Source organism: Drosophila rhopaloa, unplaced genomic scaffold (genome assembly GCF_018152115.1).
Source record: "Drosophila rhopaloa isolate 14029-0021.01 unplaced genomic scaffold, ASM1815211v1 contig_178, whole genome shotgun sequence".
NCBI lineage: Eukaryota > Metazoa > Arthropoda > Insecta > Diptera > Drosophilidae > Drosophila > Drosophila rhopaloa.
This window is the reverse complement of record NW_025335059.1, coordinates 8,922,986-9,058,039: the sequence shown is the minus strand read 5'-3', so window position 1 is coordinate 9,058,039 and position 135,054 is coordinate 8,922,986. Positions and strand designations below refer to the sequence as shown.

Sequence of the window (135,054 nt, the reverse complement as noted above, 5' to 3'; positions counted from 1 at the left end):
CCTCCGGTTTTCCCCATTTCTCTTCGTTGGTCTGTTAACATTTGTCAATTGGGTTACTGGCTGCATGCTTTTATTGCTTGTTAATTGCCCAGCAGAAACACAAACAATAACACGCCCATGCCATGCACCTGCCAAACCTCTGTCCATCCGCCCCGACTGGCCCAAATGTAATCAGGCTGGGAGCCATTGGTGGTCAACTCGGTGCTCTATGCTCGATTCTCGATTTTCCTTGTTGTTTCATCTTATCCGAAAATGACCGCTGGCTGCGTGACACGATGTAGGCGAAATCCCTGGCTTATACACTTGCGATAAGGCAGGAATTATAATTGTCTTTGTATTTTAAATTACAAAAATTACAATTCTTTAAATAAAAATATTCTTTTTTTATATATTTTTAACGGTTTAAATAAAACTGCATATTTCGTATACATATTTTTCAAAATTGTAAACATTTTAGTTTAGGCAATGAAATCCTTAAGTAAAATTTATGTTGAAAAATTCCTTTTATAATATTTGTATAATTTCCAAAGAAAAATATTAAAAATATTTATTTTATATTTTGTAGCTTGGGATTTTTCTCTAACTGTACGGTAATCACGCAGCCACCTCGAATGTAAATGTTTGTAGCCGGCCAGTGTTATTACCTGTCCGCCTGAATATTAGGCATGGGCGCTGGTCGAGGGGGCGTGGCTGTGAGGTGGCTAAGCCGTGGGCGTGGCAAATTTCGTTGTAAGTACAACACATTGCACATTTGTTTGGGAGGCAGTGTTGGGGGAAATGGTGACAAATAACTTGGATGGTCCGGGAATCGAGAGCCATGTGGCCACGTTGTGTCTGTGCATCCGTGTCTGCATTCTGCATTCTGAACCCGAGCCAAGCCACATGTGTGGGTGGGTGCATTATGAGATTTATGCGCAGTGACAGGAAGGCTGTTGATTAATTGAACTTTAATGAAAAGATTTATGTGGTTTCATTATTAAAAGCCAACAGGGAGCAGCGGCAGACAGGTTATGGCCACTGGGGCTAATTGCTCGGTATTGGTTTTAATTGCACTCATGTCCTGACAGAAAAGGCTTTTCGAAGCTTAGATAGTCAGAGAAGTACCCAACGGGCCTTAAAACTGATTGATTATTTTTACTCAATTTTCCAAACTCTCTATCTTCGCACAAAAACATCTTTCATTTATCATCGAAACTGGCAAGTTCCATTAAGTATTCCCAAAGCGTTGGGCAAATTAATTCTTATTTCAGTTATATTTCATTGGGAGTCAAATCTATAACTCATTATTTGAGCTTTTGCTCCATATTAAACAAAGACTTTAGACCCTAGGCAGCACCCAACTAATTGATATTCTGCAGTGATTATCGTTTTGAAATTTATGCGACAATATGTAAAATATTTCTTTTAGCTGCTTGTGCGCTTCATTGTTTCTTCAACAAATTGCAATTGCAGCGGATTGTGCATATTAATTTTACCCGTCGCTGACGTAGGCACATTGTTGTTGCTGCTGGTTTGTGGCACGAGCTGCATTTGGTGTTGTTGCAGCTACTTAGGCGCCGCATCAGACAACTGGAACAATGCACTTTCAAATGATAATTGTTACAACTTTTATTGCTGATACTGCAAAACAACTGTTGCCACTGCTGCTGTTGCTGGTTGCAAGTTGCTTTGCGGCGGCAACATTGCCGACTGCCTGGTTTGCCATTGGTATTATTATGATTATTGCATTGTTATTGGCCTTTTATTGCTTCTGCACTCGATTTTCTTGTCTTGGCAGCCCAGCAAAGCGGAAGACACTGGGGTATGCAAAAGTAGAGCTGCCATTAGTGTCACTCCGCCCCAACTGTTTACAAGTGCACACTGAACAAAATGCACCTATCAATTTAACAAGAAACTTTAGCGTTAGCTACTTACTAAAATTTGAACATTTTGTAAAGGGTATATACCTTTTGGATTATTTTTCTACCTTCTGTAATATTTAAAAAAAAATATTTACAGAGTTCAGATTAATATTGGAAAAAATAAGTTTAAATGTTTATATATTAGATTTAAAGATCTTCATAATATTGCGCATCCAGCAAATTATTATAATTTTGTTCATTTGTTTATTAAACGTTTTATTACTTTATTAATGTACTTAAATTTGTATTAAAAACCATAAACTCTTACACTTTACATGTTAAAGTTAAAGATTTTTAAGATATTTAAATCTTGTATTTTTAAATAAATTTAAACCATTTTGCCAGTAACTTTAATTTTCCCTGTGCAAGTCCTACTGAAATTTTCATGATAGAGTTTTTGTTGCCCGTCTGATTTTCCTTTTTTTTGCGGGCGCTTTTCTTTTAGTAGGAGTTTGGGGCAGCAGTGAAGCACCGTTCGCTGTTCTTTGGATGTTGTCGACCGACATTGTTGCGATATTGTCAGCGCATGTGGGAACACAAACAACGGCGTTTTGTTTGCAAAAGCGTGCCGGGCCAAACATAACCGATGGATGACAAGAAGGGGACGGTTGAGGGAGTGAAGTATGGTAAAAAGGTGGAAAAGGGGGCGGGGTCATGGCCCTATCCCGCCCTGTCGCTTAGGCAAAACAAAACGTGGCACTTGGACACGATTTTTGCTGTATACGCTGGCCGTGTGATTTGGTTTTGTTTTGCCAAACTTTTTGTTTTTTGTCTGTCCACTTTTATTGTTTTGCGGTCTGCATATTATATTTGGTCATTCCATGTTTAACCAATATCATTGATTTTTTTCGGTATTCGATTTTATTTATTGCTGCTGTTTTGACCATTTTTGGCCTGTTGGTTATTATAAATGAAATGTTCGGAGATTATGTGAGTTCAAACTCAAAAGCAAAAGCCATTTACTTGAAGGCTCGCCTTTATTGAAACTTTTTTAATATATAATTTGACCAAACTTTAAACGTCCCAAATAAATTATTGACTTTTTATGATGGGATAGATTTTGGGGAATAAATCACACAAGCCAGATGTTTAATATAAAGTTTTCTGACTTTGATGAGCTCTAAGATGATCTCACTGGTTACCCACATTAAACTTGATTGGTCTTCGGCTATTTTAACATTCCTCGCCAACCATCTTGATAGCAGATCTCATTATTTCCATGCAATTTTATTGCCATCTATCTGGAGGCGATAATCAGCTTTGGTAGCTTGTTTAGCATACGCAATTATATATAAAATTAAATCTGAATATGTAAATACTTGTATATGTTTGATATTTTAGCTGTATAATTTCGCATTCATGGCTGCCAAGCTCTGGCTCTGCCTAATTGACACTTAACATGGCTTGGAGTATTTTGAAGTTAATTGTGTGTCGGCGTCAACGATGCTTCCACCACTCTCCTCCGTCCAACACTCAAACATTTGTTGGTTTACCGAATTTTGTGTGCTTGTTTGTATTTAAATTGCCTTGTCGCTTGTTTAGTTATTTCTGCCGGTTTTGTATTTTACCGATATACCTGCAACTACACAATAATAGTTTGCCAGTCTTGCGCAGGCACTATAAAATACAAATAAATTAAAGCAATTCATTGTCTACTTTATTAAATTTTATCCCTTATTAATGACATATACAAAATGTTTGAATATTAATTAAAAAGTAGTACCTTGTAAAATATTTAAAAGCCCTAATTAAAATCTTCAGACTAGAATTTTGGTTAAGTCCAACATTTTACGAACTTTTTTTTTTAAATTGTCAGTCGCCAAAAAAAGTTTGACGTGAATTTTGAGATGTCATCCTGCCAAAGAATTGTTTATCATTATTTGTTAAAGCATTCTGCCAACCATATTTTTCGATATATTCCAAAGGGGGTGGGCACTTTTATTTATTTTTTTTTATATTTATTTGCTTTTATATCTTTGATTTGCGACCAATTTTCGATTCAAATTGAGAATATCTCTTCAGAAAATGACCAATATGAAGTATGCAAAATATTTGACAACTTTGTTCAGCTTGTGTTTGCAGGCTTTGGTGACCAATAATTGATTCGAGTGCATATAACTTGACAATTTTTTCCATATGAATAGTAGGTTTTTGAGACTGAAAAAAAGCAGCAGGTTGTACAGTCGAATTGGATTTTATGTTTTAGTTGGAAATATCAAACCTCAATTTAGTTTATGCTGGCCAGAAAACTGTATAAAAAAATATAAATTTGTATTGGCTCTTATAATTACAACAACAATTAGTTAAAAGAACAATTAAGTGAGCCCAGGTCAGGTAATTTATTAATTCAGATTCATTTAAACAATTGAATTGTATGGCCCAAAAACTTCTTTCTTTTGAGTACTTTTGTTCCGAAAAGTTCCGTCGTCGCCGACGAATGACAAATGGAAATTTTCACTTAAATGGTAGAAAACTACGCTTTGCGTTGCCATTGCGATTTAGGAAACAATTTGCCTCATTGCATGTTTAGAGATGCATAAATAATTAAAATGTTTCGCATTAGTTTTTCATGCCACTCGCATGTAGTCAGCTCGAATTTCAATAAGCACTCTAATTGTTTTTAAGTGTTTTTCCAGCAGCGACAACAGCAGCCGTGTGCAGCGCAAATGAGCCGTAATTGCATAATTCTAATTTAGCGTCGAGTTCTAAGCACCAAAAACATGTTGACTACAATTTATGCACGTACCAGTGTGAGTGAGTGAGTGTGGGTGGAGCTGCATCAGTTTAAGGGTGGTGTCGTGTGTGTAGTCACTCATTTTACTTAATAACTCACTGCAGGTAGTTGCTCCACATGAGTTGAAGTTGGGCCAGGAAAGTCTGTGGTGCTTGGTGGTGGGAGCAGTGGGTGTTTGGGCCAACTACCAAATGTGAACGGGAAGTGGGTGAAAAAAGGTGTCGGGGGTCGTCGGAAAAGTTTTGCGTGCTCACATACAGCCCAGGTGGCAGCAAGTGGCGCGAAACGTTTCGCTACGAAAGTTGATACTCAAATATCAGAGAGAACAAAGCACATTAAAAATGTTACATAAGTTTTCAATTTTATGCCTTAAACATTTTTTAAAATATTAAAATATTAATTTAGGGACCAAGCCAATACTTAAAAATATATAAAAAGTCTACTTTCAATCAGAGCCGCTGAGCATAAGCCTAAAACGTTAAGCTAAATCAAAGTTAATTTAAGACTAATGGTCTTCATCAAATTTACTTTATGACTGTTTTAACAAAATAATTGCAAAAACAAAATCTTTGAGCGTCAAATATTTGAATTAAGCTTTTAGAGAAATTGATTTTTTTGGCTTTAAAAAGCAAAGATGCTGTCTTAAAGATTTATAAAATTTTTGTAAAGTGTGAGTTTCTTAATAAAACAACAAAAATGTCTAAATTAAATATTAAATTTATTTGAAAAATAAATTGTTTCGGTAGATAATAACACTTAAATTTCAATTAAAATGTATGTTTTTGATCGTGTGCAGTCAATGACGAATGTTTTGTGAAATGACTTTGTTAAAATTATCGGATTTAAATTTGCAACTTAAGGTGACAATTGCAACTTGATTTCTGTGTCACCTGCGCCGCAGAATGCATGACATTCAAGTGGACATAAATGCATACTCGCCCCCACATACAAAGGTGTGCTGTGTTGCGGGTGAGTGTGCTTTTAAATCCTTATTGCGACACCTGCACAAAGCAAATACCAATTAAAGGCTTTTCATATGCAGTTCCAAGGCAACTTTTGGATGGGTTGCGTGGACGGTGGGGCTGGGGACTGGGGGTGTTAAGAAATTTGTGTGTGGGCAAGAAGACCGCACTTGCATGCCATTAAGTTGCCACTACCCCTCCCCACTTTTGTACTTCTTTCACACGTAAAAAAAAAATTTTTCACGTGTGTCTTAAATATTCTTTTTAAACATGGTAACAAGTCTCATCCACAGCGAAACCAAAATCTGGTATGTCATTGTAAGCAATACAGATTTCATAAGCTTTTAAAAATGCAAAATTGAAAAGTCCTTGTATAGAATATAACTAAAAAATACTTCGTGAAAAATACCTAAATTAAAAACGAAACTTTTTAAAAAATATACATTTTTAAATCTGAGATGAAAATAATCTCATGATAATATCACTACTGTTATATAAATACATACATATATATATACATTTTCTCTCTATGCACCCACATCTACTGGAAATCGGAAAACCAACAAATTTACCAACGAGTAGCTGACCGTGTCGTGCGCGGTCAAGAGCAATTTATTTGGCCCAGTCAGTCCGCCACGAGGGCTCCGAGCTCGGAGATCGGCTTACTGAACGTCTCCTGCGAGCAGATATGGCTCCACCTATAAATGCGGATGGCTATGGTCGGCCCGAGCGTAGCTACAGGGACCTGTTGTGGCAGTTCGGAGCCCACTTAAAGGATTACTGTTCCAATTGCACATTGGCCGGATTCGCTTACATAGCAAATTCCAGGTGGGTTTTCAAATCACCGCCTCTTTGGGAAGCCGAAATCTGAATATATACCTATCGCGTCTGCATAGGCTGCATCCCACGGAGCGTGTTTTTTGGCTCATTTGTGTGTTAGTTTCGTCCTTGGGCTGCTACTGTCTGATCGTGGAGTATCAGCGGAGTTTTCCCACACGAGCCGTCAGCATTGTGTACGAGAGTTTGCCTCCGTTTTCAAACTGGAAGTTCCCCTCTGTCAGCGTATGTGAGTACCTCCACAAGTATCAACTTATTCCGAAATACGTGGATTACATAGGAAGGTTGTGATTAGTAGGTGGCTTAAGGTCTAGTTATGAGACAGTATTGCTTTTTATAGCTTGGGAGTCGACAGGGATGGAGGTTACCCATACGAATTGGAGGTTGGTTTCGCGGCTATTCTATATCCCCCAACATACAACGAGGGCACATTGAAGCAGCTCTGCCCCACCGTCAGCCAATGCCCTAACTGTGCTACATGTCCAAGCGGAAATTTTCGTCAAATCAAAAACTGGGTGAGTCGCTGTTTATATATATATACACCTAATAGTGTAATGTTTTTTTTGAGAAGTAAATATTTATTAAGTCCCTGAGGTTGATTTAGTTTAATTGCAAATAAAAGAAAGGAGAGAAATATTTGAGAAATTTGCTTAAAAATTTTGTTTAGAAAATAAAGCAAAAACACGACTTTAATTTAGAGCTTTTTTTCTCTGTGCATATGTATGTATGACATTTTAAGAAATGTTTCTAAAAACTTCGTAAATAATTATTTATTCCCGTTTTAAAAAAGTTCTTAGCCTTTTGAGGGCAATTAACAGTCCCCGGTATTAATAAAATTGTTTAGGTTTGTCCAGGTTATATTGTATAGTTTCCATTATTTTCACTAGTATGGAGCCAACTGCTCGGACGTGATGGCCGAGTGCAAGCTCTCCGGACAGCCGTTCGACTGTTGTCAGTACTTTCAACCCCTGATCACTCCGTTCGGTCCCTGCTTCATGCTCAATTCGCTGCAGAACAATGAGCCTGGCTCGGAGCACTGGCTAAACACAGACTTGGATCCTTCATATCAGAAGGCCAAGTTGGAGTTGGGTATGAAGACGTCGGTACACGTCTCTGTGCTAAATGAGGAGGATATTGCGCACACGGCCATCGTGCCACCTGGGGTCCCTATTTCGTTGCCGGGGCAAGGAAAGTATTTCCAAATTCAAGTGGTGAGAATGGTAAACGATCCGGATGTGAATGAGGTCGACCCGAAAATCCGTAGCTGTCTGTTTCCGAATGAGTCACCGCCGGCGAGCCAATATAAGGCTTATAGCTTCACCACTTGCATCGCCGATTGCGCCAGGAAAATGCAAATAGAAACGTGTGGATGCGCGTCGATATTCGTGAGTCCAACGGAAGATCCGCGATACCCGGATTGCGATCTGGATGGTTTCTTATGTCTGGAGTCACATGGTCTGATAAAGCCAGACTCCAAGCTACTAAAGAATAACAACAAGGGCCACAAGGATAGCTGCGGATGTCTGCCGTCCTGCAACGATGGCGATATCCAAATTATTTATGAGGCCTTTTCCACGTAAGTTTCTTAGGCGAACGTATCATATCTTGAAGGCTTTGCTCATACTTTTCGAAAACTACCCTTCCATAATTATTCAAATTTTGTATGTTTTGTTTTTGTTGAAAAGCTATAAATAAAAGTTGCAATATTGTTTTTTTTTAATTATTAGACATTTATATTGTTCACAATTTTTCAAGCTCAGAAAATAATTTTTTATAGTTTTTATAGTTTTATAGTTAACTTTTCAAGCTTTATTGTCTACTTTTGACAGATATAACCAAAGCACAACGCTTCGCACTGTGACAATATCAATTCCCGCTCTGCCGACAGATCAGTTTCGGCGGCAAGCGATTCGAACGCGTCTGGACGTGGTGGTCTCCATGGGCGGAATGCTGGGACTTTTCCTGGGGGCCAGCATCCTCAGCGCCATCGAGTTTATCTACTATTTCACGGTGCGACCCTTCACAAATATGCTGCGGGCACGTTCAGCTCGGGTCTAATTGATTCAATGCCTGCTGCAGATCGAAGGACGCTGCAAGAATTTTTCCTGTTATTTACATAATACTAGCAGTTCAAAAGTAATCTCCCATTTTTAAATATTGTAATCGCACTCTTTAACAGTATCTTATTATAAAATTTTAATGTATACGTGTAACATTTTATTACATTTTTTTTTTTGGAAACGTTAAATAAAATTCTTATAGCCTCCTTTTATGAAAATTAAAGTTTTAAAGGAAACTTAAGAAAACGTTATATATTTATTATTCATTTTAATTGTGTTCTAAATAAATTAAAGACATCCCATTTAATAACATAAAAAAGATAAGAATAATAATTGGGTTAAAAGTAATTCGAGTGTATTCGCAGAGCTATGGAAGTAAATATGGATTGGAAACGGAGACTGGAATATAGTCTCCCCAGTTTGATCTGCCTTAACCTCGGTCACAAGCGGCGTATGCGCAATTTAAAAATTTTATTAAATATTTGCTCGACTCCGGCACTGCAATGCGCATTAAAAATGCAACCATGGCATGCCGTCAGGATGCCAAGGATATTCGGACCGAAAAGCGATGCCATGTGAGCCAAGTGTGAAACTGAAAATCAATAAAACTCACAATTTGCACAGTCAGCAAACGCCTCTTGGCGACAACTCCAACCATTTTGCATTTATATATATATATACATATTTACTATATGTGGGTATTTGTGTCTCCTTGGATTTTGGCCACCTCTCAAGTTGTTAAGTTTTTCATTTGCCTGGCCCATGTTGTTTAGTTTTAAATATTTAAAATGACACAACAATAGAAAAGTGTGCTAAAAGAAAACGAGAGAAATGTAATCACATTAATTCTCTGCCACAGGCCCTTTCCTTTGCCTTTTGCCTTTTTGGGCATTGTTGCTTTGGTCACCTCGACAAAGGTTAATTAATTATGCTCTACACCAATTAAAGAGACACGAAATGGGTCTAAGCTTTTAGCGCCTGGAAATTTCGAATTAAATGGGCTCAAAAAGGAATGTTGCACTCTGTCGTTGGGAATATTTTAAAAGCACATTTGAAACTAATTAAACATTAATTAGAGAAAACTAAAAGCAAATACTTATAACATTAAATGAGAACGTGAACATTTTGAAACTTGGATAAAATAAAAAGTTAAACAAGAAAAACCGCCTTAAAATAAACGAATAAAATGATTTAAATTTGGGTTAAATATAATATTTAAAGAACTGAACAATATTTAAAGCACTTATAGAAGCTAACATACACTTTACCAGCTAAAGTACAAAAGCAATTGCTTTATTTGTTTTTACAATTTTATATTTCAATTAATATTGTCATATATATTAATATGTCAGACTTCTACATTATTAAATAGTAAATAAACTTAAAACCGCTAAAAAAATATTCTATAAATTTGGTTAGAAAATTATATTTTAAAGGGGATAAAAAGACTCCATAAAACCAATCCCAAGAACTTTTTCTGCTGAAAAGACCCAAAGAAACAGAATAAAAATCTCTGACCGCCACTTGCCGCAAACTCATAAATAATACTCTCGCCTTTTCATGCATACATATATTTATATATTTTTTTTCTGACTTTCTTTGAGCATTCCTTTCCATTTCATTTCATTCGCCGCCAGGACTTTGCCTTTTACTTTAACACATTCATGTCCCGCACTTGTATTTATGGTGCATTTGTATTTGGTTTATGATGGAAATCCCCTTCGCTCACTCAAAGGTTTTCCCCGAACAAAGCGACCAAAGGGAGGTCAAACGAATTGCCGACCCGAGTGCAGTGAAAGTGTAGCGCCAGCAACAATGTTAACCGTATCTGTCCAGAAAAAGTTTGCCAGGACATTGTTGCTAGTGCCTGGGTGTATCATTTATCAAGCTCAGCGAAAAAAAGGAGGAAAAATGACGGAAGGACGACAAAAAAAAACAAAACTAAAACAGAAATAAGGAAACGAGAACATTTTTGTCATGTTAAACTGTCAGAGTGCGCATTTAGTCATTACTTACATTTTCTGCTTTCCGCTCGCACTTTTCCTTGGCTGTCAGTCTCATGGAAATGCAGCACACACCCACATATACCTCCGCATGTCACACACTTGGGCGAAATGTAATTAAAACTTGCCATGCAAGTCTGCGGTTGAGCTTGGCCATTAGCATAACGCTGAAAAGTATGCTACGCTACGTTATGTATAATTTAAGCGAAACACCGCATCGTCATTTATCAAAACGGCTCGCAAAATGTTAATTATTATGTTTTATTGCCTCGGAAAGTCAGAGAGCGGTGCGGTGGTCCCTCCTTTGTGATTTTATTTCTGCGTTTGCCCGTGATTTGGCCGGACAGTTTGAAATATGCTGCCGGCATGTGGTCGGTTGACCGGGCCAAAAAACCAGGATCGCGCCCGGCAACTTAAATCATTTGCCAGCTGACAGCCACACACACTCACCAGACTTTTATGCTTGCATATAAATATAATTGTATAATGCTTTCCGGTCATTGATTTAAGCGGCGCCAAAGAAGCTGGGTGCCCCGAACAAGTTCGAAATAATTAAAATTCAAATAACTTCATTAAAATTTAATTCTAGTGCCAGGGAATTGCCAGTAAGTGGGAAGGCTCTTGGCTGCATTTCAATTGCAGCAATTTCGAATTGCGAATTGCCAATGCGAAGCGCTAAAATAAGCAATTGCCAGCGAACTCCTGAAAGAAATCGTCGAAAGGCATTTGCGAAAGCGAAGAAAAACTGAAGTTTTTCTTCTATCCCGGTAGCAGAGGAAATGGTAACTATTTTTCAATTACCTTTTTCGCACGCACGTTTGCTTAGCATTCGGTTCCTTTGAGCAGGATATTTGCCGGCGATGGCAGTGTTAAGACATCTTCGGCAATGCTCTAACCATTTGGATTACTTTATTGATGGCAATAGCCTGGTTCACTCAATGTATATTTTAAATTACCTATTTTTGTTTAATAAATATACCATATATACTCATTTAAATTAACAGCACTTTGAATTGAATAGAGAATATCAATTTTGTCTAAATAAACATCATTCAATTGTTATGCCAGCACTTCATTTTCGAATTTATTTTTATCACATTTTTGTGTGTGCCATCTCAATGCATAGATACACAAGGACAAACATTAAACGATTTAATGATCCGTTCGTTTCAAAATTATCAAAATTTGGGGATCCAAAAAAATATTCAAACAGACAGGAGTTTTACTTGAAGTATTTAAAGTTATTATTTTTAAGAAATTTTGGTTGATATAAACATCTGTGATGTCTATTCTATATCGTGCTAGAACTTTTCTCTGTGCATACATGGACATGGTTGGGTGTGTTAAGTGTTTGTAGTTAGTACTTTTTCAATCAGCATGGCACGCCCACACATCCACAATAACGGAAATGCTTCAGCAAGCTGGCTCAGTGTTAACAATTGCCTTCTCTGCTGGGAAACGCTTTTTTTCTTCCTTTAAATTTCCCCTAAGCGGAAATCTATTTAAATTGAATTCTATTCTTTGGGCCTGCAACTCATGCTGAGGTGCATCCTTGCTCCTGCTTCTTGGGTTGAAGTTTTGAAAACTTTTCGCCCAGCAGATCGCACTCTCCGCATTGCGAATTATATTAAATCCTTGGCTGGCATTTCCATTTCAATGGATAATCATTATGAGCGTGTGCTGCTGTTTCTTCTAGGGCTTGTGCTGCTGCTGACGGCACTTGCTGCCACACGGCATTGTTGCCATGGAAACCATTTTGCAGCGAACAATCCTATATCTTTATATTCGTATATATATATATGGATATCTGGATGCCCGGACGGACCCACACATTCTTGTGGATATTATGCATTTTTCACACATTTGTGTAGCATTTGATTGTGCTCCGTCTAGGTGTAAATACTTGCCTCTGGCACTTGCACAATGTTGCACATCGCAGCGTATGAGTAATATTTATTCACGCCCTGCCTTTGTCTGCCTTGATGGTGTTTGTAAGAGCCCGTGCGTGTGTGTGTGTGAGCTGAAGCATTCAGCATATGCCAAGCATAAACATAAGCAGGAAATTCATTTTTCATTTGTTTGCTTAAAAAGTTCCGAGCTGAGTTTGTGAGCGATGAAGATGCTGGCGCTATCGCTGCCACTGGCTCTGCATTATAAATATTCATCATACGCCAGCATGCCCGAGCAAAGCACTTATTATACACAAATTAAGGCAAGGCATGAATTTTTATCTTTTCTCGTTTTTTTTTGTATTTTGTTGTTTTGTTTTTTTGGGGCGAGAGCGGCTACCGAAAACAAATTTGAAATTCCAACTAACGCCCGACGCGTTGAGTGGAAAGGCATTGCAATTTGCTTTGCCAAGGCAGTTCGACAGCCTTTCTAGCCGCAATATCACACAGAAAATAATAAATGCAAAAAATGCAAACCTAATTGATTTAATAAATTAAGGGGTTGTTGACTAAATTATATATTTTAAAATGAAGCAGTGACCTTTTTTATTAATACAAAATAATAAAGTAGATCTTTCAAAAAGTAATGAAAAGATATGTTGAAATATTAGTTGGGAAGATGTTCTTTCTCAAAAACCTACTACATAGATAATTTATTATTTTAAGCTTAGGCACTGGGCATAAATGTATTGCTAATACAATCAAGTATTTAACTAAAAAAACGATTTAAATTAACATAACGGATCAAATAACAAAGTCATATTTTTACAGAATATTTTTTTTCTCTGCACGTTCGAGTTGTGCATAAGGCCATAAAACATCAGCTGTTTAACGCACGGCATTTCGCAAATTTATGTCTCAAAAGAGTTGCACATGCACAAGAAATATACTATATGTGAAATATGAATACATGGCAAACTTTACAGTGCCGAATATGCATATAGCCGGGGTCCTTGAGACGAGCCGTCTGCCTGGTGAATCCCCACTCCTTGCTCCTTTCTCCCGCCCAACGACTGATGGCAAAGTGCGCGACTTGTTTTGGCAAGTGTTTTCCATGCTGCTGTTGCTGCTGCCAGAAAGAGTTAAATGGCTCAGCGACGGGATGGAAAACTTGGCTAGGATTTTGGGCCGTAATCTTGATCCTCGGCTGTTGCTGAAGTGGTAAAAGCGCTTGAGCTACAACTCTGACGGTGCTCTCAAAATATTGACTAGTTTTGAATGTATTATTCAACCTCTTGAACAAGATATGCATAGAACTTGCTAGTTGTGAAGCAAGACAGGTGTCTGTCTTCCTTATACTGTAGGCCATTTCTAGTAACTTATAGAGCAACATTTAGTTTCTTGACTTTTGGCAACAGTTTTATCTAAGGCCGAAACTCTATTATTTTTAATAAGTGATAATGCGTTAATGCATTTGCTCTTTTTTTCCAGCGAAAAAACTCTTAATGTAATAACAACATTTTTATTAATTAACCTTATTTTAAATTGTGTGAAGGCCCAGATTTTAATAAAAGAAACGAAAAGCATAAAATTGTTGGGCATTTGCGTTTCATGCCATATTTTGGATTACTTTATATAGTAGTTGCAAAAGCTGCCTGAAATGCCAATTTTAAGCAAAAAATATTGTCACACAACGTAAGCATTGCAAAATAATGCCCAGCAGTCAGTCAGCCAATCTTATCGCTCCGGCTATTAACGCAGCAATTCGTGGGAAGCCAAGTTAAGGCCAGCAAAGCGTGCACGTGGCCACTTTGATGGGCAAGTGTCGACGTGGCATTATCAGTGTCAGGGCATCATCAGCAGCCGGCTGTAAACTACAAGGACGATTCAAATCCAAACAAAATAACCACGACAAATGTTTGCACGTGCTTTACCTTGCTCCATAAAGCAGACCAAAGCCAGAAGCCCCGGAGCCGCACAAACAAATCCCCCATGGTCTTGGGCTATTGGTATCTGGCCGAGTCCTGGCATTTAAGTTCTGCTTACCAGGAAAAAAAAGCGTTGAGCTCCCGAATATAAACGCAAAAGTGGTTTTTAGGCCTTAAATTGGTTGTCCAATTTATGCGTTCCCTCGGGTGGGGCGAGACGAAAGCGAACACGAAGTCAAAAACTGAAAATTCGGTGGATGAAGGGGCCGGAACATTTTTATAGTGATTTTTTGCGCTTTTCATCTTAGTTAACCACTACGGGTATACTGGATTTATTCCGAATTTAACCAAAACAGTAAATAAACTTAAGATAACTTGCATTTCTTTATAATTAACTTTCTGAGAAAGAAATTGATAATAATGACTTAGCAATTTGTTATTATCAATTCAAGTTTCAAATGAATTGTGATGCACAAATTAAGTTATGCCAAAAAGTATACTCCTTTTGTTGTATTTTGTTGAAATGAAAAAACAAAAAAGACTATTGCAGTATTTTGTAGAGAATTTTATAGTCGAGTTGAAAGTTCTTTCCTCCAGTTTCTAGATCGGTTCCTAGTAAGCAACATTTCATGGCCAGCCTGCTGATAGCCTTTTTGCCAGACGACGACGAGCATGTCGACTCGGCTAGCACAGAACTTCTGGGATTAGAAATGATTTCTTATGGCTTCCTGCCCCCAACTGTTTTCCCATCGTCTGGGATGCTTTCTGCTTTCAGCCTTTTGATTTATGTTGACATGCTGTGGTTGTTGTTCCCCGACTCGCTGTTTTTTTGGTGTTGGAGTTGTTTTTGGTATTGGTCTTGGCTGTGGCATCAGTTCGATTGCCAGGGACCAAGTGCACGCCTCAATGGTCAGGTGGTTGGCCAACAAAAAATGGGAGAGCTGAAAAGGCCAAGCGAGCGAACAGAGGGACCTAACCAAACATTTCTTGGCAAACACTTGGCCATTTTTCATGGGGTTCATTTCATTTGAGATACTTTTTATTGCCAAGCAAGACTGCCTTAAAGTTACAGTGGAAAAAGGTGAGAACAAATATCAATTAGAAAAAAATTAATTCTTAATATGTATTGCGTTGTATTTATTTGTATTTACTTTTGGGGGGTAAATAAACATAAAATATTAAGCTCTCAAAGATAAAGTTGACCATCTTTTAAGATTAATAATTTAATTTTAGATTTAAAAAATTTTGTAAAATTTTCGTTTGCAAATTATTTAAGCTTAATTTTATTTAAAACAATAAACAAAAAAGTTTTCTTACCAAAGTATCATAAAAATTGGTAAAAAAAATGTATTAGCATTTGAAAACAAATTCTAGAGTTTTTTTTTTTATAAAACGTTTGCTGTTGATCAGAAGCTTAATATAAGCTTTATATAAATGGACAGCAGTGAGTAAATTTATTTTCTTGGCATGATAAAGTTAAATAAATATTTTATAAATTATCTCAAAGAAACTAGAATTCATAAATAATTATTATAAAATGTATTTATATACATACCCACTGTATAACTCAGAGCCCGAATTTCTGGCCAAGTTTTAGGTGGCGCACGTTTTTGTGGTTCACCTCGGTTTGGTTCGTTTCGGCTTGGTCCGGTTCGCCTTGCGGATCCTTTTTAGTGGACGCCTTGGAATGCCTTCAAAATTTGTCAAACAACTGGAAACGCGGCGGAGGGACGAGTTCGAGACAAGTCAAAATGGCCACCGGAAGTGGGCGACATTGTTGCATGTCCTCGTTGTTGCTGTCGCAGTTGTTGGTGTTGTCAATCGCAACCGCATTACATGTCAATTACCGCATACTAAACTGTGAGAGGGCTTACGCCAAGTGCGTCCCGCGTTTCCCGAATGTCCTGAATGTCCTGATTGTGGCCGCGGCCACTTGAGGGCCTTTCAGGCTTTCTCAGTATAAAATCGAATGTCTGCGGGGGGCTTTGAAGCTATTTTTTTTACAGACAGTTTGAAAAGAGCTAAACTCGTGGCACACAAGTTTAATTTATGGGGCTCGCAGCTATTTTGGCTGCCAAAGCGGAAGTGCTGCTGTCAATAAGGATTGGCAGTCAGCATGCGGGTTGGCTCAGACTTGGGTGTCCGCCTTTCCCCTTTCACTGCCAATCCCCCTCAATCTTTTTTTTAGTTCCTTTGCCCTTTGATTGAGATTGACAAATGCGTGCGTGTTGGTGACTTTTAAAAAATGTCTAAGCTGCTGCGGGTCGGGAAAAAAAGAGTGAAATGAAACGTGGAAAAGTGCGGTAAAAGCGTAAAGGAGAACCGTAAATAATGCGCAAAATTTGTTAAAAGGACAAGCGTAATAAATCCTCTCAATGGCACACACACAATTTCCTGATAACTTTTTAGTGACTGATATTTAGCGTTAGTGTTCGCCAGCGGGCGACGCCTAAGAAATCCTTTTTGCGAGTCGGAAAAATTAAAATTTATATCAAAAGTTGCTGCTGACTGATGGGGGATGTCAGTGGCAACTTCCTGCTCGGAAATCTTCATTTTGAGTGATATGAACGGGAAGTTATTGCCTGGAATACTTGGTTGATGGCTCGGGTAGGAAATCGTTGAAATTTGTTATGGTGCGCAAGATTTTATGACATGTGTGTATTTTCGGAACTGTTAAAGTTGCAAATCTGCTTGTTGCCATATAAATTTAATGCTGATATACAAACAAATCTTTTTGCCATGGAAAATTTAATACAATTTTAAGCCCTTTGAAGGACTCAATATATAAAAGTTTTATTAATTTTGTAAAGTTAAAGTTTGCATTGCCTTTGGCTATTTGATTTCATGCTTCGAATGTCGCCAGAAATATTTGATATCAAACAACGCCAAAAGGATGCCGAATTTATTATTAAGTTTGTTCAGTGCATTGATTTACTGAACTGAAAATTAGTTATTTATGCTTAATTTTTAACTAGGTTTATCAAAAAAAACACAACATCAGCTCGGGCATATAGCGCTAATAGTTTATCCAAAGTTTGCAACTGCTCTTCCATAATTTTCCAGTTAAATATTTAGACAGTTTTGCAAAAGTAGTCCAAAACAACTCTCGCACACGTTCGATGCATTTTACAAGACTTCAGATACCAATGCAACTATCTGGAAGCTGCCAATTCTGTTCAACGTTGAATTTGAGCTCAGGCGCTTAGCAGCTGCCTGTCTGTCATCGTCATCGTCATCGGTATACCAAACCAGAGCACATCTCGAACAGGGAAGTCGAGGTTAGTCGCGTCCCTGGACACAGCACGCTTTCACCTGCCTTCACTACGAAAAATTCCCTTAATGAATTTAAATAACCAAATTTGGCCAAGAGTACAGTTAAATACAGTTAATTCTACGAAATACTAAAATATAATTAATAAATAAAATTCTTAAAGGAACAAGAAAGGAAAGCTAACTTCGGGCGGAGCCGAAGTTGATATACCCTTGCAGAATATTCTATAAATTATATTCTCCAAAATGGTGCATTCTTAATACTCATAAAAAGTCCCAACTTCCTAACTTTAAAAACACCAAAGTTATGGCGATCGTTCAGTTATATGGCAGCTATATGATATAGTCGCCCGATCTGGCTCGTTCCGACTTATATACTACCTGCAATAGAAAGACAACTTTTGGGAAAGTTTCAAGCAGATAGCTTTAAAACTGAGGGACTAGTTTGCGTAGAAACGGACGGACGGACGGACGGACAGACGGACAGACGGACATGGCTGGATCGACTCTCCTGGTGATGCTGATCAAGAATATATATACTTTATAGGGTCGGAAATGTCTCCTTCACTGCGTTGCAAACTTTTGACTGAAATTATAATACCCTCTGCAAGGGTATAAAAATGATGAATAGTTTGTTCAACTTATTTTAGATGCAATTTATATATAATGTTTATTTAAGCCACAAAAACGATACATTAATTCAATATGGAAAGAAATAGTTTGTTAGTCACAAATTATAACTATAAAGTAACTAATGGATAATTTAGATTAATTAAATATGGAAAATATTGAGAATGCTTAATTGCTAATTTTTCAGTGCATGTCAGGGAAAAATTACTATTTTCTATCAGATCCATAGAATTTTGCAAAATTTTGAGCGGAGCGACCAGTGGCTTGTGGCAAAGGGGGCAACTTGGCCAACTAACTAACTAACTAACTAACGGTCTAATGCATAATTTGTCTGAACTTTCGGGGCCCGACACTACGGTAAGGCGTTAAAGCCCGGGCGAAAACTGTTAGATTTGCTGTGGCTTTGTCCTGGTGCGGTAAGCCCAAAAACTTTGCCATTGAATTTTCCATTCCACTCTGCGGCTTCACCCGTAGATGTGTTCATTTGATTTGAATGCGAATGAGCCTCTCCGGAGGCAAAAAAGGCATAAAAGTTCGCACATGAACTTCTCCCAGAGGCAGGAGATGGCATTAAAAACTCGGATGGTCATAAAATCCAGGTGAACACGACTCTAATAGTTCTCAGTTCTCAAGTGCCTGTGCGCTATCTGCACTCCGCTTCCTCACACCAAATCCTATATGCCATATCTTCCGCTCTTGGCCTTAAATTATGCGTATTTAATAGAGTTTTTATTGTTGTTTGCAGTTTGGCAGGCAAGTTTTCCTGCGTCTTTGATTGAATATTTATGCGTGCCTCTCTCTCTGATTGTATGCGTAAGTTTGGCTATGAAAATTTCTGGTTTACCCCAAAAACTTGTTTTACAATTTTCCTAATGGCTTAGCTACTTGCTGAATATTCATTCAGAGATTTCGATTCGTGACCGAATTTAGAGTTGGGGGAACTAATCCCCGGATTAGGTTTATTTTTTGAGATTCAGACAATGCCGGGTCACGTCCCTATCACCCGAATCTAGATGTCACCAAAATCTTTTGGGTAATTGAAAATTTCCAAACATCAGGCCGAAGCACATACACATTCTTCCACTCATTACCTTGGCTTACTTAGCTCACTTCCTGCCCCGCCCCCTTTTTGGGGCCGGAATGTTAGATTACATTTGCGCATAAAATTGAAATTACCAAAAGTGCGTTGAGAAAAATTAAATTTCCTCTCTGCAAATATTTGAAACTAATTATACCCAATAGACGAGGGTGCAAGTGGGGCGAATGGAGTGACTGGAGATGCCGTCGGTTCTGAAGACGCTGTCACTGTACATCCGCTCGTAATTTAGGGACCATCTAGGCGAATACACATTCTACAGCTCAGGTGACAGCACTGAAAAAAATATCATCTTATTCGCTTAAGAATATGGTATTAAAATCGAAACATTTATAATCATTGTTTAAAATTATTAAAATTATTGATACCAAAAATGTTTTTGTTTATCAAATATTTCAATAAGACACAACTATTGAATAAAAAACACATTGGAAAATGATTATTTTAAATTAGGTTACATACATGATAACCATCCATTAATAAATTTGACTTTTTGATGTAGTAAGAGTTTATTTTTTCTAAAAGGAAATATGGACTCTTATTTTATAAGTTTTTTCTTCTGTGGAGCAGCAAGGGCAACGACATTAAACATTAGACCAGGTTTTTGGGTTATAAACAAAATACGCGTGACTTCCTTTCGCAGCCATTAAAGCGACATATCCTGCGTGAGAGCGTGTCTCCTTGAATGATGAGCATGAAGGATGGGGGTGAGAAAAAGTCCAGGCAAAATGGATTTAAATTGTTGATTAGTGCTGGAATCGCTGGTAAACAACTGGCAGCACCTGTGTCTCCCGTGCGCCTGTGTGATTTTGAAAAATAATCATAATAATGACGGGCATTGTTGTGAAAATTCAGAATGCAAAACAGAAACTAAGGCACAAGCAAGCTGAAAAGCAATTTGTACCGGAGTTGGGTCTTACACCTCACCATTATTTATATATGTATATAAGACCCTGACACGCATGCTTATGCCCTGCATTATACTTAAGTTTTATATTCTTGTTTCGCATTGTTTTCGTTTAGGTTTTTAAAAATTTCATGAACTCATTGAGACGTGCGAAAAGGTATCTTAAGAACGGTGCCCAAAGATGGTAATCCTGTTTTCGACCAAGTCAGCGACAGCAGATCAAAGAGTCTGCCAAGGGGTCCGCTAAGCAAATTGCGCCAAAAATGAATTATTAGCGCTCGAAAAGTACCGAAAAATGTTGGCAGTCGGCTGTTTGTTGAAATTGCAGGCGAACCTCGGAACCCCAGCCATTTTCCAGACCAACCTTTTACTGCGCTGCTACTTCCCTTTTTTTGTTCTCAATTTAGTTAAGAATTATGGCTCTAAGAAATGAAAATGTGTCTGCGTCGAGTTTCGGGGTTTTGCGAAAAGCCAGACCTCGGGCATTCCCAGCACAGCGGAAACGGGGAAAACTTTTGTCGTAGATGCCTTGGAATAAATGAATATGTTAAGTTTGGAGAACTCTAATAAAACTGTATTTGTTTTGCGGAATTTGAAAATAGATTTTTAGAACTTTAGTGGAAACACGAGTTTCTACTTATCATTATTTATTTATTTATTGCAAAGAAAAGTGTTTTAGTTTTGAGATTATATTAACCCCTATATAATTTGACAATTTTTATTTGAATGAGTAAAAAGAAGACACAAAATACTTATTACGTTAAATAAATATAACACATAATTTAATACAACCTTTCAATATTTTCCAATTAATAAAAAAATAATAATTTTTACTTAGTTCTAACATACCCTTATTTATTGTTGTGTAGTACTTTGAATAAGTGTTGAAAAAATTGTCCATATTTTGTTTGCTCCTGTCTACAGGATGGTGAAAAAATTTTTGACAGAAACAAATGAAAATGCTGATGCTGTCATTTGCTAAATTGAATTTCTCGCAGTCATGAAAACCCACATACAAAGACGAATTGCTAGTGTTAATGGAGACAAAAGTCTTAACATAATTTATAATTTCATATGAATTGCAATTGGATTCTTGAATATGTACTTACGGTAAAGTAATTGGACTCGCACATAGCCAAAAACCGAAATTGTCAATTTTCGCTGCCGTGGGAGTGGTCGGAAAATGGAAAATGAATTTTCACCCAAGGCAAAGTCGGGGCTGCGGATTCTTGAAATTGCATTTGCTTTTGTTGATGAAGTTTCTCCCTACTAATTATGCCAAAATATAGCTCGAGAGCCGAGTGGGAAAATAGCGGGAAAATTTTCGGAGAAGAGAGTCCGTGGGAAATTCTCTCTTTCACTAAGAGTTTTTCGCTGGTCGTTCGTGTGTTTCGGGTCCTTTTGGTTTTCTGTGTCAGTCGGTTAGCAGTCAATGTGCGCGGCTGTTGCCAATGCCGATATGCCTGCAAATTAAAATGCCACATCTGCAGAGGGTAGGGAAAGTGGAGGAAAAGTGGGGAAAACTGTCGCATATTAATGACACGCTAGGCAAATGTGTCATTTTGACATTTTAACAGTCTGTCATGCAGTCACCGAACCACGCTATTTGTATAAACACAAACAAGGGAGGCTGCAGCTGTACGAGTATTTCGCACAATATGTGAGCAAACCCGAAGGAAACTTAAATGTGTGCCATTTGCCTATCAAAAAGAGACTAAAAGCCAGATGGACGGGAGGCTGACAGTTTTGCGACGCGGCGCACAGATTTGTCATACATGGACTTATGTTTATGCATAGTTTTGGCCATTTTCCATTGTTTTTCCACCCCACTAGATAGTGAAACTTTTTTTCTCGCACTCCATGCTTATATAACTGACAGCTACACGTAATTGTTGTGAAAATGGATTAAAAAGGCATTTGTCAAGCGGTTTGCTGCATGCTGTGTCCTCCAATGTCTGTGGCTGCCATTGACCGCGACCGACGATGAAGAGGACGCCCATGAGGACGAGGACGTAAATGCAGCCCATCGCACTCATTGCACTGCATATTTAATTAAAAACAGTTTAAACATGGAGTTAAGCATTTCCGACAAGGAATATCAGATGCACTTCAAGAGAAGCATGAATGGGAAAAGTGATAGCTTGTCTTTATAATATAATGTTCGCTTTTACTTCAAACCACATGCCCTACTTCATTTGTGATTAAATATATATATATAAATATATTTTCCAGTTTTTTAGTCCAGCTATCTGTTGATCTTCATTCACACCTATTTTATTTAAATGTAAATCGTTCTATTTGGCAATATTCTACATTATCTTTGTATCTGTTGACCAATCAAAATGTTAATTTGTTTTTTTTTTATCTTGCCAGACCAACACATGGCTATCCGCGCCCAACTTTCACCCTCAAAAGCCACCACATTTAAGTGACTTCCAAATTATTTTCCCTAACCCACATTCTGGGATCTCAGTTCCTTTTTTCAGTTCTTATCCATTCGGGGCAAGCTTACACTCAATTTTCCTTGAGTAAGGGCGAACCTTATCGGGTAATCAGGACACCGTCTGCGACAGTGGAATTATCCATAATTTGAGCAGCTGTTTCCCTCGAGGGGCGGTATTTCTGTTCTGGCCATGGCTTATCGCTAATTGTGGACGAGGCCACGGGCAACGCTAAAGTCCAAGGACCTTTCATGTTAATTGCTCTCTACTACTCACCCTCTTTAACTGGATCTATTTTCCGTGTTTATGCGTCGCCAATTCTGCAAAATTTGTTTATTCATATGTTTAACTTTTTTCGTTCCAGTATTTGTTAAAACCGTTTTACCTCGGTAAAAAATTAACTGAGAAATAAATTGGTTAATGTATACAAATTTTTAAGAATTGATAACAAATAATTGTATTAAAAAGGATTCCTAAAACTCCTTGCATAAACGAGGTATCTGTTTAATTTTCGATGTTTGTGCTTTTATTTCCTTTTTTTGGGTTTTTGGCTTAGGTTTCGCCGCCTGCCTGATTTGAAATTAATTTTCGCTTTTGTCTGCACAGTATCAGGCAAACGATTTCTTTGTGCTGCTAATTAATTAATGTACAGCCTTTGTCTCTACTTCACTCACTTTTTCGGTCACACTAATGCGTATTTGTAATAAATTCATAACTCTTCCATTAGCCAGGACTCGAAATACCGCTGATCATTTGAGGGTTTGTTTAATAGCCACGTGTCACTTGGTCGGGGAACCTTATTGTTGTTTTTGCAAGGTGCAACGTAATAATAAAGGCGCCAAAAGGTAAATAACAACAAAAGCAGTCGTGGAAAACCAAAACAAAGTGTACAAGGCGAAAGCAAACAGCACAAACAGAAACAGAAAACGGCAACAATAAAACAGAAACTGAAACTGAAGGACACTGAAACTAACTAACTGAAGGGTTGGAAAACTGGTGGGAAAATCTAGGGGGTAGCAATAACTAGGGGGTGGACAACTGGACGATAACTCAGCGTCCAGTGGAGGACGCCCAGCATAAACTAGCACCTGAGTGGGGGTCACCGGGTGGCCCGGGGTTACTCGCTGCGAGTGGGTTGCTCGCTTTGTTTGCCGAAAGTGCCAAAACACTAATTTACTTTTTTCCCTCTCGGACTTTCTCTTTTCAGCTTTCTCTCGATCTCCCTTGCTTTGCAAATGCACAGTAAAAAAAAACAGATCAATACCGATTTTGTTTATGTTATTAAATTGTAGGTTTATAAAAGAAAAGGTTTTATAAACATATGTATGTAGCAGCTGTAGTTTTTCGAGACAATTAGGATTAAATGATCGCAAGTGTAGCACACTTTTAGGCAGAGAAGTATTGCACACTTTTAGGCAGAGAAGTATTTAAAGACCGTTATTTAGCCGCAAATTTAAGTGTTGGAATTAAAAAGTATACAAATACTTACAAAAACATTTCAAATTAGATACCAATTTGGTAAATATAAAATTTCAGTGCATTTTCAAGCTCAGCCCGGGGGCTCGACCTTCTCTCTTGGCCGGGTTTCAACGATTTTTCCGTCCACTTTGGCGGCTGCCTAGGCTAGGACTCGATTATAAAACACAGATGTGCCATCGCAGGGTAAACACACTTGGGTCTTTGTCATTCACCTCAAAGAGGGGAAACAAAAAAAAAAAGACGACACCTTAAATGCCAAAAATTTTTAACAAACAGTTAACAGACTTCGTGGACAGGGTAACAAAGATACACAGAGCGAAATGCGGGACGGAATGGGTGCTTTGGTGGCGCGGCCATTGACAAAAGGACAATTTTCCCACCCAACTCTTGTTGTTATTTTGGATTTTCATCTTCGCCCCCAATTTTGTTGTTGTTGTACTTTAAAGCTTTGGCTTGTAGTAGACGCTTGGAATGTGTTTACAACATAAACAAAAATTCTTGGCCGCGATGGGCGGTGGGTGGTTTTGGGCAAGTGGTCGTTGGCAACTACTTGAAATTGTTGAAATGCCATAACGGGTCCGGGTTTTGGGCCCACGAGGCATGAGGTTATTTGAGGTTGTTAGCGCGTGACGCGAAACGGGAATTGGGTATTTAAAGTGGGGGTAATGGGCAAATTAAGTGCATCAAATTGTTTAACTGCGCTTATTCAATTGGAAAGGCAACCAAAGAATAATTTCTTCGCGGTGTAATTACAAAAATCTAGTCTGTATAGAAGTATTTCCACTTTTAGAGAATTATTTTTCTAAGCTATATTTATAAAGAATCAATTATTAACCCATTTTAATATATTTTTACAGTCTTCACATAATTATTAAATAATCTGGTATATTTTATCGATTTATTAATGAATGCCTGACTTATCCGGTAATGATAATTATTTCTATTATATTTTATCGATTTATTAATGAATGAATGACCTATGCAACGCCATTCAAAACCATTAAAAGGGTATTAAAAAAATATTTTGAGTTCCTTAAAATAACACGTTTTCCTTTCATGTTATTTATAGAAGCCCGTCTCGTTCCTCCAAGCATAATCTCACCCCAGGTTTCTTTAATTGGAATTATCATTTCTTCTCTGCCCCTAAAAATTCCAAGAACCTCTTTGCTTGCTGAAAGCTGCATTTGAGATTATTTTGATATCTTTATATAAAACTTCCCCACCTTAATTAAATAATGGCTTGTGCTTTCTGTATATTTTTAAAGACATCCCTTTTTTGCCTGCCTTAGCTTATCCCAGGAAATAACCATTTTCCTTGGAGTGGCGCATTAAATTCATTAAATTTTCATCAACATTGCCAGCCAGCGAACATATTTAAAATTCTAACAAATGGCAAAGGCAAATGTTTTGCGCTGCATGCTGGTAAAAATTGTTCTGAAAGATGGAATCCAGAACTTTACATAGATAACAATTAGGGTCTGTTTTTCCGGGGTAAAAATACAAACACAGACAGCGAGCAAATGCCGCACAAAGTTGCCACAGAGGCAGTGAACGCACAAGAGCATTATTTCTCGTTGCCGAAAATTTAAATTATCGCAGGTCAAAATTTATGTAGCCCATGCGAAAATATTTCACAAAATTATAAACCAATTTTTGAAATTATAAAAGACTCTGTAGTCCGTTGAAGGACTCGCGGGCCTTTTGTCGGTTTAATTAGGTTAAAGAGCCAGCCTGCGAAAGAGTATGTAAACTAAATTCAAAGGGAATTTAGCCCCCATGGCAATCGCACTTTGTTGACCAAAGCGACCCTCCAAACGCCGAGGCCCCAAGCAAACAAATTACGCGGCTTTAAACTCCCTTTCCGCCCGATTCATCGTCGGCGGGATATCCATTCCCTCGAACCCTATTTGGGATGCTTTGTATTTGGAACAATGACATATTTATTTTTGGCGCATTTAAACGGAAAACCGTTGTGTATACGCCATCTGAAACCCACAAAAAATGGGGAATTCTTATCTGCTACTGGCCTGAATCACGTCTTTACGGCACGTTTTACTTCTTGTCTATTATAGAAAGTCTATCCCTTTTGAAAATAACATTTTTTTGTCCTCTGCTTGGGAATAGAACAGCAATTAAATAAATAGCTATAGACACTAGACTTCGAAGGGTTTGAAAACATTATTGTTATACTTGGAAATTGTTAGTCGAAGGTGGTATTTTCCAAAATAGAATCCCCATTTTGATTTAATTTATTATCGAAATAACATTTTTTTAAGGTTTGTATTTTTATAAAAGATAAACTTAAATAAGCGTCAGGTCCAAATTCCAAGTTTTCAAGTCCTATGATGATTACGTCGATTATTTGTCAGCCCAATGAATTACTCCTGATGTTGCCATGCAACCAAACAGCAAAGGAAAGCTGTTTGATGAAATGACTCACTGAAATGAAAATTAATTCACCCCACCAAGTGAAATTCAAGTGAAACTGAATCTTTAGAAAACGAATTTAACTTAACTGCTTTTGCTTACCAAATGTCAAATGATGCACCTTATAACCCGGATTTGTGCTGGTGAAATGCTCAATTTTGGGTGGTAAAAGCCAGCTGAAAGCCAATCAAAATGTTTTAAGGGCCCCTTGAATCCAGCAGTTGCTGCTGCACTTTAAATAACACATATACGAGTAGTGCGACTACTGATTCAACATGCAGATGCAGGGAAAATGCTGTATTAGCCCGGACAACTGTCAAAGGCAACAGGCGGAACTAGCAGCCAGGATCTCTGGCCCACATGAAACAACATATAGTACATTTACGGAGACGTCTGCGTTGGCCAACTGACCGCCCAACCAGCGGGCAAACGACAAACGGTACGGCAAACAAGTCAAATGCTTCTCCCAAAAAGGGTTGCCTCCCGACCAAGTGTTGGCCAAGCGGAGAATTGCCATTAAGCTGCAAGTTTAAAGCAACTTAAAATGGCAACAAATAAACAGGCAGCCATTCAGTCGGGCAGCCAGCAAGGAGGAGCGGCATAAGAACGAGAAAATGAACATTTTCTGCATTACACATACGACCCGTAATCCAGATTCAGCACTGAAAACTGTCGATGCTCCACTGACAGTGCATTGAAAACAAAACTTGCAACATAATTTATGTATTTAGATATATTTTAAAATAAGTTTAAGGCTTATAAGGTCTAACTCTAAAGAAATTTTAATGTTGAACCGAAAGTCAACAGAAATTGGATTGAAAGATATATCTGCGACACCATAACAATTTAATTTGATTTTTGAATTAAGTTAAGGTCCTTGGTCTTGGCCTTTAACTTATATTTGACCTTTATAAAATCTGAGCAAAATAAATATTTATATTAATAAGTTTAGGATATATTTTTATTGGATTATGTCGAGCTTAAAATCAATTTTTGTTTTTCAGTGCGCCTATATGTGTTGGTGTCTGTAAGGGTGTCTGTTTTGTGTTTGCATGAGTCATAAGCAAATGTGTGCGCTGGGATATATTGGGATTATGCTTGTTCCATGTGCTGGCTTATGAGCAATGCCAAGTTTACAACAAAACGTGTCAATAGTATCCCAAGTCCGACTCTTGGTCCAGCTGAAATTTAAGTAATTTTATCCGGCGAAACACCCACTCTTTTGACCCGCCCAATTCCATAGCACGTAGGGAAAAGCGTCGACATGCTAGTTACGTGGCTGGATCAATGGTGGTCAAGGGGTCAGGGGTGGCCTGGGTTCAGGGCTCAGGGCTCGGGGCTCCGGGGGTGACACATATTAATGCCGCCCGGCGACAGAGAGCACATTAAACTGATGAGCTTAATTGGAGGTTACCTTCGCAGCGGTCTTCAACTGGTCAGCATCGGGAGTTCCAGTCATTACAGCACGTACACCGAAGAATGCTGCCAATTCGACAAGGTTTCTAGGTCCAGGCCAGCATTTTCCCAAAGATGGTATTTCGGTGAAGGGAACGGAGTGATACTCTGCAATTTAATTTGGCTTTTTAAGTGGAGAGTGTGGGTTAATTGAGAGACAGAAAAAATGTATTTACACGGTAACGTAACAGAGTCATTAGTATCATAAGAGTCTTAAAATGCTAATTATTTTATTTCAAGACTTAAATAGAATATTATAAAGCAAGTTGTTAAAAGAAAACGGATTAAGATTCTATTCTATTCTCCTCCAGCTATTTCTTCTGTATAAATCGTGTTTTGTTTTTTATTCTTAAGGAATGACATATTTTGTAACGAAATTAATGAGCATCATAGCTGACAAAGTAACACGCATTCGTCAAAAGGCCTTTTGAACAATTTCGTTCACTGTTCTTGCTGTCCCGAAAGAGCCTGCCAAAGGCTAAGGTCCCTAAGCTACTGGGCTGCAGTTTTTATTTTCGTTTCGTGTGCGCTTTGTGCGGTTGTCATGCGTCTGCCACGTAGCTTCTTTTATCCTTTGGCCTTTGGCCACGCCACTTTTCCCCTTTCCAGGATCCTTTTCTGAGTCCTTGTGCTTGCCATTTCGAGCGCTGTGCATGTGTTTGTATAGCCCCCGGGCACAGAGTCACTTAATTAAAAGCATAATTTGTAACAAATATTTAGTTGGCAGAAACACAAAGGTGCAAGGGGTTGTGACCCAAACTCTGGCGTTTCCGGTAAGAGTATTATTTTTTATGAGCCTTGCTGACTTCATTAAACGAAAGCGAGAATAAAATATGAAATCAGGAAAATATGCCAGAAAAAATATGCAAATTTGTTGGGGGAACTATAAAAAACTAGCGTCAAAATGCAAATGTAAAATATTTACTCCCTGCTCGTGTGATTTCAACATTTTTAATGGCATAACGCGCACACCCTCTGAGAGCAAAACACTCACACACACGCTCCCAGCAGGTGTTCAAGCATTTTTCAGCCCAATTACAAAACTGCCAAAAACGAGCGAACAAACATACCGAAAAACAGAAGCGGCTTGTTCCGAAAAATACACGTAACTCAAACAAATGCGATCACCATTCGTGTTTTGTAGGCCAACTTCATTAAGTCTTACATGGCATTGGTGGCACCTTAATGAATTGTAGCATTTAGCTGCTAATTTCGGCACGGGAGCACGGCAGTTGTGCAAATTGTTCGAAGGATATTTCGCCCAGCATGACTGACACTCGACAGTGAAGGATGTGGCCTGCTGTTGTTGGAAGGGTGCGAGTTCCGGGAACAAATATGCAAACGCTTTCCGCCATCCTCGCTCTTAATTAAGCATTCCTAGTATTGGGTTTTAAGTATATTTAATGTGAGTTGGTTTGTGGCATACGGATTTTAAAAATAAGGTCATTTAATAGTGGTATAATAAAGGTTGAGAAAGGTATTACATTCTCATTATTATTTAAATATTTTTTTAAATGAGTATATTGCAATAACGCATATGTTTATTTAAATGGACTTGCCTCGTTGAAACTACAAATCTTAAAAATTATATTTTTATTAAACAAATTAAATTGATCTTGTCTAACGCTCTTGTTGCCTCGGGAAATCAGTGCTACCGTATATACAGTTTAAAAAGTTTATCATTTGACAGGCAGCTAGGCTGGCAACCGCAAACAGAATAAAAGCCAAATAAATATATATTAAACAGAATCACAATAAATGAAGTCACAGAGGCCGCGAAACGATAACGTTAGTTTGTTTGTTTATTGAGACCAAAACAAAAAATAGCAATAAAAGCAATGGTTGGGCTTTGCGAGTCGTGGCCAGTGCATAAATATGCAAATTATCCGTATTTGTTCAACCAATCTTGTCGCTTTATGCCAGAGAGCTTTTCCTCTCATTGTTTGCCATTTCATATGGTTCGACTAATTGCGCACATAAATAAATTGTTATTAATTTGTGCCAAATCAATGCCAAACAATCAGCGGCGACAACAAAGAGAGTTTCGCACACAGCTTGACTTTCTGATGGGAAAGCTGCCAGTAATGGCCATTAATGTTTATTAGGGTAAAGGCTGGTTAAAAACTAGCAACTTTAAGAAGGTACAAATTCTACTTTTTGGACCGAATAAAATTCAACAATTGAAATCTATTGCTTGAGCTTTAAAATGCTTAAACCCAGTTTTGAGTTCCATTTTAACCTATTGTGCAATAGTTCTTTAAATTTAGTATCAGTACAATATTATCTTTAAAAGGGATCGAGCTTCCAATTTTAATCAATTATAAAGAAATTTTGTGACAGTGAATTGGAGCTCATATACTTTCCTTTTTTTACATATTTTCATATATACTTTCAACTCGCAGCCACAGCCAAGTTTTTATTAAGTGCACCCCAAAACTGTCGCCAAGAGTTTCCAACTAGGCAAGGGCTTTACTTTTTGCCTTTTATAAATATTTGAAACCCTTTCAAAATGCATGCGTTTCTTGATAGCTCAGCACCCACCACTCCCCGGGTCTGCCCAAAAAGTAGTTGGCTTTATTGAGTGGAAATATCGAATAATTAAAAATTCAGTTAGTTTTTACAGCCTCCCTTTTCACAACGGAGCCCGTCGATATGGTTTATTGTTGGGTTGTTGATGCTGAAGTCGCCGAATGCCGCTTATGAAAACTTTACCGAGCTCATGAAAATTTTACAACGAAAAAATTTGGGACTTTTGTTGTGTGGAAACACCAAACAAAAGGCATCGACTGACTGACTAACTGAACTGCGGATCTGGCTGCGTTTGGCTGCTTAAAAGTTGAGCGTACTTTTATTGTTTGGCTTTTATTCGAAAGTCCGCTTGTACCAACTGCTTAAATTATTTGCACGGGATTCTGACGCAGACAGATGGCTCATATTTTTAGGCGGGCTTAGCCTCGGTTTTCGCGTTTGGGAACATTTATTATAGAGTTAAAAAAAAATTAAATAATATTTTTTTTTTCAGCTATATAAATCTATCAAAAATTTATTTATAATCATAATCCTAAAAGTATAACTTTACCCTTATTCCAATAGAAGCAAAGTTTAATAAAACTAATTATAGTGTTATGTTTAAACGTATTTTAAAAACATGTATAATTTTGACGTTTAAAAGGTTGCCTTTTTCATATGGGTAAAATTAAATACCACTTGTAAAACTTTCTTTCAAAAAGATGTGTGAAAGGGTATGCCACCTTCATGAACATGAAGTGCTTAAGGCTCCTCCGGCTCCTTATGCTTTCATTATTTCTTTTGCTGCTTCTTTTCAGGCGAACGCGATATGCGCGCTAATCTGGCCAACTTCAAAGCTACTTAACTTTTATCCATTTAAGCCATCAACGCAGGCAGCTGAAAACAAATGGCGAAAAAAAGTGGATTGGTAAGACGCTTGCTGGAAAGCAGAAAGAGAGGGCCAGATAAAAGGCGAAAGAGACAACGAATTGTCTGTGTGGCCTGGCGACATTTTCGCCTGACTGCACTGAGAGCTTAAAATGTCGCTCGGTTTGCTCTGCTGCTGCTGTGATTGCGATGGTGGCAGCTGTTTATGACATTACTCATACGCCTCGTTGACCCTTGCCATTGTCAGTGGCCAAGTATAAGTCATTCGTCCCTCTTTGCCGTGTCTATCTATTTGGAATAGAGGACCAGCACTTTAAGTGCAGCAACATATGCAGGCCAATTCCTAAGGTTTTCACTGTACTTCCGTTTTCGCAGAACAAAAACAGCAGGGAGCAACTGCACTTCTTCGCTTTTCTCCACCCCAGCATCAACAATGTTGCCTGCGCTCAGCCTGCTTAGAAATGCAAAGCAGCGCGCGAGGCAAACACAACACACAAAGTGATTTTTATATTAAGACCACAAGTGCCTGCAACCCGACCACGACCATGCCCCCAGTTCTCAGCCCCAGCCACGCCTACTCCATGGAGCTGTGTGCTACCGCTTTGCTGCCATTATGATGACTACCAGGCACGCTGATTGCTCAAGAGCGTTCTCTGAGTCGAAGGCTGCACAGAGAAAAAATAAAGCTGTTTGACTAAATATATATAAAATAATAAATGTCAAACAATTATTTAGAACATACGTATTTAAAGTAAGTTATTTTGTTTGTAAATTTATATATGGTTTTATTTAAGCTTTATTTTTAACTTTAAGTTAGGACCTTAAGTTAGGAATGTGTGTTTAATTTTATTTGATCTTTTATCTTAATTATTAATTTGTTGTTTAATTTTATGCCATCTGGGAGTAACCAAAATTTTATTTTAATTAGTTGTAATTACAAATGTACTTTTCATGTATATTTGCTGTTTGGGAAACCTAAAATTTTGTTTGGAAATCTGTAAACTTTTTACTATATATAAGTTGTTTAATAAATTTGTATTTTTAAAAGACTTGTTATAGAATATAATAACATATTTTAAGCCCATTATTTTAGCTCAGTGTACTAACTGGCAACTACTAGTGGTTGTGTGAGTTTGAAATGCGCGTTGCATGAGATAATCTGTGGCTATGTGCGTGCCACACGCCAGGCGTTCTTGCCTCGGATCCCAGGATCCTGGGATCCTGGGGATGCCCGCAGAACACTGCTCCCGGCCACAGTAAGCGCGGATTTTTGATGGTTAATAAAAATTCCAACATTGTCTCGCGCAGTTCATCATGGCCACCACATAAGCACAATATGAAACTGCAGTAGCAGCTCCGGGAACTGTTTCAACGAGCGATGACAACATTAAGACGACGCCTGCCACAATTCTTTTTGACATTTATGTACTTTTATGAGCCAGTTTCGAAACTTCTTTTTAAGCACAACCCGCTTGCGATATTTAAAATTATATTTAAATTGGTAATAAATTATATCCAAACAGTTTTATAAATGCATGAAACTTCGTCGTTATTCGCGAAATAGCACTGCCCCCGAAGCTAAAACTCTTGAGTGAGGGGAATTTCAAATTATGTGTCAGAGAAATTTACATGCTGCCTGTCGCTGAATAATAAAAAAATCCTTTGCAGTTGCATGCAGAAATCTTATGAGCCATGGAAAGATAAAAGCATATCCTTGAAAAGCTAGGCGAATTTAGAGATAATAAATTCGCAATCAATTTATTTATTTTCGCTTTTAGTTTTTCTTTTAATAGCTTCATTTTGGAATATAAATTTATTCAACAAATAATAATTAATTCTGAACTAATATCAATTTATCATAAATTAAAAAGAAAGTTGCCTACCTTTAAGAGTATTTCAATTAAGATGGATTAATCAAAGAACTAGTATTTCAGCACATCCAGCTCTGAGCGACTCTAATGTCAACATACAAATATAGGGGAAAAAAAACTGCTGCGTTATGTTTTCGATTCATTTCGCTTCACTCATAAATGAAAATGGCAAGCAATCACCTGCAGCTATTTTCCAATCAGCCGGCGACTCTTTTTCCATCCACCCGACAAATCCCCGCGCATTTAACGCCGAGCTCAGCTCAGCTTTATGACCAAAACAAACAAAAACTGGAAGCCAGGGCTCACTAGGGAAGTGGGTCTTACGTGGTACCAGGACTGTGAACAGCTGCATCGTCCTGGTGTGCGCGTCCTCGTATACGTCATCATCATCAGCATTGGCATCATCAGCGCATGGAATTTAGATTTTCAATAATCAGGCATCATTGAAAAAACAAATACGCGCTGGATTTTTGGCTCCAATTGAATTGTTGTAGCTTTTGAACTCGGTTCGTGGAGCTTTTGGATGTGTAACGCATAGAACGTGATTGGCTTTGCTGAATGCGTAACTGAAAACGACAGGTGGGGTCTCACAATTTGTGTATGCCAGTTGCATGTTGCAGTTGCAACAATGACAGCCACAGGGGGAAACAAGAGAATTATTGCGGGGATTCACTGTTAACAGTAGGGGCAACATTCAAAGTCAATCAAAGATTTGAACTCTCTGAAAAACCCAGCTGGAAATCCGGGCCGACAACAAAAGTCAAGGGAAATATCTGTTCTGTTATCAATAACGTTAGGTTCTTAAAGTTTATTGGGTGTGCTAGGTTCTGATGAATAAATCAAAATAAAATAAATAATTTTAAAATTTTATAATAGTTTTTCAAGAAATAGTTCAAAGTAGAGCCATCTCTAAAAAAATAAGTAAAGAATTGTCTTGGTAATAAAAAACCATACAAAATAAACCATTAGGGATTCTTAACTTTATTTCTTGTCTCTGTTGCTAAGAAACTTTAAGCGCAAGACATGTTTGTAGGATAATTGCCCCAGGGCTACAAATGTTTGTTCACTGACCCAAGACTTACTCACGTAAGCCCTGGAAATTTTCTGCTGAATACGGGCAATCAATTCACTTTCACTTTGGATAATTTGCTCACACTTGCCTCGAAATGAACGAGGCCACGGCATCTGCATTGACAATTTGCTGTAAGGTCAGGCAACATTTGCATAATTCAATGAGCATACAATCAATGGCGGCCCACATAATCATACACGTGGTCAGGTTGAAAAAAAAATAAAAGCAACTGCAAAAATAAAAGCAAAAAGTGGAGAGTGCTGGGAATTCTATTCGAGCAATTTGGTGCGATTAACTGCTCAATTATTAAAGCATCCCGTGGCGCTCGGCAAAAAAAGAAATCAGATGGAGAAATCAGCGTCCAACCGTCATGGTCCACAGGATCTCAAATAGCAGGGTGGGACAGCGAACAAAACACTTAGTGGTGCAGGGCGTTCTGGCCTTAGAAAGGGTTGCAATCAATTGACATTGATGTTCGCCAGACCAAAAACTATTTCAATGCCCCGAGCTGGGACATGTCGCTCTACATAGCTGTGCCGCTAACTGAGAAAAATATTGGGGTATAAACATATAATAAAAAAATTAGTTCCAGAAATTATTGCATAATAATTGTTTAATTTCCTTTATTTTATCTTAAATCAATTATTTAATGTAGCAATCACCACAAGATTTTTCTCAAGGATTGTAAATTTTAAGTTGTTAAATTTTAATAACACAATTTTATGCTATAGTGTAAATATTTTGCTATCTATTTAAATAAGAAGTTAGGAATATTTGGTTTAAAAATAATCTGTATTTTATTGAGTTAGTTTTCGAAGCTTATACTATTTGATGTTGATTTCATAATTGATGTGTTGCATATAAATAGCTAGGGACTATACAAAATATACAGTTTTTAAAATATTTCTTGAAGTGCTTGTTTTGTGTATCCTATGCTGCTCAGCCGCAAGTCTCAGTGGCTCGTAAAATCTAACATTTATAGCTGATGACTTTCTGGCTGTGACTGTGCCTAGTTCACGGCTAGTTTGGCATACTTTTAATGGCCCTGGCAGCGCCCCGTCTACACAGCTCTCCGGTCCTCCGCCAACCTTTGTATCATTATAATCCGTGGCCATTTAGTGGGGCTATTTGTCGCTGATATGACTCCCTTTACGGGCTGGGCTGGGCATCTCAGTGGCTTGGCTTGCATGCAAAGTGTGCCACTCGAATGGGAGGACTCGTAAAAATACGTTTTATTGCCCAGCAGGACGCGCCTCAAGACATGTCCTGGCCAAAGCCACTTTAATGTCATGCGTGTGTGTTCCTGTGGGCGGACTGGCAACTAATTTATATTGGGGGATGGAAGGAAGGCAGGGCAACCTGCTCGTTAATTCGCAGCATGAAAACTAAAGTGCAAAGTATGTGGAAAGATGCCTGGAGGAATAACAACAGCTACAGCTACGGCCATAGCCACCACCAACTATAAAAGGACAATAAAATTTAATGATTATGTCAACACTTACAGAACAGGGCCATGACGCTTTACAAGACTGTCGACTGTCACCCTTTAAAATTGTCGCCATGCTGTCAGCTCCGATCTCGATGCTGCTTCATTGATTTTTATATCAATTTTCACACTAATATCTTTTAATATGTAATTTTTATGCATGGCACACGTTCACGAGCGACTTTCTTCATTGTCATGCTCGTGGCACACGTTGCGTATGCGTTATTTTTGATTTTTATTATCAGTTTGCCTTGCTTTTTTATCCCCATGTTGTTCTTATTGTTCAGGGGCTTCAATAAAAAAATGTTGTTCGCATTTCTGCACCGTTAATTAAGTTAATTTTTGATTACATTTTAATAATCAAAAGTTTTGTAAGTGGCTGGCACACGTCCCTTGCAATCATCGTACGCTGAAGTCCTTGTTGTTGGCGTTTTTATTAATAAAATTGTGTTGATAATTTAAAAGTGCTTTGCACGCGCATCATGTGCATCGATAAGCTCCATCATCATCCTTTGGCCGAGTGGTGGCAATTAAATTGCATTTAAAAATGGCATTAAAAGCATTAAAAATGCATGTGAAGCGGCGGCAGTTTGATAAGCTGTCCGCATGGTAAGAGTATGTATGGGGTATGCGGAATCTTTCCAGATGGTTTCTTCAATTTTATGTTATGGCTTTCAATTAAAGATTTGGGGTCATGCTATTTTAAAAGCAATTTATTTCCTATTTATGTCACTGCATAATATCTGCCCTTCTGTAAATCAAAATATGGTACTTAATGCTCGTGTCGGTCCTTTTGTGATATCTCTGTTATCGCATAAATTATTACATTCCGCTGCATGGCTTAAATAATAGCCAATGCACATTTGATTATACCAATATGTCGAATCGGTCACAATGCGATTTTATTTAATTTTTATTCGCTTTTATCGCTGCCTGTCCGTAAATGCGTCTGTGTTTGAGAGCCGGCTAATAAATGAGCCAAGCCTCGGGCCAGGCATCATGTCGCAACGCAAAGTGCCACATGGCGGATGCGTGATTCGGTCCAGGCACGTGTCATTTATTGATTTTTAGACGCCGCCGCCGACGTTTCCATGGTTTTTGCATATTTTTCTTTTTTGAAAACGATGATTACAATAGACAGCAGATAGAGACTAAGATGCTTTAAGCAATATTAATGAAGGCATATTTCGGTTCATATGGCTCACAATGCTGACGTCAAAGAACTTCAATGATATTTTTGTAATACACAAAATGGAAAGGTATTGACTAACTTTAGAATTTTTAATGCTTTTATTTATATAATTACATGTCACTTACAACTACGAAGTGTAATTTAATTTATACGGAGTATTTTAAGGCTTTGGGTTACAGAAAAGAAATTATTTTTTGATGAAATAATTCGTGTGCCATCCCAAAGTCCAGCAACTTTCGTTTCAATGGGAGTGTATAAATACTTCGAGTTCCTGAACGGCTCTCTGGCATTTCGAAAATCATAAATATTTAAAAGGAAATAACTGAAAATGAGCGTCCAGTCGACGGATGAAACAACTGCCGCTGGCATTTCATTGAGCCAAGTTGTGGGAATGCTCACAAAAGAGCCATTAGCAGGGAATTTTCAAACACATAGCTGCCACCGAACATATATGAAAAGATCCTGCTTAGCCAGGGAATCCCTTCGCCATCGCACATATATATGTGTCTGAATGCTCAGTATTTTTCAATGGTCCCCATAGCATCTGGCGGCTGTTATTAGTCCTTAAGAAAGGGCGTGGCAGGACAAGGAGTATGCTCATATTTATGGGGGGCATTGCCGATTCCTCATGACTGACTTTTGGCTCGGTGTCATTTGCTCCTTGCCCATTATCACGTACTATCCCAGAAGCCAAAAGAAATGTATATTTATGTACACAACAGCCCGCGGGCTGTTGACGGAATTGGCTTCATTGTGGTAATGTTTTTGCCTCAAGCCGGCGCAAAGAAAAGGAAAAAACTAAGTAGTTCATTTTAAGATGGAGCCTCTTTTGTTATAAATTTTAAGTATGGCTAAGTAAAAAAGCAAGCTTCAAATTGTGGCGAAACAAAAGACTAAATATGCTGCCATGCCAAAGGAAAATGCCTAAAATGAAAGACGGGGGGCGGCAAAGGCAGGAAAATGCAGGGAAATGATGGCGAAGGCGGAGGTGGATAAGCAGAGCAGAACACTGGCTGCGTCTTGACACAAATAGGTTTCCGCCCTAAATCCCAAATATCCCCGGAAGCCGATTAAGTGTTGCCCGTAAGCGCGCGCAACAGCATGAAAGCGGCAGAGACTGCAAATTGTCCTCATATAAGGATCGAGGGAAACGGAGGCGAATGGCGGGGCCAGGACGAAGGAGGACTAGGAAAAGCATCGGCGAAGACACCAGACCCTGCTTGGAAAATAATGGCAATACACGCTATTTTGGCAGTTGCTATGGCTAAGCGAGGGTTGCTAGCCAAGTGTTTCTTTAATCTAAAAAGATCGAAATAAGAGACCCTTTGATATATTTAGCATTGTTTAAGCTTAGCCGTAGAAAATGTATTATATTAATAATTTATTTAAAAATCCATAACAATGAGATTCCTGAAATGGTTCTCGATTTTTTATCCTGGATAAATGTATCCCCAATTGCAATTCTTAAGTTCAATTGCTTTAAAAGTTTATAAGTCAAAGGACTTAAGATAAATCTCGTAAAATCAATTAAATATTTGGTACTCAAATTCCAATTTAAATATTTTTATATATACTTGCATTTTGAATATAAACATAAAAGTCTAAAAATAAACTTTTGAAGCTACCGCCGTTTGCTGCCATAAGGCGCAGCCGGCGTGTAAACACTGCAAGACACATTACAATAAAAAATTTATCGTTATTATCCTTTTCCAAAGTGCTTTTCAATTGAGGTATGGACAGAGCGGCTGGCTGACTAACTGACTCAATGACAGACTGACGCTCATATTCTTCCTTTCACGTCCTTTCCGCTCATTCTTGGAGCTGCATGTGTGGAAAATCGAAGGTTGATTGATGAAGGTTCCTGCCGTGCTGACAGCAAACGGCTTCATCAAAAACGCCAAAAATTTCCCGAAATATCACCATGGTTTAATACGCGGCGAATGCGTAATGTAATGTAATGCCCAAACAATTACCTAGGATGCCGAGCCCAAAGTGTTGATTTCCCCGATCATATTTATTTAGATTTTGCCAGGCAATTTGCATATGAATGTGCCCCCGAGAAAAGCAAAGCATAGGAGAAAATAAGAGACGGCTTACACGCTTAAGCTCGAAGCGACAACTCCATTTATATTATTTCGTTTCCCCTTTGGAAATTAATATGTCATTTTTGCCACCTACACAGACTAGTACAACTCACAGTCAGGAGCTGAGGCACACGAGAAAGGAGACCCAAGGAGTTTTCCCCGTCACACAAACTGAGCTTGATGCTGGGGGAATATTGAAAAAGGCGAAAAATAAACCAGAAATGGGTCAGAGTGGTTGCCAGCGGGTGAGGAGTGAAATAAAAATGCAAATAAAATAAAATAAAAATGTGTCTGTCATGTCAATATTTGCCGCCAGCAGATGAACTCAATTTGCAATTGGCATTGAGTGTGCGAGTGTGCTAAGGTGTAGATGTGTCCGGAAAGCTCCACCCACTTTAATGGCAAATCATGGGAAAATTGATTGACATTTTCATTACACAATTTGCCAGACAAAGCAAACCAAATGATAATGGAGCTGGTCGCCTCAACAGCTTCTCAATTCTGATGCTGTTTGCCGGCGGCAAATAAATTGCACATTATGGACCGCAAATAATTAATGCCAATCATTAAAATAATAAAGTGCATATGAGCTACGAATGCAACGTGCCTTAAGTAAGCTTGTTTTAATTGCGATTAAATAATTGAAGATATCTTGGCTGATGATGGTTGCCCGTTGGTTAATTATTGAGCATCAATAATGCAAAAATAAGCATGGCAAACAGAGGGTAATAATTCAACCGGATCGGGACCATCCGACTCGGGACCATCACCGACTCAAGTGTGTGATGGAATCTCTTCGGTTTACCTGCCCAGAAGAGTTATTAATCTACATGATTATGTTGACCCTCGATAAACAGAAAGGGAGGCGAGTAAAAAGGATGAAGGTCTTAGTTGGTAAGTTGACATTTCTTGTAAAATTCAAGCCACTGAACCCAACAGACAATTGACTTTTGGAGAAGCGGCGAGGAGTGCCCAGTGCTCTGAACATTAAATTAATTGAGCAATTAATTAACACGCCATTGGAGAGGCGGAGGGCCTCCATTTGATGCCGGGAAAAGGCTCAGATTGCTCTCAGCCACAAACAAAGAAAGCCATCGAAGGCAGCTGTTGTCTGAAGATGGCGATAAAAATAGCAAATGGAAAACGGGCTGGGTGGTTATTAAAGCTTCGCGAAGCACGTGAAATTATGAAGTTGAAAAATTAATTCAGCGGCAAGACGAAAACTTTGAACTTTCAATTATGTGGAAAGCGAAGAGCGCCAAGGAGACGGGTAAATGAAAATGAAAATGAGATTTCTGCCTCGCCTTGGCTGCTGTATTTTCCAATTTGTGTGCTCGAGTGCCGCCGTCAGCTACACTCGAGTAATCAATGATGGGCGAGGCACCCCAGACGCCGCCAATCCAAAGCGGAATGCCAGAAAAATAATGGCAAATGTGGCTCCTCCGAATGTCCTGGTGGCTGATGCCTTGAAATGTTATCGATTTCTGACGGTTATCTAATTGTAAGTACACACGTCTCAAGCGCCATTCTGTACTGGGGTCCAATAGAAACGCAGTTTCTGACTGATTTGCGAGGATACTGGACATCGAAAGTCTAAATTGAGTCTGAACTTTGGCATCGATGCAATTCAATGGATAACGACAGTCACGGAACTGGACGACATGTGGATCCAGTTAGTGTTGTTCCAGCCACGCCCCATGCTGGCTGACCTACATATGCATATGTAACACCTAATAGCATAAGTCGCCCTGTGTGTGTGCGTCTCTTGTTTTTTTTATTGCCAGCTAGCTACACTGACAAAATTAAGAAGTTAAAATTTTCTAATTGCTTTAATTGTATAAACTGTTTCCGAGATTTCTATATAACAGCACGATGGCCAAAAGTCTGCTTTTTGTCGGATATCCTAAAAACGGCGTTTTGGAAAATGTTAGTTAGTTCAGCATTTTTTATTCGTTTATTCTGAATCCTTTGTATTTCGAATGATTTTTGCCAAGACTGATAGAGAGGTACAATTTAAAACAAATTAAAAATATCAATTCGTTTTTATTGTTTATGATGTTAAAAAGAAAAGTACTTACCATTAATAAATAACTCAGAAAGTCAAAACTGAGCAGAAGAAAGCAACAAATCGTAAACAGACTATCGTAGTTTATTCATTTTTTTTATGTGCACATTGGGGGCAACTCTTTCCATTCGGTTCCTTGGCACTTTGTTCGCTTGTTAAGTTGAATTTTCGTGTTAAGCGGATGCTGGATACCGCCCACCCGTCACAGCACGTGTGCCAACCACCCACAACCACCCATACACTCAGTCATGGTCGACATGCATTTCCGGTTTAATTGATTTTGCCACAAAATGTGAAATGTGTCGAAAACGAGTCACCGTGACATCACCCCTGACATTCCAACTCCCAACGGGGCTTCCTTGAATAATGTCCAGGGCGAAGGTCTGGGCTCTGAGCGGAGGGCCAAGCTCAGGTCCTTTCTTTTTGAGGTCTTTGATTGCAGATACTTGGTAAATAAATATTGGCAAAACCAATGACTGATTGAAAGGACCACAGGACCACTTGGCACCAACTTCGACAATGCAGGAACTTTGCCTGCCGTTCGTCCGGAATTTTGCCCAGTTTGCTCACCGACTCAACGAGTGCAATCAGAGCAATCACTGGGCTCTCTCCTATGTGAATAAATCACAATTACCGAAGGCAAAGCTTTCTGCAATAATTTCTGAGGTAAGTCTCGGCAAAGTTATTCTATCAATTTATTCAAACTTTTCGAATTTTGTTCACGAGCTTACAACATAAATACAATGCTTTGATGTTGGTTTGTGGGTAAATGGGTATGAAAGTAATATGACATGGGAGGGCTTATTCTACAAGGCACAACAATTTCCATACATAGTGATGGTGGTGATCCGGAACCTATTGCCAGTGAAGGGAGGCTAGGACTAAGTACTAATTACTGGCTAAGATAGCGTAAGTCTACCCTTAAAACCTAGTAAAATCATAAGAAATGAGCGCAGAAAACTTTATGATTTTGGAGGCAATAATCACTGATCAAATTTTCTTGTTTGGCCCGTTTTTGTTCGGTTTGTATCTTAAGTATTCCAAATGGTATTCAAGCTAGTATTGACATCATGTTACTTACATTTTCAAGGGATTTTCATAAATATTCAAAGCTGGCAAATACCTTAATAGACCTTGACTTTTAATGCCTCCAAATGATCATAAAAAGGTTGTCTGTGTCGGATCAGAACAAAAATGATTATCCCTTCTTGAACTTGAGCAACAGGATGGTAAGTATGAGGAATACCAGAACCCAGGAGGAAATAGAAATAAAGCCATTGTACACAACGGGATTGTCAATGCCCCAGCCGCGTTGCAGGATGGATCGCATCGATTCGGTTGGTTTGGTGAGTGGCAGGAAGGCTGTGAAGAACTGCAGCAGCGGGAACATGCCCTCGATCGGCCAGATAATTCCACACAACATAACGATTGGCAGGAAGGAACCCATTGCCACATATGTCGCCGTTCGCTCCGTATCCACAGCACAGGATATAACAAATCCAAAGCTCATGCCGCACAAACCATTCAGGATGCAGAGGGCCACCACGAGCCATATATCACCCACCAAAGTTAGTTCGAAGAAGTAGAAGCTGACGATCAGGACAAAGATCGTCTGACTGAGCATCACCGTAAACTGGGTGACAACCTGAGAGAGCAGGATCTCCGGACCCGTGATCCCCGCCACCAAACAGCGCTCCAACATTCCCTCATTCCGGTCGATCAACATTGCTCCGGAGGTAACAGCCACGGCCAAGAAGAAGATAATGGTCAGGATAACGCCCGGGGGCAGCAAAGTCCGTAAAGTTAGGATTGCGATAGCCATAGATGGGTTGATTGAAGTCCACAGGGACACGTCCTAGTTTTGGGTTCAGATCACAGTCGCCCAACATGTCGCCCACAAAGTTGAAGAAGGTGTATTGAAGGTCACGGTACAGCAGCTGTGAGATTTGTTGATCTATAAGAGAGATGGTTATAACAAGTTTTTAAAACATAATTTTTAAGAAATTTCTACTTACTGGACCAATCCATTCGTACTGACAGATCGGAGGATTCGATGGTGCCATCCTCTGCATAACGACCATCTTCCACTCGCTCCATCAGCGAAGCAGTGTAGTTGGGTTGGATCACTAGCGCAGCCCAGGCTTTACCCTTCCTTACCTCTTCGTAGGCCATTTCATCGTCGGTCACATATTTCTGCAAAGATTAAATAAAAAACAGATTATTATTAACAGAAGCACAATAAAATTTCGTATACGATATATTAAGTTTATGTAATACAACCACTAAGAAAGTGAACCAGTTGAAAAGCCAAATGTGGTAAAAATTATTTTGATTCATGTTGGGTCGTCAATGTCGGTATATTTTGTATAATTTTTAAATCTTATACTTGCGTCTTAGGGATTGAATCAATTTGATTCATTTATTTTAATTTAAATTTTTCCGAAATATTATTTTTGATTACTTATTATTAATTTATTAATTCTTATTCCGGTTCAGACAAAATTGAGATTTGAATGAAATATCAGACACTGTCAGATGTATCATCTAACAATAACTGAAAGTCTTATGTTTTGTTGGAGGACAGAGTCGGTAAATGCCAGTAGTCAATCAAATGCTCAGTCAATTAGCTTAAAAAGTCATTGCACCCGCCAGACAGATGCCGAATGACTGGGTATTGTTTTCGCTGTCGTTGTGCAATTAAAATTGGAGCTGCTGAATTATTGAGAAACCCATGTCGCGATTCCAGGATTCGGGCTGCCTGCCCACGGCACTTCCTTTCTTGGCAGCTTTGTGAGCTGTCTCTTTGTGCGTCCCGCTTCATTTCCTGTCGCATTGTTTGTTGCATGTGGGGCGTGCTGTTCTGCTGTAGCAACAATAAAAGTAACTCCCCGTAATTAATGTGCGTACTTTGCGCCGGGCGATAAATTCAGCGAGGCAAACAAATCAACAACAAAGGAGAGGCGTAGCGTTGCGTTTCGTTACGTTGCCTACTTTTTTGCGGACCCCCGTTTTTGTTGTCAACAATATGTTTGTGTTATCTGTAACCATTTCATTTCGCTTCGAAATAAATAATGAGCTGGCACCAGCCCCAGAAAGTGGAGCAGATCCAGGGATCTTGAGCTAGTTCCGGCAAGTGCTCACACATTTATTAAGTTGCCTTCGAACTGGAGAGGCGTGTAAAACTTTGCCTAAACTTTTGCCAGTCACTTATGTCCTACAACAACCACAAGTATCGCAGCCGAGGGAAAGGCCTGGCCACAAAAACCAGGCTGCGTGTATTGCCATTTGTATTTGGGCTTAGCTGGGGCAATTTTGCGGCTTCGATCTGTAGTTATTTAAACGAAAGTGGCATAAGGACAGGCGCCTCCAAATAGGCGTGAAATTTACTCAATTGCCGCCTAATGCCGCACTCACATCCCAGATTTGGGGGCCAACACACGAGTTTTGCGGTTTAATTTGCCTCATCAGATTTGATGGGCCAGAAAGGGATGTGTAGCGTGTGTGTTTTGCCCACAACTATGCTACGCAGATTGGATTTGAGCCCTTGGCAGAACACCTGAAGCAGAGATTCGGGCGAGTTTTACACTAGAGACCTGGAATAAATTATAATGTGAAAAGCCATGACTACAGACAATCAAATTGCAGGTCCTGAGCAACTTTTATGCTACTATTTAACCCCAACTTCAACATTGTTTATGACAAACTTGAGCCACAAACTATGAGCAAATGAAGTCAACTTGGTCAGAAGCTCGACGCAAATGAGCTCGAAAGGAGCTGGAAGAAAAACTTTCCTTAGCTACCTTGGCAATTTTTGTTTCGACTTTGCCCTAACTTGCCTCATAAAATCTTTCCTGGTTGTCGGATAAAAAAAGGCAGCCAGGGAAGCACTTCGAGCACTTTCTTTAAGTAAAAGCTTGTCGCTAATCAAGTACCAAAAGAAGCGTAGTCAAAAAGGGATTCCTAAGCCATTAAAAATAATTTAGGTACCTATTAAAAAGTAATGTTAAAACTAATAATCTGATGTAAAACTTGATGCATTGAAAATTAAAAAAATTATTTTATTTTTTTCTAGTGTTCCCCATAAAAAAGTTTACTACATTTTCTGCTGCACCAAAAAGCATGACGTTTTTCCGGCCATGCCCTTACACTAATGAGCCACATTGTCAGGCCTAATGAACTTTTAATTAGAAGCAACGACAACAGTCAACGACATCGGCTGACCACAATATGTTTTCAATTTTCCCATAAATTAAGATCCCTTTTTAGGTCCTCTAGCTGTAGGGGGAAGTTTGTAAAATTATTACTGCCGCCATTCAGGGAGCTGCCTCTAGGAAATTGGGGTGTTGGCAGGCTAAAAAGTGCTGCCCACCAAACAAAGGAAAATTTCTGCGTCGTTAAGACAAGGGTAACCAAAATGCGTTTGATCTGGACGAACACTAAGGAATAGAACAACTAAACACATAACCACAAGGCAAAAGACCCGAAAAAATCCAGGAGACAGCGAGAATTATACGCTTTTCTTTTTCAGTTTTCTTTTGGTCTGCGAGGTAAATATATGCAGGCACCAAAAGGCACAATAAACTCATTTTTAAGGAGTGACCCGCTTGATACTTGTTGGGAAACATTGAAATATTAAAAACAATAAAAATGTCCATAAGTTTTAGATGTCATTTGTAATAAAAATGTAATTTGAAACAAAAATGGTAGTTTCAGCTTTCTTTCCAATTATAATGTTTTGTTAAATAAAAGATAGAACTCTTAAATCTGCTGTTTTTCCTTTTATAAAAGCGAATTTAAAAATGCTTTATTTATTTTTAAGACTTTGCAATAAACACATCATACCCGAACTTTAGCTTGTCTACGTGGTAGAGAAAAGTGGTATTGGAAAACACAAAACGCTTTGCCGTCAATACCCGGGGAAAATTCAAATTTCGGTGACCCACCCTCGAGATTCGCCTGAAGCTCTATCCTGAGAAAGATTTTGGGAAGGTGAGATGGGCCTGGGTTTAGGGCCAAGTGCTGATGGCACGTTGATATGCTGTTCATTGACCAAAATTAACTTGGCCTCCTCCCCTTCCTTTCGTTCGGAGTCTTTGATGCGGCCAAAAGATACACGGGCGCGTATTATTTTTCCTTCAATTTCTCCCTTATTTTTGTCCGAAGTTATACAAATTTGGTCTGATAGCCGGCGGTGGGAGGATGCTTTTCAATTTCCAAAGGTAAAAAGTTTTCCTCGCAAATTGCCAGTTGAGGCATGCGGACGGTTGCTGGTCTTATTATTGCGGTCTTTATTATATTGTTATTTGAAAATTTGGAAAAGTTAGGAGGTCACGGTCTGTCGGCGGGATAATTTGATGGGACATTGAGATCTCAATGCTGATTTTGTTTTATTGTCGTTCAGCAGAACGCAATTGATTGTCCAATCGGATTCCCAGAAATGGTTGAGTAGTATACCCTTGAAGGCAGAAATTTACAAGCAACCAGTTAATAAGTTTCAATTTTGCATGAATGCTGTGCAAACTAATCGTAAAAAACCCATACTCTTCCCTGTGCTTTACTGTTATTACGCTTATTACAGTGTCTAATGTAAAATGCATGAAATCGTAAGCCAGGACTCAAGCCCTCCAACCGAAACGAAACTCAAATTAGGCAACAAAAGCGACTTTGTTTTTGAAGCGTAATTTGCAATAAATTGCCACAAGCGGCTTGCCTTGGCCTCTGCTCTTCTCCTTCTGCTCTGCCCTGTTTTGGCCCACTATTTCTGGCCATCGCCGCCCATGGCAGGGCAGTAAATTTATTGATGATCTCGACCGACTGGCCGACAGTCGACTCGGGCTGTTGTTGCTGTGCCAAAGATAAGCAGCTGTAATTTGTGTTCGCCAACACCAAGGGCAACGCCAGAATCAGGGGCATGGGCTACGACAGCATCCTCTCCTTTCTGCATCGAAGAAGAAGCCAGAGCACGAGCAGTGCTGCCCAATTTATTTAAGGAATATTATCTAAGTTAAATAGAATTTAAAGAATTGGAAATACAGTTGTAAAGCATTGCAAACCAATTAGTACATAGTGCAGTTCCCAATTATTGAAATTTTGTTTGTTTTAGTTTTTACATATATTACATCTCCTTAAAACGAAATAAGGGTTCAATTTATGTTATGAAAACATTTGAAACTCGTTTTTGTATTAAGATGATAAGATTCTAAATTCTTCGAGACAAAAACACTTAAGAGAAACAACATGAAAACAAAAATTGTCTAATTCCTAATATACAAATAGATACAATAAAATTGTCTTGAGACACTGCATGTTTTGTAATACAGATGAAACACTTCCAGTTATCGCATTTCATTACATTTTGAATTTTAATATAGATAACTTGCATATTAAGAATAATGTTTAGAGAGGCAAAAATAAAGTTATAAGCCCTAAAAATGTACGTACTATACCAGAGAATAGCCAAGTTAGCACCACTTCTTAGGCGATTTGGCCAAGACAATGGTAAGTATATGGAGGGGGTGATTTAGGAGTGTGGCAGGGTGAAATGATGTGTGCAGTAGATTGAAGACCAGGCAGCAGTCTCCACTTGGACCCAACAGGGGGAGCCACTCGGCTGTCCACACAAATTGAAATAAATTACAGGAGCGGCCAGCAGGGCGTATGTATTGGGATCGAGGGCCCTGAATATAAGCCACACGAGTGGTTATTGCAAAGTTCGCACTGCACAATTTAACCAAAAAGCCAATGACAGCTGATATTTCACCCCCGGGCTGGGAGTTGCATCTGCATTTGCCACTGCCACTGCCTCATCTTCTGCCTCTGACCACGTCCTTCTACTCTCAGGGGGTTGTGAAATCGGGGCGGGATTGGGGGCGGTGAACTCGAGTAGGTAATTTGCATTGCACTCACCACAACCATGCTCTTGTTCTTGACCAGCATATCGAGATAACGGCAGCTCAGCATCGTCTGATTGCATCCGGTGTGCACTGGACAGAACTGTTCCATAATCATTTCCCCCGACATCTCGTGATTCGCCACGGCCAATTTGAGGCCAGTCGGATCATGGCCGATGGCGTAGCAGAAGAGCAGTATCTGCACCACTGGCAGGCCCACGATGAACAGCATCACCCTGCGGAAGAGACAACGAATGTTGGTTCACAATGATGGTCAGTAGTATTCTTAGCTTATGATTAGGTAGCTCAAGTACATAACAGAAGCAAAGCTTAAGTAAAAACTATCCTGATTAATTTCTTTACGCTCTAAGAATAATAAGACTTGTATTTAATAAGTCAATAATAAAATATAAATAAAATACATAAAAATATATAACACAAATTGGTTGAATTTGTATGACATATTAGTTACTTAAAACTGTACGTTATTTTTGGGCACTTTTTTTTTCTTTCTTTACATGGAACTTATTTAATTTATTTATAAAAACATTTAAATTATTATTCTAAATTTGTACTATTTTTGTTACAGCTTCTATAAAGCTACGTTAGATATTGAGATGTTAAACAATAATACGAAATGATGGACAAATCTTGTTCAGTTTTATTACTTGATAACCTGAATCTCAAGAAGTCAAAATATAAATAGAAACCCGTTTTTATTTGCTGAGGGTTCGGTGACCTTAAGTTAACTATTTATGTAACATACTTTAAAGCTAAGTTTTCGAACTTTGTTACTCACCCAACATTGCGCATCATCCACAAGAAGTTTTTCCAGATGAGAGCGTGGAGGTGATGCGACTGCATCACATGGAGGTTGTACCAAAAGGACGTGGGTGTCTCCTGGGGTGGTGGCAGCGGCGGGGCTGCGGGGGCGGTGGTACTGATCGGATCCCGGGCCGCCGAGGACATGGAAATATTATCGCCAAACTCGCCGGATATTTCAGCGGCATGCTGTTCATCGGACATGTCCAAAGCGGGATTAGAAATCGCCGGCACCGTAACCTGTTCCACGATTTCCTGAGCGATTGACGATCGTCGGCGCTTTCCCATATTCTGCAAGACGGAGAGCTTCAGGAAAACATCCTCCAGCGAATCAGCATTATACTGCTGTCGTAGATATCCCGGAGATTCCTCTGCCAGCATTTTTCCACCACGCAAGAGGCCAATCTAAAGATAAAATTATACAAATTATAATTTGGAGTTACTTATGAGATCAATATAAATTTGTAGCTCTGTTGTTTGAGATAAATCTTTGAAAATAAACGCAACTGTTTATCTCTTTCTTAAGTGTTGATCGATCTTACACCATTTCAAGCCAACTAAAATTTGCTAACTGGGATGTTTAAGTTGTATGTTTAAGCATTCCGGTACGCTGATAGCGAAAATGACAGAAAAAGACCAAAATTAAGTTAAAATAGATTTGGGTATCATCCCTGTTTTGTCAGTCAATTGATTTGGAGCGTGCTCTAACAAAGTGTCGTCAAGCCAATTAAACTTTTCGACTTTGATGCGACTTGCCAGTCGTCCTTGTCCTTGTCCGCGACCCAGAATCTTTGTTGAAGTTTGCGCCCTCTATGCACATCCTCTTCCTGTTGTTGTGGATGTCGATGAAGTTTTATCGACTCCCAATGCCCGACGTAATCCCTTGTTCACGCAACGTGCGGAAATTAACTTAATTGATTTCTGTGTCCGTACATGACCAGCCGTCTTCCCTTTAGCCCTTCTGCAGACAGAAAAGTTTGGCCGCCTGCTCCAGGATTTTGTCGTTGAAGAAGACGCTGCTTGTTCATCAATTCCACACGAAATAGATGGCTTCATTAGGCATGCACATGAGCGGGCTCCTGCAGCCCCATTTCCCGTTTTTCCCCCGTATTTTTCCGACTGCACAGGCAAATTCTATGCTAAATAAACCACACACACAGTCAGCTGGTTAGCAAACTTTTGCCACTTGATTTGGTTTCGTTCGGCTCCTGATTTTCGGCCAGCAAGGAAATCGCCCATTTCCCCCAGAGCTTGTTGTGTTTGGCCAATTCGATGGCGACTGTCTTTTCGACTTCTCAGGGCCAATTAACGTCTTAATTGAATTGCAATGGGAAACTAAATTACGGTCTTCCTGGTGAAGCAGCCAATTGTAATTTTATTGGCCAACTATGTGATATGCATTATTATGGCCGGCAATTTTGCATGCCATTAATAATTTTCCGTTTGCCTAGCTCCCTCGGCACGCAGAGGAAATTGAAAAATGCACACGATATTTATGGCTGGGTTCGTAGGTGGAATTTACTTGGAGTGGGCGAGGTTGAAATTTATTCTAGAATATATGCAGTAGAAGCTAGCCAAATAAATCTTGGATGTTCATCTCGAATTTCCCAAAATTTACATAGAATATGAATTCTTAAACATAAGAATGCTTAAAACTTTTTCATTAGTGTACGAATTCCAAATGTGGATATTTCCGACCACCTTATGTAAAAATAAAATTAATTTGTAAATTAAGCAGGAATTTTAAAAGTTCATAAAAAACATTTTTAAGTCTAGTAGTTAAGTAGATTGTTAATCTCTATAACACTTATATACTGTTCAATAGATTCCATTTATTTAAAAATGTTAAAATGCTTCTTGTTTTTGTGCTACAATTCGCGCAGCTTAATGCTTAATCACACACCACTTGCAGCGTAGCATTAAAGTGGCATTCAGAGTGGTCGAAACACATCAACACTTCATCAGCCAATGGAAAACCAGTTGGTAATGTTATTTTTTCTTGGTTATTGTGTATCTCCTGTCACTCATCAGCTTTAGCAATTATTCAACTGTCCATTTGCATTTCGGTTCTGTTCTTTTTTCGTGTTGACTGCTCGAAGGCAACATGCGGAAAATTACGCGACAACTATAAGGATAAAAAAAACGGAAAAAACGGCAGAAATACAAGAGGAAATGCAACAATATAAACTATTAAAGGCACGCGCAGGAGGGAATTTGGGTGTTCGCAGTAAATGCTGGAGTGGAGTCCTCGTAACAATATATCCATCACATAATGTTACGCTCCCTGATTTCATTTATTAGAGCAGAAAGTGCTGCATGTACAACTGGGGACAGTAGGAGATACACAACCGCCCCCACTGTCTTCACAGTCTGGCCATGTGGCGTATACGCGATTGAACTTTTTTATCTCCCTTCCCTCCCTTTTGTCCTGGTTTTCCTTTTTTTGTTCTAGCTACTTTCTTTTTTCCTATGCTTTTATTTTTTGGGCGAGCCAACAATTTCCCCTGAGCCAAAGGAAAAGGCAGCGCTGACATAAATTTGGGGAGCAATGTCTGTCAAAAAAAGTGAAGCGCTGCACTTTGTTAGGAGCGAGAGACTAGAAGCCATTCGGGATTCTGTTGTGTGGGCCGAGTTGGTTGACCTCGTGTGTTGAAGGTGGGTGTGAAAGGTGGTTGGGTAGGTGGTTGTAGTGTTATTCTAAGGATAACTCCGACACCAGTGCAGGCGGTAATGCTTGTCATAATGCGGAGCCAACTTTGATGTGGGTGCCTCTGCATTAGCGTCGGTGTAATATATTTTTGTTCCAAAGAAAAACTACAGACTCTTTAAATCAAAAAATTAAATGTTTCCAAGCTTTGTGTTTAGTAGCAGAATTTAATTTTATTATTGAAATCGACTGATAAGATTAAATCTAAAACAAGGTATTCGTATAGTTCGCATTTGAAGCTGTTATTGCTTTCATTTTCGCTTATGTACACGATTATAGAACAAATTTTCATTTAGCACAATTACCAAATCCTTCTGTTGCCCCTTTTCATAGTTTTCATTACATCAAAATAAAAATAATTCAACGTTACTATAACGCATAGTCTGAATATAAATAAACATCTATTCAAATCAGACATTTTCGCACATTAAACTTTTAAAATCGCATCAACATTTCTAGTCCATTAGGAAGACGATGCATATGCACAAAACACTCTCAATCACATACTGGTGTGGAAGAACAAATTTTTAATGTCCATAAATATTTTTCAATTAAAATAAAACTCTTAATCGCTGCACCATACAAAAAACAATAACCGAATTTAAGCATGGCAAAGTTTTAACAACACTCTGGGATGCAGAGTCGTAAATGCACTTTACGATTATATTTAATGCCCCTGCTTTTGTTTGAGTGCATCCTCATCCAACAGCAGTAGAATCAGAAAAACTAATAGCTTTTTTTGCCGCCATGCTGCATATAATTTTTATTGCCGCATGAATTTTCAGCTTATAAATGGCCAGCAGGCCATAATCCCTTTAATGCCTCTGCTTTTGAAGGAGAGACGGGAAATAGATCAAGTGCCATGTAGGTGCCAATTGGAGTGCCTCACTCAATCAGGCTCCGGGGCAGTTAAATTTATGTGTCTGTCTGGGAAGCGTTGAGCTCTACTTTAGCAGCTTTTGGCTGAGGGAATCCCATTTTGGACACGCAATTCTGTTGACTCAACAGAAAAAGAAGGCCAAAAAACAACAGAAAAAAAAAAAATAAGCAAGGAAGTCCACTAGAAAAACTCTACGGTGAACTCCATGTAACGTGCAGAATTGGCGAAAAATATGTGCAGATATCTACCTTGGGCGAGGCCAAACTGAAGTTTCGTCCTCTTCTGTCCCAGATTCGACTTGAGCTGGTCGAAACCAAAGCGTGCCACGAAAAAGTGACAAAGCTGAAAAAGCAATTTGCTGTTGGCCATAATACTCGTGCACCGAAAAGAAATATCAAAAAATAATACAAACTTGATATCTAAAATCTAAATCTAATTTTTTGCTAATTTTTTTAATTTGATTATTTTTTTGCACAAGCTGGATAACATATTTGAAGATTTGAAGATTTTAATAGACTAAATCTTTAATTAGAACATTTTAAAATTGTCCTGATGTCAAAAACTTCAACTTTTTAAATTATGTATTAATTAAAGCCTTAAGATGTTACCATATTAAACAAACAACTTTATTAACAATAGCTAATGTAATTTTCAATATTTTCTCCCAGTATAGCATCAGCCAACTGAGACGTGTACAATCTAAGCTGAGACCCGCTTGCTTTTCCAACTGAGCTCAGCTGCGAGGACAACACGTGTTCAATATGAGCAATTAAACACTGTCACCAGAAGTTACACAGACACAACAACTTCTCATTCGTGGTCCCATGGGCTTTGCATATAAGGACGTAACATAGGGGATGGGAACTTCTTCCGCAAGTTGGCTTTTTATGGAACCCATAAACCATAAATTTGGTCTAACAATTCGCATTAAATTCACATTTCAACGCCTGACGCTTGGATTAACTAGGCCAGGATGCTTCGGCCTCGATCGTTGTGCCTTGTTTTATGGACTGCGGCAGCGACTCAGTCGATTGTTTTGCTTGACACCCAATCCCAGTGCGATTCCCAAGTGCCAAATGCTGAGTGTCGATTGCCCACAAACAAAGGCGAGTTTTCTATTCCTGCCAGTGATTTTGTTTATTGGCCATAACTCTTTACCGCAATGACTTTTGGCGGAATGGCGGCGTGACAACGGATTCCCAACCGGCAGATCACGTGGGGATGCATGGTTTTCGAAAGAGTTCGGCGGTTGAGGGTGCCTAAAACGTGCTGTCAATTGGCAGCTGCACAGCATGTGAGCCATTTAACACTCTGAGTGTCCTTTGGGGGTCGAGTGGGGTTAAAGGGCTCAAGCCCGCAGACCTGGTTGATTGTTTCTGTATTGTGGAAATCAAACCCAAAAGGCTTTAATATGATTTATGTATAAATAAGGGGCATTTAAACCGGTAATAAATTTGTTCGATAAAATATTTTCAAATATTAAATATGCCCTAAATATAACGTTGATCAATAATAGATGGTATTCAATCAATCAAATAAATTGTGTGGGAATACGTTCTTATTATGGGTTTCTTAACAGTCAATAGGTTCCCTTACTTATTAAAGATGGCAAATAATGGTATAAATTTTAAGAAATAGAAAACTATGCCTATGTTTGAAAGATTGGGAAGCTTCACGTTGGTTCTAAAAAATGTATTTAATTTTATATTGGAGAGCAGGAATTTAAAGTGTTTGCTTATGTTTTAATTTGGTAAATATTTTGTGGCACTTAAAGAGTCTATAAGGAGCTAACAAAGGCTAAGTATAATATAATGATAACAAGAATTGTAAAATATTTTGTAATAATAAATACTCCTTTAAGTCAAATCATTTTGATGAATATTTTCTGGCACCCTATCAATCACATTAAACGTGCTTTCTTGTAGAGTGTCTCAAGTGTCGATCTCCGGCCCAATTCACACTTTCTTCGCCGCTCTCCACATCAATCTTTTTCAGAGTGTTGTCATTGATATATTCAACCATCTCACACTCCACTTGAGCTTGCGTGTGTGTCCCTGGGCAAGGATTCTGTTTGTTTTATGTGTGCATATCCTGTGCGTGTGGCCAAGTATCTGTATCTGAGCCTGTCACTTTGGCCGTGTATCTATCTGTCTATCCAACTGTCCATTGTGATGGGCGTTTGTTTACGAGATTTGTCACGATTTATTCGTATATTTTTTCCACGCCTTAGAACACCAGAGTTCATTGTTTGCTGCACGCATTAAATGACTGCCGCAGTTATATTTCCCTACACAGATCTCATCTGTTTCTCTGGTGGCATAAATAAATCTGAAGTAAATTTTGCAATATGTCTCGCTCGGAAATGCCTCGTAAATCGTGTCATGGCCATGGGTCAACAGAGGAGACAGCCGCCAGTAATATTCTACTCCTCGGCTTTCCTCTTTGGACCATTCATTTTTTTCTTTTTCGGACAGGACACGGATTTGTTGCAGCTCGCAGGATACAAATTTGCAGGAGCAGGCGGAAGCACTTAGCGCCGCATGTTGACAGCGCTCAGCGGAGCTGATAGCTGAACTTTCACCTTGGCAGTGGCAGCATAATATTGCTCATACGCCGCGTATTACACATGGATGTGCCGGCTGGTCATAAATCACCGGGGACGAACAATGCGTGGGCGGCAAGAGCCATTGACACTTGTCTGCCCCACTCCCCGAAAATCCCACGCTCAACCCTCTTATCGCTTCCCGGAAATCCCCCTGCTTCTACTTACCATATGCGCCTGGGCACACTCGTCGATGTAATGCGTGGTGATTATCACAGTTGTGTGACCATTTTTCGTAATGTCCACCAAATGATCCCAGATGCTGTAATCAAGAAGATGAAGAGTTAATCAGTTGTCATTTACATATGCACAGGAAAAAATATATCAATATAAGTTTACTGGATTTCCAAATTTCTTTTCATAAGATCAAACTAATATTAATAAATCATTTTAAAGTATAGGGAAAAATGCATAATCATTCAAAATATTATTGTGTGAAGTTTATAAATAACTAAAAAGGGAGACTAAAAGTATACAACAATAAATTTCAATTGATTCATTCTCAAAAACTACATTTTATTATTTACATTATACTTTTTGACAGCTTTTAAAGTAACTTAAAAACCTGGATATTTTTGTGAAGTTAAATATTTAATTTAAATAATGGAATTGCACTTTCAGTGTAACAATCATTAGGGTCAGGACTCACCTCTGTCGCAAAACGGGATCCACGCCCACCGTGGGCTCATCCAGGATGAGGAGCTCCGGTTCGTGGAGCAGGGCCACAGCCAAACTTACTCGTCGCTGTTGTCCTCCACTCAGATTCTTGACAAATTTTGAGGCATTTGGCAAATTGAGCAATTTGAGCAGGAATTCGGTGCGATCCTCGATGTCGCTCTTGGGCATGGCCGAAATGATGCCGAAGTAGATTAAGGTCTCACGCATCGTGAACTCGCCGTAAAGGGCTATCTCCTGCAATAAACCCAAATTGGAATACGTAAATTATATATATTTTCACCGGCACAATACCCTGTCCGCCCAAGTTCCCCTAAAAAGTCCTGCCAACTTTCCGGCTCCGCTGGTTTATGACCCAACTGAGCCGAGCAGAGTTCAGTGGAAGATGCCAATTTGGGTTTATTTCGCTGTAAAATAGTCTTTATTCTTTAGTTATGCTTGTCTTATTCAGACCAAAATTCATGTTTTTCATATTTTGCTTCATAGTCTAATTATTAAAAAACAAAAAAAAAAAGCTATGAAGAAAAATGAATAAAAATGAATAACTTATCTTTTAAACTCCTGCTAAACTGGAGATAACTCAAAAATGTATGTTTAAAGTTTTTTTCTACCAATAATGGATAAGAATTTCATTTAAATTGGCACCTCTATGGTGCAAGCAAAATTAAATGCAGTGGAGTTGAGTTATGCTTATGGATTGTGAGAGTTAAAAGTTTTTTCCATCTCTGTGTGAGGCCGGCATTTAAAACTTTGCTGGGTATATGTTTTCTTTTGTGCTTTCACCATTTTATTGCGTTTATTTAATTTAGTCGCCTCTGGCAGTGGGTAATAAAAAACGCATGAAAAATTCAGGAGCTGGCAGGTGGATGGAAAAGGAAGGCAGGTGGAAAACAGCAGACGCAGCTCGACCGAGGTCAACTCACCTGTGGCATATAGCCAATCCGGGGACCCGGTACACCGGAACCACGGGATCCAGGTCGTCCGCCGAGCACCCAAATCTCGCCAGAATTGAGTCGACGTCGTCCGACGATGCAGCTGAGCAGCGTTGTTTTCCCGCATCCAGAGGCGCCCAGAAGTCCGTATCTGCAATTGCACACGGTTAGTTGGGCTTAAAGTCATTTTCATAATGAGCCAGAGGCAAACATGCATGCAAAGGGGATTTCAACTACAGTAGCAAACTGGTAAAGAAACTCTGTGAGTAAACTACCTACGAAAGTTCGACCTGGATGTCACATTAAACTCTTTTTATTTTCTTGCATATATCTACAACTAATTAGGATTAACCTTTACTTTAAAGAAAACTATTTTTTAAGATTTAAAAACAAAAAGAAAAATAAATCAGTTTAATTTTATTAAGGCTTGCCAAATTTAAATAAGCTCTTAATTGTACTTAGTTCGACCTATCACATTTATTACATTCTTTCATTTTAGAACTTAAGATCACCGATGAATTCCCTTTAATCTTACACTCTATTTTGTATTATATAGTAAATATATTTTAACTAAAATACATTAAATTAAGTTAAATAACTTTAATTTCTTATGCTGAACAATACGTAAAGTGAAACTGTTTTTATTCCCTATTTTAAATGTGTCTTGTTCCGTTCTTTATACCCTCTTCCAAATTTAACATCTCTGGGGATTCCTCTGGTTAAATTCCTTTGGTTTGTGCAGAAGAATAATTACAAGTAAATCTGTACAAATCCGGTCGGAGGAAAAAGGGCTAACCTATCGGAAAAATTCAGCTGCCATGGCAGGTGCATTTAAGTTGGGCCCAAAAGGAGGCCAGAACTCTGCTGGCCAGATAGTCGGATATTTTCGACCGTGCGCATGGTGCTCAAATATTTTAAGCACTCATACACACACCCATACACACACACACTGGCAGAGACACAAGGATGAAAAGCATCAGGTGAAAAATCAACTGTGAATAGTTTTGCAAAAATATTCAGGCGCAAAAAGTTTCATTGCTCGGTGTGCTGTGTTCTCTGAGCGCTCTCTTAGTGCCTCTTAGCCCCTCCCCCTTTTAACCTGAGTTTTTCCTCCGCTTTTCCGCCCCATTTTCGAGCCCCTTTTCCACCCACACTATCTTCATGTTCAGGTTCAGGTCGGTGTGGTATGTACGCCGCTTATCTCGTGTGTGGAGGAGCTGTTGCAAAATATATTTAGGGAATGTTTAGCACAGCTTAGCGCGCCAGTCAGCCTCCGCCCACCGCCCACTGCCCACTTACCACCCCCACGGAATCCTCCCCCTGAACAACCTTTCCCCAGCTGCCGTATTTTTTATTACGTGCGCAGCGCGCGAGTTTAGAAAATTGTTGGTCTGGCAGTTGGCAGTTGTATGGCGCAGGGGTCAAGGGTCGAGCGGTACGGGGGTCGCGGTTTGAGGTCGGTTAAGGTGGGTGTGCAGGTGTGTGTTTAGCCATGAATAACATGCAGGTCGATTGCAGGTGGGGTGAAAAAGAGCCACACTTGTATAAGCCAAAGCAAAAGCCAAAGGGGTAAATAAAAGCGCACAACTCCGCTCTGGTCCAGCTTAAGGACACCCGAGTTGGCCAAAAAGGGGTTTGGGTCGGTAAAAACAAGCATCGGGTGGGACAATAGAGCCAGATATGATTAAACTCTCCACTAAACTGAAGCGCTCTGATAAAACTAACTAAAAGTGGATAATTTGTTGCCTTTAATTGAGTGTTTTAACTTAGATGAACTCCGGTCCGATGAGCTTTGAAAATGGAAACAAAAATGTACCTCGTTTCACACTAATGAACTTAATAAATTGAATTTAATAATTTCTTGTGTAATTAGGAAAAAGTTAACATTTTAGAAATGTTAAGAACTATTTAAACTAAATATAACTTTATCTTTGTTTTACTTTTTCGATAAACTTTTGTGCACTACAAAATAATGGTAAAATTAAACAAATGAAAAAACTTACTTGTTAAACAACTTTTAAATGAAAAAAGTAAAGTATGTTATCGGTATAACGTCTAATGGCAAAATTAGTATATTTCTCTAAACTGAAACTACGCGACATTATTTTCAATTGTACGATTTGTCAAAGCTCTTAACACCAGATTTCAATTCGCTCCGTTATAGTGATATTTTCGCTGTGTTTTGTTGCATTCAGAAGGCAATTCAATATTCCCGCCCAGTTTTATTTCAGTTTCCTGTGGCAAATTCCGCTGCTTTGGCTGGCATTTGCATGCAATTGCCTCTTTGCATATCGCATAGCATAAATCCAATGCCATAAAGCGTTAAATGGGCGAGTGTCGTGTTAGAAGAGGTCGCTGCCGTAAAACTTTGCAGGAACGCTAAAGCAGACGCTGAAAAACATTCCAAGTCACAAATTACCAACATTTACCTGCGGTGTGCGCATATTTTAGCCCCTTAGTGAGCCCCGTTTTTGTCCACCTTCCTTTGGTTTTTTGCCCGCAGGAAAACAATGCAAACAATAAGCAGCGATGCAGACGTCGACGTAGACGACCCGAGTTGATGTTGATGTTGATATTTCAACCCATTAACCTTTTTTTGCTGCGACGGCATTTAGTCTGAGCTTGATGCATTCCGCAACTCATTTCTGGATGGTCGTGATTGATGATTTGCACGTGGAATTGTGTGTGAAAATAGGTCGCTCATCATGCATTTCGGTGGGAATGAATTATGCGCTAATTAATTGCCGTCTGTCGTTACCAAGTCGCGTGATTTGCAAGGATCATTAAGTTCATATTTGATTTTAAAATGCATTTTCCGTGGAATATGCCTATGCGTCAGCGGGTGAATGGATATGTTGCAAAACCTTAGTACGATTTGCGAAATATTAACTTTAAACTTCTGAATTGAAGCTACACTTGTTTGCAAAAAACAAAGTTAAATATTCTACTATTTAAATGTTTGTACAAAATGTTTTTAAAAATAATGAGATTTCTGGAACGCACCTATATCATATTACTTTCTGTTCGCAGTTTTGTCATGACACATCGACGAGTGCATGGCAATTTCAGGGTTGGAACCTGAGTTGGTAACGGTCCTGAAACTTTGCACTTGACTTGAGCAATTAGTTTGTGTCCTCCCCATCCAATCTCTCCAGAGTTTCACCCCATTCCGCACCTTCTGCCTTCCCGATTTCATTAGTAGGTGTAGTTGTTGCTAAGCAGCGCGTCACTGGCAATTACAGGGGCGGTAATGCGTATTTAATTAACAAGCTTACTTAGTAGTTTTCCATGGAAAATTTAGCTCATTGTTTGGCAGATTGCGACCGACGACTACTCTCAGTGTCGGGGAAACGAACTAACTGACATTTTGACTCTCAACGAGTCAGTACCGCCCTCCCCTCCCGTTCCGTGCTGCCTATTTGCCTGTCCAATTAAACGGTAAACTTTTCTTATGGCCATTCAATTCCCACACCGAGCTGTTAGACTATTTGATAGTTCAGCGTCCAAGGATGCTTGTAATCCAAAGTTTCGGGTGCTGCAGATTGAAGTCATCCTCGAGGTAGAGCCATGAGTGAATGGGGGATCTTTTGTGTGTTTATGGACTCGATGCTAATTGAATTGTCATCGATTAATTGAGCCTCGCCAAAGACTCCTGAAATGTGCAAAAGCAATAACTTGCACTCGCAGGAATGAATGTTAGAGACTCCAGGCACCAGGAGTTGAGCCTACACAGAGATGAAATGTGGCAAAGAAAATAGCTAACCCAGGAATATTTTTATTTAATCAGGAAAGTTTTTATTGAGAATTTTGTAACATCCTTAATTTAATAAATTATTTAAGCCGGTATTAAAAGTATCGTAATTTTAAATACAATATTTTATATCATTTCTAACGGATCTTAAAATTATTATTAAGATTTTTTTCTCTTCAAGGAATATTAGTAAAATCTGACATAATCTAGGTAGGCCAATAATTTCAGTTAATACAATGCAAAAGAGTTCAAATCTTGAAATAAAAGTTTCCAAAGTACTCATATAAACTCTTACAAATTTTAGGGAGCTGTCGGGAAAGTCTTAATATGGGTGGCTTTTTGGAGAAACCAGAAACGGGAAAGCAAGTGAGTGAGGGTGACGGAAATGGACTTCGATACTGCGTGAGTTCCATGCAAGGCTGGCGATTGGAAATGGAAGATGCCCACTCGGCTGTTTGCAGACTAAAGGAACCTTTTGAAGACTGGTCGTATTTTGCGGTATTCGATGGTCATGCAGGAAATAGAATATCACTGCATTGCGCCGAGCACCTGTTGGATACTATAATAACATCCGAAGCTTTTGCGACGCAAAGATTTGACGCTGGGATAAAAGAAGGTTTTCTGCAGTTGGATGAGGATATGAGGAAGATATATCAGGATAAGCCAGGGGGTTCGACGGCCATCTGTGTTTTTATTTCGGCAGAGAATATCTATTTGGCCAACTGCGGTGATTCGAGGGCTGTAATATCGCGACATGGACAAGCTTCCATCAGCACCGTCGACCATAAGCCATATTATCCGAAGGAGATGGAACGTATTCAGAATGCCGGTGGAAATGTGATGATAAAACGAGTGAACGGCACCCTCGCAGTTTCACGGGCCCTGGGTGACTTTGACTTCAAGAGTGATAATTCTAGGTCGGTTATCGATCAGTTGGTGTCGCCAGAGCCAGATATTACAGTTTGCCAGCGTAGCGAAGATGATGAGTTTATAATAATTGCCTGCGATGGCATTTGGGACGTGATGACCAGTTCCGAAGTTTGTGACTTCATTGGCTCGCGTCTTTTCGTGACCGATAACCTGCCGATGATTGTTAACAGCGTTATGGACATTTGCCTGCACAAGGGCAGCAGGGATAATATGACCATGCTCCTCGTACTTTTGCCGGGTGCACCGGTAATCAATAAGGATGCCGTTAAGGCCGAAACAAATCTTGATAAAACTGTTGCTCAACTAACAAGACAAATCATTGAGAAACATGAAATAACCGACTTTGAAGTTCTTATTCGCCTTATGAAAAGAATGGCCAGTAATATACCAAATCTACCCCCAGGTGGTGGTATTTATGCCAAATATTATATTATTGAGCAAGTTTTCCATGAGAAATTTCCTGATGCACCATCTGAAATTTACGATTATTTTACTTTGTAAAATTGTGTTGAATAAAAAGTAAAAAGCAAAATGTGAATGTAGTGACATTATATTTTATTATATATGTTAATATTTTGACTTTGAATACAGATATTTTATTTTAGTTTATATCCATAACTCCATAATCAGTTAAATATTTATCCATACCTTTTGTACACATTTTTTTTGTATATCTTTCATTAAGATATGGTTTAACAGTGTACTCTTCGTTTTACTAGTTCTTTTTACGTCACTTGTCCGTCTTTGTTGGCCCAAAGAAATGTGTGCACTATTTAGCAGCAGCTGTGCGTTATTGCCATCCAATTGCCAACTTGTGCTTCGTCAAAAACAATGGCACAACATGGCAATGCTTGATTTTTTCAATTAGATACAGACGTACGCATTACGCATACGCAATGCCTGCGGACCCGAGAGCAATCAAACTCATAAAACTCAGACTCAGGCATAGTATCAGATTCGGAATCGGACCTTTTCCCGGCTGCCTGGTAATAATTAAAATTTGCCTGCCACAAAGGATAAACCCCTAAAGACTGAGTGAAGGAGTGGCACAGAAGGGCCAAAATGAAAAGTTATGAACTACAGCTCGGTCAGTTACTGGTCCAGTCCAGTCCACTCCACAAAATCCACACCCATGTACAGTACGTGCCACAACACACAACACTTGACCCAAGCAGTTGCAACAGTCATAACAATGACTGCTCTACTGCTTTCTGCCCCCGAACAGCAGCTGTCCATTTTAATTTTCCAGCTTGTGTAAATAATTTAAACAATTCCATGTCCAGTCCGACAGGAATAAGACAGAAAGAAGTGCCGAGCGGAAGAGGAAAGTGCTCGGTTATTATTTGTTACCTCGACTCCCGTCCAGACTTGGCCTATTACTTGCGGTTGCCGAGTCAGCATTTGTTTAGCTTTCTTTGTTTCTTTCCATATCTTTTTTTTGGTGTTTCGTCTTCTAACCAAATATTTTCGTTGGTCAAGTGAACCCAGTTTGTAGAAGTACACATAAAGACAAGCTTCTTAATTTGCCGATGGTTGTTGAAAAAATATTGCTTCCTATTCAGACAGTTTAAGTTTCCTTTTTATACCCTTGCAGAGGGTATTATAATTTTGGTCAAAAGTGAAAGGAAGGAGACATCCCGACCCTATAAAGTATATAACTTGATCAGGATCACCTCCTGAGTTGATATAGCCATGTCCGTCTGTCCGTCTGTCCGTCTGTCCGTCTGTCTGTTTCTACGCAAACTAGTCTCTCAGTTTAAAGCTATCGGATTGAAACTTTGCACACACCCTTCTTTCCTTTGCACGCAGTATATAAGTCGGAACGGCCGGGATCGGCCGACTATATCCTATAGCTGCCATATAACTGATTGATCGGAAATGCCATAACTTTCGTGTTTGTAAAGTTAGGAAGTTGGGATTTTCTATGGGTTTTATATTTGGCCAATCAATCCGACCTACCAAATTTCATAAGGATCGGCCGACTATATCCTATAGCTGCCATATAACTGATTGATCGGAAATGCCATAACTTTGGTGTTTGTAAAGTTAGAAAGTTGGGATTTTCTATGGGTTTTATATTTGGCCAATTAATCCGACCTACCAAATTTCATAAGGATCGGCCGACTATATCCTATAGCTGCCATATAACTGATTGATCGGAAATGCCATAACTTTGGTGTTTGTAAAGTTAGAAAGTTGGGATTTTCTATGGGTTTTATATTTGGCCAATCAATCCGACCCATCAAATTTCATAAGGATCGGCCGACTATATCCTATAGCTGCCATATAACTGATTGATCGGAAATGCCATAACTTTGGTGTTTGTTAAGTTATGAAGTTGGGATTTTCTATGGATTTTATTTTTGGCCAATCAATCCGACCTACCAAATTTCATAAGGATCGGCCGACTATATCCTATAGCTGCCATATAACTGATTGATCGGAAATGCCATAACTTTGGTGTTTGTAAAGTTAGGAAGTTGGGATTTTCTATGGATTTTATTTTTGGCCAATCAATCCGACCTATCAAATTTCATAAGGATCGGCCGACTATATCCTATAGCTGCCATATAACAGAACGATTGGAAATGCCATAACTTTGTTGTTGTTAAAGTTAGGAAGTTCGGATTTTTTATGAGTATTAAGAATGCATCATATGAATAATTTTGGAGAATATAATTTACAGAGTATTCTGCAAGGGTATATCAACTTCGGCTCCGCCCGAAGTTAGCTTTCCTTTCTTGTTTTAAATTATTTTCTAAAAAAATTCATTTTTATAATTAATATCGTAAATATATTTTGGAAATGCAGAAGTCCTGATTTTCAAGTGTATGAGAGCATGAAAAAGCAAACGCAAACAATGTGGTCCCGGCTTCTCCGGTCTTCCTGCTTTCTGGGAATTCGGTTTGCTATCTGCTTTTGAGAAGACCTTTCACCCTGGCTGGATGCACTCATGTCAAGCTTGTTTGTTTACTTTGTCTGGCAGCGTGTCTGTTGCATATCAGTGACCAGCATATCGTTATTTTCCTATAATTTAGACAATTTTTATCAGGCTCCGCCCTCGCAGGCTTTCCCATATGCAAATAGTTTCTCTTTCGTTTTGGATTTTGGGAACCGGCTTTTGTTATTTTAATCAACTTTTCTTGGATGTACAACAATTGCTTATTAAATGGGGAAATCAGAGAGAGTTTGTTCCAACTTCTGACTGTCTGGCCATTTGGTTTATGGAACTTTCGGCAAATATTTGACTTTGGTTTCGGGGTCGCTCCACAACATTTGGAACATTTTTCTATTTGCTTCGTTAACCGCACACGAAAAAAAATCGGTCTCCCTGCGACTGAATGTTTGCGAAAACTTTGTTTGTTGCCCGTCGCTGGGCATAATGCTAAACTTTCTTGCGCTCGATGCCATTTTTTTCTTTTTCTCGGACTCTTTTATTTCATTCCTTTTGTCAAATGCAGACCAAACCAATTACAAAATCCACACAGCCAGTAGTCGGGGAAGCAACTAAACTGGGCCAACGAAGGGGAGAACAAAGTTTGGCTTGCAAACAATTGCAATTTATTAAGCCAAGAGCCAAGCAAAGCGCAAACAATGTCCGTGTCCATGTGGCCAGCATAATTAAAAGTAAGTTCAATGCGCTGCCACAGACAACGGACAAAATCTCAAGCAGAGATGAGCGCCCGAACCGTAGCAAAGAAATTCCAAATATTTGCAATTTAATTTGCATTTAAACACAATTATTTTGAGAGATAATATAGTTTAGAAATAATTAGATTTAATTCTTATTGCTGCAGATATAAGAAACGAAAAATATTTGCATTGTGGTCAGAGAGAAGATGTGCAAAACTTTAAGAAAATCTTAAAAGAAAAATACATGACTAGATGAATGTCTCAATAAATATTAACGTAAAATCGAGCATAGCATTTAAAGACTTGAAATGTACGAACATTTTGTATATTGTCTAATGATTCTAATTTCTCATAAATTGTAAAGGCCTTTCATATTTGGGTTCACTTTTCGCTATTTCCCTTGGTAATTTTTCCATTATTAACTCTGACCTATCTGCGTAGCTCATACGCATCAGTGTACGAACTTATTATGCACCTCAGCTCTTGCAAGTTGTAATTATGTTGCAATAAGTTGGTTGTGGTTCGAAGTGCGGGTTTTGCTATTGCTCTGGTTACAAATGTGTGATCAATTGCGAGCCCGTAAGAAAAGGAAATGTTGAAGAAGGTCCAAACAATATGGCCACTGATTAGTTGTGAATTTACTGCTGATTAAGATGCTTTTTAAAAGAATTCGCCGACCTCTCTGGTCGAATGAACTTTTCCGACAACTTTTCTCGCTTTTCCCTGTCTCTGTCTGTATTAGTGAGCCTAGCGTTCGTGTGTCGATTCAACTTTCCGTTGAATTGGCAGTTTATGAAAAATTCAGGGATAGACATTAATTTCGCGCTAACTTTTAGGCATGTCCATATAATGTCCACCAAATACACGCAAGTCAACCGAAAGAAACAAACACGTTTAAAAGTCAGTAGTAAAGATGACAAATCTAATGAGAAAGATAAAATATCTACTTTAACTTGGACTTTGACTTTATAAACCGTGATATTATCTCTATCTTTTGGTGGAGTTATTTAATTTTGTTTTAATCTTTAAAACAGATATTTGCTTCAATAAGATTGTTTAAAACACGTTTTACTAAGCCGGCATATTAATAGGAATTTGTTTTCCCATAAATCAAATAAATAATGGCAGGTTATTTATATAATGAATAAAAGTTAATTTATTATCTAATAGCTACACATTGTGTAGTCTACCTCTAAACATATTTAAAATCAATCTTATTGTTATACTGGGTTGCCATTTTATAAAATTTAATCAGTGCAACCCTCTTAATTACAGTATGAGAGTTTTTGCATTCCTTTTTTATGCGCTCGTGTATTCAGCTCGTTTTATTGTACAAAACAAAATCAGATGTTAGGACTTTTGTTTGGCCATTTGTTTACAGGCTAAATGAAATCATGATAATGTAGCGTGAATCAACAAAATCAGCTGAGAGACAAATTGCCCCGAACACGCAGTGCAGCTTCAAACATCGGCTGTATCTATATACATATGCCAATTACTGTTTTTTGATGTCGTAAGCCTCGATTCGTTGCTGCTCTATTGACAAGCTAAACGGATTCGAGTTGAGTTTGTGTATGGGTATTTATTTGAATTTATCGCATTGAGCTGTGCGTGCGGAAGCGAAACCAATTGGAAAATTCGCATGCAATTTGGCTACGTAGATTCCATGTAATTAACAATTTAGCGATTGCAATGGCAGCCATTTTGTTGGGGGTGCATAACAATGAGCGAATAAAATGCATTCGCTAAATAATGCAAATTCAGTTTTGACGCATATAATTCCATTTTAATGGAAATTTTCTACTTAGCAGTGCCATTTATTGTTGTTGTTTGTTTTTTGCAGGCTGGCCTGAGGCGATGCAGCATATAAATAAAGGTGCCGGCCAACGTAATTTAATTGCTTATTCTGCCATTATGGTTATACAGGCTTTCATGGCTTTGCATTTATGCGGTATTTTTGCCGGAAGTAGCGCATACGCCGTGTTGAAGGAAGGTCAACAAAAAAAAAACCGACGCTAGTTATGCGCGTCGTTATGTGGGGAAAGTATTCTTATAGTGGAAATAAAAGGGGCACATAATCATGGGGTCGCAAGAAGCCAGCTAGTTAAAGTTCCAGCTGGTCTGACTGCACATGTCCCCTGCTTTTTATTTGTTGGCCAAGTAATTACAATTTATATATTTGTTTCAATCCATTTTCGGGGCCCAAAATCCTTTTGGCTTAAATCTCTGCTTATCAGAGGACATAAAGTATGGCACCACCTGATTTATGCACGTAGCCGACTTTACGGGGAAACGGACATTAAAGATGGGCAGCAACTATGTATGCGGCTGACCAGTGCAGAGTTGAACAGGCGATACACTGAAAACTACTGATAAATATTTTCTATAGCTTAAAAAAACTTTCTAGTTGCTGACACTTCAAATAATTTAAAGTTTTCCTTCCTTGTTCTTTATCTAATTTATTCAGTTAATCGTTGGTACAAAAATCATCATAAAGAGATGTTTAAAAGTATGCTATGAAAAGATTTAAATTTAGATTTAGATAGATATTTTTTGAAATGGGTCTGGGGATTTCTTCCGACAATTGCAAGACAAATTACATTTAAATAAGATATTATTATTTAAATGTTTTACAAATTAATAGATAAAACCGTCTTAATCTTAATATTGAAAGTAGATATCATTTTCGTAATCTTGCCTACCCGTGCACTGTACATATGTGAGTCATTTTTAGTGAGGGAACGCTTAACTTATTAAATGCGCACACTCCGTTTTAATTACTCACACACATAACTGCGTGTGCACGTGTGAGTTGCTAATTGCGGGTCCATACACACACACATGCCAGCCGGGCACAATTTTAATGCGCACTTCCGTTTCCGCTGTAATGCCTGCGGCATAGTTTATTTTTATAACCCGCAACACGGGACTTCCACTACCGCCGCCTCCTTTTGCGGTGCGTAATTGTTAATTTTCAACAGCGCACACTATGCCGCAATGAACGACTCACTGAATGACTGACTGCCTGAAGGACTGACTGATGGATGCATCGGTTTCACAAGAAAGGAAGCCTGACATTTTGATATTGCTGTGCACAGCAAATTACCAGCATTTTAAGTGCGTGGCCGCAAAGAGGAAAAGCGTTAACACGAATAAACATTGACAGTGGCCGACCACGTCGAATGCAGCCGCAGATAGCACGGAAAAAATTAAGCTCCCCTCGGGTAGTTCAATACCATAACGATTGTGATTTTTTAGTGATGATATAAAAATATCGTAGTACTTTCAAAAACCTAACAAATCTTTAATAATAATAAAGAAGTAATAAATATTTAATGATAGTATTATTTTTGTAATCCCAAGAGCAATTGTTCGCTCTCTTTAAAGTATTATTATATTCTTTCCATTAGACTATAATAAAAATAGTAGTTATGCTAGCTTAATGATATTTTCCAACAGTAGGAAGTGAAAAACCATTTAGTCCATATTTATCCATCAAAACGATGTAATTCTTTCCCGTGCACACGAATGGTCTGAAAAAAAGGTCAAGGCGAGTGCGGAAAGCCAAGAATGAAGCGCAGCTTAAGCAAATTAAGCGCAAAATCACAGCACTGACAGCAAATGGATGGGCAAACAGAAGCCAAGGAGGGCGCATCAGATCTCGAGATTGAGACTGAAGAGCATTATGCAATTATTTAAACATTGCCAGAGTAACAGCAACAGCGGCCACTGGGCTTAAGCAAATTGAATTCGTCGCATACTTCTAATTGCGGCCACCACTCCATTGCCGCTTCCCCCCGCATTTAAGGTCCTTGGCCAGGATACTACGGGCTCTGAGCAGTCCTCCCCTCTCCGCTACCCGAAATTCGTTCCATTTCTAGATAATTGCCGCTTGAATTTCAATTCGAACTGGGGAGGGTTGCCAAGAGCTGCCTTAAAACGCCGCTGAATGTTCTCGGTTATCCTGCACTTGTCACAGCCTCAATGCAAATTGAATTTCCAGCGAACCAAATTGGGGCGAAAGCCGCCGGGAAGATATTCTAGCGTTGGATTTCAACTCGTATTGGGTAACCATTACGAAACAATAGATTTTTTGGGCTATGGATATTATTTCCGCCTGCTTAAATATGATCTTTTGAAATCGGTTAAAATCTTTAAATTTATAAGAGTTTTAAAGTTGAATAGAAAAATAGTATTATCATGTAAATTAGTTTATGACTTTTACCTAAAACAACAGAAATCCTCCTAAGTTAAATCTATTTTTCATTTGCCCTGTATTGGTTATTAATCCAACGTAGTACATTGAGTTAAAAATGTAAGAGAATTTTAACCGAGAAGTGATTTTGAATAATTAACTACTTTTGCTGGTAATTAGTCTTTAAAGACTTTCTTCAATTCAGTATATATTTTTTTTGCAACATTTTCGAATCAATAATTTTTAAATAATAATTTTTTATGTTTATTTCAGATCTATTTTTTTTGTATACAATATACATAATTTATCGTAGAAATAAACATACAAATTTTCGAAGTAGTTTCAGAGCTCGTTGGCAGTGCATAATATGCAAAAAATTACCATTTTACCTCTGGGCAGAACTAATTTTCTATGCCACTTAACCACGGGTTCAGGGGGAATTCGATGACGGCTCTGGTGTTCGAGGGCGTTTTGCCTTCTGGCGCGACCAGCACTTCAGTCCTCTTTCAATCAATTAATTATTGTTTTATGCCGCATTCAATCCTTCAAAGAAGCTCAAAGCGGAAAGAGAACTCCCTGTGTCCTTAGGCGAAGGCAAAAACCAAAGCAAAATGGACGCATACTTTACAATTAATTTGCCATTACGCCGGAGTCTTGAGGCGAGGGAACTTCGGATAGCCCTCTGCCACTTTTAATCGATTTTCATTACGGACTCGTTGGCCCAGTCCTGTCTGCCTTTTTCGTCTTACCCCCGCTCGTCACTCACTTGACGCTTCAATTGGCCTCCTCTAAATGGGCAAACAAACTCTCGACGCGGCGGTATGTCCTTCCCTTCCGACCTCGCCCACCGTTGGATGCCTAATTTGACTAATAAGCTGGCCATTGCAACGGCTGTTGAACTTCCGGCGCGATGGGGATGTGGCTGGAAGGACTAAGCCTTCGGCCACTTTCGGTAATTATATGCCAAAACAGTTCAGCGGCGTTGAAGCGGCAGTTGGCCTCCACACCCAAAAAAATTGACAGCCATTTATTGACTTTAAAGGACGAAAGAAATTCTTAAGGTTAGGTATTTTGTTCTTTCAAATGGAATTTCTTGATTTTAATAAAGTTCGTATCTTTACAAAGAAATACTAATTCAAAATATGATATTATTGAATAATAAACCAAAATTATTAATGGGATTTAAGGCAATAAAATGTTTATTTAATTTCAGCAAAGTCACTCTAGATAAGCTTAAAAGCATTTGTCAAATCATTTATATAAAATCAATTTTTTAAAGTGCAGTTCCACGCCATCTCTTTATTTTACTCTCTCCTCTGATTTCCTTTCGTTTGGCCCTTTTCTGTTGGTTCTTCCTTATTGGTTAATCATTTGCCATAAAGATTTTAATTTCCGCTTTTTAATAGAAAATAAGTCTATCGTTGTGGTTTGGGCTGATGGGACTAATCTTTGCAACACTCTTTGGGCTAATTGTTTGCCTTCTGAATATTTTTCATAAATTAAGCAAGGCGCATAATTGGTTTGGAGCTGTCAGTCAAGATTAGCGGTTCCAGTGGAAAAGGGTTTGATAATTTCCATTCAATAAACTCATTTGACCTGACATTATCCCAAGGACCACACGTCAACGATACCTGTGACAAAGCACAAATAACCAGAAGTGATATGATTGCAAGTAAATGTAAGGTAAGCGATTTGACATACCCTTAGCTACTTGAGGGTGCTGGCTTATTTGTGTTGGATCAATCGTAGCCACACACGCAAATCGGAGAGAAACCAGGAGCTTTGTAGCGGATCAAAGGGAAGCGGGTGGTCATCGATTGATAGGCCAACAGGGCGTTTGAGTTGCCGTTGAAAACCATTCAATAATTTACTAATGTCTTGAGCTCTGGGTGTTGTGATTGCTGGTGTGTGACGGAGGGAAGGGGAAATCAAATCACATCAGTAGCCGACACTGAAATAATAATTCGATTGACGCACTACCTCAGATACCGCCTCGATTATTTCCCGGGCCAGCAATTTCTTACGCAAATACAGTTCAAATCGACAAGGTGTTCCGCCGTCATCAACAATATAAGGCTAAACAAACTATTGATTGGCAGGTTTTGTGCGGCCTAATGACCATATGTCATGATGGTCAATACTATAGAGTCGGTGCATTAAATGTAGATTTGTTTATGCATAAATCGGGCCGTAATTAGTATATAATGATTTTGCTATTGACCTCAAATAACAACCTACTCGAGTCAAGATAAATTACATAAAGCCAACACACGTGAAGGCAATTGCAGTGCTAAGTTTATGATAACTCCTATACATTGGTCTGCAATAAATAAACATAAAATAGTAATAACTGTAGACCAAAAGGGAGGTAAAATTGGCCATAGAATCAGTTAATTTGTGTGTAGGTTACGGACCTTATTATTGATTTGTTTTTGGCTAGAGATACAAGAGCAATTTACAATGATTTATAAATTGTTTAATTAAGGACTTGTGTAAATTCCTTTTATTGTTATTTTGAATTATACTTGTAATTTTCTTAATCAAAAATAATAATATTTAAGCAAGACTAACTTTTAATTTCATTAGTTTACAATGTTGAACTTAGCAAAAGTTCCAGATACCTTAACGATTGGTTTCATTTTGTCGGTATAATTTCATACATATCTTTTTTATATTTGGAGTACGTGGTTTATAACACACCATTTGTTAAGGCCAAATCAAGTTTCAATAATGCATTTTTTCACTTTGTGATACAGCAGTTATAACGCACTCATTTATTGACTATAAAAAATAAGACAGTTAATGGCAGACCTTTGAATAACGTTATTTATCACAAATTAATTATAACGTCTCGGCAAAATGGCTAACACTTAACCTCAGCCTTGGCCCTGACCATGTATTGAATAATACAATAGCAATTTACAATCAATTAAAAGCGGCTGGCGGAGATTAAAAATCTCAGACATTGGCCAAGTTTATTATGTGTGCCCGAACTCAATTTAGCGTTGCTCATGGTCCATTAATTCACCATTTTCATGGTAGGTGCAATAAAGTGCGAAAAAGCTAGAGCCGAGCGAAACACAACCAAGGACCCAGAAAAAGGGTCACTTCCAGTCGAGAGGAGGGCCAAAAAGCAACCCGCCAACTGTCTGGACCCCTCTCAACGACCAATTACAACTAAACAGCTTTAATTTAATTTGAGCCACCCAGCCTACCCAGCGAACTGCTCCTCGTCCTTAGCGCCTGTTGACCCATACCCCCTCCCCCCTGCTCCTGGCCAAGAACAATGGCGCGGATGTAATGTTCGCATTATGCTCGTTCACAAATTGTAAGCAGCCATTATGTTTCTTCGTGTTGCCCATGTTTTCTCCTCCCCCTCGCTCTCCCCCTCCGCCTCGATGGAACAGCCCTTCTTTCCCCTGAGCCAACGGCATTGTAATGCCTGTTTGGTCCTGGGAGCAGGAACCCCGCCCCAAAACATCGCCGTGTTCTCCATTGTTCCAAACCGGTCTGGTCTCTGCTTTTCGCCCGCCCAGGTTCGGGTTCTCGTATGTCAAAATAATGGCGGCACCGGGCAGTCATTGTTATTGTTCTGGTCGTTTTACCTGGCAAAGGATGGCGGCCACATCATCATCATCAGCTGAAAATCCCAATGGCGTTTGCCGGCCCAAAAATGCTGCAACTATACTTTTGGGTGTGTCCATATGCAACTACCACACGAATGGTAGCTATTACCTTTCTTTAAGTTCTTTAAATTAAACAAAATTAAATTAAAGCCAACAAAATATATATAACAAAATGATTAATTAATTAATTGTTAAATTACATTCATTTTTTTTTCAAAATCGATATTTTCCAACTGGTGATGTAACTAGGGGTCGGCTTGTGGAAATTAAAGATTTCCAATATTTTGCATTTTTAAGTTCAACATTTTTAGTTTCATTTAGCTTGGATTCAATTTGTAATAAAGTATGTAGAAATGGAAATGACCACAAGACAAGAGACATGATGGCCGTCAGCAAGGGCCAAGAAAACCTTCAACCTGTGGTCAAGAGCAACAAGTTTTCAGTGGGGTGGGTCGGTTGTTTGAAGAAAATGTCCAAGTGTTGCGGTCTTATTTGCTGTCGTTGCGGCAAATTTCGTTTTTGGGGTCAGAGAAATAAAACATTTAATTACTCGCAAGAGACATCGGCAATTAGTTGATCAATTTGTTGGCAGCGAAGCCTTTAAGAAAACCACTTTGTCTTTAAGTAATTGAGTGCGGAAACGGATGGCCCGGGAAGTCAAGGATTATGAAATCATCAGCAAATTAAGCTGCCCACTGAACTGAGCTGTTCAATTGAAATTGCAGGATAACCACAATGAACTTTCAGTTCTGTCCTTGTCTGATTATAGTTATTGTTCTTAATTTACTCAGTTTTAAAGCAGCTTAAAATGTAATTTAGTTACCAATTACCTTACAATTGTTTCTTAGAAAATATACCAAAAGATCAAACCATTGAATTAAATAGATTAATTTGAGTAAATCTAAAAGTGGAAGTACAGTAAGTAACGAAATAAAGATGACTTTACACAATGAACAATTAAAATGAACTTTTTCGGTGGTCTTGCTTTTATTTGCCTGCCATTTGCAAAAACCATTTTTCGCAATTCAATTTATCCAACCGATGCGCGACTTTTCAATCCGCCAAATCAAACACACTCCGATGGCCATAAATTCAGCCGCTGCAGAGACCGCGTAATTTCTGCGATTTATTTATGCATCAATGGCGTGATTTATTTGCAAACACTCTGGACCAGACCACAAACATCACTTCAAGTGTTCATTGTTGTCTACACTTGTCTTGTTTGTCTATCCGTTCGTATATATGATTTCTGCGCTGTGTACTTGGGTAGAAAAAATAACTATAATTCATTGCAAATAAAGCAAGAAAAACACAATTATTTATCACGGAGCAGTCAGACATCCGAATGATGCCTACAGGCTCATAACCAACACCCACCCACCGCCGCCCAACGTCCTTCACAACCAACCCACCCCCTCCCTTTTTTCTCTCACAGAGACAACAAAAATAAACAAAACAAATGTGAGTCAGCCCACAGACAACAAAAAAAATGAGGGGAAGACTGTCTGTACCGCGCCTACAAAAGCCGTTCAAAGTTTTGGGCGACAACAAAAACCCCAATCTTCTCGATTTTTTCCCCCAATTTTTGTATGTGCACGTAAAAAAATATTTTTCATATTTTTAATTAACTTGATATATTTATTATATTAGGAAGCCTTTTCGCTTAGTTCTTCAACAAAAAAATTGTATTATGTTTGTTCACCAATTATTAATTTTTCTAATTTTACTTGCACCCGTTTCCCCGAAAAAATTTATTATTTAATTTTAACCTCATAACATATTTTAATCGCACACTGATCAGAAAATTCAATTATTACACATTAAATTTACTTAAAATAAAAAAGACTTTTAGTAAATAAAATTTTACAAAGCAAATAATTTTAACGAATTATTTGATATTTAAATTACATTTTTTAATTTTTTATTTTGTCCCAGTGTAAAAGGCCCAGGCTCAGCGCTTTTTGTGTGCGGTGAGTGACAGCGTCGGCCGAAAAGCTCAGGGAATAGGGTGAGGAAGTGGAAGTGAACCGGGCTTGGAGTCCCGAGTCCGGATTTTGAAGTCCTGAGGCCGTAGTCCTCTGTCCGGAGTGAGAGACCAAGCGACATATTTCGTGCTAAATCTTCTTGTTCACACTAACGCGCTGCTGACAGTTTTTCTTTCTTCATTTTGGTGTTTCAGTTTTGTGTTTTTTTTCCAGCTGCGCCTCTTTTGTTTGTGGTTGTTGTTGGTTTTTCACAGATTTTCAAGTGTGACAGTCAGTCAGTCAGTCCGCCGCTCAAGCAGTGTGAAATATCCCGCTAAATGGCCAAAACAAACACCCACATCAAGGCAATGGTTATATCATGGCCAGGGTATTGCCCTCCCTTTTCTCCATTAAATTTTGTGGCTGGTAGTGATGGAATTGTTTTTTACCTGGGTAGGGTACACAGTTCTTTTTGAGAATTATGAATACGTGAGCTGCACTATATTTCTTAGAATCCGGAGTGAATGCAAAAGGTGCTAATTGTTTCTTAAATAAATATGACTGTTATGTCTATTTTTTCCAAGAATTTAAATTATGTTTAAAGGGACTTTAATAGGTTTTTTTCTTAGAGAACAGAGTATTTCTTTACTAAATATTATTTTTATTTAAATACTTTATAAACCTTTGAATATGTGTGTGTGATTTGAACGAAATAAGTGAAATTTATTAAATAATAATCTATTAAAAATGTAACATAATTAAATGCAAGCTTCTAAAAAAGTAAATAGTTACTTCGCCTTTCTTATCAATCGCTTATCTAAAATTACTTTAAAGCCTACATCAAATTTAAGATAGTTCAAAAACGGCTTATGAATTTTAGATATCAATTGTTTTAAGAATTGCTTAGGAATTTAGTTTGTTTTGGGTGGAAATTTCACAATTGAATTTTTTTTATAGAGTGTATATTTAAAGCAAAATAAGTTTTGTCTGATTTATAAATTAAATAATCTTAATAATATTGGTCGAAATAAATTGAAAAGCCATTGTTGCAACTATGACGCAGCTAATCATATACAACAATAATTACTAAATTAAGAGCCAAATATGTGAGCAAATAACTATTTTACCTATAGGTACATTACATAACCAATCTGGCAACTCTTAAGACAGCTTAGACGGTTTCAGTCTTGGCTTAAAAACTGGTTTTTAATCATCTCAATGGATGCTGCGGGCCTCACGTCGACGTCTTTTTGTTGCTGCTGTTAATTTGGCAGTTTTTCAAGCGCTGACATTGACCCACTTTCAGTCTGTCGACTGCGGCTCATCGTCATCGTCTTGACCACTTTGCTGCCTCATTTGCCGCTCAGATGTTGAGTGCTAATTGCGGTCACTAACATTTCGCGGCCATTCACACAGCACCCAAACAATTGAGCCGCACCGCAACTGCTCAATCCATCTCGCGGAAACAGCGTTTGCATTTCGTTAGTGCTAGTGCAACATCGCCCCCGAAATCCCAATCCTAATTCCAATATCCCACATACCGACATTTGCATATTCGATTTTGGATTTTGGTCATCACCGTTCTGTGTGTTCGCGTGTGGGGAGCTGCATATGATTTTTTTCTTCTATACCCACACGTTGTTTTTAATCATTGGGTGGGTCTAATGAGCTTAGTTCGGGAAAGCGAAACACACAATTTACATAGCATTACACAAATCATATTCTCCGGGCTTAATTAGAAAATGAAAACATTTTGTTTAGAAAACTAAGGTCACGTACACCAGCTGCCGGTTGATCAAGATATGCTTCGGGTTGTAATACTATCCACATATCAATTTTAACGTAAAAAAAAAAGCTTAAAAAATGTTATGTTTTGTTTACCTTACCTTACATTAACAACCACTAAATAATATATTAACTATCATTAAAGTAAGATAAAAGACTTATTAAATGTAAATATTTGGTAAGGAATACATGTACACCATTTATATTTGGTTGGAGAATTTCTTGAGACATCCCTAAATAAGACCATAAATAAAATTTAAAAGGATCGTTTTCCATTATTTATGGTAAGCTGGAAAATGTTTTTATAATTGGGAAATAACATACATGAAATTATGACTTGAAATGGGCTGAAATGCTTTGAATAAAAGAGAGTTTTTGACATGTGTATCAGCCTTAAAGCAGCCAAAACTGAATGCATTTGAGAACTATAGCCCGTATATCTTAATCCAACTGGATAGACACTCACATGGAACCCTTGGGCACTGTCATGTTCAGCCCGTCGAGGACAACGTTGGGATTCTTACTGCTGCCGTACATTTTGTGGGCCCGTCGCACACAAACCGCCTGCTGGCGGCGCGTCGCCAAAGTCGAGGGCTGTGAAATGAAGAGACGCCGACGTGCCGCCAAGTCCAGATCGCTGTTGGCCGTCGTCGCCGTCGCTGCTGGCGCCGTTGGCGGTACTCCATCGGCAGCGGCGTCCATATCGCGGCAGTCCTGCAAATAGCCCATAAATCGATATTAGTCTTTGGTCCATGGTACATGGTACAGGAGCTGCAATAAGTAAAACTAAAATTGGCACAGATCCTGGTCACTGGAGTTGCTGCTGCTTCCGTTGGTGCTGCTGCTGCTGCTGCTGCTGCTGTTGCAGTTGTGCATTGACAAGGAAAGTGAATATCGATAGTGATAGCCCGACATTGCCCACGCAGCGCCCTCAGCTAAAACTGAATATGGCGTTGAACCTATTATTTTAATGGGCTTTTCAGTTTTCTCATTCATTTTAACCAAAAAAATGTTTAACATTTTACTTTAATCTTTTGTATATATTTGAATTTATTCTGTTTTTATGTTTAACCTTTCAATAAGCAATACAAACAAATAAACTTTTTGACTAATTCAATTTGTAAAGTAATAAAAATTACTACAAATCAGACTTTTGTATCCACAAAAATAAGGCGTTAAAATGAGGTATTTCTGGAAATATGACTTGGTGATAAATTTGTGTTGATTTATTTAGTCCTGAGTAGAGTATATAGAGTCCTTCCTTGACCATAATCTTGTTTAGAGATGCAGCCGTCGCTTTCTCCCATCCCCCTCACTATATCCCAGCCAAGTTGCAACATTTGTCGCTATTGCTGCCTTTGTTGTTGCTGGCTATTTTAGCTAGTGTCGTTGGTGCAGTTGTTTCACAGTTGATTAAACCAATTTTTGTATATCGTCAAGCCAGAATAGAGCTTTAGCCTCGTGATGGATATTGCTGTCATGTAGATGCGACCCCTGACCCTTGCACTATTTTTCGTGCGGATGATGCTACTGGGCGCTGGACCGCTTGTCCATTGCCCATTTTTGGCTCGAACGAAATCAAATTTTGAAAATGGCTCCGCTTGTCGCCAGAGACCCCTATTCCCCGATAGCCAGTGTCCAGCATACAGGATCCATCCCTTCCCAACTGCCAGCGAATCGCCTGTGTATTGGCATTTGCCAGTTAACGACAATTTGGCCAAGTGCTTTGGTAGTTGCTTTTTATTTTCATTTTCATTTGAAATTGACATTTTGCTAATCGAAAATGCAGCAAACAATTTGCCAGCTTGGGCAAAACTTTTGCAATTATTTTGCACAGCTCAACGGAAAAACAATGGGTACAAAAAAAATGTTAAAGAAACCGAAACAAAATCCAAAGCCCGATGCCATTTATTGATTTACTTCTCACTAACAATAGGCAGGGCCAGGGCAAATAAATAAAAATAAGCATAACAACAACCAAGTAACGGAAACAACAACTGACGGGATGTGGTTGAGTTGGCCTGGCTTTCGGTTCTACTCCGTTGTATTTCAGTTCGCCTCGGCTTGGTTTGGTTTGGTTTGGTTTAGTTTTGGCTTTTTTGGCCAGCTCCGACTGCAAGAAATAAACTTTCTTGATAAATGACTTCAATGTAATTAATTTCTGCTCAGCTCTCCCGCTTGCAGCCAAAAAATGGGAGGAAGAGCCAGACAATTCCCTGGTACGGTTCGGTCTGGTGTTTTGCGGCAACCGACTCATGAGCTATATATGCTGTCACTGCTAATGTTAGTGGGTTTGCCCTCCGGCATTTCAATTAAGAAATATTGTTTAAACATGTAACTAGCCAGATGGAGTAGGGGAAATCATCCTTTTGATGCTGATGATGATGCAACTTTAGTGCTAAGCTGATTTTAACTGCAAGTGGATCCAATTCGGGAGCTTCAGCTACGGAATCATATTACTCATCCGCCCTGTGGTTCGGTCAACCGCACACAGACTTCAATGTTAATTAACTTGTTTTTAATCCAATTAATATGCACAGCACAGGACCAATGACCAAAGGGAATATGAATGAATTTTAGCCTCAAATTAAAACTTTTGCTTCTTCCCAACAGAAATTAATCAAGGATTTGTTAAACCAAGAAAACCCATAACTACTTCTCATCTTCCATATATTGTATTACACGACTAATAGTTAATTAGACGAAATAGAAAATCGAGATGCCCAAATGTTTGCATGTGGTATTTTGTGTTACACAATAAATAAAAAAAACCTTAAGGCTTTTATTAGCTCGGGCTGTTTTAGTGGACTTTGATTAAAACAGAAAATTAGGCAAAACGTGTTGCAACTTAGCAGCTATATTTTTGAAAACATTATATTGCTTAAAATTATTATTTCATCCAATTGAGTTATTTTCATTATTTGGTATAGAGCGAACTTTAGTTTAATTGTTAATTAGTTTTCAAAATAAATTTTGTTCTTAATGAATAAACATTTACAAAAAAATATAAGATATGTACAGTATTATCATTAATACGTTTTGCGTTAATAAAGAACTTATTATTTAAAATCCATTGCTATGTGGAACTCATCTTTAGAGATATAGTTTTAACCCCTGCTGCACAAGCAGAGATTGCCTTAAAGTTACAAACAAACAATAAAAGTTTGGTGCAGTCATTTTTCAAGGCTCGAAAAGAAGGTGTTAGTGGCAAAGACCCAAGCCCAACACGAGTATCCTTTAATGTAATAAAAGCTGCAGAATCCAAATGCGAACCGGAATGGAAAGGGAAACTGCTTTGCGGCCCGGTGAATCTTTAAACTTGGCCTTGCCCAAAGCGTATCTCCCAGATACGTGTGCCTGCACAGATTTGTATTCGCATTCTGGAAATCTTTATGGGCTTTTGTAAGAGTTGGCAGGCAAACGGAAATAAATAAAATCACACATAGCATCGGATAAAACGACAGAAGGGGGAACAGGTGCGCACATGCATGAAAGGTAAAATATGTTTATATAAATAAAGGACCGGATCGGCGGTGAGGGGACCCCAAACAAAGTTTGAAGTTCAGCAACATAAAGAAGTGCAAATTGTTGCGTGTTGCGATTGTATCTATCGAATGTGAGCACACGAAAGCTATTTCCTGCCAACAAATATAAACGCCGCAATAAAAAGGAACAACGGCCACGACGACTTCAATGGCAATAGCTACGCCCATAAAGCAGGCGCGACAATGAGTCGAGGGGATGCCAGAAACTTTTTGCCAAAACAAACAACAACAGGGAAAAAGTTGTAAACTGAAATGATTATCTGGTGCCTGACACTTGTCTAGCCATAGATACACGTATCTCTATACGGGGATTTGTTTTTAGGCAGGTAAATAACCGAAATGCTTAACCCCCACGGAATGCGAGTCACATCTTCCCCGGGCATTTCCTTTACTGCGTTTTTATTTGTGCGTACAATGTGTCATTTGAATTTACGGCTCGATCTTTGTAGCATTTATGGGGTGTGTTTAGAGTTAACTAAGCCCTTGCTTACAGATACGGTATAGATTTAGTATAAGGTAATGTAGTAGTAGTATTCTTTTCACATCAATTGTAATACTCTATCAGAGGGCCTTTCGCCTTTCGACAACAAATATAAAGTTCTTAAAATATTATATTTTGAATGTACCTTACAAATAACAATACCAATTACCATAAATTTTTTTAATAACATGACTCCAGCTAACTTCATTAATTCTTTTACCAAGTACAACTTAAAGAACCACAAAAATGGTACATTTATTTCTTTTAACTTCTTTCACAAATTAGTTGTTATTCCAAAATTGTGTAGCACTTCAAAAAGCCTAAGTGAATTGTTGATTGCTGGGCCTCAACTTCCAACACATTAAGTGTGAGCTTTGAGACGAGGTTGAGGCCATCAGGAAATGGGTCAGTGACAGGCCCCAGATCTTGGCGTATTCATTTGCATACACATATATGCAAAGCGATGGGACAACTCTGCAGACTAATAAATATTTATGTTTATTTTTAGTTTTGCACATGTGGGAAAAAAAGGAATTTCCACAAAATTTTACGCTCAATAAATTTGCCCAACCAAAAATTTCGCCGGTCAGCGACGAAAAATGCGCTCATGTGTTAGTAATGGCCGCACACTCGTAGAGAAGTAAAACAATTTCCCAAATAGTTAGCAAATAATTCGGTGAGCTGCAAATGTGCAAATAATTTTGCACAAGTCAAAGGACGATTCTTTAGAGGCCATAAACCGTTTAACATAATTTCCCTCGGCCACATTGTGTATACGCCTCGAGTACTCGGCCTCAGACAACGAAAATTGCATAGGCAAACAGGCTTAAACGGCTAATAACAAATTGTTTACATTTAAATTCCATTTTCACATAATTTTCAAGCTCCTAAAAATTGAAAGGCTACCGCACAACTTAATCAGAAGCATACACACTCAAACTCACTCGAGACAAACTGGCGCACACACATGCTGGATTATTTGTTTGCCAGCTTAAATTTTGCATCCTGCCAGCCCACGACAAAATATAATTCAGAAATCCAACAAACAATTTCCTGGGTGTAACCGCAAAATGTTCGAGCTTGTTGAAATGGCCAGAAATGTTCATAGATCGTTTGTTATGCTCGTTGGTTTGGTTTTGCCGATGCTGTTACTATACCTCGCATGGGATTTTGCTGTGGGTTGCGGGGCCTTCTGCTAAGCGCTTTTGTATTTAATGAAGCCTATTTTTCTTACCGAACATGAACCGCAATTATTACGAGTCATTAGTTGCCTGTTTTCCTGTGAGAAGACTCTGTTCTAATGCATAACGAACGGTTTATGTTGTTTTCTTTTTTCACAGATGGTTGTTCTCGAACATGGAAGTAGAAAAACAACTTAAACATTTTGGATAACCATATTTTATACTTTTTATCAAATTTATATAAAGATAACGATAATAATATTAATAACTCCCAGTTTGACTTTAAGAAATACTAACAAAAATACATTTTTAACAAGTATATTATTTACGTTCTAAAAATATATAATTATTATGTGTATATTTAAACATAACAAGGCACAATTGATTTATATTAAGTCTAATAGATTTATGCATTCAATAAATTGAAGTGCAACAACTTATTTGGTGGTTCAGAATTTTCCAATTTTGAGAAGCATACCTTTTTGAGTTTTAAGTCACACACACCCAACCAACCCATTGCTGCACCAATTAAGCTATCACAACGTCGGTGGAAAGTCGTAACCCGTCCACTCATGAACGATTTGCCTGCCAGTCTCGTATTTTTGCAGCCAACATGGGCGATGGGTATTGGCAAATTTCCTCTTGGCCCATGAGTCAGCGCATTTTGCCAGCGCTGTTAATTGAAATTTGTAAATTCAAAATTCCAGTTTATAGCTGCCTGGGCAAAATCGCCATGTTCAATGGAATGCAATAACAGCGAAATACGAAATTCGAAGCACCGGCCACAAAATCAGCTTTGACAAATATCTGATCAGGCAAGCGAATCGTTGCAACATTACTCCAGCGGCAGAATAGTTCGCTGATTGCAATTAAACATGAGGCAAATAGCAAAATTGTGAGAATAGATACGCGAACATAGGTGTAACAGCTGGTGTCTATTGTCTGAATTGGAAGACTTAATAATTACAAACTAAGCCGGTGATCCGATTTCAATGAAATCAGCCTAGCAACCTCAACAGCTATATATTTCCATTAACAACTCTTCAAATAGTTCTCTTGAAAATTGAACTGATTGCTCTCTAATTACGGTGCAAATTGAAAGGCCAATAAATAGTAACTGTGTAGTATTGCAGCAAATCACGTTGAGCTGATATGTAATAATTGTTATCTTTCCTAACCTTGCCTGCTTTACGTACTTTGAGCCGAAGGAAATAGGCAAGTGCCGGGCAATTACCAACCGTTTGTAATGATTAAGCCGGCAATCAGCTTATACAACGCTACAGCAACTGGACTTCAGACACCTCACTCTTGACTTAAGAGTGACCCCAGACTTATAGCGAGGTTGCATCTCGAGGAATGTGCATCCCCAAAGTGGCAAACAATGAAGTCACAATCCGATATTGGGAAAGGGGGTGGGCCAATAGATCAACAGTCGCTTCTCGCTGTTCACTTAGTCACAGTTTGGTGCGAAAAAACCGGATTCGGAGTTGTTAATCAACTCGCCTATGACAGATCTGTCATAAAATGAGGGTCAGCTACGGCTGCTCTTTGCCATACGGCGGACAACGTTTCCGATACCCAGTGCCAGTACCATAAAGTTTTCGTATCTTAGACTTACGACTAGGCACTTGAGACCTGCACTTGGCAATGAATATGGCACGTTGTTTGCCCAAATGGAAAATGCAATAGCTATTCGTACACTGAGGACAGAGCTAAAATAAATGACAGCAAATATGTTAATATATAAAGTTGAAAACAACAACATTTCTCTTTGGAGATGTATTTCGAATAAACGTTTTGGTTTAATATTTAAGATTTATTTTTTCACCTTAGAAATGGATACAAGCCTCTCCTAAAATTAGTCAATTTAAATCCTTCTCAAAATAGCTAACCAATCTAAATGTTTTCTTATTTTCAAAATAATTAATAATTTTTTAAAGTGCACAAACGTCAGCATCCATCGCATGCGGTACCGGCTAATATGAAATGCAAATGATTGCAAAATGTATGCAATTTAGATACACCCATTAAATTAAATATAAACACTATGATATTTCCATGGAAATCTAGAAGCTTCTGCATGCGAATGCGATTTCTATTTATGGGGAAACAAGCTTTATCTGGGTTTATAAATTTTCCAGCTACCAATTGAATCGTCTGTGCACAATGCCCGAGAAATTGGCTAAGGTCAGTTACGGCCATTGCATAAGACAATGTACAATGTCCAATGTCAGGGCAAAGGATTGCGTCGTGATTTCAGTCCTCAGTCGGGGGTTTTCACACATTTCCAGCAGTTTTTCCCACACCCACAGCCCACCATACACGTTGAAATATTTATGTCTTTGCATATTTCACCGACACATTTGCACTTGACAATAACAACAGGGAGGAACAAGCGAAGCAGTCGCTAGGTCGTCGGAGCATGACAAGGATTAGCGTGGAGGGGATGACGACCAGGACTACGAGGATGAAGATGATGATGATGATAGTGCAATGCTGGTGCTGGTGACAATCACAGCAAGAGCGGGGAAGATGCAGAGCAGCCTAGTTGCACAGAGAACAAAACCCAGTAGGCATATCTTACTAATTTGTGGGCTACGTATTGATGTTAATTTGCTATTTTATTCTATATGTTTTATGCAGTTTTTTTTTTTAAATAATTATATTTTGAATGTTTAATACAATGAAGAAATATATACAAATTTTCGTGATTGAGAAACATCATAACAATGTTAATGAGAATAACACTAGTTAGGCTACAAAATAAATGGAGTTCTGCAAAAATTTTGAACCAAATGGCCGGATTTCCTGGTGTTCTTAGTTTAACAACAAAGTGTTAGTGATTTCCATTTTATCTCAGTGTTTGTAAGCAGGTTTTAAAGCAACCCCTCGAGACGCTGGCGCCGCCGTCAGCAGCATCAAGACATAAAGTGCATTGCGTCTGGGTTGTTTTGCGGGCAGATATCGGGGAATGGGGACCCAGGGGCTAGGTTTAGGTATCATCAGACGGCAAATAACATGGCAGATGCAGCTGCAGATGCAGCTGAACACCAAGTCTTGCTGTTATTTGTGCGACAAACGCAACACACAGCCGGAGGCAAAATAAGGGGCTAGAACAAATCTGGGTGACACCGACAATCACTTTTCAGTCCCGTAGTTCACATAAACAAACAAGCGTGAAGCGCGGCTCACATTGAACTTTTGGTAAATCGATCAAGTATACGCCGTGTGGTAAGCTGGCAAAAGTTGAAGTCAAAATCCTAGCAAACACACTCACCCAAAAAAAAAAGGATTCAAGGCCCTCAACTGTTTAGCATTTATTTGCATACGAGAGGAAGATTGCGCACCCGCTTGTTTGCTCTTTTCTGGCTGAGTGTGTAAATATTTAAAGGCTTTTATTGCTTTCCTCCTGGCGGGGCCAGAAATTTTCATTCATATTCTTGAATGCCAAATGCAGACACTGGGCAAATTATGGGCCCTTCAACGTTTTAAAGACCTTTTAAGGCTTGCCCCCAGGGAACGAGAGCAAGAAAATTGTTCAATCGAAACGAAAATTAATTGGCTAAAATAAATATATATAAGCGACAAAAGGTCTCCGAGGTCCTCTGAAACAGTAAAATAAAGAAATAAATAAAGGAACACCAAAACGAGCGTCAAATGCACATGAAATGCACAAGTCAAAAGCCATTTTGTTGTACCATAAAAATGAAAATACAATTTATTTGATTGCATTTTTATACACATCGCTTTGTCTCCAAATCCATACATATGTTCAAAAGAATGGTGTGGTGTAATTAATAATATTTACTTTTTGTTAAAAAATTTATTTAAAAATAGTAGGTAATTAAAAAACTTTTGTGAACATATTCAAACTAAATTTGAAGAGATTAGAAAATTAGGTATTTACCAAATTGTTCTCAAGCATCAAATTTTTTATGCGTGCAACTTTTAAGTAACTCCTTAAAAGTAAATACAACCTTGATTTTGTTTTTTTACATTTTTGCCCTTCACTATTATTTTGAAAACAACTGTCCATATCGGGCTATAGGTATAAATAAATACCGGTGACAAACGTTTTGTATTTCTCGCTTTTATTCCAGTGTTTGCATTGAATGTCGCCTGCAATTGTTGGCTATGATATAACTAACGAAAAAAGAGGGTCAAACGGGATTTTAATATTTTTGCAGGCCTCAGTAATTCATTTGTATTTGTTTATAAAGTCTGCTTTGCAATAATTAACAGACGACCTCATGCGAGCGGCTCTGACTTTGGTTTCGGTTTACGGTTTGATGTGTGAATTGTGCAAACATTTTCCAAACAATTATGCACAGATTTCCACGCTCATTTTCAAGGTTCACACCCGTTTTCAACTGTATTTTCAACTAAATTTAGTCAACACCAACGGCCAGCCAACCAACAGCAATGGCAATAACAATTAAAAATGCGCTGGCATTGCATTTTATTCAGTTTAACAGTTGAGCGCTCGCAGGCAAAAACAAACACTACCAAAAAAATGAAATGAAAAATAGATGGTAAAGTAAGTCTGGGATCCAATTTCAAGCCACGGCATTCAGTTCCCCAGCAGAGCTTAGTTGCTTAGTCAACTTTGCTGGGTGAGTAATCGCAAACTGAATTCTGCCTTACTTAAATCACTTCTGTCTTTTTTTTTTCTTGTTGGCGTAAAACCACTGGCTAAAATGGGCAGACTGTAAGCGGCTTTCAGCAGGGAGAAGCGTTCAAGTGTCACTTGAAAGAGTCATTAACCCGGAATAATCTGTCGGCAGTGACTTAAGGAGTCGCCTGACGGCATGATGATGAACAGACAAACGGACAGTACAATTTTCAATTAAGCCGGAGACAAAAGGAAATTAATTAAAGTGTTGCAATCCCATCCATAAAGAGTCCTCTCAATGTCAGCAATCTGTAAACCCTCGAAAATCATGTCATCACATTTTTCGTATCCATTTAAAAAAAACCGAATTCCGCTTGCCAAATGAAATCACAGCCCATCGTTTGGCACTTCATATTGCGTATATATTCCCTAGGATTCCGATTCTCTCTTACGAAAAAAAGGAATATCTGAAAAAGCAAGCTTTGAAATGAAATGCAAATGGGGGAGCCCTAAAAAAGCGTTGCAATGTCGGGAATGAAAAGCGGCTACATATGCCTGTTTATATGCAAATATTACTTGTACATATGTGCGTAAACATTTGGCAATTACTCGGCACCGGAGCGGTGTCTTTGTTTCTTTTATTTTTGTACTGCCTGGAGGGCGCTGTTTGTTCTATTTGCTGATACACAAATAAGTATGCAAATAATACATATAGCCGAATGGTGGCGACCTTTCGTCTCGTTTTGCTTCTGGGGAATTTCAATTTAAATTCTGATTAAATTTCAGTGCGCTTCAGTGCAAAAAGTCGTGGGGAATAGGTATATTTCATATATCTATATATTTTATTGATTGTTGTACTAAGGAGTCTCCCAGATTATTGCTCATTTTTCCCACTGACACTGGCTCTCTAAGCTGGCATTTGTTATGCAAATTTATTTTCGATTACTTGTTACCAAAGATTTGCCTGAGATTATGCAAATGTGTCAAAAGGAGGCCCCTATATCTTGCCCCATAGATCTACATTATTGCTGCCTTACAAGTGGCTTATTACTGTTAGTGTTTGTCGGCTGCCAGGAAGTCGGATAAACGTTGCAAATATGAAGTGAAAAGGAAAGAAAAGAAACTTTGCATATTCTCATGAACATTTTTGGCGGCATAAAAAAGCGATGACTTGGAAAATCTACTTTCGCCCCTGATGACTGTTTATGTTTATTGGTGAATCCATTGATTTCGCATCGAAGTCTATTTTATTCGGCCATTTTCCCAACATGTTTCATAACTTTGTTAAGGGCATTTGCATAATTGATTTAACTTCCTTGCTCAAATGCTATTTACAATAATTAAACTCGACTGATTTGTGGGTTTGGAAATGTGAAAATTGATTTTATTGAAATTTATTAATAAGACAAGACAGTGATGAAATAGGGCAACAAATATTTTTGTATGGCCTAGCAGACTTGAAGAACATGAAAAGTGTATTTGATGATAATTAACAACTGGCAAATATTTAAAAAAAAATAGTTAATATTATATTATTAAATTCTAGACCTAGCTATGATTGGAAAATGTTTAAAATATTTTAAGTGTTATTTTAGTGTTGTAATGTCAAATTAAAAACACCTTTCAAGGAGAAAAAATGTATATTTCCTCCGTAAATTTATTAATTCATCATTTATTAAAGCGCATTCTTCTAGTACTGCTCATTTATTATCATGTTTTTCAGGGATCTGACACTTTATGCAAATAAAATCAAACAAATAAATTAAATTTGCCACGGACTTTTGGTTGTCATTTTTAATTTTTTTGCCGTTTCGATAAAGTACGACTTTGATTGCATTCGTGGCTCCATGTCTCATGCCGGAAAGTCGTACAAAAAATGCCATATTAATGAAAAGGAAAATACATTTATTTGTATTTGGATGAATATTTTTATTGGCGGTTACCTTTGGCTCGCTGTGCGGTCGTTTAATTGAATAATTATATACACATATACATATAGGGGTATAATTTTTTGCTACTCGGCTTATATCGATTCACATAGCTTGTAAATCAATTGCCATTACAATGTGCATCCGTTGGATGGCATGCAAATGTTACAAATGGCCCAATCGGCCGTACGCCTTGACAAACTCAATGAAAGTGCATCTCTCCCCACCAAAGTGTTGTCAAAGCTCGGCAAAAAAAAGAAAAACAACAAATATACAATATATAAATAAATAATTGTGCATCAGCTTGGCGTTAATTGCACTTTAAAAAGCCCCAAACAAGTGCCGAAATGGTAAATGCAATTTATTGCTGTTGGCAATTGGCAGCTAACGAGTGCTTCAAATTGAACACGGATGCACTAATTAGAATTTTTGGCCAAAACAATTAGCAATTTAAGCAGAATTATTTCAATTTGTCCAAAAAAATGCCCCGAAAGGCATAAAAACTTTTATTCGATTTCCGCTGGTAAAACTGTCAGCTGATGAATGCGTATTTTATTACTCATGTTCTAACAAAGCCATTGTTTATTGAGTTGTTATGGACAAAGTTGATTTTTATTAAAATACGAAAAGCGAGTTTGTGTCACTCATTCTGACTTGCAAGATCTTTAAGAACTTTTGCACGGATTTACATATTTTTCATCGGCTTTATGGTTTCGCTCGCAAAAATAAAGAAATAGCAATAAAGTGTAATGCTTTATTAAGTGTGTCACTTGATATACAATTTTGTGCAACTCATGTGAAATAATTAATATAAGCGGACCCAAGAGTATAAGCCTTGACCAATATTAATTGCATAATTATTCATTAGTTTAACCATCATATGAATTAGTCGAGATCTAAAGCTTTCTTTTTTAAAGCCTCCCTTTAATCGCTAAACTTTGTGGGTGCATTTCAGTCGTTCCGGTTATGGTATTTTTATGATTTTGTTTTTTTTTTGTTGAGCAGGTCAAAGTTAACTAACGAGTTGAGTTTTGCGGTTTTAATTGTGCCAAGTAACGCGGCCACCTCGGTTATTGTTGTTGTGGCAACTCTCATTGTTGCGGTTTGTGGGTACATTTTGGAGAGGTTAAGTACCCGGTTAGAGGTAGCAAATTAAATAATTACAAACGACAGTGAAAGAGCTGGAGTTATGGGCCTCTCGACGAAGGACAGCTGATATGCACAGCTTTTGAGCAGAATACACTAATTTACCCTTTAACGAGTACACATAAAAAATTTAAATTATACTTTAATGTATAGTTTTAAGATTCAAAAAGATTTTCGAAATCAGTGTGTATAAAATATTTAAATAGTGTCTTTGGTAATATAAAAATTAATATAATTATATTAAATAATCTTTAAGGTAGATTTAATACATTTTGCTCAACTTAAATAATTTAAATATTTCTGATATGAACTTGTTAAAATATGTTTATCTGTGCTGCTTTTTTTGTATCAATCTCCACATCTTTCGTTTGCTTCGACACTGTGACGAAGTATAACAAAAGTCGAACACCGAGCTGAAAAGTTCAAAAAACGAGAGACAAAAGACGCGACATCAAAAGCAGCAGCAACTCGCATTCATTTGGAGATTCAACTTCGGCTGAGTTTGCATTTTAAAGCCGTTGCTGTTGACCTTGGACTGCATAAATCGAATTGGAGCAGGTCGTTGACGAAGCTGCTTCTCTTCTTTCGTTTCTGCCGCTGGGAATGCGAAGCCCTGCATATATCTGGGCATCCTTGAGCTGGTTAAGTGGGGATATCCCCGCAGCATCTTGGCATTTTAAGTGGTGAGGCCATTGGCCTGCGGTTACCTGTGTTCCTTGAAGTTCTTCAACTAGCTGTAGCTGTATTATTCCGACCAAAAAACACGAATTGAAGGAACTGTAGCAACAATTTTGTATTGATTTTCCTTGTTGTAATTTTTATTATTTTTTTTTTTAGCTTTTTCTGACTAACTTTGCGGCTGGCAAAGTCAACAGAAACGTATAGAACACGTTTGCTTTTAGTTAACCAGTTTTGGCAATGCCCAAAGATTGCGATTGAGCAAAGATTGAGCGGACACAGATACACTGGCACACAAAACACACACAATTACTACCGACTAGACGAAGCGTGGTTGTTGTTTTGAATTTTTGTTTTACTTGCACAATTAGCCAACAGAAAAAATTACCACACTGAGATGGATTTGAAAGCTGCACTGCACAATAATCGCCGCTAAAGTTGGCTCATTCACAACGCTCGCAAAACGATCTGCAAATTGCTCTGATTTATGTCGGGCGAAAGAAAAAACCCCGCGCAAAGCCACACTTGAAGTATCTTAACACTCAGCTCAGGTTCTCGGCTATATTTGCTCAACCGTTTCCGCGTTTTGCTTCTCGACTCGCCGACGACGTGAATTCAACTGATCAACTCAGCAAAACCGACTTCGTAGCGCTGACAGATCGCCCAATTCGAATAAGCATCGGCCAAATCGACTGCGACGTCGGCAGTGACGTCTCTTGTTTAAGCCGCGCTGTTAAAGCCGTCTAAAATACCCGTCTAAAAAAAACTATCAACACAGTAAGTAGAGTGGTCTAACTTCTGTGCCCGAAACTGTTCCTACTTGGTTCGCATGCTGTGAACAGATCGAGTGCAGGTGTGAGTCTGTGCTTTCTGCCGATCAGCTGATCGTGAAACAAAAAGAAAGAACGAGGGTTCTTGTCCTAGCTAGCAAGCTTAAATTACTATGATAAATAAAAAAAAAGGAAAAGACTTTTTAATAAAAATATAATACTATATAGCAATTAATGATAAAAGTCAATTTATTTTCTGTTTTTTGTTGCTTAATACATAATACATTTTTCTTAGTTGTCTGAGGAAGTAAGCCTAGAATATTCAAAAATTAAACAAAAGTTAAAACTTATTTTAAAGAGCGAAAAATTCTTCTTCTTCTTGGTCAAAATAAATATTTGCTTCAGAATTAATTTTGCAAACGCCTTATATAAATTATTATCGTACAAAGAATTTTATATAAAGGCATTTATTTTTAATACGGAAAACCCCTTAATACATCTTTTGAACAAAATAAATATTCAACCACAAATACTTATAAAATTAAAATGAAACATACTTTTAATTATAAAGCTAGGTCATTAATTTGATTTCGTTATTTGTATACGTCCTATTTATGGTGGTAACTTTCAGCAACTATCCACTAATGCAACTTGTTTGCTGAAAGGACTTCCCTACCCGAAAACTCAATAAATGTTTATCATGTATTGCATTGTGCCCCGACAAACACACAAAGGCCGGGCGATAATGGTAGTCATACCGTCGGCCTAATGCGACCTCCGACCTCCGGCTTTGCTTATGTGCGTCGGGCACGCAAATCGGTTATTAGCTATAATGCATACGAATTTCATACATATATATATATATATATAAGAATCGCATATTTTCGATGGTGCATTACTGCGGCTGTCTGATTATGAGCCCCGATCCCACACGCGGCCCTTTTGTTCGGGCCTGGGTTCAAAGATAAGCGACTCTCGGACCCATTTGTACTAAATAACTGGAACAACAAAAAACCAACTGGCGAACGAAAGGCAAACAAACTGTCTATTAGTTATTGTTGTTTGATTTGCAAAGCGTTTGTCATTTGTTAAATAAATTGATGGCCATTGCGGAACTCTTGGCAAATAGCAAGTAAATACAAAAAGGACACAAGTGGCTGAAATGTCCGGGAAAGCTAACATTGGATTTATGATTTAAGGCGGGCTCGGGAATTTTCAGCCCAATGACCATTGTTCGCAGCTTTCGATGAAACTTTAAACTCGAAGGCTGTCAGAAGGCCTCAAGAGCAGCCGCAGTTAAGCATGACAAACGCCAGGCCATCTCGGGAGGACGCCCCTCTATTATCTCCCGAAAATCATCAGCTGTCAGTGTAGTGAGTTGAGACTTCAGCCACCAAAAAACGAGTCTGCAGTCTCACTGAACAAGAAAGGAGCCTGCGAGAGAGCACGAGAAAATGGAATGACATTGACATTTTGAATAATGACGCAACAAAATTTGACTAGGGATTGCACAATAAAAAATAATGGGTAAATACATATTCAAAAGAGAATGCTAGACATGCATTTAAAATACTGATATTAAACTATTAAATATCTTTAGCTTATACATAGTAAACTACAATAGCCTAATACACTATTTATATCGTAGATCGTAAAAATTAAACTTTTTAAATGTTGGAATAACTAACTAAAAATAGTTTAAACGCAAATATTTCTTCAGATTCAAAACATAACTTTTTTTGAAGTGTATACACAGATTCCCATTGCAGAGGCCACCAACAGGGAGTTTCCAATTGGAATGGCTCAGCGGGAGATGTTCGCTAGCCTGCTGGCAGAGATTAGCTGCAAATTTTGAAGGATGTTCCGCCCGTCTCAGGACCGGTATCCATCTGGAATCCCGGCCACTGCTCTTTCTCCAGCCAATTGCGAATTTGCTGAAGTTGTCTTGGGTTCGTGCCCAACGAGCGGGCATAGCCCCTAATGAACATTGTCTTAGGTGTTGTCAAGTGCATTTCGCTGGGGTAAAGAATGTCATTACAGTCACCATCCCGAACCCCCCTTAAATGGCCAAATGGAGTAACAAAGCTCCGGCGAAGACGATGCCAAGTGGCCATAATCACAGAGGTGCAATTTCCAGCGAGGAAAATGCTGCACAAAGTGCCAAGTGAAAAATGCGAGCAAAACAACAATAAGAATACGAATCAGAATAAGCAGCGAAGGAGAAATAGTTGTAAAAACTGAAATTAAACTGGCTCCGCGACTCTGCACTGCTGCACTTTTTAATATCATTCTTTTTGTAGCCCCGCCAACATTTAGCTTTAAGTTCCGAGTGTTGAAAAAACAACTTGAGATTGTAATTAGTTTTTGTTGGTACTGGGTTTAACTGAAGGGAAACTTTCAAATTGAACCAAAGACGACGGCGGGGGATTGGAATATTTTGCGGTCTCAACTTTTACACGCTGGTCTTACCAAATTGCAAATATGTCTGCGAAAAATCTCATTAAGTATACGAAATGTGGTACGCGCCTTGTCGCCGAGGGAGAGAGCATAAAAATGCAAAAGAAAAACCAAGGGCGAAACGAAAATAAGAGAAGGAAAGTAAATAAAAATTATGAATGTCGTTTGCCGAGATGGGAGAGGAAAGGAAAAGCGAAAAGTGAAAAGAGGAAAAACCATAGCAAAGCAGAGTGAATCGTAAATGACTTAAAGTCTTTTCAGTTTTCTCTCTTTCTGGCAACAGGTAACTCTGCCGAAAGTGGACTGCGGAAAACTCGACCACAGACTGGGTCAAGTTTGAGAGGAGTTTGTTTCAGTTGGCAGATCTCTTCCAACCACAAAGTTCATCTGGGGGTCAGCTAACGAGCATTTTGGGCCCTTGTCTAGGTAATTTGGTCGGCTATGAGTCCAATAATACGCGTAATTTGCGTGTGCATTGTCCCAAAATAACATCTGCAAAAATATTAAATTATCATAATTTCTAAAGTCGTGGAAAATTGTCTTAAGAAAGATTCACGATTTGTTGATCTTATGTTCTAAAAATTAACTCCATAATAAGCATTTAAACTTGCGAAGAAATCAATATTTTTAAAGCACAATTATTTTCTTTGTGGCCAAGAACATAATAAGCATAGACTTTAAGCACTTCTAGTAACCCGAAACTCTTAATCCAAATTAAATCAACTGATACTAGGAATAGAAAATCTCACTTAGCTTTCACATTCCATTTCAATGCCAACGCAGCGGTTTGAACTATTTGACTTTATAATTTTAAAATTTCAATGTTTAATTAAGGAAACTGGCTCAATTAAAATGTACAGCCCACACATACACAAATGGAAAACGAAAAGCACAACAAACACGAAAAAAACGGTAGCGGAATTATTTCATTTGCGAAAGTCGCTTTCATTAGACGATTTGCGGGCTGCAGACGTCGACGCTCAAAGTCAAAAACGTTTTAACCTTTTAAGCGCCACAGTAATGCGCCCAAAGCTGCCGTTTCGGGTGGTTAAGGGGTGGCGAAAGGGCGGTGGACGGTGGGAGAGGTCGTGCAGAAATAGGGCGCAGGATGCCAAGGACATGATGCTGAATCTGATGGGCCCTGGCAACACATTGAGGTTACGCGAAGCGAAAGGAGACAGCCAGACAGCAGTCTCAGGCTCAGAATCCAGCCAAGTCGAGTTGTGACAGGGTCTGAATGTGATTTTAGGCTTAGCGCAATGCCGCATATTCCGATGCCATGGAGAGAAGACAAGTCTATACTATTTTAAAAGCGACTTTAGTATAGTTTTTAATGCCTAACGCGCTTTTTACTATCAATGAAATGCTTCAGATACCATCTGTTATTTCATTTTGCTTTCGGATACTTGGTGTAATATATTGTAATTCCCGTAACCAAACTATTGTGTTCAAAATATACAAATTTTTTGCCATGCAATAGTTGTTTTGTTTATCAAGTGTATAATTATTGAAAAGTCTATTTTCAAGGGAAACTTGCACTTTAAGCCAGTTCCCAAAGACAATCGGATAGAACAAATTGATTGGCCCGAAAAGAACGAAGTTTCTATGTATATATGTACAAAAAAGAAAATAATGCCCGCACTCAGACCTTTGTTTGCCCTCTGCTAATTATACTTCAAGTGCTGGCCTTACCATCAGCATCTCAATTGTTTGTCTGCTGCTGCCGCGTTCAACATGGCGTATACGTGATGCTATGATAATCATGCTTATTTACAATAAATCTCGACTCCGGGGCTCTGTTCTTCGGTCTGCGGGCCAAAGTGAAGTGTTAGGACCATCAACGCGCCCCCGTAGGCTGATGATTTATTTAATGCGTAATCTCTGCCAACGCCTGCCAGAAAAGAGAAGAGAGAAATGTTATAAACATTATGATGACAGCACCTCAAGACTATTATTTTTGCTATTATTGTTATTATACCCTCGAGTTGAGTGCTTTGTTTGACACCCTTGAAAATAATCAATTAATCGCGCCACTTGCCAGGGCAAAAGTTTTTGAATACCTCAGCTTAAGTTCGTCTCAGTTCTCGGGCACTTTTTGAGTCACGTAATTAGCTTCGTCTGGACATCAATCAAAGGATTTTGCAAAGGACGAAGGAAGAGGGAAAAAATGTAGATGCCAAAGCCCGTCGAGCGGATAAACATAAATCTGCAAAGTGTAAATGACAAAAGTTCCAGAACAAGGCTGAAGGTTGATAGAAGTTCCTTGTCCTTGGGTGTCCTTGTTGTTCTGACTATTATTGCCGTTGTCATTATCATTAGAGTGCCACAACAGCCACCAGCAATCACAGCTGCTGGTTTGAGGTATATGAAAGATACACGTCTATATAGACTGAGGCAAGTTTTGACAGCCACCTAGAAACCTGACTGAGGACATAAATATTGATTGATTGTTGTTAAGCTGGAGAGTTGTCGCCGTAGTGGTATAGATGTGTCTGTACAGAGTAGAAAAATATGTGTCGAAATATTTAAGATATATATGGAACTTAAAACATTCTTGAAGTAGTAATTTTCTGTCCCTGCCAATGTTAAAAATGATTAAAAAATAAACTAATTGCATCCCTCAAAATCAAAATTTGTGCTGTTTGTTTGTACATGCTAGCAAATAAATATTTTATATTCTAAAAAAATATTTTGTATTCTAAGAATGTCGATTTCTAAAAATGACAAGATCGGAGTAAAACAATTTTAATATTAATAACAGTATCCGATATATGATTTTTATGCATATAAACAAGTGCATTTTTTCTAAGAGTTTAACTTATTTATTCCCTCTGCAGCTGTCTGAGATGTCAACATTTGTGGCTTTCATTGTGGCAATAACAAATGGAAGGGAAAAGCTGTAAATTTATGTTTATTAGCTTGGACAATGTTCCAGACAGCTCAAATGCGGAATAAATAACTCTCTCCTACCTGTTCTGCACTGCTTAATCCCCCCTCGGCTCTGACTATTATTCATATATGGTTATGTCGAGTGATAAGCGTGTAAATTGCATTCAAGATACGTCGGCAATCATCAATCATCGCATAAATTGTCGATACGGGACGAGGCGAGAGTAGCAAAAGCCAGACGCTTCTGTCCGGCGATAAATTTTTAACGGTACTCACTCATATAAATATAAGTACGACAAAGGACGACTGAAAGCTTATGTCCGGATGTCGCTTAACTGCAATCAAATTGAAAATCAAACCGATGAAGACATTTGACCACGCCCTTTTGTTGCATTAGCCCTCGCACTTAACCCCCTTTCAGTTTGGGAAAAAAGGGAAAAAAGCAGAGGGCTTAAATGGAAGTACAAAAACCCACCGACCAACTCAATAGGATTTACATTTTCCGGCTATTGAACATCGGCGCCGGGTCTTAAAGCATTGGGCGGTAGCAGGAGTTTCAAGAAAAATCAAAAGGACACGGGTTAAGGGGGTTCCTGACTGGATTGGGGGCAAACCAGTTAAGTCAGCATGTCTCTGGGTCTCTGGCCAAGCGAGCGAACAAAGACCAGGCAAAAAATGTAAAAACTATTAAGCGGCATTAGCCGCGCGTTGCGCTTTGTATTTTCCAACGTCCCGTCCCGTCCTTCCTCACTTTTATATATATTCCTCAGAATAGGAAACCCCTTTCGTCCCGTTAACCGGATTCAATGCCCTACAAATTACAGACAAAATGTCTGGCATTGTCGACTTTGTCCACAGCCTAGACTCGGATTCCGAACAGATCACACAATTTCTGGGAATAAAGACAAAGTGGAAAATAAATATAAGTAAATAAATTTCTCACATCAACAAAGCTCTAAGCAGGACCACTTAACAACACATAGATTCACCCTTAAATTTGAAATATTTGAATCATATTAATACCGCAATTTGATAATGAATTAAAGAAAAAGTTATTAAAAAAAGGTCGTTTAAAATTATAAACATAGTTCATGGTGTAAAGTTGTTTTCATATGTTAAAAAATAGAAGTTAAATAAAATTTGTTTTTAAAAACAAAGATGTACCTGGGAAATTTATCATTTATCACAATATTTCATTAAAAAAGCATTCCATATCCTAAACAGCACATAAAAATATATTGACTTCAGGGTGACTCAGTATTCTTTCTTGCCCAGGCAAGGCAATTTTCGTGTTTTTTTTTCGTCCGACGCGGCTGCTGATTCCGCCTCTGTTCGTGGTGTTTCCCGTCGAACTTTTTGATCGAATGTCAAGTCATTCAAGTCAATGTCGGTCGCTTGGTTGACTCTGCCATGACCATTCCGCATCCACTTCCACTTGGCCATCCGCTTTTGCCCCTTCCTTTCCAGCAATTTCCTTCATTCTTTGGCCGCGCGCGAGCATTAAGCCATTTTTTGTTCCACCAGCATCCGGATATATGTATATATGAACATCGTCGGAAGCAAAAAGGACGATGGGCGATGGACCGTGGACCTAGGAGTGCAGACTACGGTGTGCCGACTGCCGACTGCAACTCTGGTTTGAGCTGCTTGCAAATCTAATTTCATATTTTATGAAGTGCCGCACCGTTTGCGGCCGCCCCGCCCCTCAATCTGACGCCTTTTATTGCACCTGTATAAAATGGATCCTACCGTTGCGGCACTGGAAAATCAATTGTTGAGCACATAAATTTGTTAGCACGAAAATTGCACCGTTGGGCAAAATTTATTTTTAAAATGCACTCGCCAAGAAAAACGGAAATACCAAACCACAATTTTGGTGAAGGGCGGCAAATGGTACTAACAGCGCTTCGATTGGCTTTTAAAGTAGTCAGCATTTTCGGCTACTTCATTAGAGCATTCTCTCGAATGGGGCTCGACCAAAAATCGTTGATATTAAGTCACAAAAGGAAGTTAAACACTAAAACTAATAAAATCAATGGTAAAGAGTAAATTTTTGATTTTGTTATATTAATACAATTAAGAAATACATAAAGCAAATTACTTAGAAATCTAAAAACAGTGCCTTGTTTTTCCCTTTTTGGATAAATATTTTAGTTAATAACAAGAAAAAGACTACAATATAAGGACTATTGGTAACATTGCGTATTTTATAAAAATAAAGTAATAAATATCGCTTAACAAACTAAATTTATAAATAAAAACACTCGACCGCACTTATCTGGGTTAATGCGATGCACAAATGCTTGGCAGTGAAGAAATGAGAAAAATTTGTAGCCAAATGTCTCGGGGTGTGAGCAACAATTTATCTGCCGGATAAAGGCACCAAGTGCGGAGCAGTTGAAAGGTAGCATTAATGTTTTTGCATGGCGTTCTCCATGGAAGCGCGTCCGAGCGTTCGCTGGTGCCAAGGACGAAAGCGGAAACGGAAACGGCAATGGCGACATTGTTGAGAAACATGCACGTGAAACTTGTTACACAAGAACTCCTGCCAAAGGCGAAGACGAACACTCGGCAGCTGCAGTTCCGAGAAGCATGCAAGAAATCTTAACAAAGGCTGCAATTCATTTTAGCATTCCTCGAATCCAGAAGACGTGCACCTGTCATGTGTGTGTTTTTGTGCAAGATAAGGTGTTGTTTCGGGTCGCAAGGGGGCGGTGCGGGAGGTCAGTCAGTGTCAAGTGATACTTGTAACTTGGGCAGGCAGCCAAGTGCTTGGCAATATGCTAAAAGGGCAGCTGCCTGGCAAAAGGATGCATTCAAAAAGTTAAGGGCTCAAATGAGATAACTGCACAGGGGGAGGGAAAGTATCTAAAGAAAGCGGAATGCTAGCACCACAGTGAAGAATATTTCAGCAAATACTCTCAGAGAAAGCATTCATTTCTACTGTAGAGAACAGGTCTCATTTTTCCTCATTTCAATGCTATTATAAATGCAATCTGCTTACATAGATATTACAAAAACTTATGGGGCTTTATATATGACATACAAAAGTATTACAATTCGTAACTTTATTGCAAAGTTTTTAAAAATGACTTACAACTTGATGAAACATTTTTGCCTTTTGGGAAATAGAAGTGTTCGTAATAATCTTACAATTGTATTTTAGTTCAGTAAAAAATATTATTTTATAACTCAACCATTTATAGCTAATTTTGTATTTCCAAATTAACATTTGGCATCATAATGCCTATTATTCGAAGTTAAGATTGCAAAGCTATAAACATTATTTTTAAGTTTTAAATGAATTATACATTTTTTCTAATGAAAGCTTATTTAAAAAATATAAATTTGTTTTATTACAACATACAACAACATTGTCTATGAAACTAAAAAGATAAAGAAATTCATTGGATGAATTTGTAAACTAGTCATATTCAAGTTATTAATAAAAATAATATTTATTATTAGAATTTTTTTATCGTGGCGTTTCTTACTGTACCTTCATGCATTGGAGTACCTGAAAAGCAGCTGCGACGTGACAGCTCCGGCTTGTTTCAGTTGCCACTCTGGAAACCAAACAATGTGGAGCATTCAGTCAAAGCAGGAGAAATTGCCAGAACGGGCTATGTGGCACGTGGACCATTTGGCCACAGAGGCTGCCACGCCTCCTTTGGGCCATCAGTCAGCGACATTGAATTGAAATGCGCAATGTATGTTCGCGATCGAAAACAAGAACACCAATTCAGAGCAATTGGGAAAGCGGCACTTGCCTCCCGGCCGTTCCTCCCCTCATCTGACCGACTGTCAACTGCACAATGGAATAGCCTCAGATGACACATACAGCCCGGTCCCGGAGTTTCTAGTCCCCGAATTGCAAGTCCCCGCCGTAAAATCGCATAGATGTCAGGCCACAGAGCCAATGGGTTGGAATTACACACGCATTGACCGAACTAAACGACCCGTAACCCGGCTCCATTTCATGGCCATTGCAGTCGGAATCTGAATCCTGCCAAAAACTGTTGCAGATCTCTTCCAGCGATTACCGCGGCCAAAGGGACAGGACAGAAGGCGAGATGTGGTTATAATTGCTCTGTCAGAGAGTTACAACTGCAAGATAAGCGCACAATGGCACAGGGATATTTTGGATGATTGCGGGCCAACTTTGGTCTTTTTGAGCTGAATTTCATTTTGCACAAAAAAAACTGAATAAATGGGAAATTGGGAAAGCGAACCATAGAATTTAAATTATTATATTAATACTTCTAATATAAATATATTTTGAACATTATAATAAAATTAAATTAATTGATTATGCGATAAATAATCATAAAAATTAACTTTACCAATTAAAGTATTTTGTATTTTGTTTACTATTATATGGTAATGAAGTTTTAGAAATTAGATGGATTTAGATGAATACAAGAAAACTGAGACTTAAAGTTTGACTAGCGCTATGCAATTTTCACTTGGTATGAGTTTAATGTGGTGCTAGATAGGCCTGTTTCATGTCCCTCAAGAGCAACAGAAACCGCATCTAACGGCTGCTGCAGACCATTTAGGAAATGAGCCATAAAGCGTTGCTGTGTTGAAACCGCCATTCGCCGAGAGACTGTCTTCTTGGGAAAACGGGGAAATTGGCTCAAACAACTGCACTAGGGCCTTTGCAGTGGGTCGTAGTCGTACTACTCGTATGCACTCAATTTTTGTCACTGGGCCGAGTGTTTTGCCTTTGCATGCATAAGTAGCCATTTAGTGTTGTTATGCTTATTACATGTGCACATACTCACGGGGACTTACCCGCCAGACGAAGAGTCAACTGTCGTCTGGTGTCTCCGGCAGTTAGGCCCATTTCTGAGCAGTCTGCTTAAGTGTCGAGCTGTCTGCGCCCAACACCTATTACACTGAGGGAAATAACAAAAAAATAATCCAATTAAAAAGGCATACACTTAAACTCAAAAAGGGATTTCAAAGCTTGCATAATAGGAAATATCATAACATGATTACTAACTTTTATATTAAAATTTGTTGTGTCAAAGTTATTAATTTAAATGAAAGTATGTAGGGAAGCAAAACATACAAATGTTTTGCTTTCTCACATACTTGTAAAATAGTTCGTAATGGATTTTATTAATATGAAACTACATGTTTTCCAGTTTAATTAAACTAAATTTTTGTTAAGATTTTTTGGGCTCTATTTCTCTGTGTAAGTATACATACAACTGGGAGCATAAACAGTGCCAGCAACGGCAGACAATTTCCATTTTTGTGTGCAGCTCATAAACCTTCAACTTTAGCATCGGCAAGGACATTATGCAGGTGTCCTTACATCAACGTCCGTGTGGATGCTGCTCCTTGATATTTTTATGTGAATTTATGTTTTTGATTAGTGCCGACCTGACCTGACTTATGCATGCAATTCAGCCGCTTCAGTTTTGGTCTAAGCTCCCAGCATTGGCTTCGAATTTCATTTGCTGTGACTTTAATAAATTTAACCTAAGTGCAAATACGAAACACGCATTTTCTGAGTTCCGGGTATCTAGTTGTAGTGAATGCTTCGGAGTTTTTAAAAAGGCCGGAGAGAAGTGATTGAGCTTTAAAATAACAAATATAAGGATACGACTTTAAGAATGATGCTGAATTGATAATAATATAATATAATAGATTACCATTTAATAAAAGTAAACAAAGATTGTTATTACTACGTTTTCGTTTAATATTTAAATTTTTCTTTTTATGTGGAATAAGGTGAGTTTCAACCGAATTATTTTGTGAAAAACCAAAGAAAATTTAATATTTTCTCTTATTAACTGTGAGTTTTTATTTCCTTCTGTTTGAGAGGGGAATTTGGAGTCAGGAACAACTTTAGCAATCTATGACAAGCCTCCCAAGGGCAGCCTTTCTCCCAGAATCCTGTAACGCTGCGACCCATCCTTTTCACCCCGGCTCATCTTGTTTATGGGCTCGTAAAGCAGCGCGCCTACTTTGGGCTTATAATTCAGCCCCAAGTCTCGAGTCCTCAGTCCTCAGTCCCCAAGATCCCCTCATCACGCACTGATTTCACAGATCCCCACACGATGGGGCACAAGGTTGTGATGTGAGTGGGCCAAGTGGGCGGGGCTGCCACATGCGGGCTGTCACATTTACATATGGGCTGGGACTTATGCGAACTTGTTTTTCTTTTTACTCGCTTTTTGTTCTGCCCGGCGCTGCAAAGTGGGCAATGAAAATGAAATTTATGCATTTTACCTAATAGAAGTGCACCAATGCTGCACATAAACTATTTAAACTGCTTGGCGTGGGTGTTTGCGGCTGAAATTTATTTAAATCCAAGCCAAAACAACCTCGACAGAACACGCAAAACACACACAAATATTTCAATATTTATTGCCTAGCATAAAAGTTCGTTAAATAATTTAAAATGTCAAATGGCGAAAAACAATCCTCTGCCGACTGGCTTAACTGGCGTGCAGGAAATGGCCAAAAATTAAAAACTGCATAAACATTTAAATAGGTTTCTGGCTGTAGCCAAAGCTCCCTGTGGAATATTGATTTGTTCGATTTGCTCTTTCGCCTGGATTTATGCAATCTGTGTGGAATTCGGTTAAGCCCTGCCAGTGCAAGTCCCTAAACTGCCACTTAAAATTTATTTATACGCTACACACAAATTTAATTGCGTTTGCTCAGATGCCAGGTCCTTCCTCGTTGTCCTTGCCAACAGCCAGCACAATAAATAGTTTATTTAAGCATTGTTCTTGGCTGACGAACGACTGAAAAAGGTCGTGGGGCGATGTAGAAGTAAGAAAACTGAAGACCAAAGCATGCGTTGAAATGAAGAAATGAAAATTTCATTGTCTCCCGCTCCCCAAGTGTTTGAAAAAGTGTCGCATTTTGATTGCGTTTTTCCTTACATTAAACAGGGTTTTGGCGTTCTTGGCCACGCTCAGTTGGCTAAGAATCCCTAGGTAGCTCCCTTTGGCTCTCGACCCTTTGAAGAACTCGCTCCGGGGATCCAATTCCTCCACTTGCAGTTCGCATAGTCCGTATTTTCAGTGTCCTTGTCAAAGGTGCCGCCCAGTTTCATGGCAGAACGCGTGGCGAAGTCATCTTTAATTCATAAAGCCAAGTTTTTTGTTTGGCACATGCATTCTTTTCTCTTCTTTTGTTTTTTGTTAGCGAGCTCACTATGATTTAAAAGCAGACATTTCGGCAGAGCTCATCGGTCTTTTAAACCTATTTGTAGCAAATTTTTTAGAAAATTAATGGCATAATTTCGTCTATTATCTGATTATCTGATTTGTTGACATTGTATTATTTTCATAAATAGATTAAGTTTTATCGGATACCGAATAGAACGAAAGAATATAGATAAAAACAAGAAAGGACGCAAATTTCGGCAAGCCGAAGTTTAAATACCCTTGCAATTATAATAAATCGACTACATTTCGATTTCTATGCCTATATTACTAAGTTCAATAAAGCTATATTGATTTTTCGCTGCATTTTGCAATCGTTTCTATGGCAGCTATATAATATTGTTGTCCGCTTTTAACAAAACTAGCAGATAGCTTTCAAACTGAGGGACTACTTTGCGTAGAAACGGACGGACGGAAAGGCGGACATGGTTAGATCGACTCTCCTGGTAATGCTGATCGAGAATATATATATACTTCTTGGGGTCAGAAATGTCTCTTTCACTGCGTTGCAAACTTTTGACTGAAATTATAATACCCACTGCAGATTTTTAAAGAATCGAATCACAAGTCTTTAAAGTTATTCCACTTTCGAATCGGCTTAAATTTGGTAAAGTTATAGACTCTAGAAGTCACTCTTTAACAAGACATCGGAAAATTAGAAAAAACTAACATGAAAATGGGACAAAATTTTAATCAACGTTAAATTGAAAGATTTGAATGCAGATTTTTAGAGAATCGAATCACGAGTCTTTAGAGGTATCCCACTTTGTAATCGGCTTAAATTTGGTAAAGTTATGGACTCTCGAAGACCAATTTTGGGTCAACGTTAAACAAGTCATCGGAAAATTAGAAATAACTAACACGAAAATGGGTCAACATTTTGATCAACGTTAAATTAAAAAATTTGAATTTTGGTAGGTCGGATTGATTTGCCAAAAATAAAATTTCCGATCAATCAGTTATATGGCGGCTATAAGATAAGATTGGCCAAATATAAAACCCATAAAAACACCAATGTTATGGCATTTCCGATCGTTTAGTTAAATGGCAGCTATAGGATATAGTCGGCCGTTCCCGGCCGTTCCGTCTTATAAACTGCGTGCAAAGAAAAGAAGGGTGTTTGCAAAATTTCAATTCGATATCTTTAAAACTGAGAGACTAGTTCAGACGGACATGCTTATATCAACTCAGGGCGCGATCTTGATCAAGAATATATATACTTTATAGAGTCGGAGATGTCTCCTTCACTGCGTTGCACACTTTTGACCAAAATTATAAACCCTCTGCAAGGGTATAATTACGGGCCAATAAGTTTTAAAAGTTTTTTCTGGTCTTAGGTTCTTTTTATCGCTGAAAATATACCTTTGCTGTCTCACCGAATATGGTTTAATAAACTTGGCTTTCCTGATTGCTTTAAAAGTGTGCTTTATTCCTTACCAGCGCGTTCGCTAAAAATCTTTTGGTCGCTAAACAAGTCACCAAAATTCATAGGAAGCCATTCCCAAAGAAACCGTTCTCACTCTCCACGCCACGAAAATAAGAAAACAAAACTGACAATGAGTTTGCATTGTTAACGCGGCAACGGCAACGCAGCCGCAGCCGCAGAAGGTGTTCGAGCTCGATGCTTACCTGGTGGCCGGGCGACAGGTGGGCAGGTCCTTGAACGCTTCAGCACCTGAAGCTGCGGCTCCGGAGACCTCCGTCTCCGGACGTATCCTTCCCGTAGTCCTGGGTTTGCCTTTGGCTGCGGCAAACGAGTTGTAAATATTTATTTATACACGCAGCGCGGTTTACAAACTGAATGGCCAGGAGATGAGAAGCACCAGAAACGCACTAACCAACTTACCTGTGCAGACGACTGGGGATTATACAAATAAAGCTATGACTATAAAAAAAGTATACCATAAGATCTATTTACATCATCCAGGTTGTTTTTTAAATCAATTATTTAAACACAAACAACTTAAATTTTTAGAAAACATAGTCGCACTCGAAAAAATAAATAAGTATTTTAAAATGACAATCTAGTCGCTTTTTCGATTTTATATAAATTATTAAATATTTACTTAAACATAAAAGTTAAAAGATTGGAATACCTTGCTAGATTTCTGAAAATCAATATGACCGACAACACTGATTCAACCCACTAACCCACCTGGATCCCTTCTGACTGCCTGGGTGGAATTTTGATTTAGAATTTCTTGCCGGCAGTGGCTCGACTAACTAACTAGAGTGCCAGCTCGAGGATTTTTAGTTGTTCTGTGCGGTGGCCATCAAAATTGAGAGTTGGGCAGCGGCGGCGTCACGTCACTGGCAGCATTTTTATTTGGATTTTGCGGTTTTTATTGCCGCAGCTACACGTTCGTTTCTTTCTGTCAGGAGTTCACATCGTCGGCTTGGTGTTTTTTCAACGGAAGGTATTTTCTATTTTCGCATCTTTCTTTTTCAGCTTTATATTTTTTTCTTTGCGGCCCAAAAACATCTGGCGGCTACTAAAATCATCATCAGACGTCGACAGATGCTGCTGCTGCAGCTGGCTTTCCATCAAACCATAATCTATGGGAAAAAATCTAAACGAGCTTTGGTCCTGAATGTGTGACATGTCGCACACTTTTATTATAAACATTGAAGGCAGTTCGCACACCCATTTCCAGTCCAAGTTCACGGACTTTTTTTGTGCTATAGCGGATTTCAACCTATTCTTTTAGCCCATTCAAATACAGTTTTACAGTTCGCTGAGTGAAAACTTAAGTGGTTTATTCAGCCACACATTCTCGTCCTAAAAATTCGCAGGTGGGCGTCCATTTTTGTGTTGTGACAGCAATTTTTCCCATCACGGAGTTGCAGTTTGGTCAGTTTGTCAGCGCATAAATGCAGTTCTAAGCTAGTTTCGCCCACCACTCTGTTTCCATTTTTTCACTCGTGTTTTTTACAATATGCAAACGCGGCTTTGGTGCTCGCCGCGCTTTTAGTTCATTTTTAGTATGGTTTTTTTCGGGCTCAGTCAGTTAGGTGGAGATGTGGCAACAATTTGCCACGAGATTTTAATAGAAAATATACAATACCGCAAAAATATTTAATTCAATTTGTCCACAAAAGATGGGAGCCATAACAATTTTTACGCGCCCTTGCCTGTCTGTCGAATTTTCATTATCAGTGGAATCTGTAATAGTAACAATGAAACGAATATCTTTTTAATAAACTCAATTTGTTTTCTATTCAATGTGATTTAAAATACAGATGCATGAGGTCAACAATCAAATGTTCGTAGCATTTAATATATTCTCTAAAAGTTGTGGTGAGTATTCTGTTGGCGCATAACTTGAAAAAAGGTTCAAAGTTTCTTTGTCAGTTGACAAAGTTTTAAACTCTAATAAACAAAATCAAAAAAGGACCAGGCTTTTATTTGAAATCAGAGTTTTTGATAGATTCGATTTTAATAGACATTTAAAGCGAGTATAATCTTAAGGAAACTCTGTTCATAAATAAGAATAGAATAATAATATCAAATAAAGCAGATCTGCTATTGTGATATTATAAAATAAACAATAAAATAACTGTGTGTATTTAATTATTAAAAAATAATATCAAATTATGTATTTAATATCTTATTTTAATTTCTCATCTGCAAACATCATATGTAAGATAATGCCCATTTTTATGCAGGCTTCTAGTATTTATATTTTTACATCTTGTTTGTTCTTTGGAATTTCCACCCTCTGAACGATCCCCATTCCTTAATGTAGACGTCGCGAAATTCCTCCAGGCATTTGTCTATGTGGCGGCTAATTTATAACTTGGTGACAGTTTATGTGTCGCTTGTGGGTCGCTCCTCGCGCTCAGTCAGCTATAAATCCATATTCAGCCAACATGCCGAAAAAAATACATGCCATAAAAGCATAAAGTTGCATATATTCGCCAAAATGAAAGGGAACAAAAAAATAGCAGCCGTTTCTCCGGCTGTTATTGTTATTTTTGCTGTTGTCGTCAGCCGGAAGTCGGAAACCATTTAATTTGCCCATGTGCAACTGGGACTCTCATCCTGCGCCCCTTATCCGGGTTTTTTGAGTCCTGCGGCTTCGCTGGCGCAGCTGACATGTTTCCTTCAGCCCTCCCCCTTTTTTCATTTTTCATTTTACTTTTATTTTTATATTTTTTTTTGCTTGGCAAATTTTAACGCTCAACATTTAATTCGGGCAAACGAGTTAAGAGTAAAGTTGTGTTAAGTTTTTGTCGAGCGTTCGGCAAAAGAAAAACAAAAGCGGCAAGTGCTGGGTAAATGCTGGGGAAAAGGGCCTTCTGTTGAACCCAAAAACAGCCGGCAACATTTATTTATTTTGCTACTGCCAAGGAAGACCCCAAAGGACTTGGATCCTTTGCGTCTGTCAGTCTTTTACATACAAAGTCTTGTGCGCAGAATTTTAATTTGCAATTAAATGCAGCCCACAAGCAGCTTTGCATCAAAATGCCAACTAGGGGGGAAAACTCTGAGTGGGGAGAGCCCGCAGATGGTGGAAAAAAGGGGACAAATGGGCGGCAAAAACCAGGTTAGTGTGTGTGGGAGTGGGTGGCAGGTGAGGTCGAAGGAGAAAGTTAAGGCGGTGGTTGCAGCTGAAAGGAAAACATTTCGTTTAGTCTCACTGCAGCAGTGCCCCGCCCTTCCAAGTTCTTACGCCCCTCATCCATCTCTGGAAAAGCTGCAGCTTAAGTATTTTCAACGAATGCGAATGTTTGAATTAAAACTTTGTAATTTCCCTTGTTTCATTTCATTTCGTTTTACTTGAAATTCATTTCTACTGTCTTCCCCATGGCTTCTTCCCTATTTATTCCACCGCCGCCGCATCTCATCTTCAGCTCTGTTTTCATTTTCTTGACTTTTGTTATGGCTGTTTCTGTTGCTGTTTTCCCTACCCATAAAATGGCTACCACTCATCCATCTGCCGTCTTCAGGTTGGTTTAGCATTTTCGGTTTTTGGCTTTGACTGCTCGAAAAGCCGGAGAATAGGGAGGAATACGCGGTAAAAAATAACGTGTAATCGGTCCTCAAGTTGTTATGTTTGGTCAACATTTTTTTAATGTATCCCATAAAAGGTTATTGCAATATTTAGGTTTATGTTTGTTAATAATTATTAATCGAACAGCTATTTTGTATATTATCTAAATAATTTTTGACTTTGGTTTGACCTAAGAAACCATTGATTCTAAATATTTGTCTAAATAAAATGTATTTAAAATGAACTGAAAGAACTTTGAAACAAAGTGAGTAAAAAACTGTTTCTTTCGATGGAATCTTTTTTGTTAGAACTGATTCCTTTAATTTTTCTGTGTATAGATAAAGATAGAAATATAGGGAAGGACAGAGAGTGGTGGCAGTTGGTCGCCCGGGACGACCGTCAAATGCATTGGAGGGCACTTTTGGAGCTTCCCCTCCTGCGAGGCACTAAAACTTGCCTTTTGCAGTCAAAGTGCAATTTGTTCAGGGAACTGCAATTGCATCCCATTCCTCGTTGCTTCCGACTTGTCAGAGTTTAATTTGTTTACGCTTCTCGCAATTCGCCATTTCTCTTGGCAGTTGGCAAAAGCTGTTATAATTGAACTAAGCCCAGCGGAGGCTTTCAATTGTCATAAAATGAGTTTCTCACAATAAAAAAATAAAAGTCCCTTGAGGTTCTTAAAAAAAATAACGCCCCATTTGGCATAACATTAATTTATAATCCCATTAAGCTATTAGCGGTAACCCATAAGCATATAAAATTGTACTTCATTTTTTAAGAAAGGGCCTTCAAATAATTATATACTTCAATCAGCTTAACACTCACTTAACACGCACTCCCGCTGCAATAACGAAGGAAACACTTTTGGTCAGCAGTGTTGCTTACTTAATTAAATGTGGGGTCTAACCAAAAATAAATCAAACAGTCAAAATGTGCTGGATATCTTCCTGTCAGGGATTATCAACATGAAGGTCTCGCAAAGAGAATGCAAGAAAATCAAGCATTCATTTTCATTAGCTGGATAAGCGCACAAACACGAGCATTTTAGCCAGCATCAAAATATGTCAGCAATGGCCATTCAAACTCAGCCCGGGGGTTTAATAACTGTCCGTCTAAATTATAAATGAATACATGAATGGACGATCAACTTACTGGCCACAGCCCCTCCCCCTCATCTCGACTTTTAATATACTTACACACGGATATGGGTTCTAATATTTTAACACAAAATTAGTCGACGCAGTTCTAGAATTTAGTACAGGCCAATCGAAATAGATGAGATGCAAATAAGGGAAGGAACTAAATTCTCCGTCCACAGAATGTTGCCTAATTGAATTAGGCATTCACTGATCATTAACACCGAGCAATTGAAAAGTTAATTTAAGCTGAAACTAAATGGGTGTTGGTATGCAATCAATGAACATTTGGAAACCTTCTGTTTCAAGTGGGCTAATACCTTATTATTAATTAGAGGTTATTAAAATAGTCCATTTTAATACTCACTCTTTAAATACGTCTTAAAAAAACCATAGCAGAATGGAACTGTTTAATATTTAGATATCGGAATATATATTTTTATACCCTTGCAGAGGGTATTATAATTTCAGTCAAAAGTTTGCAACGCAGTGAAGGAGACATTTCACCCTATAAAGTATATATATTCTGATCAGCATCATTCTCCATTCCTCTGTCCGTCCGTCCTTGTCCGTCTGTCCGTCCGTTTCTACGCAAACTAGTCCCCAGTTTTAAAGCTATCTGCTTAAATTTTCATATTATATATATAATAATGAACGATCGAAATGCCATATCTTTGGTGTTTTTAAAGTTAGAAGTTGGGATTTCTATGGGTTTTATTTTGCTAACAAATCCACTCCCAAATTTCATAAGGATCGGACGACTATATCCTATAGCTGCCATATAACTGATTGATCGGAAATGCCATAACATTGGTGTTTGTAAAGTTAGAGGCTGGGATCTTCTATGGATTTTATATTTGGTTAATCAATCCGACCTACCAAATTTCATAAGGATCGGCCGACTATATCTTATAGCTGCCATATAACTGATTGATCGGAAATGCCATAACATTGGTGTTTGTAAAGTTAGGAGGCTGGGATCTTCTATGGATTTTATATTTGGTTAATCAATCCCGACCTACCAAATTTCATAAGGATCGGCCGACTATATCTTATAGCTGCCATATAACTGAACGATTGGAAATGACATAACTTTGTTGTTTTTAAAGTTAGGAAGTTGGGACTTTTTTTAAGTATTAAGAATGCATCATATGAATAATTTTGGAGAATATAATTTATAGAATATTCTGCAAGGGTATATCAACTTCGGCTCCGCCCGAAGTTAGCTTTCCTTTCTTGTTTAATTTACAATGAAGTTGCCTTAAAAAATAGTATTTTAAGTTTTCTTACACTCGCTTCATTTAATTTAATATTTTATTATGTTTATTTTAATTATATTTATGTAAGGAAATAGGTAGGGCATTTTAAAATGTTAGCTAATAATTTGCTAGTTGAAAGTTAATCTATTTCAGATTTAAAAAGCTTTTATTTGGGCAGCTTGTTGGCCTGAGTCTAAGCTTTTTATATAACATTTTAAAAACCCATCATAGGTCAGTTTGCGTGTTAATTGAGATAATATTTGCAGAAACACATCAAGGATATGAGACCTTCGGTACAGATATCTTCATTTACCGACTCAGTTGTTGTTTAATTTGGCAAATTATTATGGTACTTATTCTGAGGACATTACGAGAGCAAGGATATTTCGAGGAGTGTGCGTGCGACATGTGCCCAGCGTTTGACATTAGCGCCAAAGTTAACATGTAACCGGTTTCGGGCTAAAATAAGCTCTCTCCTCTGACCAAAAACCTACTTTGGTTTTGGTCCCATACAGTTGCGGTCAGTTTAATCAAATAAATTGTATTTAAATGGTGATATTCAGCAATTTTTTTATACTAAAAAGAAAGCAAGCATTATATTTTAGCTTAAAGTTTAAAAAGTGTTAAGTAAGCAGAAATAAAATTACATTTGACTTATATTATTAGTGTCAATGTGAATTTTTAAATTATTTTTGAACTAATCTATTAATATTGGTTCATCCATTAAAGATTTATTTTGATTTTAACCAATTATTTTTGAACTAATCTATTAATATTTGTTCATCCATTAAAGATATATTTTGATTTTAAACAACAGTTATACAAAAATGACTATATAATGCTACTATTATCTTGCCCACAACCGTATGTAGGTGGTTGTGCGTGTTTAAGTTTTATGTCTACATTGGCTGAGCCTGTGCAGCTTTAGTGCAGAGCTAAGTAAATTTTAGTGCAAATGAGCAGTCGGGGAAACACGGACGAGCAGTTAGGTGCCGGACTAAGAACCAAGGGCCCGGGTATAATCATAATTAAATAACTTTTGTCACAATGCCAAATAAGCCTCATATTCGGGGTGCACATCATTTAGGTGAATTTACGTACACACACATGCCCTGCAGCAATACTCTCATTAGGCATTCCAATGCCAACCAAAAAGCCCCAACAAAAACAAATATAACAAAACAAAATAATGGGCAAAAAAAAAGAAAAAAAAGTAAGCGCAAATGTGCCAAAATAATCCGCTTAAATAAAATGCTAAGAGAAATTCTCACAGTCGCGTCCAATGGGCTGCAGTAGTCGCATCCTCCATAAGTCCTTGGGCCACTTCTTTGTTTTGTTTGGTTTGGTTTTGTTGGGGCTTGCTCTGTTTTTTGTTTGCTCTGTTTGTTGCATGTGTGTTGGCCAAAAGCCGCAAAAATGGCAGAACAACAACGGCAATGCCAGAACCAAATGCCAACAATGGCTAGAAATGGCAAAGTATAAAAATATAAACAAATACTCTAGACTTGAATGATACCCTAACAATAAGATATTTTTTTACAATTCAATTTTAAATATTATAAAATTATAATATAATAACTTTTAGGTTGTCCTATATAACCTAAAAAAATTTTATGAAATTTTACATTTTCTCAAATCAAATATAAAATATTTTCCACATAGGCCTTAACTACCACAAGTTTGGTAGGATGTGGGCTTCGCCAACAATTTAATGGGTGGGCGGTCTTGTTTTCATAGGGACCCTTAATTAAACGGATAGAAATGAATATTCAAAACCATCTATATAACCCCAAAGGTGAGTTAAATCAGAAATGGGATAAATCTAAAAGAAAATTTAGACATTTTTAGCCGTGCAGGCGGTAAAATAAAGAGCTCAAAGCTCAGTAAGTTAAGCTTAGATGTTGTGCTAAGCTTGAGTGAGTTCATACTTAGAATAGCTTATACCGAATATAATGGTTTCCCCAAATCTTGTCTATGACAAAAAAAGCGCCAGAAAAAAATTACTCAATGTGGTCCTTTCTTTCACGTTCTCCCCACATAAAACATATTTTCGTTATAATCAGACGCCGCCTTGGTCCTTGACTTTTGTATTATTTATAAAGAGCGTATGGCTGAAATTCAGGCAAACTAATTAGGATGAGTGAGCACAAAAAATTCCTAAGAGGTGTTTATCAAAGGAGCATTCACTGAACAAAATAATTAGCGTTTTTCAGCACCCAATTAACGAGCATCAAGAGTGTGCGTAGGTGGGATTACGCCATTATAATTATCTGTGTTAGTCATTAGCGTGAACCGTGCTTATTCGCCGCCAGTGACGAACAGAGCAACTGCCCGCGGAAATATCAATCATACGCCGCATGACCCACTCCATTTCGTGGCTGAACTGCAAAATTTCTTATGCACAATTTGCAAAGCAAAACATACACTGACGGACCAGCTAACTGACTAGCTGACACACAGTCTGTCCATCTGTCAGTTAGTTTTTCCGCCTGCCAGTGAGATTTTGCAGAACGTTGTCTAATGATTAACCCCCATCATTGAATATAATGCCCTTTGAAGACGAAGCGCAGACAACCGACTAAGTGCCTAAAGACCAAGCAAGGAAGTGCAATGGATGAGGAAAAAAACTCAGCAGCGACTATTTAATACTCTTAAAAATAATGCGAAAGAATTTGAAAAATGTGGAAAATACAGTAGCGAAATATTATTTGATATCAAATATATAATATATAAATCCTTTTATAATTTTTAGTATTTTACATATTTTATAGTGATATTTCTTTATAATTTTTAATATACAATGTTCAATTATAATTTATTATTGGATACAATTTTTTAAGTGAAGTTTGTATATTTTTTACTTGTTTTGGGATGGCTTTCTAAATTTTTTTATTTATCTCTATAGTCTGCTTATACCTTTCGAGGCACTCTTGGCAGACAAACTTGGCTGGGCTTCCGGCTGCTTCTTTGACTGCTCATCATCGTGATGTTGGACAAAACAACAGCAGAAAAACAGAATGAAGTCAACATTAAATTTTTTACTTAAGCATGAAAGGTCTGCTTACTGTGGGAAAATAAAAACAAAATTTTGGAGAGCGAGGAAAATGGCCAGAGAATGGAAGCACAAAAATGGCTAGTCTGGCGCACAGACAAGGGAATTGGTGTAAATATGGCAAGTGGCTGGCTACAAGCAGCGGAAAAGCTGGGAAAAAATGGTAAATGGAAAGAGGCAGCTCCATTCAGGCCAGACACAGAGGGGCATACTTTTCATAGCCACTGTGTGCGGTTTGTGGCGGCGGCAAGCGCTGGCACCGTTAGATATTTTCATTTAGTTTCCTGTTTCCCTCCCCCAAACTCAAACTCATGGCAAGTCGAGTCGAGTGGAAGTATCAAAGTTAGTGAAGTGGGAAGACGCTGGGAAGAGCGGCAGAGGGGGGCCACTCAAATGCTTAACTATGCAAAATAAGTTGCATTTAAGATGCTCCATTATGCATGTTTATTTTATGTCGATGATACTGTAAGGCGGTTGGCACGCCCTCTCGGTAGAAAATATGGCCAGGTATAATGGTAATGGGCGGCCTGCCAAACGCTGAGTGCCAGCCAAGTTAAATGAAGCCTGAAGATGGCTGAAAACAACAGACAACAAGCATATGCTTGACAGATCAAAGGAGTAAAAGAGTTCTGGCCAACTTCGAGTATTACAAGCAAAATGCTTTATCAGGCATTTTTATGGACAAACTCCTTAAGCTCTGCCTGTAAATCGCTTTTATGACAGCATACGAAGACGGCTAATAAAATCGCATTGCAAATTGTTGCATTTGACGGCTACCGATAGCGAAATAGGAAAGCAAAGACGCCCTCTGCCATAACCAAACATCGTTTATAGTCCTGGGACCCTTATGGCCCACATAAAATGTCAGGCTTATGGGATTTCAATTGGCAGTGAAGCGGGCGAAGGGATATGAATTCACATGATCACTGAGAAAATTGATCGTTACATATTAAATCTTAAAAAAAAAACCGACAATTTTATATTTTTGAGTTTTAATTTACAAGTGGTGTGTTTTTATTACATTACAAATCGGCTAACGGATCTTAATTTTGTTGTTTTAACAAAGAACAAAAAATAATCTATAATGTAAATCTTAAACACCATTTTCGAATTAATTTCCATAAGGTGTAGCCCAGATGCACTGTAATCTCCTGAACTCGGTTAAACACTTGCAGCGAAACTGAACCGTATGAACTTATGACCGTTTCCGCAGCGAGGCTTTAATGAGGGTTCATTATCATTGACCCCACACATTGCGATACAGGGCCACACCCACTTTGGAGAAGAGCAGCAACACGAGCTGATTGACGACTTGCAATACGGACAACGGATTCGGAGGGCGGAAAGTGGGCGAAAGTGGGCGGAAGGTGGGGCAAAGTGGGCGGTAAGTGGGAAGTCGGTCCGCCCAACGGTGTCTGCAGGTGCAGTTAATCATTGCCGACGAGATCGAGAGTGAGTAAACAATGGAGGGTCCATTCCGCACCGAACCGTCGAGGCCATGCCGCAAATTCCAATTACATCTCCGGCTAACAGGGCGCAGTATCTTGGCCGCATTTTAATACTTATAAAACCTTTATCATCTAATCTGCGATTTCACATAAAAAATATAATGTTTTTTTTTTTAATTTTTCTTTTTTTTTTTCCTTTTTTCTTTTCTCTATTTTATTTATGTCGAGCCAACTCGATTTTCCCAAATTGATAATAGGCCGCGTAACAAGCACGTGCTTGGTGTCGTTGGGCCACTTGGCAGTACTGCTCGACTATCAAAAAAAAAAAAAAAGACGAGCCACTACACTTTTCCCAGACGCCGACCGCATACATCACCCCTTCCATTTGCACGGCCATCGATTTTCGGTTAACGCCCTCGACCAGCAGCAGCATCAACGGCCGCAGGAGCCACAGGACAAGTTGCCGTTCTAGGACATCCACATCCTGCTCTTCCTCCACACCCTCTCCGCACGGCGGTTGCCTTTAATGCGAAATATTGGCATTTAAGGCCACTCCATCGATATCAGCATCGAGTCACGGTTAAGCGGTCACCCGGTTCAAGTCAGATAATCCCGGTAGCTCAAGGTGTATGTTCAGGTATACACGGAAGAAAATATAAATCAGCATAATTACTTTTTAAAAATTGAAGGATAAAATCCAAAAATTAATATTCATATTATTATGCCATTTAATATACTATTTTTTCCAATTATTTAATTTGTGTTTTTATCGTATTTAGCACACGCTTAATGCCAATGTATACTTTACGTTTAAGAAAATATTCTTAGAGCTTTTCAATGAAAATGGTAAACTATCCAAGTTTTAGCATTTCTATCCGAAACGACGTATTTATCTTTAAATGGTTACCCATTGTCATAAATGGGAATATTTAGTGTGCATTTTTTTCTCTGTAAGCTAGTGTATCTCACAACCAGCATAAATACATTTTAATGAGCAACTTCGTTCAGCTCGCATGTAAATAAACTTATTACTCTGAGGTCGCCTTAAGCTCTAAGTTGTAAGTTTCTGTAAATATTGCGGCGTCAGTTATCAATGAGCTGAAACTATTCAAGTTGCGGTAAGTGCTGGGACTCACATAATCGGATTTTCCAAAGGAAAACTATTCAAAGTTATTGAGCAACTAACTTGTTCGGAACTTTTGCCTGGGATTGGAAGTTTAGTTAAGGCTGAATTGATACTAGACATTATGACCAGAAATTGTTTAGGAAATGACCGTAAGTGAGGTAGGTAAATCTTCATCTTAAAAAAATACTAAAGGAACATTTAAGTGTGTTTTAATGACCTGTGGTTCAAATTATATATTAATATTATATCTGTTGAAAATGGTTAACCAAATAATTTTATTGCTTCACTTTTGCGACCTTAAACTCTGTGCGGATTTTCACAGCTGCTTATAATTTTCAGCAAGTAATTTGCAATTGTTGCCAGATCGATCGGCTGTCTGACCCATAAGCCGTTGGCCGACGACTTGTTTGAAGCTGAAAGTAAAAAGAACCTGCACAATATTTATCTTTATTTGATGATGGCCTTTAGGGCTTAACAATTTTCTTTTACTATGCAGCTCGGGAAATCGGTAAAAGTGGGGGAAGGTGAGAAAAGTGGGCGGTGGATCTCCGTAGCTGCCGTTGGTTAGCCAGTGAAGCGTTGGGCGTAAAAACCACTTGGAACTGCATTGGACATTGTTTAAATTGCTGCGGTTCGCGTACGTTGAATTTTCGTCTCTTGTTTATTTTGCGCTTTATTTCGGATGCTGGATACGCCATGCTTTTTTTCCCTTTTTGTTCTGGTCTCTTTTCCTTGGTTTTTTATGGCTTGGTTGGGCGAGTGTGGGGAATTGAATAAAGCATAATATACGCCGGCGATTTCGATACCCCTTTGGTCAGGGGCGAGGTCAGGGGTCAGGGGTCAGCTGAGAGCTGAAAGCAAAGAGCAGGGAAATCAGCGAACGGCGAACACTGCCACACAAAAGAGCGAAAGAAAAACTTAATGTAATTGAATTCATTTATGGTTTTGTTTGGCTTTTATTTTTCTTTCGGCTTTTCACTTACGCTCGCAAAAATGCCAAGAATATCGGATGGTTGTTAATAAATATTTCATTTATTTGCCGGCTCATGCCGAAAAGGGATTTCCTCTCCGTTGTCGCCCTAACAGCCTTTTGTTTTTGTGGCCTTTTGTGCTTTAATTAAAAATATGCACAGGCAAGGCCAGAATGTCCCAATTCCGTACCGCCAGAACAAAGCACTCAACTAAATACGAAACTAGCGTCGATAGACTAAGCCATCTCCACCACACACGGACATAGTTGTCCTTTTTCGGTTGCCCAGTCCCCGGAAAAAAGGGATATTGGGTTATTAGTGAATATGCTTTTATACAGTACATGAAAGATTTATGCAAAGGACCCACTCAGCCACCGGCTTTGAACCCGGCCCGCACCTTCTGCAAGTATGCAACATATTTCATAATAATCGCCTTCGGCCAACAATGCCTGCCGCACCAGCCAGCTCTCACCTGCCCCGGAAAGTTATCCCTTTTCGGCTCAAAAGAAACCCCAAGCCTTGGCCCGCTCATGTGGCTAATAAAATAATTGAAATTCCCTTCACAAGGCGGTTGAAGCAGGGCTTCCCTCTCCACCTTAACATACAAATTGGTATGTCATTGCCAGGATAGCTACACTGCATCTTCTTGTCCCAGAATCATAGTCAAGTTACCAGAAATATTTATTTATTGGTAGTTTTCTAAATTTAGCAACTAAAAACACAAAAAAGTTTATCAGGTAATTATATATAAAATTACGAAGTTAAACAAGAACTTTAATTAATTTTCAACTTATAACTTGTAATTCCCTTAAAAATTGTATGTTCTAAGTGTACTTAAAGCCCACTTTTGCATTGAAGTTACTCGAGCAGGGCTTGTAAGTTTACTTGGAGTTGTCTTTATCAATCCGGATAAGCTCATAAATTATCAAAATCGAAGTAAAAGTTCCAGGCTTTTTAGAGACGCCTTTTAGTTACTGCCTTTATATTTTAGATATTTTTTGGCCCTGCCATAGGGTCGTGCGAACGAAAGTTTCTTTGATTTTCAATTTCAATAATAAAATTTGTTTTGCAATTTTATGCCAAGTTGAACAGCAGCAGCAGCAGTCGTAATAGAATCACTATCGCATATCACCCGACCCCGTGCATTTGGAATGACTCATGAAGCTTTCCATGTTTATTTGCATACGCATCAAGATGGAGAGTGGAGATACATACATAAGTGAACAAGGATACGGATTCAGATCCAGATTCCAACCCGTTTTGCTCCACTCATCCTGAATTTACATACACGCCCAAATCTGTTGTCAAACAAAAATTTTATTTGAAACATGCGAAAATGTTGAGCAATTTCAAAAATTTTTCCAAAGTTTGAGACTGTCTTTAAATTTTAAATAGGTACTTGTGCCAAAGTGTTGACCCATTTTAATTCATCACCTGACTTAAGCAGAAAAATAACTAAAATAATAATAATAAAATATCTCGACACTTTGATAAGTTTTCTTGTGAAATATAAGTTTGTTCGAGCGTTAAGGATGTTATATAGGTTTATGGTGGGCATATATTTTTTCATTGAGCTACACATGTATTTATTTTTGGTTAAATAAAAATATTTCAATTGCCATTTGTGTATTCCAGAAACTTTTTTATCATTTACTGACAGCTTTGACCGAATGGTAATCCAGCATTTATCCCTTTAGTGGTCTTCTATCGCAAATTATAGAACTACAGTTTTTTGTTTATTGGCGGAATTTTTCGAATTTTATTCAATATTTTCTATTGCATTTATTTGGCTCGACTGTAATCATTAACCGCAGCTGATTGCCGCCGGAAGTTCAATATATGTTTTTTCGGTATTTGACCAGCGTAAATCTCCACTCATTTGGGGGTCATAATTAAACCGATAATGCAAACATTTTGGGTGGCCTAAATTTGGCTGCTGGCAAGATAGCATTTAAATTCGGGATTATACTGGCAAGGAAGCTTGAACTTGCATACTAACTGTGCCCAGTCAAATAGTTGCACTTGCTTATAATTAGATTGATGGACTGCATGGCCGGAGCTGCATATGATTAGCAGGCTAAGTGGGTCTGCGGAATAATATATTTGTGTGCCATATGCCGTCGACCAGGCGACAGACCCTCTATCCACTATAACCCATCTGAAACACATGCCCCACCTGCTTTCTGGCCACTACTCGTGCTGGCAGCACTTAGCACAGCCTCAAGCTGGCTGCATAGCAGGGGCACTTGCTCGGCAAATAGAGCGTCATTAATTTAACTAAAATAGTCAAGGCATCGCAGTTGTCTTGGCTGCCTACACTCTCCACTTTCCACCCTCTTCGGTTTCCCCTCACCCTGTATAAATGCAATCATTTTAACCTGCACTTAGGGAAATTTCTAACATCATACGATTTGAATAAAAAACTTTGGTTTTTTTGGTTTTAAGAAAGCTAATTTCTTATTTGTACTGTCATATGAAATAAGTGGAAAAAGGTTTTAACTCTTAATGCTTAATTGTATTTTTTGAAACATTTAATTCAAATCCACCATTAATAATCAAGAAGGAAATGATGAACCAAATTTTATGTTGTACCAAAGTGATCTAAAAATTTGATTTCCAACTTCATGTGGCATATTTTTGTTTTTTTAAGAGTGTCTTGGCTGGCTGTTATAAATGTGCAACAACGACACGCCGACAGGCTGAGAGCTTGAAAAATTATGCATCAAGTGACAACGACGACGAATGCCATTTCATTGCATAACGAAAAGGAAAAGGGCCAAAGACCGATCCCCTCGCCCCCTCCGTTTGATTCACTCCAACTCATCTGAATCATCTGAATCGAACCCAACTCAGCCCACACTTCATTGCGTCTCGGCATTCATAAATATGGCGCATCGGAAATGTATTTAGTTCGAGTAGAGAGAGCGGAAGTGCCCATGCCTGAGTGGATTTGATTTGCCATCTGTGTATCTATGGCTAAACATAAATATGTAGAGCAAATAAATATGATACAATCGCAAAAAGTATTAAATGAATCTCGTCTGACTAGGACAAGGCAAATTATATTAATAAAAAGACGAGTAATCCCCAAGTGCGGAAATGGGGATAATGAATCATTTGTGATATATGCGACTGAGGGTGGCATATAAAAAAGGCTAAATAAACGGAGAACTGGCTTATTTATGTCGAACTTATGCTAAATTTAACCCTTTTGAAATGGAATCACGGTTTTGGCTTTACAATTCTAACATATTTTAATAAGGTTACTCAATGTAACCAATTCTTTTGAATATTTTGTACAGTTATTTTACTAAAATATATTAAGCTTTAATTTTTAATAGTTTGCAGTATTAAAAATGGGTGGTATAAATAGATTCATAAATATAAGTAACTTATTGAACAACTTGATTATTGTTAGTTTGGTTTTGTGTTTTTATTGACGCTTGGGATAAGTTCTTTGGTAATTTAAATTTAAGTTCACCCTTTTTAGCACTTTTTAAATTGGTTCAAGCTTAATTATTTGCATGAATCTGTTTTAAAGAGCTATCTCCCATTAAGCTTACCGAAATTTGTGAAATCCCGACAAACTTAATTTTGTATTCGGTTTCATTTCGCACTGGCCCATGAAAGTATGCTACATTTAATTTGAACGGCTCCGTTTATGGGCATGTGTGGGTGCGCGACCGTGCGCCTAAGCCACATCATCAGCCGTTGGCTAATTTCTTTTCGCTTATGCGCCCTCTCGTAAATGGAAGGAAAATATGCGGGAAAGTGAGCAGAACTATGCCGACAAAAATAAATTGAATTTATCAGCCGTTGACAGCAACGCACACAATCACACCGAAGGGAGTGGGCACCGAATGTTTTTTACATTATTTCCGTTGTGCCCAAGGCAACCTCCACGCCCCCTTTTTACGCCTTCACTTGCAAAACATTCTTATATAAGAAATCGAAACTTGGAGAAGGCTAAAAGAAATTTAAGATCAAAAAGATAATTATTTGCTTGAAATCCAAATAGATAGTTTTTAACATTTTGGGCTATAGTTTGTTTAATAATTTATAAAAAAGTAATATTTTTAATTTTTTTAAAACCTCTTGAACTATAAGTTTTAAGATAATAAGAATTTAATAATAAGAACTTTAAATAATGACAGCAAAATTTTAATAATGTGATTTTACCAGAAATATGTACCAAATATTTTTAAAACAAACAATTAATATTTCTGCTGTTTTGTAATCTTATTGTACAAAATCCTTTAACAAATCTACACATACCAACTATGTTTACAAATAAAGAATACATATTCCGTTGCCAAATTGGTACTTATCTGATTAAGTCTTTTTGTGAAATATCCAAAGAAATGTTGTTTGGTAGCCCCAGTGTATTAATAAAATTCTAATAATATAAAAGGGCTCAATCATTATATTTTGGTCATACATAATTTGGCAAGCTGTTGGCGTACTTGCAATACGTAACTTACACACAACACACCACATATAATATCGAACAAAATACACAATAAAAATCAGCCGCAAATAAATTATGCCCTTGAGCTGCGAAGGATCCCTTCTTCTTCTTCTCTGCGCCCAGTTAGTGCCCAAATATGTGTGGGAGTGTGTGTGTGTGTATTAAACTGATGACAATCAAATACACAAATACAATTACAAATGCGAAAACACACGTACACCCTGCCACCCACACATGCCAAGTCGGCCAAATAAGCAGGACAAATAGTGAGCCCAAGGGTAGTGGGAGTGAGAGGGATACAGATCGGAGCGGGATGGCAGATGACAACAAGACTGAGCAAATATTTTAGCAGCGACTGAAACAAAGACATATTACTAGCACAGGATACCAAATGTTTGGCTTGCTGTGTGTCGGTACGTATGTGTGTGTGTGTGTCTGTCCAAATTGAATTTGATTTATTGAAATTTGATATTTTCCGTGATACGAGTGCTGCAAATCAAGCAAACATGAGCAGGAAGACAATCACAGAAAAAACAGATGGCAAGAGTCAAACATTCTAAGCAGAAATTTAAACTTAAATAAAAAAAATTTATTGCAAAAATTCGCATTTTTGGATTCCGAAAAAAAATGGTATTTAGTTCTTATGTAAAACTCCAGGAAATGAAACTATAGTCAATTATAAAAATATTTAATCCCGATAATTTCTGACCTAAAATATCATAAAATTCCATATAATATACTAATCTTTGTTAAAGTTTATATTTTTGGATTGCTTTCAATTTATATTATTTTATACATTTTTTTCCCCTGTGCAGTACACACATACAAGAAGAAAGACAGGAACAATCAACATTGGCAGAAAAGTTGACTTGGTGGCGACACAACTACACATCTGATGGCTGGATGGTTACAATAGATGGTTATGTGGCATGAGAGCCACTTGGCACACATTTACCAATTGTCTTTCCCCTCAGCCGAAAAAGAAAACTATGCGAAAGTTTTCGTTTTTCGTGTGCTTCACATTTGTTTGAGTTGGGTTAAATAAGTGCCTCAAAAAATGCCAGTGCTGGAAATGGATCAAATATTCTTGAAGACATTTTTTCTTAAAAAAATATATATTCTTTTGATTTATTTTTCTGTGACTTTCTGCTTCGTTCAATATCGGTAAAACAGTTACTAGAAATCATTAAAAATTAATGTATTATTATTTATAGATATATGATATTTTAAAGTTACTTTAAATCCAAATATAGTTTCAAATATAGATATGATTTCTATTTTCAGCATAAAAGCTTTGACCTTTTCCAATTTTACTTTATTGACTTTGGTTTGATAAAAGTTAATCAAAATCGCAGTCCAAAGGCAAAGCTAGACAGCCTGATATCGATGTTGTTTATATGAAAGGTAGTAAACTACCTAACAAACAAACTCACACTCGGCAAAGTCAACTCATTCGATTTGCGAAGTGTTTCGCACGTAGAATCGAAGACAAAGGCGTGCTCAAATTGGGCCAAATGAAATCAAATCAAATAAATTCGTTTACGGCAAAAGGGGAGAGGCTACGGGAACATGTGACGCCATGCTGTTCTGATTGCACTCAAGCACAGCAGCTACAAAATTTATTAGTTTTGATTATGTTTAGAGTCAACTTTATCAATTTTACAGCAGTTAGCCAATAAACCACAACAGACAACAATCGAGGGGGCGGAGATGGGCGGTGAATGGGCAAACAAAACGGGTATTATTTGCTGCATATAAATCCTAAATGGACAATGACTGTCACATAAAATAAATTAGGAATGACAATAAATGAGCAACTGCCAAATGCAGAGATATCGGCCAGAAGAGCGGCTTACGAACTTGGCCTGTTGACAGGCAAACAGGCAGTGTGTCGCTGTAATTGGTAGAAGGGGCGATGTACTGACAACGCCAACTCTAGATTGCTGGTTAAAGTCCTGGGCTCCGAACTTCCCTCCAGCCATGGCCACACGGCAATTGAACAATAAACAGAGCAGCAAGACCCTATTGGGCTTAACTGAACTGAACTAAACTGAACTTTTTGCATATTTGTTGCAGCTGGGAAATTTATGCAGTGATTTTTTCTGGTCTTTGCTTCGAGCTTAAAGCAACACCACAGACAGGAGGCACAAGAATGCGGTAGTCACCGTTGTCTAGAACTAAGGTTTCTTTTTGTACGATTTAAACTAGTTAGTAAAAATTTTTAATTAATAATTTTTCACTTATGCATTTATGTCATTTTTAATTATTTGTATACTTCTTTATTATTAGGTCAATTTTAGGAATATAAGAACTTTTTATATTTAGTTTATAAGTTAATAAATAATAGACTAATTAACGTTTACTATCTATATAAGTTGTTAACTCATATTTTAACAATAAATTCAGACCACTGTGCATGCAATCAAAATGCATTCACTGCCCTGTTTCGAGAGCCCTGGCCAACTCTTGTTTTTTTTATTCTCCAAAATTGCATTGAAAAACATACAGAGGTATACCCCCAAACACACTTGCACACACACACACACTCAAGGGAATCGTTGAACTAACAACACGTGCAAAATGTTGATGTGTCTCGTTTCGTTTCCCAGTTTTCTGTTTTCTGTTTTCAGGTTTCCATTTTGTTTTTGGTCACTCGGCATGCTTAGATGCTTATTAGTCATCAACTTTCTCCTCTTGCCTGCAGCCAGTTTTCACCAGTGGAAAAACCGTTGCCAATACGCAATACAGTCCCAGCCATATTGATCCCACACACTCACTTTTAACCCACTTTTGTGCCCGCTGACAATATCAGATCTTTATGCCAGGCCACGCTCCAGCGCTACTCGTCGATTTGTCTGTTTGTTAACCAATTCATTTGTCATGGCTGCCATTGGAGCGGAACCACTGTGGAATTGCATCCATGTTGGGCTTATGACCCAAACAACGACTGAGTTTTGTGCTTCCATCGAATGAGAGACCTAATTGCGAGTCAGCAATCTAGTCAGGCATATCCTTGAAATTCTATCTTCCATTTTAAATTACAAAGTCAAAGCTCAGTTTAACTAGTATAAATGGTATTTTGTGGCTTACCATTTAATTGGCATGTTGTTCTTGCTTAGATACAAAATCTGCTCTGATATGAAATCATGTGGTTAAAGTTCGCAAATCAAAGGCTATTAAAAGAAATCGAATAACTTCCATTCAGACAAAAAAAAGCTAAATTTATTGAAAAAGCTCTTAAAAAATAAAATAAAGCAAACCAGGGATTGTCTTAGGTCTTTTGATGTATAATTCTTGCCGTGTCAAGTGATTGTTTAGATACAAAAAGGAATTGGGTAATATAAAATCAAGAACAAATAATATAGAGGGCAGCAGAGGGTTAAAGTTGGCAAATCAAGGGCTGTCAACAGATATCGGATAGCTTCAGCCTGGCCCACGGCGAAAAGGGAGCCGCTCTTGCGTAAGCTCAATAAGGACAGGTCCACCCACTCAGGGCCAAACATCGGGGCCGCCCACCGACCTACAGCCTCCTCCACTCTCCAGTTCCCCGAAACCTCATATTCATCCTCCGATGCTGACCATGTGCAATCGCCTGATATTTGGTGGTTGCCTCGGTCGCTTTATGACTGCACTGGGACCAATAATTTATGAATGAATTCATGAATGTCGAAGCAAAGTGAAGTGCGGTATCTCTTATATAAAACTCGAATTGGAAACGTCAGCTTATGAGGAGTCCTCGGTCGCTCGGCCCCAAGGACCGGACCAGGCAAATTCGGCATTTGATTACGTCGATGTCCATTAATGTCCTGCCTCCCAGCAGAGAGCAGTGCAGGTGAGTTGTAGTGAGATGAAGTGTTTATGGTCCGGACCTGGGTTCCCTATGCGAGACTGTCCACCTTGTACGACCCGAAGGAGGTCAAGCCTGCTGAATTAGTAAAATAAATTACCTCTATGTCCATCTACGAACTGTACTCATATAATAATCAGGAGTGGCGCTTAATTTTCGGGATGGGTTTGCCGCTGTGGGACAGACTCCTAATTATAAAGCTTATGCTCTATCGAAACTGTGGGGGAGTTTGTGAATATTGAGCTATGAATTTAAATGCATTAATAAAATGAAGTTCACACTATTGCAGCACACCATTAGTTGGGCGGTGTGTGTGGGGTCATAATTCAAATGTTTGTTCGCACATTTTGATATCATTAATGTGCATAATTTACTCGGCATCGGTTTTATGGCAACCCCGCTGCCCCGGGGTGACGTAGAGATAAATATTTTAAATTATTCATGGGAAATTCGCATTGGCCGCCCTATTAAGTGAATCACCAAAAGTAATTTAATTTAGTCGCTAGCTACTATCAAAACTGCGAAAGGATCAACGCTAATTTAAAATTAAAATGCGCAACGCAAATATTCACCAAAAGAAACATGAGAATGCTATGTCATGCTCCCACTTGCAGTGGATACATTGCCAAAATCGGGCATCGGTATTCACCTCCAATGGCTGCTGCCAACTAGCATAAGCCAGATCAGTGACTGTCAAAGCATCCAGTGTTATCATAGCCAAAAAAAAAGGAGCCGAAATAAATCGTAGTTTTCCGACTTTGGGCTACCCGGCTTTTCGATTTTTCTGTGCACTCTGAAGGGCAATAAAGTACGAAGAATTAATTGTCTTATTTGGTTTGCTATAAACTACTTTTGTCAAAGTCGAAATCTATTTCATTTCATTTACTTTGAACTTGGAGTTTCTCAAGACTTTTAAAAAATACTCTAAGTTAAAAACCTTATCTCAAATTGCCTTTAAAAGATCTGCCCAAAATAAATATCATAAAAGAACTAATTACCAAGTTTTTATAGTTTAAACATGAACATGAACACGATATGCCCAAGGAGTACGAGGTATTTAAATGTGCAGCCAAAAAAGCCATATTGAACATTTGTACCGCTCTGCATATGGATCTGTCAGCGTGTTTGTTGTACGTAAATGTAAATACATGTTGCTGCCAGTAGAGGTAGATGCATTCGCTGGCATGCTTGACTTGGCGCGAATGGCAAAGTTTCGTATACGCAGCGTGCAACGGCGGGCCTGGATGAATCGAAATGGCAGGGCATGGAATGGTATCTCATTGCAATCGGCAAAGTAAATCGCACGGCAAAAGCACACAATAATTTTGCACACCAAAACGAAAACAGTCGCGACTCCATTCCCGGTCGCATTGGTAAATTATGTGTACCTTTCGAGCCAACAAGAATTTCCTTCTTCTCCTCGAAGCTGCCATCACTGCTCATGTTACCGCCGTTGCCCTGTTTGTTCGACTTTCCGACTTTGATAGTAGTCCCGATATTTGGCTAGCAGTAGCAGCGCAGCTCAAGAAATATATTTCCTTAAATTGCATTGCTGAGCGACCGTTCCTCCAAATGCCCCGCCCTTTTCCACATGGCAAACAGACACATATTGGCAGCACGTGTGCCAGCCAAAGTCGCTCAATCATATTGCCCGGGCTAACAAAACGTGCAAGATGCAAGAATCGAGAAGCGAGAAAAATGGCAGCCGAAGCAGAATGCAAATAATTTCTGCTGCATTAAACGCAACCAAAATCCAAAGTTAAAAATCAACCAACGGAAAAATCAACGAACTTCAGATGCTCTATCTTGGAGATGTTGGACTTCAAAGAGAGAATTCTTTAAGACATATATAAAGACATTTGTCTGTGATTATTTTAAATGGCAGTAATCATAGACATAAAAATATGGAAATTCCATTTGATGTTCTAAAAAAATGCCATTAAATTGTAAAAATGTATTTTCTTTTTCTAGTTACTGGTAACCACATATTGCATCACTTTTTTAGCAATTACATTTTTTTTAACCAATTACAGACTGAAAATATATATTTTTCCTTTTGACAACAACAATAATCAAATGAAATTTTACATTTGATATAAAATATTTCCCAAATAACCGAAGGCCTCAACAGTTCAAAGAGTATCTTATAGATACAGACTGGCGGTGAGTATTATTGCAAACATCAGCGATAACAGCACAAATGGAATCTTATTGTTTGTGGCTGGATGAACCCATGGCCCATGGGCTCCTGCAAATTTTTTCTTTTAATATTTTGCAAGTGCGAATACTTCGGTTTTAACATTGTGGAAGCAAGAGTGATAGACAAACAGGCAATGTGCTGACGAAGGACAATCGGCGATGGGCTGCAAGAGAGACGTGGATGTGAATGTGATAGAGGATGTGGATGAGGATGTGGATTTGGACAAGGACGTGGACGTGGACATGAGCCTGGACGTGTGTAGAACAACTCGTTACTGTCAACAGCTGCCAATGTAAACACAAGTGGCCAGCTGCAAAGGGAAACTGGCTGGGCAGTATGAAAACGCAGCGAAGAAAACGGAAAACGGGACTGGAATAGATGAAGGCTCAAAGGGCTCAGCTGGCGGACTGGCGATTGGCGCGGAAATCAATTGTTGTTTTGACAGCGACACGGAAATTGGTTTAATGAAGCAAAAATAGATATAAAAAGCCAGCTGACAAAGCTAACAAGCCAAAGCGACGACCAAGGCGGCAGGCTAATTAGAGTCCTGTTCCCAGATTGCAGCCCCGCCTCCTTTTCCGCCCGCCCTTTGGCCTGTCGCTGATGATCAAAAGGCTGTTTGATTTATGATGGCAGCCGGAGAAATTAGCAAAGGGGAAAATGGCAGAAGTGGGATAAAAGTTTCTCGTAAATGGGCAAATTATGCACAGAAGCTGGAAACTCATTTAAAATGCTGCCAGGAATTAAGTAAGGTGCATGCAGGTGTTCCAGAAAACTGTTCTGAGAACTGGTATAGTTAAAATAAAGGATTTCGAAAAATACCTACATAACAACTATTTACTATTTATACATAAATTATTTTAAATATGTTATTTCAAAAATTTATGTTTAAGATAATAATGTAATTTAATGGCTGTAAAATATTTTAAAAACAAAATATAAGAGAATTGAATTACTTCTTTATCTATATATAATATATTTGAATTAAGAAAACCAAAACAGCCTTAGAGTTCAAGCTTTAGGTTGAGGTTGAAAAAATCCCAAGTGCTTTCCTTTCTTCGTAATGAGTTGGAAAATTGGTAGATAAAAGCGCGGCAAACAGTGGGGCGCCCCAAAAGTGTGTTCATTACTTAAACTAATTACATTTTAAATTAACATTGCCAAGCTGGGCAGTAAAAGGCTCATAAAGGAAAGACACTGAACCACCACTTCCTCGTATGTATGCGCAGCACGCAGCTAAGAAAGGCTAGGTGGAAAGGCGGAAAAGCGGGTGGCGGAAAATGGGAGCAGGCAACGTCAGTCAGGCGGCGACAGTCGAAATGTATTGAAGTCATTACGAATATGGCCACAGGACGTGGGTTAAAAGGCGGACAGCCAATTCAACCCACCATTCGCCTTTCGCAGGGTAATGACAGAAATTATGTAATAAAAAGTTACAATTTACGATTGCAGTCTGAACTGGCTCCGGATTCTACGTAGAAGGTGGTTGCTCTACACAAGAAAAAATATTTTGGAAAACTTAATAATATAATATAATAATTTTAAAAGTTTAAGCTTAAGTTCGTATTTTACATATTTTAACTATTGTTAATAATATCTTTATATCCTAGTACAACTATTTCTTTACCAAATGAGTATTATATATTTTCTATAAAAATTAAAATATTGTTTTTAATTAAAAATAATAACACCGCTCAATTAGCAGGCATACAAAATGACTAATACTTTTCCAGCACTACCAAAGTATCAAAATATAATAAAATAAAATCATTTGGAACCCACTAACAGTACAAAATTGTATTTTTGAAACTGTTACTCTCTTTCTGTTATACATATGAGTCAGTAATAATTTGAAAGGTAAGAAATTATGAATTCTGTTTTACTTGTTTAGTATTTTCCCACCGTGTGGGCCACGTGACCCAGACAAAGGCAATCGGAGCTACAGGTGTAAGCCGAGGGAATGAAATTGAGTCTGTCCGGGGTCCTTGGATGTTCCTCGCAGCTAGCGAGCGTACAAGTACAATGAACCGTCATAGATAAAGGACATAACAATGAAGCCGAAGTAGACGTGCGGGTCAGGTGGGCAGAAGGACACCACCGACTCAGACGCAAAAAGACAGTGGCAAAGGTAAGACGAGGGCCAAGAACATTTGCACCTGCCCGGAAAATAAGTTATAAACGCAAGACAAAGGCAAATGGAGGGCGAGTCTGTGGTGCAGGAACCGGCAGGAAAAATAAGAAACGGCAATAAATTCAAAAACTAAAACAAGCCTTCGGTCACTGCAAGAAATTAACATTTTATTCAGACATTTAATTGGCCGCAATGATTATATAAAATTATTTTTAATATATGTATTTTATTTTTTCATAGTTTGTTTACTCCTTTTTAAGCGAAACATATGCATAGTTTAATAAGAGCCAGAACACAATGTAAATGGTGTGTTGTTCTTATTTTTTTGGTCTATACATTTTCATACTAATTAATATCCTTTGTCTTAAAAATTTAAATTAGCTTAAACAAAAAAATAAAAGCGATAAGACTTTACCTATTTGTTGTAGGTACTTTAAAATGGTTCCAAATATTTTAGGACATTTCGAGGGATTTTAGGTAAAGTTTTAAATTACTATGAAAATTTAAACCTTTTTTCCGCTGTGCAATAATAGAAGCCACAAAGGGGCCAACTTCGGCTGGCATATGATAAACAGAGTTGGAGCAGACTTGGAGCAGTTGGAGGAGTTGGAGTGGCTGGTGCCAGACCCTAATAAAGGTGTCAGGCCGGAGAAAGTTGGCTGGCGTTTGTGAGTTGCCAGCGAAACGTGATTGCAAATTGTAACCGCCAATGGGCCGTAAATTGAAACGTGACTAAGGAAGATAATAAAATGCATAAAATCAGGCTACTCACTGCCAGCGGCGCGGCTTGATGGCCAAAACACGGGGTGCAGACACGTGGAATGGCCCAAACCTCAGAGCGAGAGGATTGTCCTTTGTCTGCATTGTTTGGGGATTGGATAGGATTTGCCGGTTTTAAGTTGGAAAAGGACGAGCGGTTTGTTTGGAATTTGTCATTAAACGGATGCCACTTTTGACTGAAACCCAACAAGCCCAAAACTGCGTATGTGTAACAAATTTGTGTTTGCGAAAAAACTGCCGGGAATAAAAGGAATCATTGCAAGTTATTATTTGAACCAATACTTTAGATATACGATAAATACTTAAAGACTTAAAGCATTGTGTGGGTCCACTGACCATTTTATTACCACATAATAAGGGCTTACAATATTACAACTTGATTACATTATTCTCCACTGATTGGACTCAATTTTATCCATTGTTTGAGCTAAGTTTTGGGACCAAAAACCACATAAAACATTGTCTTTGGATCCCCTTTTGTTTTGAATTTTTTTTCCGGTTTTGCCAAATGAGCACAGCGAAGTTTTAATTAATTCCATAAAAGCAAGCAAATGCCGCAGGCAAACAGGGAAGCAAACACACATTCCGGGGAGACTTCGGAAAAGAGGGCCAGAGACAAATAGCGATAGAGAAGGTGGAAGGGGCTGGAGAAAAGTGGCCGGGCAAATGTAAAAGGCAAATGAAATATTGGCAGTTGGAAAAGTCTGTTGAACCTGGCCAGGAAAAACTGGAAAATCTGGGGAGGGAAAAAACAAGGCTCGGGTCTCTCGGAGGTTGTTGCCGTTGTCAAAGTCGTTGTCATGCTAAATACTGCGGCATATTTAAACAGCAAAAATAACAAGGCAAGTACACAAAAATAAGTGAGCACAAAAGTTGCAATGTTAAAAAAAGAACGACCAGAACAAGCCAAAATCGAGAGTAAAGCAAATGAAATTGCAAACGAACAAAAGGAGTTTTGTAATCCCCAAAGCCAGCGATGGGTTGGGAGGATTTTTCCCCGGAAAGGCCACATTAAATTGTTAATGCCAATAGCAAGTTGATACTGGCAGCAAAAAGTAATTGTGCTGAAGGACCAATTGTAAATTGGTTACAAGGTCAGGCTGCCCAATAACAAAAATAACCCACAACCAACTAGTATTGATAGCAATTGTTCAAACCCAGATCTCATAGTTTCAAATTATCACAGATTTATTTGACAAAGCTCTTATATTGCAAATTTAGCAAAGGAAAACCTACAGACAATACTGAATTCCGCCGCAACAACAGGAGCAAGAAAGTTGCTGCTACAAAAATAGAATTGAAGGCTTTGCGGCAACAAAAGCAACCATTTCAACAGCAGGAGCAAGAAATAGCTCAGGAAGTAAATAAAGGCGAGAAGTAAAAACAAACGGGGAAAAAGGACTTTGACATCGCAGGCTTTATGCCCTTTTTAATGGTAATCATACCAATTTCTAAATTGGTATTAAAAATGTAACGAATTTTTCAAAACGTTATTTTAAAGAAGAAATAAATGTGCATCATTAAAAAGATTTTTATTTAGATTGTAAATGAATCATTTAATAGCAACAAACGACAACACTCAAGTAGTTATTTTGGAATATAAGTTCAAAGTATAAAAACATTAATTTGTGTTAAATTTGTTTATAAATTACCATTATTTTGTTTTCAGCATTTCATAATGTTCGGTACTCAACTTTTTTAGAACTAATATCTTTATTATTCAGCCCTTCTTTCAGAATGTAAAAGCTCCTTGAATCATATCTGATCCATTCTTTAAGGAATACCTCTATTACTCCATGAAAGGGCATGAAAACTTTATAAACATTTTAAGTGCAGTTGGAGCCGGGAACAATGGGAAACCACGGCAATGGGTGCAATGAAACCGAAATCGCACAAAGACACCAAAATACAAATACAATCTCGGCCAGGAGTAGCAGTTACAGTAACAGAAACAGGAAGCGGGCTAACAAAGCGAAACGGATGCGGAAATGGCAGCAACTGATGTCTGAAGGAGTTGTCTTTCGCCATCTCCAGATTCACATCCTGGGAGTGAGAGGAAAGTGAAACGCCTTCCCTATTAATACCATAAATGTCAAAAGCCACGAGTTCAGTTTTTTTGTTGGCTCTCTAATTTTCTTCCGAGTACATTTGTATTATAATTTTCCGAGCTTTTAATTGTGCCAACAGTAAGTGTTTTTGTGGAAAGGCAAGCAAAGGTCCTTGCTCTTGAAATCCGGGCAGGATGTTACAGTCGTTTAACCTTTAAGCAAATCAAATAGCAACGAGAGTGGGAAATGTGGAAATTACTGCCAAGTCAAGCCTGCAGGCATCACATTGGGAATTATGTTGCGCATGTGTCGAGCCTCGGGGTTTTGGGACCCCTGAAAATAAATGGAGCCGGGTGTGCTAGCGGAAAAAGTTGAAAATTAAAATTAAATCTTCAAATATTTGAGTGGAAGGGCCCCCTTATCGGCACCATGGCAGCGGGCAAAAGTGTTAAATTGCCGCTTTCAGCAGAATTTCGATTGATACAAGGGTGGGATTGATTCGCTGGTGGCACTACTAATGAAAGCTGTGTCGCCCCTGTTTCGCCCCCTGCCCATTTTACTCACCATTTAACCAGTGATTGGATCACAACGGCCCCATCGGCCACGCCTAGAAGGACCTCCTGCTTCCAGGACGATATGGAATTCATGTGAATTGGCACAGCGGGCCGAGTGTGGGGCAAAAAAAGAGCAAGATTTATTTATTTTGCATACAAAAGTCCACAAGGATACACTATATATTAAGAGTATTTATACTGAGGAAATCAATTTATTTTTTGTGTTTTTTATACAATTTTCTAACCCCTATATTCGGTGGCAAATATTAAAAATATTTTGTTAAGAGCCATACAGCCAAGAAATATAAATTATAGACTTACGTTATAAATGATTTAATGTTTGAAACTATAATTTTTCGCTTATTACTTAATTTCAAAATCTTCCTTATTGGCTTATATATATATATTTACATTTTTTTAACTTGCCGAATCAATATAGCCGTTGGCAGTGCTGATTGCCAAATGAGTGTAAAAAATAGCCATTATACGAGCCTTTTGGGCGGGAAATGGGGGCCAGAAAAGAGGACTCTTTAGGCTCGGACCCATCGTGGGTGGTTACATATTCAATAGCTTTTGGAAAGCATGCTTAACAATAACAGCAGAGAGCAAGAGGCAGCAAAAAAAGGGCGAATCATCGGTGGGGCTTCATCACCCATCACAGCGCAAACACACACTCAGACATTTGCATGTCAAGTCCTGGCCTGGTCCTGCCAGCCCCTCCCCGCCCGCGCTGGCATTAAAAACGACCATGAATAAATTTTAACGGCGCTTGTGTGTTAAAGTATTTAATGCTTAAAGGCTCAGGCAGTCCGGCCGTACGCCTTAAGCCATGCCACATGTTGAGCCAAGTGCCTGGAAGAACGAGGCACATCTGCGAGTGTAGCTGCACTGAGAGAAACAAGAAATTCGGATCTTTAAAAGAATACTTTCGAGCTTAAGGTTCTGTTTAGGTCAACCTCGATTTGGTTAGAGAAATGCTGGATATTTAAACAATTGAAATTAACAAATAATCATCTAATTAATATATAACTTCATTTATTTATTTCGTTAGAAAAATAGTTCGAAAATTATATGTTATGATCGAGCAACTACATTTTAATAATAAAAAAGTTTTAATACTATTTATAAATTACATAAAAAAGACTCACAAACAGAAAATGATATGTTGTATGTTAGATAAAAACGAACATATTCATTATGTGAATATAAATACTTTAAAACTGTTAATATAATATATATATTAAAAATAAACTCTCAAAAATAAAATAAAATGAAATGTAAAGACTTTATTTTTAAATTAAGTGTTTATTAATTTTATGCAGAATCCTAATACCAGTCAAATTAAAATTCATAAGTATCTAAGTATTAATAATTATTTACATACATTTTTTAGCTATATTTAATTATCTAGAACAAAAGAATATTTTGATGTTAAATGAATTATCTTATTGGAACTAAATTATTTCCAATGAAAGTTTCTTTTTCAGGTGAAATTTCACAACTTACCCCATTCTTTCTCGGAGTATGTGACTGAAAGTACGACTGTGGGAGTGGGAGTAGATGAGCAAGTAAGATTGAAGGAG

General features: G+C 38.3%; 3 protein-coding genes across 3 annotated transcripts; 2 read left to right on the top strand and 1 right to left on the bottom strand.

Moving 5' to 3' along the window:
- Positions 1-6,285: 6,285 nt before the first annotated feature.
- Positions 6,286-8,492, top strand: LOC108036956 (sodium channel protein Nach). Its single transcript, XM_017113368.1, has 5 exons — positions 6,286-6,425; positions 6,494-6,718; positions 6,775-6,949; positions 7,322-8,010; positions 8,264-8,492. Exons 1-5 carry the CDS (start codon positions 6,286-6,288, stop codon positions 8,490-8,492), a joined length of 1,458 nt encoding a protein of 485 aa, XP_016968857.1.
- Positions 8,493-41,856: 33,364 nt separating this feature from the next.
- Positions 41,857-90,770, bottom strand: LOC108036959 (ABC transporter G family member 20). The gene is given in 10 exon segments (XM_017113372.2): positions 41,857-42,968; positions 42,970-43,139; positions 43,201-43,378; positions 48,092-48,311; positions 48,875-49,302; positions 55,255-55,348; positions 55,736-55,998; positions 56,685-56,844; positions 77,044-77,291; positions 90,178-90,770. Coding segments are annotated over 9 exon segments (2,334 nt in total). The 5' UTR covers positions 77,280-77,291; positions 90,178-90,770; the 3' UTR covers positions 41,857-42,383.
- On the top strand, positions 60,700-61,912 carry LOC108036960 (protein phosphatase 1B). Its single transcript, XM_017113373.1, has one exon. The coding sequence runs from the start codon at positions 60,772-60,774 to the stop codon at positions 61,873-61,875; it is 1,104 nt and encodes a 367-aa protein (XP_016968862.1). The 5' UTR covers positions 60,700-60,771; the 3' UTR covers positions 61,876-61,912.
- Positions 90,771-135,054: the final 44,284 nt, after the last annotated feature.

Excerpts from the sequence above, each read along its gene's own strand:
- LOC108036956 (XM_017113368.1), top strand. The coding sequence starts at position 6,286 with ATGGCTCCACCTATAAATGCGGATGGCTATGGTCGGCCCGAGCGTAGC. Across the intron at positions 6,426-6,493 it reads GCTTACATAGCAAATTCCAG|GCTGCATCCCACGGAGCGTG; the intron begins GTGGGTTTTCAA and ends GCGTCTGCATAG. Across the intron at positions 6,950-7,321 it reads TTCGTCAAATCAAAAACTGG|TATGGAGCCAACTGCTCGGA; the intron begins GTGAGTCGCTGT and ends TATTTTCACTAG.
- LOC108036960 (XM_017113373.1), top strand. The coding sequence starts at position 60,772 with ATGGGTGGCTTTTTGGAGAAACCAGAAACGGGAAAGCAAGTGAGTGAG.